Source organism: Medicago truncatula, chromosome 2, assembly GCF_003473485.1.
Source record: "Medicago truncatula cultivar Jemalong A17 chromosome 2, MtrunA17r5.0-ANR, whole genome shotgun sequence".
In the NCBI taxonomy this organism is placed as follows: domain Eukaryota; kingdom Viridiplantae; phylum Streptophyta; class Magnoliopsida; order Fabales; family Fabaceae; genus Medicago; species Medicago truncatula.
The window spans coordinates 51,160,060-51,262,867 of record NC_053043.1 but is presented as its reverse complement, the minus strand read 5'-3'; the positions used below and the strand labels follow the sequence as shown (position 1 = coordinate 51,262,867).

Here is a 102,808-nt window from a genome sequence, read left to right as displayed (position 1 = left end):
TATCTACGAATATGAGAAATTTAATATGATAAAATTTTGAAAATTTATGGCTATTTTTAAAATATCAACATTAATAAAATGTTTTTATTAAATAAATTTTTTATTTTATATGCAAAACACCAATAAATATGTAAACCATATTCGTTGTAGATTTTATGTGTTTAGTATGTATATGTTGAAGTAAGAAATACGATAAAACTTTAAAAACTCGTGACTTTTTTCAAAATATAAATTTTAGTGTAGCCGATACGATAAAACTTTGAAGATTTATGTGTTTAATTTTGCGGATTTTTTTTATTGATATGAGAAAATTTCTATGATAAAATTGTAAAAACTCATAACTATTTGAAAATACCAACATTAATTTAGTGTTTCAATTAAATATTTTTTTTATTTAATATGCAAATTAGTGAGATTATGAGATTAACCAAAGACTTTATAATTTCCCAATTTATTTTGGTTTTCAAATAAAATTAGTAATCATATAGTTTGTATGGACCTAAATCAATAAGGAGATTATAACCAATATAAGAAAAAGTATTTAAAACTTGATAAAAACCAAATTAACGATCTTTAGAGAAAGTTGAAGTGTAAGCGTAAAATTGGAGAAATGGGGATTAATACTTGGTTCTTTTTTACAAAAAAAAAAAAAAAAAGAGCATTAAAGCTTCTTTTCAACAAATTGTGTCCTCTACTTCTTAGTTTCTCGTGTGAATTGGGAAGTAAAATTACTTGTCGGACTTGAAATAGTAGGAGTGATCATTAAATGATTAAAATTGATATTGAATAATTAAAAATTAAAAATGCAAAAATACTACTCACTTCATTCCATTTTAAATGATCTAGTTTTAAAATGTGTATTATTCATATAACATATTTTGACTCTATTTTTCTGCTAATATATAAAGACAAAATATAGCATATAAAATGTTGTCGGATTCGTCTCCATGAATATTTTTAAAATATCAAATTTTTCATAATTTTTCTAATAAATTATTAAATATATTTAAGTTCAAAATTGTGCATTGACAAACGTGACAGAGTCCACTGTATCATGTAATATGGGACGAAGGGAGTATTAAGGAGAAACAAAAGTATACAACTAAAATTGTCTTGGGAATACCAAAAGGATTGGGTGTGTAATAATTGCTCTATTAAGAGAAGCTTAGAATTTATTAAAGTGAGGAAATGACAATTATACCCGTAAAATTAGAGATTTCGTGAGAATTAAGAAGGGTAAATATGGAGGAGATACGGTGATAATAAATTTTCGGCGTAATTACTCTTTTGGTCCTTTAATTTATTTTTTGGTTTCGTTTTGGTCCCTTAACTATTAAAAGTTTCGTTTTTGTTCCTTAATTTATTTTTTGGTTTTGTTTTGGTCCCTTAACTATTAAAAGTTTCGTTTTGGTCCCTTAACTTATTTTTTGATTTCGTTTTGGTCCCTTAACTTATTTTTTGATTTCGTTTTGGTCCTTAACTCTAATACATTCATCCTAACATAAAGGACCAAAGTGGTTGACGGAGGAAGAGTTAAGGGACCAAAACGAAACCAAAAAATAAGTTAAGGGACCAAAACGAAACTTTTAATAGTTAGGGGACCAAAACGAAACCAAAAAGTAAGTTAAGGGACCAAAACGAAACTTTTAATAGTTAAAGGACCAAAACGAAACCAAAAAATAAGTTAAGGGACCAAATGAGTAATTAAGCCTAAATTTTCTTAGGATAGTATAGTAGATATAGTTGTTATTTTGGTATGAGTTATAGCCTATAGGTATAAGGTTGGTTAAGAATTTCGCATTGAATGAGATAAGAGTATTGTATGGTTGATTTTGACATAGGACACGCCACGACAGTTTGACACCGATAAAATTTGAGAAAATGACACAATTCAATGTAATCATATGTGTCGGTGTCGTACGCGATATATCTAGTTCGAGGAGTATGTGTGCTTTATGGAGAGTCTCTCGTTGAATGAGATAATATTTCAATATAGATTTATAAGTAGAGTAGTTCTTGCCTTAAAAACCGGTTGGTAAGAGTGAGTTAGACTCAATCTAAATTCTGAGAAGGATAGTTCATTAGCAAAATTGATTCTTCTATGTTTGATTTTTGTTCTTGTATGTTTGTTTCCACTTTTAGAATTAGCAAAATTGAAACTAGAATTTGTAGCTTTTGCCTTCGGAATTGATTTTTACCCTTAGATTGATCATTCAACTCACTTTTCACATTAATAAAAAAATTCTCTTAGTACCGGAATGTATTCAAATATAAATCACTTTCATCTTCAACTCACTTTTAGGTAAAATCAATTTTACATAATCAATTTATTCAAAATCAAATTTTTGCACCGCATAATTTATAGATATGTGGTTTGTTTATCTTAAGCTTTGATTACTACAATCAATGAATTCTTCTCAAGGCTTTTCCTTGTGGAATTTTCAATCAATTTTAGAGCGAGTAATTGGTTGAACAAGTCATTACATTATAGAGATATTTACATTACAGAAAACAATTCAATGTTAAAATTGAATTAGCTTTACTATCTAAGTTATTAGTATTTGGTTAATTGACTTTGCTTTGCTGTCATAGTTATTAGTATCTGTTTCTATCTTTAAGTTAATAATCCCTACTTCTTAGGATTTATTAGTGGGACTTAGTTAGTTTTCTCCACATTCCACGTTTCTGTTAGTGGACTGAGTTAGTGGAGTAACTTAATTTATTTTCTTTCTTTGTAAGGCTTTATATAAGCTACTATTGCAGTTGAATAAAACAAGAGAGCATTCCCTTTAATTTTCTGTTCAACATTCAAATGTATGGTCCTTATAATGCTTTGTCCATGGTGAATAAAACCCTAGATTTACCTTGCCTTCCTCTTGAGTTGATTTGCCTTTCTTGCTACTTACATTTATCTTATTATTACAGTTTAAAGTTAGGTGTCACCATTCTATGGATAGCCAGTTTGGCTCTCTGAAAAATCAGTAATTGCCATTGATTACCTTTTGAATGTTATATCCATCCTTTATACCTTCCTTTCAGAGTCTGACTTGACGTGAATATTCCATTTTATGTTGAATTTTCAGTTAATTGAATTATTTACATTGGATGGATACTATTACTAATAATCAAGGTGCTGAACCCAGCCAATATCGATACTAGTGATTGGAGAGGTCAATTTCCGCCTGAATCACGTCAAAGAATTGTCAACAAAATGTAAGTTTCAGTTTTAATACTTACTGATTTGATATGTAGTTTCGGTATTAATGCATATAAAAAAGGATGAATACCTCTTTTCGTCATGTAATATTAGCGAATTCTGATTTTAGTCCTTTTTAGATTTTGTCCCTCTTTTTTTTACAGAGATTAAACCAGAATTCGCTAATATTACATGGACGAAAAGATATATTTACTCTATAAAAAACAATTAAATGTAATAATTGTTTGATATGATTCCATAGATTGGCAACATTTCATTGAGGTTTTTGGTCTCTTTTTTTGTAACAAAAGAATAAGAGATGTATAATAAGGCTCATGCATGGACTTCTAATATGCATTTGCAAGAGGCTGATTCTACTAATCAAACCTCGACCTCGGAGTCATATCATGTGGAAGAAACTCCATTTCTTATGCCAACACTCACCTTTAGACTTTGAATATGATATTGAAGGAACTGAAATTTAGCACAGATTCAAATAAACACCAGTTTAAGTTGAAGCAAAAACAAATTGATAGGATAAAACCGTAAGTGTACGGTTTACCGAAGTAGTAATAATAGAGTATCGTTCCGACAGGGAGTTATGAATTCAATTAACTTTAAATAATGATTAGATTAGAGTTTGAGATTAAAGTTTGAATTTTTAATCAAAAGGAAAGAATAAAAATAAAAGAAGTGTTGGGATTATTGGTTCATCATAATAACGAATCCTTCAGAAACAAACCCTAAACCTTAAACTTTATATTGAATTTACTTTCTAAAGACAAATTTCTCTTTAGCATATCACATCTCCTTTCGGTCTCAGTGAGTGTGTTCCTCTGGCAACCACGTTTATTCTCATGGTTGATTGCTATTAGAATCCTTGAAGAACAAAACTTTATATGTCTCAAGGTTTGCTAGACTATTCTCATGTTTCACAACCCTTTTCTAATTTCAAGGATACCTGCAAGGAGAGATAGTTCTAGAGATTAGAGATTTATACCTATTCCTTTGCTCGGGATCCTTGAGTTCGATCCCATGATTGCGGACTGTTGATTGCTTCTTGCACCACTTCTGGAGTCTTCAATTTCCTTGCTTTTCCTCTTTGATGTCATTGACCTTAATTTGACTTTGTGTGGGTTTAGGTGGAGGTTAGGTTTGAACAAGGTTTTGTGTGGGAAGGGTTGGTTTAGTGATGGTGTTTGGGTTTAAGTGAGGTTTATGAGTTGAATGATGAAGATTGGTAAAGAATTTTTTTGGTTTTTGAGTTAGGGTTTAATGGTGTAGAATTTGGTGTTTGGATGGATGAAAGTTGGTTTTGATTGGTGGTTAATGTTTGAAATGATGAATGGAGATAAATATAGAGGTTTAAAGGTTGATGTTATGGAGGTTTAGAGAGAGAAGTTGAAGGATGAGGGAAGTTTGTGTTTGAGAATGAAGGAAGAAGAAGAAAGTAAAAAAAATTGGTAAAAGAGGGTCTGGGACCATGGCACGGCTTTTATATTATTGTACAAGATCTTCAAATTCTTTGCACAAGATATTTTGGTATGAGATCTTCATATTTTTGGCATGAATTTTTGCACAATATATTTTTGCATGAGATCTTTATATTTTTGGCATGAATAAGCTTCAATTCTCCTTTCTTTTGCTCAAAGACTCCATCTTTCAAATATTTGTTCCTAAAATAAAATAACTTGCAATTGAAGTAAAATAGTTCTAGAAGGAAATAAAAAAAAACATATTCAATCTAGTTAAAATAATTTTTATTTTTTTTTCCTTTCGCACCGGTTTCCGACCCACTAAAGGTAGGCGACTTTCTTTTGATATGTTTTCCATGTGTTATCTTTTGCATGCTGTTTCAGGGTTGTGGTTTTGGCTCTTATGTCATGTTCTTCTCATTTTCGTATGTTTTATGGAAAATGGATGTTTATTTTCCTAATGTTGCCAAGAAAATTTCTTAAGGAGGAGACTATCTAAGATGTTATTGAGTGAATTTCGAACATGTGCAGATGACTTGAGCGAGTTCTTCTTACATGCCAGTCAGTCATATTCTATCATTTGAGGGTCGTCTAATGACAATAACATATTAAGAACTCATTTTTGTAGAATGGACACAATACTAAGACATCTTTCTATTTCTGGTGAAAAGGGATTGCATGAACTTCGGATGGCTGCCCAAAGGTTTGAAGAGAAGAATTTAAAGGCTGCAACAACAACAAGCCAGGTACATCTCAAATTAGAAGCCTGGTGATTAAAATGGAGATTAGACCCCAGAACACAGCATCTAATCCAGGTTAGCATTTAAAATCCTTGGCATGGTGGATAGTATTCCGAGAGCATCTGACTCTCAGTTGTTTCATGTCTTTCAATATTAGCTATTAGGACTATACTGTGAAACATTGTTTTGAAATATAATTAAAACTTCCAAGTTTTTCTCGTCCTACATGATCATTCTTCCCTATCTACAATCCTAATTGCTTTTAAATTTTTAATATTATGCAGAACACTCGTCAGACAACTTCTAGTGCTGATTTGATTAAATGGATTCCGCCAAATTAGTGAACCACCGATTCATCCATTTATCCCCTTGAAATTTGATGACATGCAAAAAAAGACCCCGTTAGGAATGACCTCAGACAACTTGTAAGGACTAGTTTGACGATAATCAAGGACTAATTTACTAGCAAGTGACACAATCTATGGACTAATATGTTAGTAAATGATGTAATTTAAGGACTAACATGATGGTGAATGATATAACTCAAAGACTAATATGTAATTCAGGAATCAAATTAGATACAAGTCAATAGAAGAATAAAATTGTGATGCTATGAAAAACATGAAGTATATTATTTGAACAACCATTTTTTATATAATTTATGGGACAATCAAGAATATAGAAAGAAATGTATGTCTTGACACAAAAACCAAAGCAATAGAGAGAAAAAACAAGGGCATAATGAGTGTATGAGAGAAAGGGTTGTCCCAAAAGTTGTAAGAAAATGGTTGTACAAATACCATTTCTCTAAAAACATAGTTTTTTTTTTTTTCTTTTCGCTATTAGCAAATTTCAAGAGGATAAATGTTCACTAATAAATTCATGAGCGAATTGGTGATTAGCCTCTTGAGAAATGCTAGAGACACACTCCCTAACACACTCTCTAACACACTCCAATAAAATTTAACCACATCACCCCTTCTTTTAATTATTTTAACCTGACACCGGCACAACAAGTAGCTTAACTTTTCCTTCCAAAAATAAAAGTCGCTTAACGTTAAAAAATTTGTTCGCCGTCTTCCTCCCTGATTTGTTTTCTGCCGATGGTGGTGTTTGGAGACATCAATAAGATCCTCCTTCTTGAAAAATAACGACACCAACAAAACAAGACCCATTTCTGATTTTTTTCAATTTGTGGTCCCTTATGACTTATACACCCCATTTCCTTAAGATCCATGGCGATGGATTCTTCATTACATCATCCCCATTTTGTCATCCATGACTCCAATATACTTGTTCCAGCGCTCACTGTCACCAATTTCCTTTAACATTTATGTTTTTCTTTCATTTTGCATCTTCACAAATTGAGAAGAGGGGTTGTTGTTAGAAATTGAAAATAAAAGTGAATTAGAATGGGAGAAGAAAGGTATGGAAATTGAGAATGAGAACGGAGGAGAAATGGAAGAAAGTGGAACGATAATGATGGCTCACTATCACAACAGTATTTGTCACTCTACAAAATTGTCACAGTAGAAACTAGAAAGACAATGAAAAGAAGGAAAAAAAAACTGCACCATTTTTTTTGTTAAGTTTAGCAACTGGAACAACCTGTAACAGGTAAAAGGAATAAAAAAGGAGAGGTGATGTGGCAAATTTTAATTGGAGTGTGTTAAAAGAGTATGTTAGAGAGTTTGTCCCTGGCATTTCTCTTAGCCTCTTTATCAAAATCAATATTTGAAACTTTAAATTGATCTTTTTTATATTCAGAGTGTCATAATTAGGGGTAGGAGCGACCTAGGCCATTAAATAAGAGTCGACGATTCATTCTAGCCAAAACTTTTTTAAAAAGAAGACTTATGAATTTTATAAAAGAAAAATAGGCTTAATTGCATTTTGACCCCTTACGTTTATTTTAGTTTTTAAGTTGGTACTTCATATTTTAAAAGTTTCAAGTTGGTCCCTTACGTTTTAAAAGTATCAAGTTGGTCCAAAACGTTACTCACGTTGGAATAAGTTAGTCTCTTCCGTCACTTAAATTTAAAGATTCGGGTTGACAATATGGATGGTGGAACTTAACTTATTTAAAAAATCAATTTTAAAACATTTATTTTTTATTTTTTTTGTTTTATTAAACTCAATATCATAGAAGTTGAGTCCTTCTGTTTTTGAGTCCCTGCTCCCTACCCTTCATATCATAATAAAACAAGTTTTGACTTTTGAAATTAAGTTTGTTGTGTAGCGCATCTTATATGAAATCATGGATAAAAAGTGGCCTGACGCTTCCAAAAATCCAACGCTACGTAGTGTTTACTTCACATGAAAAAAACTAGGAGAAAGAAAAACAAGAGGAGAAAGAAACATTATTTAAAATTTCTTTTTTATTTCATTCAATAAATAAATTTAGGCTTAAACATCTTCTTGGTCATTTATCTCTACTGTTAGGTTCATACTGGTCTCCTAACATAAAAAAAGATGCACATTGGTCCCTTAATTTGATTAAATGGTAGCAAGGTAATCATTTTCATCCATTTTATCTATCAAAGTTAACATTTGTGATACATGCCATTGATGTAGGTACTCAATCACAATGTCATGTATCATAATAAATATTGATTTTGACTAACAAAATGAATGAAAATATTACATTTCTCATTAAAAAAAAAGTGTTTGGTCCATTGAAAATACGAAGTTTGTGATACTACTAACATGAACATCATGTTTCAACTCAAGGGATTTTTATCATCTAAACCATCATTACTAATCATGCAAGCTCCAAACATCTATGCATTTGTCTTTTGGGGTAGTAAGGGAAAATAAAACATAAATTGGTTTGCAATTTTCTTCTTCCCGTGCAAACAATAAACTATACATGTAATTTCTCTTTGTCAAGTAGTTTAGTGACTAAAATTCACTTTTTAAAAGGAGATAAGTTAGATATCCGAAATTTAAATCCCAATCCTGCCTATAATAATACATAATTCGCGAAAACCTATACACATAATTCTTATTTGGGGTGTTTATGATCTTTTTCGACGAAAGAGTTATATATATATACTTAGTCTCTTATAAAATCACAATCACAACTATAGTTTTATATAATTCTTATTTTGGATTTGAATACTCCTTATTATACCGAAATAAATTGAAGTGGAGGAGTAGTGATATCTTCTTCCAATGGACAAAACTTAATTACAGTGCCTTACGTGCTGGTCATCCGACCCTCCAATAAGATTTTGACATGTGGACCTTTTATTTCATTAAAAAAAAAATCAAATTATAGTTTTGTTAAAAGGCTAAAATATGGTTTTAATCCCTGCAAATATGTCTCGTTTTAGTTTTAGTCTCTGTAAAAAAAAAAAAATTGTTTTTGGTCCTTGTAAAATTTTTTGTTTTTTAAAATAGTCTCTGATCCCATTTTTGTGATGATTTGCATACGTGGCACATGATGACCGAACTCATTTCGTAGTTTTTGATCCTTGGAAAAAAAAAAATTACAGGGAGTAAAACCAAAACGAGACATATTTGCAGGACTACAACCATATTTTAGTCCGGTTAAAATGATATTAATGCATGTGAAAGTTTAATTAACCACACCATTCATACACGGAACGGAAGTGCGAACCACCGGAATATTCATTTCATTTCTATCTCTTCTTCGCACGTTCTTTCATTTTTTTTAGATGAATTAATTCTCGTTCTCGTTGAGATTTTGCTACTATTTGTAATTTGATTTGCTTTCATTGAATTCAAATGTGGATATGATGATCAATAATTCTATGTGCTGGGATGCATTCCATGCACAATTTCAGCAGAATGAATTTCCACTCTTGTGCTTTCAACAACTCTTAACAAACACTTGCAAAGAAAAGGAAAAGTGAAAAGCAAAAAATTACTACATGAATTCAACATATGTTTGTGCTTTTTTAGTTGTATTTTGATTTACCACCTTGATTTTTGCGCTTTTCCTGTTTCTTTAAAGAAAAAGTGAGACTGTTGTCTTAAGTTAATCTGTTCCTGATTCTTATCCTTCAAATTTTTTGCCTATCTTAATGCTTATGGGAAGTTGTCTGAATGTATGTGGTATCCCTGTTATACTGTTTATGACACAAGGCCTGTGCCTCTCAGTTTATAAATCAATGATTTGTAAGATTAACCACAATATTGTTAACTTCCTGAAAATATCTTCAATAAAACATCGGAAACCGCAATATTTCTTGAATGCATTGTTTCTAATTGGCAGAATAAAGTCATATAAGTTTACTTGTGATTATCCCACCTGTTCTATATCTATTAAAAAGTAAAGTGAAAACAGAAGAAGCAGAAGATTTCCACATTTTATTAGCTTTGTATGCTAATGTGTGTATCATAATATATCTGCTGTAGATTCTATGGATTCAACAGCACATACTGGACAGCCAAGTGGGAGTGATTGGCAAGAAGAAGTATATCAAAAAGTATTATGCTACTTTCTCATCTTTATTTCTTGGGCAAATTGGGTTTATCAACTGAAAATTGTCAAATATATGGCTTTTGTGCCCAGATTTATCTTAATTGAAAAAAAAAATGGAGACGAATCCAAACTTTTTGCTTTTTATGTGGTTGATTCTTATCCTTCATCTAATGTATGAAAACGTTCAGGCTGCATCAATAATGAATTTTTTTCATTTTGGTTTTCTGTGGTGAGTTTTGTACAACGTTTTTTTACTTCTCTATTGCATTTGCTAGCATCAAGTAAGACTTAAGACTTGATGTAATTATTTAATAGACTCTTTGCTGATATAGATGGTTAATTTGATGAGTTTTGAAGTTTTCAGCAGCACGCAAACAGAACTTGCAATTTATGATACTTTACAAAAGGAAAAAAAAAAAAAACTATTTTACTTATTGTGCTGTTTAATACAACAACAGCAGTAATCCAGATTCTTGCATGAGATATTTAATGGTTTCTAACACATTCTTTATTTGATTCTGATGATTTTAAACAACAGATTAAAGCTATGAAAGAGAGCTACTTGCCGGAGCTCAATTGGATGTATCAGAAAATTGCAACCAAACTTCAGCAGGTACATTTTGTTAGGCAACTTTTTAATCCTTTTCTGTCATAATTCTCCCGGAAAACTCTGAAGGTTGCAGTGTGTGCTGAACTCTAACAAACAATCACCCAACTTTCTTGAAAGGAAGCTCTTAAATTTTTTTCATTTGCTTATAACTTATTTTTATTGTGTTTGATGTTGTATCTTTTTTTTTTCTTTCTATCAGCATGATTCTCTTCCCCACCAGCCAAAGTCGGATCAGATTGAAAAGCTTAAAGTATTTAAAATGATGTTGGACCGTCTTCTAACATTCCTCCAGGTTTCCAAGAGCAGCATCTCACCTAATTTGAAGGAGAAACTGGGTTCATATGAGAACCAGATTATAAATTTCATAAATACAAATAGACCTAGGGAAATGTCATCACTGCAGCCAGGGAAGCTTCCCCCACCTCACATGCACTCCATGTCACAAACGCAGCCCCAAGTTACTCAAAGGCAACAACTTCACCAAATGAATGATGTAAATGACATGAGGATGGGGCAAATAATTGGTGTTAAGCAAGGGATTTTAGAGCAACATATCGGTAATGCATTAGCGCCCTCGTCAGGAAAGTCAACTGTTACTGAGGAGCTTATGGACCACCTCATTAAAGCGGTTAGTCTAGTTTATCTAAAGCTGGTCCGACCAGAGTTTGTGACCATAGTTTGTACAAATATGAAGTAAAATTTCTTTTTAATTTTGGAATTGTAGATGACTAATTTATGTCTAGTCATGATTCCAGGTGAGTTCATTGACCCCTGTAGCTTTAAGTGCAGCTGTCAGCGATATTAGTTCAGTTATCAGCATGATCGATAGGATAGCGGCGTCTGCTTCAGGCAATGGATCCATAGTTTCCGTTTGTGAAGATTTGGTTGCCATGACTAATTGTCACCTTTAGGATAGAAATTTCATTCCCCAAGATGGTGTGAGTGGAACCAGGAAGATGAAACGCTGCATCGATGCTACACCCTTGGATGTTGTATCATCTGCTGGTTGTGTGAATGATAGTATCAAGCAGTAAATGCTATGGAGGCTTCTGATTTGGAGCCAATTGCAACATCCATTATCAAAAGGCCAAAGATTTAGGTACTACATTATTTCTCTTAATTGTTTTCTTTTATTTACTAATTGATACCTTGGCTGTTATTGTAACTTTTGGGGCTTGCCACTGCAGTTTTGAACTAAGCTTGTAGAGGTGTTATCCTAAGATTATGTAGGACGTTCATTATGTTACTATGCTTGGATCTTGCTTAGTTTTGGAAGGAGATCGACAGAGGAATTAGCAAGGTCTCAACATAGCTTGGAATGATGGCTACAAAAAGATTCGAGTTTACTGGAACTAATACTCATTTGTATATATATTTAGTGGATTCACACCGTCATTATGTATATATTTAGTGGATTCATTATCTAGATATTTATATGAAACCATGGATAAAAACCTCGTCAAGAATTAAAGACCGAAAAGGATGCATTCTTTACCACCCCAATGAACCAACTTTCACCAAATTATCAGTAAATTAAGTACAAACATGCTGGTTAAAGAGAATACCCTCATTATATGGAAACTCTCTACCTACTATGCATGGCATTCTTTTCAGACAGACAGCCGTATGAGCCAGTTTTCAGGAGCCTTCTTTGTAGAGTTCTGTAAATGGTAAATGAAAGTATGAAACAACCTCATGAATCAAATTAAACCGACACATTGGTAAATGCTAATGAAAGTATCAGCTATTTATTGTGCATTTCTTACAATACGTTGGACATGGTATTCACTGGTATACGAATTCTGCTCGTTATATCTTTGGTGAATACCTCTCATCTAACAACTTTATGAAAGGGGTTTAAAATTGAGACATTTTATTAAATTCACACAGAATAAAATGTTAAAAATGAAACGAACTAAGCCATGATCGTAGCTATACATTTATGTTATAAGAAGTTTGAAGATTATTTAATTCGCTTCCCAAAGACTTGAGCTAGATTAGAATTTCCTACTTTGAATGATTTATCTTATTGGCAAGGCATTCACATCAAAATTGACGACAGAAAAAGATATACATGTGAATGATAATAATTGATAAAAAAAACCTCTACATAACTTAAGGTTATAATATGGCTGTTGCAGTTGGTTTTGGAGTCTAGGCATTAATACATGCAACAAGAAATCATAACTAAGATGACCAACAAACCAAAGCATTTGTCCGGTGCATAAAAATTTCGTATTGCCAACATAATATTTCTCAAACACCATATTCAACATGTTGACAAGAGAAATAGTAACAAACTGAAAAGGTAATGATAAATCGGCCTTCTAGTTGAATGGAACCATGTGCTCATCCTCATTTACCCCTGAAATTTGTAAAAGCAAATCATTTCACTTAAATTTAGGACAAGAAACCCATAGAAATAGATGAAAATGTAATTTCAACTTCACTTACGTGTTCATCATCAAAGTTATGTTATCTCCTTTAAGAAGGATCCTCCCTAATCAACAATAACATCATTCAGAAAATGCATATGTTGCAAAGACAAAAAGGATAAACTTTGAGAAATTTATCTTACCTAGTGTCTTTTTGCTCTTCTTCTTGACGTTTACTTCTTCAGCATCATCCAAAACCAAATTCATGTATTCATCAAAACCCTATTTATAACAAAAATAAAATCACAAGATCCTTAAGTCTTAACCATCCACTCAAATATCCAATTTGAAATGAGATGTACCATGTACACTCTATACCAAAAACAATAAGCAAACATTTTCCCCCAAGAAATGAGCTCATGAATCAAAAAGTTTACAAACTCCTAAACTGTTGAAAGAGAGGAATGAGATTCAAAAGTTTTGTATAACAAGGAGTTGGCCAAGATAAATGTAGATAGTACAAAGTAGTGACAAGTGTAATATTTCTTAGAGGTTGATGACAAATAACTACAACAGATTCATGTCTTATCTCCTTTTCAGAGGGGATTGTGTATTCTAATTTTCTACCTCAGTTTGAAATACAATATTTCTTTGAATTTAGTATTAAAGCTAGGCACGGATAACTATAGTTCTGCCTCCATATTCCATACAGTGGTTGATGCTAATTCGGATCATCTCTTCCAGAAATTAACTATAAATTAATCCCTGACATCCACAGATAAGACAGCTGAACCCCAAAACTAACCAATCCTAAGTTTATAAGCTGGGGTGGGCAGACCTGGCTGGCCTGGTCTAACCAGACCAGACTAGAGCAGCGAAACCACAATCATAGCATCAGAATTCAAATTTGACTGACAAATTAATAAACCAAAAGACAGGTTCACAACCTAGCACACAACAACAGCATAAAAAAAAAAAAAAATATCCAAATCGATAAATTACAAGGTTCAAAGTTACTAGAGAAAAAGAAGCTCCAAATCAATAAATTACAAGGTTCAAAGTTACTAAAGAATAAACCAAAAGATAACCGAGCACACAGCAAGTTCCAAATCGATAAACTACAAGGTTCAAAGTCACTATTGTTTTAAACATGTCTGGGAGAAAATAAATAACCATTATGTTCTAGACATGTTCAATCGTCCTCAAGCTTGTGAATCTAGCTAATTTTACATGGAAACAGATTTATAATTGAGTTAACTCAATTTTGATACCTAGACTTGTTGAGGCACATGATTTTGAGTTAACTACACCAAGATTGAAAAGCATAGTGACAAGTGTTCTTCCTCGGTTCCTTCTAATCTCCTATTCTAAAACATGCCATGAAAAACAATGATTTAAAATAAAATAAAAAACTTACAATGATTCTTCCTTCAATCCTCAAATCCTTTTGCTCAAAAAGCCAAATCTGAATCCGCGCTTTGCTTTGAAGAAATCTGAAGATCAAGTTCTGAGAAAAAAAACGGAGATTAGGTTAAGTTGTTAAAGAGAAATTGAAAGGGAAAGAGTGTGATGAGAAAGCATACAATGGGTTGGGTCATGACCCTTTGAACTTTGGTACTCGCCATGGCAGCAGGTGAGGGTGTGCGGACGATGAAGGTTTGGAGAGACGATGAGAGCTAAACCCTAGAAATTGAGCGAAAGAATTACTCAGAAGAACTGACTTAGTATTATTGGCGCCTAACTTTACAAAATTTCCTACAGGTATTTTTTTTTTTAATAAAAAGATTCTTACAAGTGATGAAATGAGATGATACGGGTGATGGTACGAAATATCAATTTTTTTATTTTAATTAAGATATGATATAATTAAAAATATGTTAACAAAAGTTTTAGAGTTTTGTTATTTAAACAACCATTTACTTCCTCCGTCCCAAATTGTATGACGTTTTGGACATTTCACACGTATTAAAAAATGTAATTAATTTTGTGTGGGAAAGAGATAATATGAGTTGTTTTACAAAATTGTCCTTAATAAATAATATGAGAAAAATAAATGAATGACTTGGAAGCAGAAAAGACAATAAATAGTGAAGGATATAATAAAAAAAGTAACATTAATGATTCATTGGTATTGTAATGTGACATACAATTTGAGACAATTTTTTTTTCCAAAGTTTACATACAATTTGTGACGGAGGGAGTAGTTTACAACTTATTTGACAACTGTATATTTTACAAAGAAAAATATGGATATTGGCACGAAAACTAAAAAAATAAAGATAAAATTAAAACATAATGTAAGTATGAAAAAAAAATTGTCATAAAATGGGGTGGATTCTAGGGTGAGGGATCAATTAAGTCTCTCACTGGTGAAGCATGAAGAAATTACAGTTGAATTTAATCAATGATCAGATTCATTCAAAATAAAATTGAGAGTATCTTTACTGTTTCACACACAATTTGTCCCCCCTTCTTCCTCCTACGTTCCATACTTCCATCACCCCTCATCTTCATTTTTTTCTCAATTCTCAGCATGCATCTAATTTAAACAACTTCCAAACCATTTATTATTATAGATCTACAATCTCTAAAGCACCACTTAATTTGAGAACTATGAAAATAACCGTAATTCATTGTCTGAAGTAGGATTCAATCTTTAAGGGAACAAAGTCTACTTTTGCCAACACCTGTTCAATCTCGGAAACGTACCACAAGTAAATTCATTGAATAAAACATGTTTGGGTTTTCTTGATTTGTCTTTTTTTAATAATAATAATAATACTTTTGTTGGATCATGCATGCTCAAAATTTTGGTTGAGTTCAACATTGCCATGAAATTTAATCCAATAATGATTTGGATAAACCAAATTTGTGATAAAAGAAAAAAATATAGGAAGAAACATCGTAGAGCAGAACTTCAAGAAATACAATGGAGGAGAAATGGTGAGAGAGAAGCGTTGATATGAGACAAAATTGTGTGGGAAGGTGTAGATGCTCTCATTTTTATTTTTGACAAATATGATATTTCATTGATTAAATTCAACTGTAATTTATTCATGCTTCACCGATGAGGGACTTAATTGATCCCTCACCCTAGAATTCACCCATAAAATGGTTATAAAAATATCATTTCTTAAAATTATATATTAAAACTTTTATACATGAAAAATACTTGGGAAAAAAACATTGATTACTCTTCATCAATATATAATCATAAAAGTTACGGTTTACAAAAAATTAATACAAGTGATAAAATAATAAATGTGAAGTTTTAGTATAAATCATATTATATTTTCACTTATATATTAAGATATCAACAAATGCATCAATAAAAGAACCCAAAACAAAGTTTGTTTAATGTTGATTGATTGAATCTCCTTTCTCGTCATCTTTATCCAAGAAAAACATAATTTTCAGTTGGTTAATCGAAAAACAATTATATTGTTTCATAATTGAATCATATACATCCATTGAATTTTCACAATACAGTCTCAACTTTTTATCATTCATTTTTTTTTTTTAGGGTACGTATATGTAAAGTATGTAATTATTTGTGTGTATATGTCGAGTATCCTATAAACATATGATAAAATATTAATTTTAAATTAAAATTATTAATTTCGATACTCCATGAATACGTATCCGCGGAGTATCGGTATCCGATACCGGTACGTTTTCATATTTGGACTATTCGATTATCCAGACTTCATAGATATGATATGATGAAGAGCGTTCGTGGTGTGGTTTGGTTCAATTTTGCGCATAAAATTCTAACAGCGAGATAAAAAACATTTAATTTGGTTTGGTTCGATTGACTTTTAAAAAGTCATCCAAATTAAATCAAACCAATACAATTTGAAGAGAAATACTTGCTTGGATACAATCCCCAAATCAAAAATATTTAGACACATTCACATGAATTATAAAATTTAGGCTAAAATATGGTTTTAATCCCTGCAAATATGTCTCGTTTTGGTTTTAGTCCCTGTAAAAATAAAATTTTGTTTTTGGTCTCTGCAAAATTTTTTGTTTTTTAAATTAGTCCCTCCAGGGATTATTTTCAAAAAGAAAAAATTTTGCAGGGACCTTTTTTAAAAACAAAATATTTTGCAGGGACCAAAAACTACAAAATTGGTTCAGTTATAACGTGTCACGTATGCAAATCATCACAAAAGTGGGGTCAGGGACTATTTTCAAAAACAAAAATTTTTGCATGGACCAAAAACAAATTCTTTTTTTACAGGGACTAAAACCAAAACGAGGCATATTTGCAGGGACTAAAACCATATTTTAGTCTAAAATTTAAAAGAAAAATAATTTAGTCACATCAGTTAATATCATTTTTCTTTTAATTTTTATCAATCATGTATGTGCCCAAATTGTTTTTATTTAGGTTTGTGACTAGCCAAGACTTCCTCCAATTTGAATTGGTTCGTTAAGCTGTGAAGCCGTAAAATTAGACGAGTAAATTGCGGTTCAGTTGATGATGAGATGAAAACCGCAGACTAAACTAAAATATACTGTTTAGTACAAAAATGACCCAAAGGCCAAATTTATCTGAATCAAATGCAGTTTTCAGCTCGGATTAACCTAGTCTTTTACACGCTAACTTTACGGAAATAAATTGAAGTAGTAGTACTAGTATTTTCCAATAATAGTTTTATTAAAATGATATATCCAATGCATGTAAAAGTTTAACACACATTCATTCATACACGCAACCGAAGCGTGAACCACTGCTCACGCCACCACCGGAGTATTCATCTCCCCCGTCTACCACCACCACCACCACCAGGTTTCATTTCCATCTCTTCTTCACCTTTTCTTTCATTTTTTAGATGAATTAATCTTCTCGTTGAGATTTTGCTACTATTTGTAATTTGATTTGCTTTCATTGAATTCAAATTTTGATAATGATGATCATCGATTAAGAAGATTATTTAAACGCTGGATATGATATGATTCGTGCATTTGTTTGATTCACCTTAATTTTGCCTTTTCATTCTGTTATTCTCCTCGTTCATTCCGTTACTTTTGGCTTTCATTGAATTCAATTTTGGATAATTATTATATTAATAATAATCGATTAAGATCATTGTTATTTTCTTACAAGGTTAGAGCGTTTTGGTTGAACCATTTATTACATCACGAGTAATCATATTTTCACATCACAATTTTGAATGAAACACGACACTGACACACACGTCGACACCTATCAAATTTTGAAAAAATGATATAATTCAATGTGATCACAAGTGTCCGTGTTGCGTGGTGTCGGACACTGTACGTGTTGCACACGGACACTTCTTTAATCAGAAGTGTTCTTGCAACAAAGTGTTCAACCCTGTCTTTTGGTTGTGTGTAATTTTTTTATAACTTGTTAAATCAACTGTTTATATATGTTCTTTTAGGGTCTGTTTAGTAAGACATAAAGTTGAGCGTATGGCTTGTAGCTTATAAGCTTGTATGATTAAAAAATACCAGTTTGGTAACTGTCATCTGAAGACAAGCTTATAACTTATTTTCACGAGCTTATAACGTTTTTTGATAAGCTAATTCAAGTAGCTTATAGGTTATCACTTTTTATCTCAATTTTACCCTAGTAATCTTAATCGAAAAAATAAATAAATATTAATTAAATGCACATTTTTTTATGTCATTTCATATTTATAAGGTACTTTAACCGCTAATTTTATTACAAAACACTACAAATTGAATCTGCTAGCTTATCCACTATCAGCTATAAGCTAACTTATAAGTCATCTGCTATAAACTCATCCGCTATAAGCTAGCTTATTAGCTATCGCCTATTGGTTATGTTTTTTCAAACCGAGTCTTAATGCAACTCGGAGTCTTGTTGTTTGTGCGTTTTTTTAAAAACGTGCAAGTTTTTGATGGTAAAAAAAGTAAAAGAGATAGAGTTAAATGTGAAAAAAGTGACGATATGTGAAGCGTAATATTGGTGGTAATAAACCACAGCAAGCATGTATAAGGTATGAGGTGTGTGGTAATTCTAATGCTTTATACTTTCCTTCCAGAGTCTGATTTGAAAAGATATTAATAATTTTTTTTTATTTGTGGTTTCAGTTAATTTATATTCAATGGTTACCAATAATTGGAGACCTAATCAAGGTGCTGAACCGAATATGGATACTAGTGATTGGAGAGGTCAATTGCAGCCTGAATCACGCCAAAGAATTGTCAACAAAATGTAAGCTCTAGTTTTAGTACTCTATCACTGATTTGATGAGTTTTTTACTATTAATTCATATCAGAAGAACGATTAAATATAAACTGTTGATTGATCTGCTATCTTTGTAAACGTGTGGTGTGTTTGGGTGGAGAATGCTACCTTGTTGATTTGAACAAGAACTTGGGGTTTTCTGCGTACTGTTTCAGAGTTGTGTATTTGGCTCTCGTGTGACGGTCTTCTCATTTTGTTTGCGGTTTTATGGAAAATGGATGTTTAGCGGAAAATTATAGTGCTTTTATTAGGATTGAATTTTCCTCATGTTACAAAGATTTTTTTTTTAAGAAGAAGATTATCTAAAATGATACCAAGAAAAATTATAGTTTCTGTAATCCATGTCTGATATCCATTCTACTATCTGTTTATTTTTTTATTTTTTATGAGAACATGTCTAGATGATTTCAATTAGGTCTTCTTTCATGTGAGTCATATTCCATCATTTGAGGATTGTCTAATGAATATAACATATCAATAATTCATATTATTTAATAATTGAACCATTGTTTTTCAATTTTGGAGTATGGACACATTAAAAAGGCATCTTCCTGTTTCTGGTCAAGAAGGATTGCATGAACTTTGGAAGATTGCCCAAAGGTTTGAAGAGAAGATTTATACTGCTGCAACAAGCCAGGTATATCGCTAATTAGAAGCCACTTGATTATCAAATTATAGTTACCTATACAACAAACACATACCATTATAGAAGATTGACCATTTATTCTGGCATTTTCTAATTTCAGTCTGATTATCTACGGAAAATATCTTTGAAGATGCTTACGATGGAGACTAAATCCCAGGGCACTATTGCCAACAATATACCGCCGAATCAAGTTGGCCCTAGCAATCAACCTCCTTATCCAGGTTTGCATTTAAGAGCCCTGGCATGTTGATACTATTCCGAGAGTATCTGGCTCTCAGTTGTTTCATGTCTTTCAGCATCAGCTATTGAGACTATACGCTGACATTTTGCTTTGAAATATCATTAAAACTTTAAGTTTTGCTTGTCCTACATGATCCTTGTACTATATCTTCAACCTCTATTGCTTTTAATTTTTTTTATATTAATATTATTCTTGTGTTGTTAATGAATCATTCATCAATTGGATTCTGACATTACATCATAGTTTTTCTTTGCATCTCCTACTTGGTCAATCATTACGGTGTCTTTTTGTTTTTGTGTATATTTTTTATAAACGTGTAAGTTGCAGAAAATAAAAAGTAAGAAAGATAAAGATAAACATATACAGTGTCACCGGAAATTCAGGCATGCGGACGATCCAGCACTCTGCACAGTTTCACCAGATCATTTAGGGTTAGATGTGTAGATTGTGAGAGTGTAAAGTGTTTAAGGTCGATGTTCTGTCTGTCCTAGGGAAAAAAGGAAACCGAGAAAAAGATGGTCTACAGCCGCTAATTGAAGAATTAAGGTCAAAAGTTGATGTTACACATCAGAATCTTAAAACACTTAAAGATTGACATTTAAGTTAATTGTAATGGGCTGGACCGCAGATGTAATATACCAAAATAGGTCTAGAGTTGTGCAGCGATCTTTGATAGAACAAATCAAGTCGTGGAACCACAATTTCAAGGTCAAAGGTAGAACTAGAAGAGCGTCCTCTGCAAAACTGAGTCAAAAGCCGGCAAGTCTAAATAGTGGCATCGATTAAACAAGTGTGAGTGGGATCCTAGTGTGGATCAAGGCTAGTGATGTGGGTGACTCACACTTGAGGGGGAAATTGCTGGAATTCAAGTGTGAGTGGTTAGTCCCGCATCGACTAGAAATGGAGGTTTTGAAAAGTTTGTTTTGGAATATGAGATGCTGATTCTATGTGCTGGGATGCATTCCATGCAATCTCAGCATAATGAATTTCCTTCTGGTATTGGGCGTCTCCTGCCTTTCTAATGTGTAGAATCAATAGGGTTTTATATGTAGGATTTTGATTTTGACAGTCTAGGATAACACTCTTATGCTTTCAACAATTCTTAACAAACACTTGCAAAGAAAAGGAAAAGTAAAACATAGGAAACCACAATATTTCTTAAATGCATTTTTTCTAATTGGCAGAGTAAAGTCATGCAAGTTAATTTGTGATTATCCCATCTGTTCTATACTATCTATTAAATAGTCAAACTGAAAAGAAAAAAAAAAGTTGCAGATTTCCACATTTTATTAGCCTTGTATGCTAATGTGTGTATCATAATATATCTTTGTAGATTCTCTGGATTCAGTAGCACAGACCGGACAACCAAATGGTGGTGATTGGCAAGAAGAAATATATCAAAATGTATTATGCTACTTTCTCATCTTTATTTATTGGGTAAATTGGATTTATTAATAGAAAATTGACAAACAAATGACTTTTGTGCCAAGAAATATCTTAATAGAAGGAACGTGGAATTCTTGCTAGTTTAGGGAAAAAAATGGACATGAATCCACATTTTCTGGCTTTTATGTGTCTGATTTCTATTTCTTATCCTTCAGATGCGGGCTGCATCTATAATGAATATTTTCACTTTGGTTTTCTGCAGTGAATTTTGTACTACTTTGTTTATCCTATAGTAATTGCTACCTCAATAAAGACTTATTGTAATTATTAAATTTTGCTGATATAGATGGAATTGCTTTGATGGGTTTTAAAGTTTTCAATTCAATATTTAAAATCATGGTCTCGCATGTAGTCAAATGCGTAATTGCATCTTCCCAATTTAAGCCCGAAAATGAAACTTGCAATCTATGATGCTTTACAAATAGAAGAAATTATTTTACTTACGGTGTCACTTAATACAACAGTAATACAGATATTCTTGCATGAGATATTTCATGGTTTCTAAAACGTTCTTTATTTGATTATGATGATTTTAACAATAGATCAAAGCTATGAAAGAGAGCTACTTGCCAAAGCTTAGTGAGATGATTCAGAAAATTGCAACGAAACTTCAGCAGGTACCTTTTGTTAGGCAAATTTTTAATAGCTTATTATCGATATAGAATCCTTTTCTTTTATAGTTATCCTGGAAAACTTTTAAGGTTGCAGTGTGTGCTCAACACTAACAAGCCATCACCCTTCTTGAAAGGAAGCTTTTATTTTTTTTTCATTTGCTTATAACTTATTTTAATTGTGTTTAATGTTGTATCCTCTTTTTTCTATCAGCATGATTCTCTTCCCCAGCAGCCAAAGTCGGATGAGCTTGAAATGCTTAAAGAATTTAAAATGGTGTTGGAACGTCTGATAACATTCCTCCAGGTTTCCAAGAGCAACATCTCACCTTGTTTAAAGGAGAAACTGGGTTCATGTGAGAAGCAGATTATAAATTGCATAAATACATATAGACCTAACAAAATGTCTTCTCTGGATTCAACTGCAAAGACTGGAAAGCCAAGTGGGGGTGATTGGCAAGAAGAAGTATATCAAAAGGTATTATGCTACTTTCTTATCTTTATTTCTTGGGAAAATTGGGTTTATCAACTGAAAATTGTCAAATAAATGGCTTTTTATGCCGAGAAATATCTTAATAGTAGGAACATGGAATTCTCACTAGTTAATTAAAAAAAATGGAGACGAATCCACACTTTTTGCTTTTCTTGGGGGATGATTCTTATCCTTCATCTAATATAGGAAAAGATTTGGGCTGCATCTATAATGAATTTTTTCATTTTGATTTTCTGTACTACACTTTTTATCCTATAGCATTAATAAAGACTTCAGACTTGTTGTAATTATTTAATTGACTCTTTGCTGATATAGATGGTATGCTGTAGGGGTGTTCGCGGTGCGGTTTGGTTCGGTTTTGAGCATAAAAGTCATCCAAACCGCGAGATAAAAAAGCATGCGGTTTGGTTTGGTTCGGTTGATTTTTAAAAAGTCATCCAAACCAAACCAATGCGGTTTGGATTGGTTCGGCTTGTGCGGTTTATCGCGAGATAAAAAATATTACATTAACTCTAATATTGCCAACTTATTACAAAATAAACATAGGGCATTTTATTTTGTTGTTTATATGATAAAATATTAGGTAAAACTTATATTAAAATAGGTAAAATTAAGAAGAAACATAAGCATGAAGCAAATTATTGGAAAGAAAAGGAAACAAATTCATCACTGGAAATGAATTAAAAGAGATGGAAAGGAATTAGAATTGAACCTCATGGTGCAACAATGGAAAAATCGAATCAAAAGAGATTATTCCTGGGCTATGTAATTGGGCTAGTACATGTTTAAGTAACATTCATTATTCTTGCGGTTTGGTTTGGTTTGGTTCGGTAGCTGAGATGCAAACCGCAAACCAAATCAAACCGCGCGGTTCAGTGCAAAATTCATCCGAATTCATCCGAACCAAGTGCGGTTTTTTGCGGTTTTGGTTTGGATTGGTTTGGTTTGGTTTGCGGTTTTTCTATTGGGTTGGTTCGGTTTTGAACACCCCTAGATGGTATTGATTTGATGAGTTTTGAAGTTTTCAATTCAATTATCAAAGTCTTGGGCTCATGGGTAACCAAATGCGTAGTCGCATCTTCCCAATTTCAGCACACAAACGAAACTTGCAATTTACGACGCCTTACAAATGGAAAAAACTATTTTACTTACTGTGCCATTTAATACAACTATAGTCCAAATATTCTTGTGTGACATATTTCATGGTTTCTAACACATTCTTTATTGATTCTGATGATTTTAACAATAGATCAAAGTTATGAAAGAGAGCTACTTGCCGGAGCTCAATGAGATGTATCAGAAAATAGCAACGAAACTTCAGCAGGTACATTTTGTTAGGCAACTTTGTAATCCTTTTGTGTCATAATTATCCCGGAAAACTCTGAAGGTTGCAGTGTGCCGAACACTGACAAGAGATCACCCTTCTTGAAAGGAAGCTTTAAATGTTTTTTCATTTGTTTCTAACTTATTTTTATTGTGTTTAATGTTGTATCTTCTTTTTTCTATCAGCATGATTCTCTTCCCCACCAGCCAAAGTCGGATCAGCTTGAAAAGCTTAAGGTATTTAAACTGATGTTGGAGCGTCTTATAACATTCCTCCAGGTTTCCAAGAGCAACATCTCACCTAGTTTGAAAGAGAAACTGGGTTCATATGAGAAGCAGATTATAAATTTCATAAATACAAATAGACCTAGGGAAATGTCATCACTGCAGCCAGGGCAGCTTCCCCCACCTCACACGCACTCCATGTCACAAACGCAGCCCCAAGTTACTCAAAGGCAACAACTTCACCAAATGAATGATGTAAATGACATGAAGATGAGGCAAGTAATTGGTGTTAAGCCAGGGGTTTTTGAGCAACATATTGGTAATGCATTAGCGCCCTCGTCAGGAAAGTCAACTGTTACTGAGGAGCTTATGGACCGCCTAGTTAAAGCGGTTAGTCTAGTTTATCTAAACCTGGTCCGATCTGTATTTGTGACCATAGTTTGTACAAATATGACGTAAGTTTCTTTTAATTTTGGAGTTGTAGATGACTAATTTATGTCTAATCATGATTCCAGGTGAGTTCATTGACCCCTGCGGCTTTAAGTGCAGCTGTCAGCGATACTAGTTCAGTTATCAGCATGATTGATAGGATAGCAGCGTCGGCTCCAGGCAATGGATCCATAGTTTCCGTTGGTGAAGATTTGGTTGCCATGACTAATTGTCACCTTCAGGATAGAAATTTCCTACCCCAAGATGGTGTGAATGGATCCAGGAAGATGAAACGTTGCATCAATGCTACACCCTTTGATGTTGTATCATCCGCTGGTTGTGTGAATGATAGTATCAAGCAGTTAAATGCTATAGAGGCTTCTGATTTGGAGCCAATTGCAACATCCATTATCAAAAGGCCAAAGATTGAGGTACTACATTATTTCTCTTAATTGTTTTCTTTTATTTAGTAATTGATACCTTTGCTGTCATTGTAACTTTTGGGGATTGCCACTGCAGTTTTGAACTAAGCTTGTGGAGGTCTTATACTAAGATGATGTAGGACATTCATTACACTACTAAGCTGGGAACTTAGCTTGCAATTCAATTGGTTATGGACAGTTGTCTTATTACTCATTTGTGATATGCTCTTGTTGACTTAATTCACCGGATTCACACCGTCATTAGAGAAATGATATTTATACAACCATCTTTTTGACAACTTTTGTAACAATTTTCTCTCTCATATTTACATTATGTTTTTACTTTCTCTCTCTATTGCTTTGGTTTTTGTGTCAATACCCCATTTTCTTTGTAAATTTATGGTTGTCTCATAAGTTTTCGTTCAAATGGTTGTTCAAATAACACAACTCCCGTCATTATGTAGATATTTAGTAGATTCATATATATAGATTATTTATATGAATATATAACTATGGATAAAAATTGGTCTAACACTTCCAAAATTCAACACTATATTCTGTTTACTCCATATGAAAGCTTCAGGAGAAAAGTTAATGCCAGGTCGTTTATAACCTTTCTATAAAAAGAGAAGGATCGGAACAAAAATTGTTAGCAATGGTCTTATTTTGGAACATTTGGAGATGCAAGGAGTGAAATCATGAAGTGTAGTACTGGTTTCGTGACTGCAAGTTGATAATCAAACTTTCATTGCAAGAAGGGAAAAAAATAAGTTGAAAAAATCAAACTGCGAGTCTCACATTTTCAGTACCTCTAAAAAAATCGATTATCTCACTAAACATAAAATAAGTCTCACTCCTTCAAAAAGTAATACAGATAAGTCTCACTAGTGTAGTCACTACCATTTCAAATAGAAAGATAAAATACTTTTTTGATTAAATATTTTCTACCATTATTATCATCTGTATTTTCATTTAGAGTACATTTGCAAATTTAATATTTCATTTGAAGTTTCATAAAACAGAGGGAGTATTTTTTTTTTTTTTTAAAGATTCGGTCTTTATTATGTTACCCATACATAAATACTAATTTATTTTTTAATGAAAAAAGACTCATGTTTATTGTCCAATAAATTTAACTCGAATACTAAGCACATTGCATTATATATGTAAAGATGTTCGACTCAAATTCTCCACTAATTCAATTTAAAAGATGAATTTATAACTACTAAACTATTTGATAAAAAAAGACTTACATTTTATATGAGAAAAACTCGCTTTAGTTAAAAAGTATACAAAAACAATATTGATTCTTCCCATATTTATTTAAAAATTGTTAAATAAATATTAGTTTTGAATCAAAACTAATTACAAATAACAAAATATAAACATGTAGGGTCAAATTTGAGTACTTAATAAACTATCACCATTAAATTAAAAACTGTTTAAATTAACTATAGATTGATTAACTTTTACAAGATAATTCATTTGGGGTTGGCCTAGTGGTTGGCTTGGGATCTTGGGGTTTGCTCCTCCAGAGGTCTCAGGTTCGATTCCCTCTGGTGCCAATTTTGGTGGGCTAAGTCCATACAGAGTTTGCTCTGGCTTTAAACGGGGCTCCCCGCAAGTGGGCGGTGGGATTGATCCCTTCGGATTAGTCGATTCTTTTCAAAAAAAAAAAAAACTTTTACATGATAATTTGACCCTACAAAAAGCAAACATAATTTACCCGCTTTAATTTTTTTTAGTTCACCCTATTAAAATGCTTTTATAGAATGTGTAGTTTATTTATTGTAATTGCTTTAAAATGCAAACAATGCTGGATCAACACTTTAACAAATCTCAATCCTAATCAACTTACCAAACCAATTTGTTCTCTATGAATTTGTTTCAAATTTGGTAAGAAAAAATTACAAATATTTTGAATTATTTCAAACTTTTTCTTTAAAAAATTGAACCAAATCATAGTATTCAAACCAATTTATAATTTTGAATCTCTAACTAAAGGTCTTGACAACGCCACAACTTCTGATCATAGTATTTTTTTATGAATTAGACACCGATTAATAAGTGTAAATTCCAATGAACATTTTTATTTTAAATAAATGTTAGAAATTTTAGAGATTTATTGAACAATTATCACTTTTAATAGATTTTGGGGGACCAACTGATTGATTCCAAACAAAGAGAGTCATACTTAACGCGAAAGCTCCTTCTTGAGCCAACACACAACATAACCGTTAACCACTGCTCACGCCACCACCGGAATATTCTTCTCCGCCGCATACCACCACCATCAGGTTCCATTACTCTCTCTTCGTTTCGTGTTCCTTCAGTTTTTTTGGATGATTAAATCTCCTCTTTCATTTTCAGTTTAGTTTTGGCTTTGATTTTGGGTATAGTTATATGATTACTTAATTGATTCTTTAATTATTGTATGTTTCAATTTGATTCTTGTTCTTTGATCGATGATTAAATTTCCTCCATCAAAATTGATTTTCACATATTTGGTTGTTGTCTAGTAGAATTGATTCCGACTTGAAGCTAGAATGACATTGATTTTAACGCGAATATTCTATTTTTTTCTTCAGTGTTTTCAGTTAATTTGATGGATACCATTAATCAAGGTGCTGAACTGAATATGGATCCTAGTGATTGGAGAGGTCAATTTCCAGCTGAATCACGCCAAAGAATTGTCAACAAAATGTAAACATATGTTTTAATATGATTTATTTTAGTTATGTCACCAAGAATTTTTTTAAGGAGACTATATAAGATGTTTCCAAGAAAATTTCCAGTCCCTTTAATCCATATCTGACGTCCATTCTACTACTTGATTTTTTGAACGTCGGATATGGATCACAGGGACTAGAATGGGTGATTTCTAGTGAGGTCTTTTTACATGTCTGTCATATTATATTATTTGTCGATTGGCTAATGAAAATATCATATTAATAACTCATTTTATTGTTTTTCATTTTTGCAGCTTGGAGACATTAAAAAGCCATCTTCTTGTTTCTGGTGAAGAGGGATTGCATGAACTTTGGAAGATTGCCTGACGGTTTGAAGACAAGATTTTTACTTCTGCAACAAGCCAAGTACATCTCTAATTAGATGCCTCGTGATTATTGATTTATAGATGCCTCGTGATTGCATGAATATGGAAGATTGACAATTTATTGTGGCATTCCCTAATTTCAGTCTGATTATCTACAGAAAATATCTTCGAAGATGCTTACAATGGAGACTAGATCCCAGGTCCAAAACCCTGTAGCCAACAATTTACCATCAAATCAAGTTGGCCCTAGCAATGAACCTCCTAACCCAGGTTAGCACTTAGGAGCCTTGTCATAGTGATAGTATTCCGAGAGTATCTGATACTCAGTTGTTTCATGTCTTTCAACATTAGCTATTGGAACTATACTGTGACATATTGGTTTGAAATATCATTAAAACTTGAAATTTTGCTAGTCTCACATGTTCCTTGTTCTTTATAATGTGCAGAACACTCACCAGACAGCACTTAATGCTGATTTGATAAACTGATTCCTCCAAATTCTTGTGAAGTTGCTCTGAAGTGTGATTATGTAGTTTTGAACTGTGATCTGAATGCTGCTTGTGGAGGTCTTATACAAGATGATCAAGGACACTTTGTTTTCCATTATGCTAATAAGCTTGGATCTTGCTCAGTTTTGCAAGCAGAACTGTGGGGGATTTGACATGGTCTCAGCATAGATTGGAATAGAGGCTACAGTAAGATTAGAGTTTACTACGACTCTAGGCTTGTTATTCGATTGCTTAAAGACAGTTGTCTTAATACTCATTTATGTTATTGACTCAGTTGTCCGGATTCATCGGTATTATGGAGATATTCAGTGGATCCATGTTTTGCTAGAGTCTAACCAGGGTTTTTATTAGATGCACTTGGGATTTTTGAGTTTCTTCCTACCTTTATTTCAAAAATGTTTTATTAGCAAACACTGCTTGTATTTCATTTCCTAAATATTTTTATGCTTTTGTTTTTGGAGCCTAGCCTTTATATCATAAAAAAAAAAAATTTGACTTTTGAAATTAAGTTTGATGTGTAGCATGTTAATTGAAATCATGGATAAAAAAATGGCATAACACTTCAAAATTCAACACTGGGTTATGTTTGCTCTACATTTTTTTGAAGAAGTATGTTTACTCTACATTAAAACACTAGGAGAAAGAAAACAAACGGAAGAAAGAATGAGAGGACGTATTGTTCTTTCGTTTTTGACCTTTCTGTGAAAAAAGAGCATGAATGAAACAAAAATTGTTTGTAGGTCTCGTATTTTTTAACATTTTGAGAAGCAAGGAGTGAAAATTGAGTACGAATCTTATGATGAGTACAAGATTTTTCCGAGTTTGAGTGAAGAGTAAAATTCCAAAAAATAAAATCATTATATACATTTGAAGTTTCAAATTAAGTCCCTTGAACCTGATTTTGTAGAAGAAACGTTGACTTAACACTTTTCAGACATTCAACACTACATTAAGTTTACTTTATATAAACAAGGGAAAATAATGAAGACCTTTAGAACTTCTATTCAAAATAATATATATATATATATATATATATATATATATATATATATATATATATATATATATATATATATATATATATATATAAAGAAAACTACCCCTTTCAGCACACTTTTAGGTTGGACTTTTCTTTCTAAAAATACCCTTAATTTTAAATACAAATAGTCAATTATAAAATAACATTAGTAATCCATCTCACTAATTTTCCCCGTTAACCCTTTTTTACCTCCATTAACCAAAGATCAAATTCACAAAAAACTAGCACACAACAAAAACTCATATTACTTTTTTACCAGCCGTTTTTATGTTCTACATCTGTGTTGTTCCCCTCAATACAACCAACAAAGATTGCTAAATATTTTCATATCCCTTTCACAAAAAACAGTATTTCCATATTATTTATTATTTTATAGATATAAGTTACTATTTCTTAGCCTTTGATCAATTGTAACAAACGTGAGCAAAAAGTAATGGTAAAGACTGAACTTTAAATCCTCTAAAAAAATATTAGTAACAAACGTGAGCAAAAATTAATGTTAAATATTTGACTTTAAATCCTTTAAAAAAAATATTAGTAACAAACGTGAGCAAAAAATATTGTTAAAGATTGGACTTTAAATCCTTTAAAAAAAAGATTAGTAACAAACTTGAGCAAAAAATATTGTTAAAGATTGGACTAAAAATCCTCTAAAAAAATACTAGTAACAAACGTGAGCAAAATATAATGTTATAGATTGGACTTTAAATCCTCTAAAAAAAATTAGTAATAAACGTGAGAAAAAAATAATGTTAAAGATTGGACTTTAAATCCTCTAAAAAAATTATTAGTAACAAACGTGAGTAAAAAATAATGTTAAAGATTGGACTTTAAATCCTCTGGAAAAAAAAGATTAGTAACAAACATGAGCAAAATGTAATGTTAAAGATTGGACTTTAAATCCTCTAAAAAAAGATTAGTAACAAACTTGATTAAAAAATAATGTTAAAGATTGGACTTTAAATCCTCTAAAAAAAGATTAGGACTCAAAATATTTTAGAAAAAGATTTGCTAGCACTATATTAAATATTAATAAGCAGGGTTCTCACAGTTTATATTTCGTTCCCGCATTGTTTAGTTTTTCTCAATCTCTCTCTGTCCTTTGCATAAGAATTCAGAATTAACATGTAAATTATTAAAAAACGATAAAATGAATATGTTATCTAAAAAATGTTATTATAATAAAAACTTTTATTTCGAAAGAAGATATTGAACAAAAGAAAAAAAGTGTCGGTCTCATATCATCTATGATTTCGGAGACGAAATAATCACTAGCACTTTTATGATTTTTAACACTAGATTAATATTTTTTATTGTCAAGTAATGGTTAAAAATTCATTCATTAAGGTGAATAAGTGGGAATGAGATTTGGTGTTGTTACAGCGTCCTGCTGTAACAGATCTTAGTTGTTTAATTTTTATTGACGACTGAGATCAAACTGTGTGATAACTGGCAAAAAAAAAAAAAAATCTAAACCATTGAATCATTTTTCTGTGGCTAAGATCATCAACTATTGCATGTAACTGCGTGAAGCAGTTACAACAGGGGATCTAGGTCCGAATAAGTGAGGGTTTAAGTTCAAACCCTAGTTCTGCATATTACAATATCCTTGTCAACTATAAGTTATGTTCACATAATCACACGACCATCACTAGATAAATTATACTTTATATGAAATCACAATGAAAGATAAATAAAGAGAATAATGAGCAAACGACATGGTATGCCGCTTAAAACTTTAATTGTATGAGAAAAATTCGAACAAAAACAAAGTGCGAGTTTCACATTTTAAGAAATTCTCTAAAAAAGAGAGAATCAAATGAAAATAACAATCATGAACTTTCACATTTTCAAAAATTAATTCATAGCTTAACCTAGCATATCAAGTTTGTGATATTATTACTATGATCAAACTTGATTCAATTCAATGATTTTTTTTGTCATCTAAGCCATCATTAGTCATCATGCAAACTCCAAACAACACATTTGAAACATGGACAGTCGGGAATTTAAGGTTCAAAATTTAATCCGTGCGTATTATTGATTGGGTGTTGCTGATAAATGTTCTAAGAACACTTGTTAAAAATTTAAAAATGAAAATAATCGATAACTTTCATGTAAAAAGGTTTTTTTTTTTTTTATTATCGATAACTTGTTAGCATTTCCTTTATTATTGTTGCGATTATCAACTGAGTTGTATTTATACGACAATAACATACTATTTAATACATATTTTTTTTCAAGACATTCACTTTTGTCAATTAAAATTCATTTAGGTCACATCAAATCATATGAATCCAATATAAATTTGGTAAAAGTCATGTGAATTTTAACCATTTAATTAGAGAGAAGAGTTGAAAAATATATTGTTAAATTTTTTTTTTTTGTTAAATAACCGAATGATAGACTTACATATTTTAAATCTACATGGACAAAAATCTCATTTTCGAACTAAGATCATGCATATTAACGTCCTTACAACTATTTACGAATAAACTTTTTGTATTAAATTAAATTATATATTAAAAAAATGGAAAGTGAGGGAGTCTTTAAATTTAAGACAAGTCTTATATATATAAACATGAATGATGACATGAAGTCGGTCTTTCTTACAAGTTTCTTTGACATTGGGAGAGAGTGCCTCAATTCAATTAACCTTCAAGCTCCCCATTCAGACACGCAACAACGCCACCGTTAACCACCATCGGCGGAGGAGGAGGAATATTCATCCATCTCCACCGCCTCTGCCACCGCCATCAGGTTCCATTTCACTCCCTCTCTCTCTCTCTCTCGTTCATTTTTTGAATGAATAAATCTTCTCGTTGATTTTGCTACTATTTGTTTGATTCGGTTTGATTGAATTCAAAGGCTTTGAAGAAGAAATAGTTGAGATCTTCCAAGAAAAATTAATCATCTCTTTGGATAAGAATGAATAATAATCGATCAACAAGAATAACGCTAGATATATATGATTCGTGTATTTGTTTTTTTCACCTTACTTTTGCTTTTGATTCTGTTATTCTTCGTAAGATAATTCTTATTTTGCTAGGTATAAGGTTAGTTAATTAACATGTTTAGTTAGATGATAAAACTAAAACCATTGTTTGTTTCAACTACTACAATCCATGGAATCTTCTCAAGGATTTTCCTCATGGAAATCCTCAATCAATTTTTTATGTCAAAATATCATTACTCATACATGATGATATAATAATAATTTTTTCAACTGATATGCGCGCGCTAATTTTTGGCGCGCATGTCAGTTGAACAAATGATTATTATATTATCTATGAGTAATGATATTTTGAATACAAATTTTGATATAAATTACGGTGTCTTTTGTTTTTGTGTGTTTTTGAAAAACGTGCAAGTTTTTGAAGGTAAAAATTACGAGAGATAGAGATAAAAATGTTTAAATAACACAACTTTTACATTATATATGTTAGAAACCGCGACAATGTTTATAGATTTGATTGCCTTATGTATTGTGTTTTTTAGCTTAAATATGATTTTAGTCCATGACATCATAGCCCAATAAGCTGATGTTAGGGACTAAAAGCACGATTTTATTGATAGCCCTTTTTGGCGCTCCGACAAGTCAGTAACCGCCATTTATTACCATTTTTAATTTTATATTTGTGTATAATCTGGTTTTATACTTTCCTTTCAGAGTCTGATTTGACAAGAACATTAATTTTCTTTTGGCTTTTTGTGGTTTCAGTTAATTTAAATTCAATGGATACCAATAATTGGAGACCTAATCAAGGTGCTGAACCGAATATGGATACTAGTGATTGGAGAGGTCAATTGCAGCCTGAATCACGCCAAAGAATTGTCAACAAAATGTAAGCTCTAGTTTTAGTACTGTATCACTGATTTGATGAGTTTTTGACTATTAATTCATATCAAAAGAACAATTAAATATAAATTGTTGATTGATCTGCTATCTTTGTAAACACATGGTGTGTTTGGGTGGAGAATGCTACCTTGTTGATTTGAACAAGAACTTGGGGTGTTCTGCGTACTGTTTCAGAGTTTTGTATTTGGCTCTTGTGTGACGTTCTTCTCATTTTGTTTGCGGTTTTATGGCAAATGGATGTTTAGCGGAAAATTATAGTGCTTTTATTAAGATTGAATTTTCCTCATGTTACAAAGAATCTTTTTTAAGAAGACTATCTAAAATGTTACCAAGAAAATTTATAGTTTCTGTAATCCATGTCTGACATCCATTCTACTATCTTTTTTTTTATTTTTTATGAGAACATGTCTAGATGATTTCAATTAGGTCTTCTTACATGTGAGTCATATTCCATCATTTGAGGATTGTCTAATGAATATAACATATCAATAATTCATATTATTTAATAATTGAACCATTGTTTTTCAATTTTGGAGTATGGACACATTAAAAAGGCATCTTCCTGTTTCTGGTCAAGAAGGATTGCATGAACTTCGGAAGATTGCCCAAAGGTTTGAAGAGAAGATTTATACTGCTGCAACAAGCCAGGTATATCGCTAATTAGAAGCCACTTGATTATCGAATTATAGTTACCTATACAACAAACACATACCATTATAGAAGATTGACCATTTATTCTGGCATTTTCTAATTTCAGTCTGATTATCTACGGAAAATATCTTTGAAGATGCTTACGATGGAGACTAAATCCCAGGGCACTATATCCAACAATATACCGCCGAATCAAGTTGGCCCTAGCAATCAACCTCCTGACCCAGGTTGCATTTAAGAGCCTTGTCACGTTGATAGTTTTCTGAGAGTATCTAGCTCTCAGTTGTTTCATATCTTTCCACATCAGCTATTGGGACTATACGCTGACATTTTGCTTTCGAATATCATTAAAACTTTTTTTCTTGTCCTACATGATGATCCTTTTACTATATCTTCAATCTCTATTGCTTTTAATATTTTTTATATTAATATTATTCTTGTGTTGTTAATGAATCATGAATCAATTGGAGTCTGACTTACATCATAGTTATTTTTGCATCTCTGAATTGGTCAATCATACTTTTTTTAATAGGACTTGGTATTCAGTCTCAAGTTCTCAATCAAGGGCAGCAACATCCTATTCCTTTGCCCAATCAGCCCCAGTCACGTCAACAGCTTCTATCTCAAAACATTCAAAATAATATTGCATCTCAACCTAACTTGCCACCCGTATCTGGTCTAACTCAGACTCCCATCGCGAATGGCCAGAATTCCAACATTCAAAATATGTTCAATGCTTCCCAAAGACAAATGCAAGGAAGGCAGCAGGTTGTTCCTCAACAACAGCAGCAGCAGCAGCAGCAATCACAGAATCCACAACAGTATCTGTACCAACAGCAGCTTTTGAGGCAAAAGCTTCAGATGCAATCTCAACAGCAGCAACAGCAACAGCACCACCAACAGCAGCAACAACAGCAACAGCAACAGCAGCAGCAGCAGAACCTTCTACAATCAAATCAGTTGCAATCTTCTCAGCAATCTGTCATGCAACAGCCTTCCATGATGCAAACATCTTCTTTATCTAGCATTCAGCACAATCAGCAATCTAATAATGGTCAACAGTCAACACAGTCCATGCTTCAGCAACACCCCCAGGTTATCAGGCAGCAGCAGCAACAACAGACTTCTATTATGCATCAGCAACAAACACCAATAACTCAACAGTCAATTTTGCCTCAACAACAGCAGCCGCAGCAACAGCTTATGGGTCAACAGGCAAATGCAACCAACATGCAACACAACCAGATACTTGGGCCACAGAATAATGTTGGTGATTTGCAGCAATCACAAAGGTTACTTGCCCAACAGAATAATCTTTCAAACTTGCAACAGCAGAAACTAATAAATCAGCAAAACAACCTATCAAATATAAATCAGCAGTTGGGAAATAATGCCCCTGGGTTACAGCCGCAACAGGTCCTTGGACCTCAATCTGGCAATTCAGGCATGCAGACAAGCCAGCACTCTGCACATGTGCTACAACAATCGAAGGTTCCAATGCAGCAACAATCACAACAAGGTGCATCAAATTTGTTACCATCTCAACCACAGCAGTCACAGCCACAAGCTCCGCAGCAGCAATTGATGCCACAGGTTCAATCTCAGCCTGCTCAATTGCAACAACAACCAAATCCCTTGCAACGAGATATGCAGCAAAGGCTTCAGGCATCGGGGTCCTTACTTCAACAATCGGGTGTTTTTGATCAACAAAAGCAGATATATCAATCACAAAGACCCCTCCCAGAAACTTCGTCAAGTAAGCAATCTGGACCTACACAACTTTTGTGTCCTTCTATCTTTTATCAATTGAAATTATGGCTCAAGAGGTAGTCTAATTTTTAGGGCCCTATCTACTACGTAGGATCATTTAGGGTTTGTTTGAGAGAGGGGGGGTTGGTGGGGAGGGCTTTGTCGGGCTAAGTCTATATTTTGAAATATATTTGATGTTTTTAAAAAATGGAAATTACAACATGATTAAAGATTGTTAAAAAAAAAAAAACATGATTAATGATTATACAGTACTTCATTCACACTTAATTTATTTTAAAAACATTTTATAGTGTCTATAATTTAAAAATGAAAAGCAACCCTCCCTCCCAAAACCTCCATCCAAACATACCCTTGGGGTTAGATGCATAGATTGTCAAAGCGTGAAGTTTAAGGTTGATTACTTGTCTATCCCAGTAAAAATTGGATACAAAGAATAAGATAAAGCTCTGTTGTCAAACGCGGCCGCTCCCGGCGCGGAGCGGCCAAAAACAAGGATCCGCGTCACAACGCCACCGAGTCATGCATTTGTGGGAAGCAGGTTTTGCGGCTGCGAAACGGTGGAGCGGGGCGTCAATTTTTGGGGTAGCTGCGCCGCGCCGCTTTTCCGCTTTGACAACAGAGAGATAAAGTCAAAAGTTGATGTTACAAATTAGAATCTTAAAACACTAAAAGATTGACATTTTAGTTAATTGTAAGGGCTGAACAGAAAATGTAATATACCAAAATAAGTCTAGGGTTGGACAACAATATATAATAAAACAAAGGGAAATGTTAACTTGTGCCCTTAAGGCACAAGTTAATGATTCAAATATAGAATTAATTTATTGGAATGTGTGCATTGCATTTAATCTTTAACTTTTTAATGAATTGAATGCACAAAATTTTAGAGAATATTTCTTCTTTTGGGTTTCTTAACATGTGCCCTAAGAGCACAAGTTAACACTACCCTAAAACAAATCAACTTGTAGAGGTCAAAGGTAGAACAGCGCCCTCTTTGAATTTGAATCAGTGACTAGCAGGTCAAAATCAAGGCATAGATAAAACAGCAAGACAGAACCACACCCAGTCTCAAGTTTCAGATCAATCATGATAGTGTTCTAGCATATCATAGGGTTTTGATAGATGTCGTTAGGTTAGTTTCAATCAGGTTCAAGATTTTGAGAAGGTTATTATGGAATATGAAATGCCAAATCCAAAATTATTGGGATTGGTTAGTTTGCGCAATCCTGGTGATTTTTGCTCATCTCGTGTTTCTTTATATCCCGATAATCATCTTATTTCATTTAAAGAAAAATTGAGACTGTTGTCTTCATCTTTTCCATTTCACGAACTGTTTATCCTTCATTTTTTGCCCTGTCTGAATGCTTTTTGGAAGTCGTCTGAATGTATGTGCCTATGTGGTATGGCACAAGGCCTGTCTGAAATGTTTATACTGTTTATGGCACAAGGCCTGTGCCTCTCAGGTCTATTTATCGGTTGTTTTAGGATTACCCCCAACTTCAGTATCTTCATGAAGTCCATAGGAAACCACAATATTTCATGAATACATTTTTTCAAATTGGTAGAATGAAGTCATGTAAATTAGTTTATGATTATCCCATTTGTTCCATATCTCTTAAAAACGCAAAGGAAAAAAAAAGCAGATTTCCACATTTTTTAGCTATGTATGCTTATGTGTGTACATAGTTAATGATATATCTGTTGTAGATTCTATGGATTCAACAGCACAGACTGGACAGACAAGTGGGGGTGATTGGCAAGAAGAAGTGTATCAAAAAGTAATATGCTACTTTCTCAACTTTATTTCTTGGGTAAATTGGGTTGAACAACAGAAAATTTTCAAACAAATGGCTTTTGTGCTAAGAATTATTTTATAATAGTAGGAACATGGAATTCTCATCAGTTAAGGAAACAAATGGAGACAAATCCATGCTTTTTGTTTTTTTATATGGATGATTCTTATCCTTCATCTAAAATATATGAAAAGATATGGGCGATTGGCGGCATTTTCAAATGGGAAAAAAATATTTTACTTACTGTGCCAATTAATACAGATATATTTGCATGAGATTTTATGGTTTCTAACACATTCCTTATATGATTTGGATGATTTTAATAATAGATCAAAGCTATGAAAGAGAGCTACTTGCCAGAGCTTAGCGAGATGTATCAGAAAATCGCAACGAAACTTCATCAGGTAGATTTCTTTAGGCAACTTTTTAGTAGCTTTTATGAATAAATAAGCCTTTTCTGCTATAATTATCCTGGAAAATTATGAAGGTTGCAGTGTGTGCTGAACACCATCTAGCCATCAGCCCATCACTCTCTTGAAATGAAGCTCTTGATTTTTTTCAGTATTTGCTTATAATTTATTTTTATTGAGTTTAATGTTGTATCTTCTTTTTTCTATCAGCATGATTCTCTTCCCCACCAGCCAAAGTCAGATCAGCTTGAAAAGCTGAAGGTATTTAAAATGATGCTGGAGCGTCTTATAACATTCCTCCAGGTTTCCAAGAGCAACATCTCACCTAGTTTGAAGGAGAAACTGGGTTCATATGAGAAGCAGATTATAAATTTCATAAATACAAACAGGCCTAGGAAAATTTCTTCATTGCAGCCAGGGCAGCTTCCCCCACCTCACATGCACTCCATGTCACAGACACAGCCCCAAGCTACTCAAGTGCAATCCCATGAAAATCAAATGAACACTCAGTTGCAAACCACCAACATGCAAGGCCCTGTACCAACAATGCAGCAGAATAATTTGACGAGCATGCAACATAGCTCTCTGTCTGGTGTATCTACAGCACAACAGAATATGATGAATACAATGCAACCTAGTGCCAGTTTGGATTTAGGACAAGGAAATATGAGCTCCCTTCAACAAAATTCCGTTACTGCTCCTCAACAAACTAATGTTAGCTCTTTATCTTCACAAGCGGGGGTAAATATGATCCAACAAAATCTTAATCCCCTTCAGCCAGGTTCTGGTATGCTTCAACACCAGCAACTGAAACAACAGCAGGAACAACAGATGTTGCAGAGTCAACAATTTAAACAACAATATCAACGACAACTAATGCAGAGGCAGCAAATGATACAGCAGCAGCAGTTGCACCAGCCAGCAAAACAACAGCTGCCTGCGCAAATGCAAACACATCAAATGCAACAACTTCACCAAATGAATGATGTAAATGACATGAAGATGAGGCAAGGAATTAATGCTAAGCCAGGGGTTTTTCAGCAACATCTTGCTTCCAGTCAACGCTCAGCTTATCCCCATCAACAGTTGAAACAAGGTCCTTTTCCCGTTTCTTCACCCCAACTCCTACAGGCTACATCTCCACAGATTTCACAACATTCGTCTCCCCAGGTTGATCAACAAAATCACCTCCCATCTGTGACAAAAGTTGGCACCCCTATGCAATCTGCTAACTCGCCTTTTATAATCCCCACTCCTTCACCTCCCTTAGCTCCATCTCCTATGCCAGGAGATTTTGAAAAGCCCATTTCTGGTGTTTCATCGATATCAAATGTTGCAAATGTTGGACACCAGCAAACAGGGAGTGGAGCAGCACCTGCTCAATCTCTTGCCATTGGAACTCCTGGAATATCAGCCTCTCCTTTACTGGCAGAGTTCACCGGTCCAGATGGTGCTCATGGTAATGCATTAGCGCCCTCTTCAGGAAAGTCAACTGTTACTGAGGAGCCTATGGACCGCCTAATTAAAGCGGTTAGTCTCGTTTATCAAAAGCTGGCCCGATCAGTGTTTGTGACTTTAGCTTGTACAAACATGACATAAATTTCTTTTTAATTTTGGATTTGTAGATGACTAATTGATGTCTAATCATGATTCCAGGTGAGTTCGTTGACCCCTGCGGCTTTAAGTGCAGCTGTCAGCGATATTAGTTCAGTTATCAGCATGAACGATAGGATAGCAGGGTCAGCTCCAGGCAATGGATCTAGAGCTGCTGTTGGTGAAGATTTGGTTGCCATGACTAATTGTCGCCTTCAGGCTAGAAATTTCATCACCCAAGATGGTGCGAATGGAACCAGGAGGATGAAACGCTGCACCAATGCTACACCCTTGAATGTTGTATCATCTGCTGGTAGTGTGAATGATAGTATCAAGTTAAATGGTATGGAGGCTTCTGATTTAGAGTCAACTGCAACATCCAATATCAAGAAGCCAAAGTTTGAGGTACTGCATTATTTCTCTTAATTGTTTTGTTTTATTTAATAATTGATACCTTTGTTATTATTGTCATTTTTTTGGCTTGCCACTGCAATTCATTTATGAGTTCAATTAATTGCTGATACATTATGCATATTGCTATTACACGCATTTAGGTTTTTCTTTCTAAAGATTCAAATGATACTAGAGCATGTTGTAAAATAATGGCGATTCAAGAGAAACAACTATAGTTATGCTTAAATTGTTACAATTGACCATTATCCTCATTTATAAAATATAATCAAGGGTGACATGAGCTTAGGACATGGAACGTGATGTTAGTAACTCTCATATTAGGTATTGAATAGTCAACTTGGACATTCAATTGGATCCATTGTATAATCACTTAAGATTTTGCATGGTCCAAATTAGCTATTGACACTTTTTTATTATAACATGATGATTCATTAGATTGTAGGTTTACAATAATTTTGAAATTAGTATTGCAAGGCTATCTCTTCATAATTTGTGAATTTGCTCTGGACATTTTCCGAATGCTGATATTGAATTTGTAACTTATATGGCAGGCTAATCATGCCCTCCTGGAAGAAATTAGGGAGGTTAATCAGCGACTTATTGACACAGTAGTGAGCATAAGTGATGAAGAAGTTGATCAAACTGCAGCAGCAGCCGCTGCTGAAGGGGCAGAAGGGACTATTGTCAAATGTTCTTACATTGCCGTGGCTCTCAGTCCAAGTTTAAAAGCCCTATACGGTTCAGCTCAAATGGTGGGTTCTCGAAACTATTAAATTATGTAGATTTGTTTATTTTTTTTAAACAGCTTTGGTGTAACTTTATTTTTTTCTGCCATGCAGTCGCCAATTCATCCCCTGCGCCTCCTTGTTCCTACAAATTATCCCAATTATTCTCCCATATTCCTCGACAAGTTTCCAGTTGAATCCAGGTGAGAGAATCGGTATTTTGGCATCTAGTGTGCTATTTCTCTTCCAAATAAAATATCTCAGTCAACCTTGAATTATGATGCCAAATATGTTCTTTGCTTGCTTTTATCAGCAAAAAGGCTTATTTGTTTTGAGAAAATGTTCGTCTGTTTATTGTGTTCACTTTGTATCCTCTACTTTTAAAAATTTGTACCAAAATCAGTGCAACTTTATTTATTGTTTTCATTGCTTCGTTTGCAAAATCTTAAAAAGAAATAACATAAATTTTTTTTTTGGCATTTTCGTAATTAGAAGTCAAAAAACAACTTTTCAAAACTGAATGTTTCCGCAAATCAAGCAATGTTCACTTCTTGCAAAACCTTCAATGATTATGATTCGCCAACTTTGTTCATGCATGAAGCATTTGTTTGCTTTATTGTATCTGACTGAGTAAAGTAGTTAAGGCTGACAGGTGCCTCTTATAATTTCTTCTTCTGTTATGAATTGATACTAGGGGGCATAAGTGAATAACAAGTTAATCCAGTCACTCCCCAATTTATTTTTCTCTCCATCTCCGTGGTTCATCTTAAATTTACTGAGAATTCTGTTTCTGATAAATGAAGTGTTGTTGGATATTTCTGACAGTATTGAGAATGAAGATCTTTCTGCCAAAGCAAAGTCAAGGTTTAGCATATCATTACGAGGTTTTTCACAACCTATGTCTCTTAAAGAGATAGCAAAATCTTGGGATGTATGTGCTCGAACAGTTATTTCTGAGTATGCACAACAGAGTGGTGGAGGGACTTTCAGCTCTAAGTACGGCTCTTGGGAGGATTGCTCCACATGGTAACCGTTGTGCGCCATGCAAACTGTTTGTTGTTTTCAAATTCTGCTCTTAGACTTGTTCAATGTTTTGTTGTGTAAAAAGTCTCGGTCTTTTCCTTGTTTGTCTAATGTACTCGGCTTGTGACTGCAATGTATGTTGTTGTCTAATGTATTCAGTTTAGTAAATTTATTTATGACTTGAATCATACTGTTCTCAGCAAAGGCCTTGTTCATAACTAATACAGAAGGCTATATAGTTATACCCCGATACAAATGTGATTTTTGTTGAAGTATGAGTGCAGTTTTTTCTTTATCGCATAAAAATGACACCTCTTTTACAAAAATAGGTGATTGTATTTGTATATTTTCATCCAATCACCCTGTTGCAACCCACAGCTGCAATGTTTGAAGAGAAAAAAAAAACTCATTTGCTAAAGTAGATTAGACTGGTCTTCAGTCCTCACAACACCAGACAGAGATTATACAGAAAAAAGAGTAGATTATGCAGTACACTTATTGTAAGATAGTGTACCAGTCCAGTTTGGTGTAAAGGACAAAAAGGAAGAAGAAAAATCCCATCCTTCATAAAATGTGCACCGTTCGTTAAATAATTGAAAAAAAAATCATCCATTAGTAAAACGTGGTGCATGCATGACCATTTTTTTCCTTCTTTAAACCATACAATTTCACCTAATATACTGTACATCCTCAACACAAGTACTACAAATACACCATTTTTAACATGTATATAATAATTATTAAACGGTGGTAAGAAGATACACAATTTTTTAGAAATAAAAGAAAAAGATACCCCGTTTTTAATTTATATACCTTACATGTGGCCTTGAGTTGCTTCAGAATTACCAAAGCAAAAGCTCTACTTTACACATATACATACACAATAGTACAAAAATAAATAATACACTTTTCTCCCCAAAAAGAGAAAAATAATGATACACCACTACACCTTTCAGCAAATTAAAGTAGATTAAATGTAGCCTATGTACATTTATGAAAAAGAAAAAGAAAAAGCGATTTATGTTTCCATGCACCTTTCTCTTATATTAGTGGATCTTTTTTTTTGGTATACTTTCTAGTAGATTTTGTTATCAAGTTTTTCTTTAGATAATTCATTTCAATCAATGAGTCACATATAAAGAGTCATATATTTTCATCTTTTACACAATAACGACCCTTTCATGTTACTAAAAGATCATGTAAAAAAATGTATGATAGAATTATGATCAATGCTTTTTAAAAGTAAAATAGATTATTCGACTCCCAAAATTTAACTTTAGTTTCAAATTGTTTTAATCTTTTGAAATATAATTAAAATTCTTATCTTTTATAATAACGCCAACAATGTAACATTATTATAGTAAAATATGTTTAAGGGTATAATTGAAATAACAAAAAAGTCAGCCCAAAAGAATCATAACATATTATTTTCTTTGTATACATATTATACAGAGTATAGATGTCGCTTATTTATACACTTGTGCACTTCAAATGGATATCCGCTTATATACACTAGCTAGACCCAATGCACATTATTATTATAAAATCGAAACCTAACTACACAAGTTACTTAATTAACTTTTAATTAACACGTGTATTATCCAACGAACACAACTACTTTGATTTTCTCTCAAAAAAAAAAAAACTACTTTGATTTCAACACTCCCCTTTAAATCAAAGTCTCTAAGTTAAGTACATTGAGCATCTTTTTATTTTTTTACTTTTTTTATTTAACTTTTTAATCTCTAATGACTCTATTTTAATCATGATTACTTCTGGTCGTTAGTAAATCATCTACACATATGCACATCATACTTGGTTGTCTTGATTAAAGTCTTTGACATAAATGTCATTCCACTTTTCACTTGGAATAACTCATTTGTTGCATAAAGTTATCAATTCTTTTATTCCAAGCTCTAGGAGCTAACTTTAATCCATACAGTGATTTATTAAGCCTCAACACTTTTCTTTCATCACCCTTCCCTACAAATCTCTATTTGGTAAGTATTTGACTTTGTATATCAACCTTTTTTGGGTACTTCTGTTCAACACATAACATGTTTCATACACTGTTTCACTCCTGAAGTTATGTGGTAGCTTATTCTCTTTAAACATGCATCTTTCCATGTTCATAATGGTCTTTTCCTCCTCTTCATCAAACATTATGTATAGATGTGAATGGTGAAGTGATCTCATGTTGAATTCCCATCTCATCAAAAAAATTCTCTAACTATTTAGATGTATATTCTCATCCTTCATCACTTCTAAGCATATTTACCTGTCTGCTTCTTTTTCAACTAATACTTTGAACTTATTGAAGACATGAAACACTTCATCTCTAGTCTTGATTAGGTAAACCTACGTAATTGTACTGTATTCACCCATAAATGAGACAATGTACCTATTCCCTCACAATGAAAATGTATCAAATGGTCCACTAACATCTTATTAAACCACATCAAGCTTTGCCCTCATTGGAATATGAGAAACAAATGAGTTCCTTGCTCGTCAAGCAACTTAATTCGGGAAAACCATGCACCATTGACGACCTTGACTTCAAAATGCTAAGAACCTTAAAGTTAGGTGTCTATACCCAAGGTACCACAACCATGTTACATCATCAATTACCTCAGTTGCAAAATAGTGAAATTTAGTTGCATTGATTTGGACTTGAAATATTCTAGGAAAAAGATAGGTAGACATCCTTTTTCATACACCTCTTATGTATACCCTCATGTGTTAGGGGTATTTTAGTAATTTTACATCATATCATCACCCTTTTTTATCTCTTCTTTCAATGTTTTTGCCACATGTCACAAATGTGTGTGGGTGTAAAAGGGTGTATGCCACCTAAGGTGGTTCATGTATAAGAGTTCATATTCTATTATGAGATATAGGAGCTCTTAGAATTCTCTTATATTAATTCAACTTCAAAAACTTATATTTGGTTGTGTTCAATGTGCATAGTAAAACCTTTTTGTAGTAATTAGCCCATGCTTATTAAATTACTCTTGATCCTAGGAACATAGATCACCCATGTAATGATTTCCTTGTGTCCATGCTTGCCTTTGATGAGCACATTTCCTTTCCTACTCTCTCTGATGGAATGGTCCAATTATCTGCAAATCTAATCTTGGTTTTTTCTGGTTTCATCAAAATATTATAAGCCATTCTTTATGACTTGTCATATGATTTCAACATCTCGTGTCCAAATACCAATCATCAGTGTTACCCAATTCATAATTAGTTGTTGATATGAGAAGAATATGATTATATCCATAATCACTTTCATCTTCAACCATGTAAGCTTCAACATTTGTTTTGCCTGATCCTCTAGGAACATTTTTGTTTTGCACACATTTGCAAAATGTCCATATCTCTAACAATCATAACTGTTGGAACAATAGTCAAAATTAGTTAAAAAATTATTTTTGTCACCGAAGAGATTACTAGGCTGAGTCATGGACTAGGTCGTTCTCTTTAAGACGTTTTGTGGCACTGCAAAAAATTGTGCAAGCAGACTATCAACCACGACATCTCCAGGATAAAACAGTCCTGCTACAACTGTATCAGAGTCCTATTGCACTATATAATCTGTTCTAGAAATACACCTTCAAATATGGTGCTAAGACCACTCTAATATGACATTGATACCACTCTATTATGGTACTAACACCACTCTTATATGGTACTATGACCACTCTAATATGGTGTTTCCACCACTCTAACCTCTAATTTCTCCAAGGGCATAAAACATAAAAGGGACTATATTATTAAGATCATTCTTATTTCCGAAGGGACATTATATACCGAAGAGATTATGACCTTAAGAACACTCTTTCAATCCGAAGGGATAGAAAATAAGGGGGAAGAAAAGAATAGCTCGTCAAGACAAGCTAAAGGAGGGAGAAGAGAGAAAATTTCTTTAACAACTCAAGAGAACTTTTGGGGTGAGTACAAGTGAGGAATGAGAGTTCTATTTATAGGTGATGAATCAAAGATGAATTTTAGATCCGACAGCTAAGATCATTTGACCGTTAGAAAATTAATTGTTTGACATCACCTCATAAATGAGCAATAATTGAGAAAGTTGACGTGAGAATTTTTTTAATTCACACTAACACTTCATGTGTTCTAACAATAATACTAAATTTTTGTCTCTTTTGTGGCTTATTTCCCTTCTTGTTATCGATGAAGATTGAACAAGATCATGCCATCTCTTGAATTGTCTTGCATATGTTGATTGTCTCCTTTCTTAAACGTGTATCCTCATTTCACTTCTATCCACCTCCTTTCTTGGAGATGTGAGCTTACAATGCTTGCTCAATATATAACACATTCTTTGTTTCTCTCCAAGACTCGTTGTTTATGAGCTTCCAAAGAACACACTGAAATTCCTCAACTTTCATAACTTACAAGTCCCTTGATTCCTCAATTGCAACTTCTATATATGTAACCAAATTTTCAAGAAAGAGTGTGCATTACCTTGTTCACCATTTTTTGATCATACACATCTTCACCTGGTTTCCCACCACTGTTATTCTATTGAAATATTCAAAGATATTCTCATTTAGTTCCATTTGCAAAAGCTCAAATTGTCATCACATTGTTTGCAATTGTACCTTCTTGAATCTTGAGTTGTCATCACCAACATGACTTTCTCTAGAACTTTCTAGGCTTCTTTGTATGTGGTTGCATTCTCAATATTTTTGAAATTGATGGAGGAAGTGTGAAACAGTTAGGAAATGGAATTTAAAAAACGATAAACTGCACTAACTTCTATCAATGGATATCTCACTTATTTACACACTTGTGCACTTCATATGGATTTGGTCTTACATAACAAACTAGGTCCAATGCACATCATACAATCCACAACTAACTAATTCTCTAACTAACACAATTAAAATTGATTTATACTTCACTCATAACAGGGTTTTCTTCGAGGAATATATTTAGTCCAGAACCCAATTTTTATACGTATATATTATAGGAGAATTGATAACTAATTAAGTGCTTCATTTGATAAGAAAGAACTAACATAATATATAAATGATTATTTTAATTTTTAACCTCTAACTTTATCTTTGCTAAAAGAATCTTCTAAACAAATAATCTTATTAGTAGATTGGGGCACACGAAATTGAAAGTAATTCAAAGTTCAACCTCAATGTCGGTGTATATTGTAGTACGTGGCAAGTGGTGTTTTTTAACACATGTCAAGTATTATAAAAATTGTTCTAACTCATCATAAAAATCATCAATTTTAAATGTCCATTTTTATAGATAGATCAAATAATCGTCGTTAAAAACTCCCACATATATAAATAGATGAATGAAACTTTTATACTTTAATTACAGCTTAACAATTTTATTAGCATTATTTTTGTCGTATTTCCTTGTAAACATTAAATCTTAGCAATGAATTAATTATGGTTATAGTTATGAGAGCATGGAAAGAAATACGTAGTACTTCATTCAACAACAGTAGTAATATTGCGTGGCGCCGATTACCGCTTAAAAGGAATTGTGGGCCGGCACGTTAATTATTAAGTCAAAATAAATTGTAACGATAATAAAATACATTAAAATAATCGCGTGAGTTTAGCTCAGTTGTTAGGACAATGCATTATTATATGTCGCGGTTGGGGTTCGAACCTCGGACACCCCATTTATTTATCTTATACAGTAAATTCTAGCCGATAGATTACCTCACAAAAAAAATACATTAAAATAACCTAGGAATAATTTTACAGTCTTGTTCAAAGCCAAAAATTATTTTTATTCTTAATTTTAAATTCCAGGGTTGTTCAACAAAGCATCCCACAGCATTCCGATTTCATATCTTGACATAAACAAACAATGGGTATTACTCGCCCAATGTTTGTTAAATACTGCTTAGGTGTCACACCTCAAATCAAATTATAGCTTATTGTTTCTTCATCGATTAAATTAATTAAATATTTTGATAGTTGTGTTTGTGTTTCTTTACTTGCATTTTTTTTTTTACCTAAACAAACTTTAGTGTTTATCCTTTCTCAGAAAGACAGCGTTAAATAGTTACCAATCTTTCTAAGAACATTCAACAATTGTAAACTTTGCTTAAAATTGACTTTTGCCTCAGGAAAAGGATTAGAAACTTTTAAAAATTAACAATATTTTTTTAATTTTTTATTTATTAAAAAGTCACACAAAAAAAAGTCTCACACTAAATAAGATATAATATAAAATGTATAGACAGTCTTCATCTTATAAGATAATTTTGTAGTATTAGATCTAACTCATGTTTTAAGATGATATCATATCCTTCTTAAAAAAAATGGTATCTTATCATATTCAAGATATATTGGACCATCTATGATCGCATTACCAATATCGGAACATTTAAATCACGCTCTAAATATTAATTCATGATCCGAAAACATGACAGGTTGTTCTAAGAGTTTTTACATTTGATGTGCTAAGACATAAAAATATGTTTATAAGTGGAAGCAATTATCACCTTATAAACTCATGAAAATGCACTCTTAAAAAAAATACTCATGACAAATGCTATAAATTCCTAAGATAAAACTCTTATCCAACAATACAATTCCGATCCTACAAAGTTAAACGAATTTATCCCTCATAAGTTGGCGACTTAACATTGCCAAACATACTCATAATAATTGAAAGAAAAATAAACATTCTCTTAATAAAATTATATTAAGGCTAGGCTAGTTTTGTCAAAAGAGGGATTAAGCTAGTGAGCTAACACCACATTAAACATGCTCAATTATCCTTAAGTTTTGTTTGCAAGTTTGGAGAGGAATGGAGAGAAAAACTTGAAAAAAAAAGGAAGAAGTAAGTGGAAGAAATAGAGGACACCGGACGGAGGGGCTTTGGGAGATTTATTTTTCTTCAAAATATAAAACCCTCCTCATTTTAAGAACTAAAAAATTGTATTGGAGGATTTATATGAGTTCTTTAAATTTAATATATGTTATTATAATATTCTTAAAATTAAAAATATATTAATCATTTTTCAAAAAAAAAAAAGAAATTAATCCTAAACATTATTTTATCACTCTCAAAAAAATTATTATTTCAAAAAATATGAAAGAATTCTCAATTTTTCCCCCAAAACTTTTTCTTCCTCTTCTCTCTAAATCCAAACTCACAATCAAAACCTTAATTACGACTTACGTTCATCGTACACGTTTCTTTTCGAGACAATATCCCACAATTTTCCTCTACATACGTACTATTCTTGCTTCCTAGTTCTACTACAGTTTCTTATATCCTTGATCGTGTCAAACAAACTATTGAACTATTCGAGTACTATTTTATTCCTGGCCGTGGCATAATTTACTAATCTAATGTCGACATGTCGGTCTAAAATAAAAATAATAATTTAAAATGATTTACAAAAACTATGATTCGTCTTGATAATGACATTTTTCATTTTTTAAAAGACAATCTTCCCTTCAATTTCATGTCAGCTCAGCAGATCCACCACGTAACATAAAATATTAGTAACCTTTTTCTGAATTATTTTATATTATAGATACCAACTTTTTCCTAGATTTGTGACACCTGATTAATAATATTTAAAATTATACTAAATTCTGTTGAATATTTGATTAATTTATATCACTCTGAAAATAAGAATTGTGATAAATTATATGATTATTAACCATAATTTTGACCGTAAATTAAATTAACAATTTATTCAACTAAATTAATATATTTTTGAACGTGTTTAACTAATTATCCTAAGTGCATAAAAAGTAATAGTCTAAATCCAAGATATGTTAGTTTAGTGATAAAAGTTGACTTATAATATCAATGACATTTACTAAAAATAATATCAACAATATTGTTTAAAAAAAAATATTGTTCAATGTTTCAAAAAAAATAAAAAAATATTGTTCAATAATTATTTTTTAATCTTTTTATAAAAAGATATCATAACTAAAAAAAACATATTATTATATAATTTTTCTTAATCTTTTTATAAACAAATATATTATTATTATATGATGAATACACAATTGGTGTTTTCGACCTTTGTTCTAGCTCCTTCTATATAAAACCCTACTGATTCTTGAATTTGTTACGTAACTGAATTTCGAATTTCACGTTTACATATCCCTAACCGTCTAAACAAACTTCTAAAGTTAATAATAAATCCAAAACCTTCTTCACTTTCTCTCACTCCAAAACCCTAACACACTCGCTCTCTAAAAACCTTCAACAATGACCATGGCTTTTCGTTCCTCAAGATCCGAAACTTCATCATATTCACACTTCGCTTCTTCATCCGTATCAACTTTCTCTCCAAGAGCCTCTCCTGTGATGATGCAATCCTCATCATACGGTCACCGTTCTACACCACCGTCTCCACCGTCACCTTCTTCCACCGTAAGATTCTCCACCGAACAACGACCGGAATCTCCAGGACCTAAATCGATGACGGCGGTGTCGTCCACGAATACGAAGCCGGCGAGGAGGTGCATGTGTTCTCCTACGACACACGCTGGTTCGTTTCGGTGCGCGTATCATAAACGCATGGCGGAGCAAGAACAACAACGGCAACAGAAACAAGATAAAGTTCATCAACAACATCAACAGCAAAAAGAAGTTCAACAGAAGCAGCATCAGCAGCAACAACGGCAACAAATTACGGCGATGTCAAGAAGTAGAACGCTGAATCTTAGACGATCGGCGATGAAGAATTCGTTGATTCGAATCGGTGTAGAAGGTGAAATTTTGAAGAGAACATTAACGAATTTGATTCGACCTTCGCCGCAACAACTTCGCCGCCGGGAAGCTTTTCAGGCGAAGCCAAGCCGGCTCTCTGTTATGTCAAAAGCTGCTTAAGCCTCGTAGTGAATATTTTATTTTATTTTTTTATTTTGTTCTTTATTTGTGAATGAATTTGAAGAACACGCGCTAGCTATGATTTTATAATTCTTATCCTGTGTTTGCGTAACAGAGGGAACCTTTTTCTTCTTCTTTTTTTTGTTTTGGTAGTGAAAAATAGTCAAATACAATAGACCCTTGTTGTACATAGTTTTTCCTTTTTAGGAATTTTTTTGTGAATAGTTATTATATACAGTCTTTTCCTTCATGCAATATTTTTTTTTTTTCAAATTTCTTTGTCACGCATGATTTCATAAGCGGCGTTTTTTATCAAAGTTTTTTTTTTTTTTTTTTTTATTTACAAAAAAGAAAAGATATTCATTTATTCAAATTGATAGAGTATAATGCAAATAAATAGGCTCATATTATCCATGTTAATAGTATAAAACAGCAAAGTACAATTGTTTACACATATGACTATATATAAAGTCATTGATTGGATCTGCACTGGATCGAAGCTGATCTGACAATCTGAACCGATCAAATACCTGAGAGAAACAAGAAAAACAAACAACGTCGTACAAAGACGACGAACAAACCAACGTCGCACGAAGACGACGAAACTAGGGTTGAATTGACCCTAAATCACCCCTCTTTGGTGGATGAAGGAGAAGAAACTAGGATTTTGACGACGGTTACAAGAGAGAAAGTGAAAAGTTGTTGTGAAGGGTGAACTGATTCACATATAATGGAGTGTTGAGTTGTGTGAAGAAGTGTGTAAATAGAATATAAATGAGATAGGTAATTAAGTTTTGTTTACGAGCTTAGAAGGAAAAATTTTGGAAAGAAAAATACAGAAGATGAAAAATTTCACATTTTTTCCAATGGGTAAATTTATTGAAGAATTGTCAATCCGAGCAAAAGACGTACTCGATTTATTTAGGATGAAAGAAGAAACAAGCACCAACAATAGAGAGAACACCTCATATCCATATATAATTAATCCTTTACCCCCAACAAACCATGAAAATTGACAATTTACAATCCTTTTGGAGTCCTGTGACTTTACCTCCACAAAACATTTTTGATATGCAAAAGATTTTTGGAATCAATTTTTTTTAATCAGATAACCTAGTGGCTAGAATTCACCTTATAAGATGAATAAGTGGAGTATCTGAGGTTCGAATCTCAATCTCGATATATAACAATGCATTGTCCTATCAATTGAGCTATGCTTCAAATTTACATATCGAAATATTTAACAAAAGTTTTGTGAAATTTTAGCTACCATGAGATTATGTGGATATTTAGATGGTACCAATTGAAACTTAATTCACCCTCACTTAAGCTTTATCAAATACATTAAGAAAAAGAGAAATGATATTTGTACAATCATATTGTGATAACTTTTTTTTTTTTTTTTTTTTATCTTATATTCACATTATGTTCTTATTTTTTCTCTCTTTCTTTTTCTTTGTCAATTATTTTTGATCAATAAGAAGAGATAAAAAAGAAGATTGCTATATAAGTTGTCATAAATTATTGTATAAATATTACTACTATAAAAAAAAAAGGGAATGAGTTATTATGAAACCTATAATTTGAACATGAAGCCACACGAACCATTTGATTTGATTCATTTTACTTTGCTTTTATCCATAAACAAATTAAATATATAAGAACCAAATCGTTTTGGATAGTATAATTATCATTAATAAGGATTAGATTGTTCTGAATAGTATAATGATAAATATTAGATAGTTAAATTGATAAGGATCAAATCGTTTCGGATAGTATAATGATAATATTATGAATGTGAGTGAATGTGTGTGATTTGTGTTTAAGACAAATAATAAAAGATAAGGGTAAAAGAATCACACAAGAGAATTATCATGATTCATCTAATATGGACTAGTCTAGTCCCGACACTTCGTGTGAGATTATTCACTATAATTTTAGCTACCATAGTGTTTTGAGCAGCACTATTCTTCTTGATCGCACTAGATCAGTTTCTTACACTTTGTCTTGTCAACCTTAGCATACTTTAAAGTTATCTTGCTTTCGCACTAAACAGGTTGGTACAGTGTCCTCAAACTACTATTACAAATAGACTTGAGAAGAGGGTACAATGATTACAATGAAAGTTTTTTGGGATGAGTTTACACTTGACTCGTGTTTGAGGATATAATGATATGAACACACTCATAGCATGTCGTGTTGCATTGAGTGTTGATATGAAAATTTTGATATTCACAATATTTTCACTTGTACTTAAAAAAAAAAAAAATTTCTATTTGTGTTTAAGGAAATATCCATGGTTGTTGAAATCTTTTTTTTTTTTGGGTGGTGTCCGCGTTTCGAACCATGAACCTTACATATATTATGCGCTGTCCTTACCAATTGAGTTAAGCCCACGAGAACTGTTAAAATCAAAATTAAAACAATTTAAAGCGACTGGAAAAAATAAAAAATCATACAATGCATTATTTTTTATTTTTTTTAAGAAATACAATGCGAATATAATTGAATGTATTATGGTGCTTTTTAATGAAAATCATTTGATTCAGATCAATTTTTAGATTGATTTTTTCAAAACATAATAAAATCGAAAGCATATATAAGTAGCTAGGTCATGCTAACAAGTATTCTTAAGGTACGACTCCCTCCGTTTTTAAATATAAGCAAAATTTATTTTTTAAGTTCATTCATTTAATGATGTATGTGGTCCATATTATTAACCACATACATCATTAAATGAATGAACCTAAAAAGTCAATTTTGCTTATATTTAGAAACGGAGGGAGTACTTGTTAAGAATTTAAAAATGAAAACAATTGTTAAATTTTACGTAGAAAATGTTGTTTTTTAATCTTTCAATAAGTTGAATACACAATTTTCAAGATAAAATTTATATTTTGAGCTTTTTAACAAGTGTCATGAGGGCACTTGTTAAAAATACCCAAATTTAATGGTGAAAGTTATTACAAGATTCTAACCATGTCAACAAAATTAGGGAACGCGAAATTTGACTCGTGAGTATATGCTTAATTTGAACAAAATTGCAATTTTTCACAATTTTGTTGGATAATTAAAACAAATAGAACCGTGTTTAAAATGCTATGAAATTTTGCATATCTTTCTTGTGTATTTTTTTTATATGTCTATGCAAATTATCATTTTAAAATTCGATTTCTAAGTCGAGATTTCTATGCCGGCAAAAAATCACAAAAAAAATTCAATCTTCAAATCACTATTCTAGACTTTATGTCTAAAGGAAAAAATTTAAGGACAAAAATAGTAAGAATTTCAAACTACAAGACTTCGTGTATATGCAGAACAATTTGAACAATCTATATAATTTGATTTGATATCCATTAATTATATTGCACTAAATGATAGGATACTGCCAAAATTTTTTTTTTTGGTCAAGTAGTCTAGTGGCTAGAACTCACACAATTAAATTGTAGAGAAGTGCAGTGTCCAGGGTTCGAACCCCGGTCCCTGCATATAATATGCAATATCCCTACCAACTGAGCTAAGCTCACGGGGATAGGATACTGCCAAATTATATTGCACTAATTAAATTTTCATTGAAGAACTTTTTTGGGAGGATTTTGATTGAAGAACTTTTTTTCAGCTAATTTCAATAAAATTAAATATGTATTTGATTCCCATCAGAATTTCTACAATTCTATCGTCTTGTGTTTAGTTTTTGTTAAAAAAACTTTTGAACCGTCGTTGTTTTTTCAATTTTTTATTTATTTATGGAAAATTAGAATTAACTAAAATAAAACTAGATATCTTTTTGTGGTTCTTGATTCATGTTTAATTTTATTTTATTTTACGAATATTCCTTTAAAATTTATATTTTAATGAATATTTAAAAATCTCAAGAAATATTTAAATGCGATTGTAAGAGTCACTATAAACCATATTTCAATGGAGAACGCTTGACCTATAAACATTGATACGTAATAGGTATTTTTTTTTTTTTTGGTAGATAGACGAAATGGCAAAGCCATTATAAACTCACACATACAAGTGGAGGTACCGGAGTTCGAACCCCGGTCATGGCATCCGGCCTAACAATTTCGACATTTTGTCAGTTGAGCTAGGACTTCTGGATACGTAATAGGTACCTTATTCAGTCATTGAAATTATTTTTAGTTACACTATAAAAATAAAAATGCATGCTTTACGGTTCTAATCAATTGATGGCTCAATGTTTGCTTAAATATTGTAATTGAATCTGTTTCTTCGATATTGTGCAAATTCTCAAATTACATGGAATCACGGATTTATCTTCTAATTTCTCTTGGAATTTATTAAACTAAGATGCAACACATCAACATTTGCATGTCTTATGGAAACAAACGATGATAGTCCATATTTAAGCCCCATTTGTATTGGCTTATTTTGATCTTATGTGAGTTTATCTAGTGCCATAAGCATTTTTAAAAGTGTTTGGATAAATAAATAAAAATAGTTTATCATAGTTTCATAAGCTGCTTATGCCATATTTGCTAAATTTTCAGTTTACCCTCCGGCTTAACAAGAAGTTTATGAATTTATGTAACCTCCTTCGATTCTCTCTGGATCCACTTTTTCAAAACATATATTTTAATTATAATGTTAGTTATCTTTGGCAGTGCATGGGTAACAAATTGCTATATATTTATCTTACTAAATTAACACATGTAACTAAGTTTTTTTTTTTTATGGAAGATTTTTATTATTTTTTTGTTACGTAACAAAATGAAACTGAATTTTAATATTTTTTTTCCTATATGAATTTTTTTTTGTTACGTAACTATATACTTATCTAGTGTTAATTTTGTCTTCTATGAATATTGATATTTTTTTTAAATGACGAATATTGATTATACTATATATATAATTATAATTAATATATTATAATATTGTTTTTTACATCTTGATTAATTTTATCAAAAAAATCTTGATATTGTGGTTCGATTCTTTGATTTTTTTGTTAAATTAAAAATATTTAAAATTTCGATAATTGCTTATGTAATGTCACATCCAAACACTTCAATTTATGGAAGTACTTTTTTGTGTACATATCCAAACATAAATAACTTATCAAATATAAGAGCTTATGATGTAAGCTCTAATATTATAAGCCTTAATGCTATAAACATCTATATAAACTGTTTATCCAAACGGAGTCTTAATACTTAGTCTTAATGAGATTTAATTAAGCACGTAAGTGTATGCTGGAACTGACACATTTTGATTATGCTAATGTGTGGGAAGAACTTATTTCCCAATTTTATAGGATTCTCGCTTGCTCATGCTGGCAAGGTCATAAAAATAATTTCTCTCTTTTTTTTTCTATGAAAAAAAAATTATTATTCTTGTATAGTATCTTTTCTTTATTTAATTATATAATTAATATATCTTGATTTTGTATAACAAATTTGGTCTGAGACAAGACAACCCACCTTATGTGTCTCATAGAGACTCCTCTATAAAGATTTGTCATTGTTAAACAGTGATGCGATAGAAATTTCATTTTGATGACATGATAATCCAAATATTAAATATTTTCTAATCTATTAAGTGCCAAACGTTGGACACAAAAGTATTTTAATTTTTTTCGTTCTATTTAGGTCATTAAGTTTCAAACATTTTACAGTTCTATTTTGTAACTTAAGGAAGCAAAATGTAAAAATTTGTTATTTTTAAGACTAAAGTGTCCAAAATTTATAAGTTAAAGAAGCAAAATGATAAAATAAAAAAATAAAAACTTATGAGATCAAAATGTATATTGTTCATAACTTAAATGATGAAATTGAACAAAAAAAATTAGGGAACCAAAATATAATCTAAATTTTTTTATGGAACCACATCAATTACGTGAACTTAAAACCCATTTGGGGTTGGTCTAGTGGTTGGCTTGGGATCTTGGAGTTTGCTCCTCCAGAGGTCTCAGGTTCGATTCCCTTTGGTGCCAATTTCGGTGGGCTAAGTCCATACAGAACTTGCTCTGGCTTTAAACGGGCCCCCCGCAAGTGGGCGGTGGGATTGGTCCCCTCGGATTAGTCGATTCTTGGATCGGATACCGAGTTTTCAAAAAAAAAATAAAAAATTACGTGAACTTAATCTCAAAGAGAACATCGAGTAAATGACGAAATTGAACAAAAAAATTAGGGGACTAAAGTTAAATCTAAAAATAATTTATGGAACTATATTGATCCGATGAGCGTAATCTCAAAGAGAACATCAAACTAAACTGAGACCCTAAAACAAAATATTTAGCATTTTGTATATTAAAGTTATTATTTAAAAAATCAATAAGTACAAAGAAAAAGAAAAGTGAAAATCAATATAAACCAAGCAAATTAGTGGATAAAAAATAGCGCTCGTCCATTTCGGCAAAAGGAAAAGACGCGCCACTTAGCAGTGTTGCATTTTTTTCTTGGCTTTCGCACCGGTTTCCGATCCACTAAAGGTGGGCGACTAATCCGGCTCGTGCGTAGAGGCATGCGCACTATCCAAGCGTTGTTCCTCTGGGAATCAAACCCAGTATTCTCCGAGTACGTCCTTGGAAGGAGCTCCTTGCCACTTGAGCCCAAGCAACTTGGTTAGCAGTGTTGCATTTTGATAATTTAGTGTTACCAAATTGACACATTTAGATTATAGTGTTTTTATTTTCCATTATTTGTTTTTATCTAATTAAGGTTTTAATTACTGCTATTAATTTTTTTTTTAAAACTTGTTAACTCGTCTTAATTGTTGTTTATTTCTTTAACCAAAATGACTATACTAGGCACCTATAAAATGACTTGCTAGGAGGTCTAGCAAAATCACAAACTCCCAACCTTTAAAATACCTAAGTACTACTACTAGCTATTCCAATGACCATGGCCAACAGTACCATTTCAATCATATTAGTCATCCTTGCAACAAAGGTTTATGGCCTAGCAACAAAGGTTCTAAGCTAGGAGGAGATTGTGATCCCCACAAACAACACTTGTTTGATTGGAGCAAAGTAAGTTATGCTTTAGTATTATTATTATTATTATTATTATTATACCATGATCTACAAAATGTAAATTATATATATATATATATATATATAGTAGGAGAGGATCAACTCAAGAAAGATTGGCCATCATTAGAAATGAGGCATAAATCAAATCCACCGGTACCACGTATTGATAACCTTAGATTTTGGGGGGAGCAGTGGGTAAAGCATGGAACATGCTCAGTGTCGATGTTGGATCAATATGAATACTTTTCTTTGGCATTGAAACTCTATAATGGTATTAACCTAAGAGAGATGCTTCGAAAGGAGAGTGTTATACCCCGTGGGACTCTTGTAGCCAGACAAGCCATTTTCGACGCTATAAGAAAACACATGAAATGCAAACCACAAATTCGATGCCAAGAGATTCAGAATCAATATTATTTATATGAAATTAGGTTTTGCTTGACTGCAAGCAAAGATCCAAAGTTCATAGATTGTAATACTGAATTTGTTGGTTGTTCAATCAATCCCGAAGTGTATTTCTAATCATTTTAAATATGATATTTAAATAAAGATGATATTGTGGCAATTTAAGCCTTTAGTCTAATGGAAATTTATATTGCTTTCCTTTAGTAAGTAAAATGATTTAGTCCAATATTTATTTTCATTATAAGAGTTTGATTTTTTAAAAAAAAATTTCTAAGATTTAGATAGAAAAGTAGACACATAACCTTTGTTCTTGATGATTATATATCAATATGTCTATTAATTTGATTACCGTTATAGCACAAAAAATGTAATTTATAGTTCAAATTTATAATTTTATTTGATCTTTAGCATGGAGTATCAGCCCTATAAAATTTAAAAGCATTCCTTCAATTTTTTTTTTTTAAAAGCATGAGTTTTAGTCCTTGTTTTTTTAGACCTTGTTAAATTCAAATTTGTTTAATTATCATTAAATTTTTAAATGTTTGAGTAATTTTATTCAAACATATTTATAATATTATAAAATATATATATATATAGAGGGCATATCAAGTGAGATGTTTTTTATTGTGAGAGATGAGAGGGTTAGATCCTGACCATTAGATTAATTTTTATTGTGTTCTTTAATTTTAATCACCACATAAAATTCCTTTCCTCATTTCCTTTCCTTCGTCGTCTTTTTTTTTTCCTTTCTTCGTTGCCTTTTCCAGTTCTTGCCAAAACTTGTTCATGGAATCAATTCAATTTTTTTTCTTTCTTAATTCAATTCAATTGAGTAAATTAAAACATAAACTATAAAATCGAAAGAAAATATAAGAATGTAATTTATATTTGTCCTATGCAAAAGCGATGATGACACAGACAGATGATGATGGGTTTTGTGAGGTCGGAGGCTACGACAACGTAAACGTTATGCAAAGGCGAAGACGTGGTTCTTACGTTATGCAACGTTTCTGGGTTTCTTGATTGAATTCTCCTCCTCGCCGCGTTTTTGGGTTGATTTTTTTGTTTTTAATGAATATATGCATTTTCTACTTTTATTGGAAAAACCATCACAGTTAAAAAATAATCGAATTAAAAATTCAATTTTTTTTCCTTCTTTTCCTCTCTGTTTGTTAGATTAACAAACCATGGTATTTGCATAATTATATTAACTGGGTTTGCAAAACAATAATCAAATAATGAATTTAGATGGAATAGAGAGGTTGTGGTTTATTCAAAATTCAATTTATTATAGAAAACCAATAACTGAATGATGAAAATTCAATTCTTGTTGGATGGGATGAGGATCTGAGTTTCTGAAATCGAAACAACCAGGCAAATAGAGAAGATGAAAGGTTCTTTTTTAAAAAGAAGAGAAGATGAAGGTCAACAATTTAGAGCACGTGACTTTTAAAATGGAACTTTTAAATCTCAGCCACTTGTTTTGATCTAATGGTTTGTGTTTGTTCCTCTCATCTCTCACAATAATCACTCCTCTCATTTAAAACACTCCCTATATATATATATATATATATATATATATATATATATGACCCTCATTATACAAAATTATGGGTCCCTCGCTATCCTGGATCGGTCAGAAGGGCAATCCAACGCTGACAAATGAACTAAATGTCCACCAGACTAAGACACATTACCAAGAGGAACATGCTAGCTTTGGTGCACAACACCCCATTGAGGCATGCCCCGCGCATCAGACACCTTTCATGTGTCCTCCAACGGCCTCCTGATGAGGCACCACATTTCACGGGGACGGTTATTCTCACACACGAAGGGTCATATCTGAGGTAGTCGAGGAGGGCGGCCGTCCTAGCCCCTAAAAAATAAGTTCAAAATTTGGCCCCCCAAAATATAAAATTAAGGGTTCATTAAGTAGAAAAATATTAGTGAATGCTTTTTTTTTTTGACTAAAATAAACGATATTCATTCATTCAAATTGATAGAGTACATCGATACAATACAAATCTAAATTCGCTATAAACAAAAAGGATGAATCTGTGAACAAACTCACAACATCCATGTTAATAGCATAAAACGGCAAAGTACCTATGCCTACAAATATGACTAATATGACTATATTCAAGTCTCCGGAATACTCATGTCTTCGGATCTGCAACGTTGACGACGCCAAAGTCATTGTCATTGATCGGATTTGCACTTGCTCAAAGCTAATCTTTCAAGCTGAATCAAATAAACACCGCACTAAGACGGAAAAATAAAAAACACACCGCACAAAGACGGGAAATCAAGACAAACAGAGTAGTTCAAAGACGACGAAATCACAAAAACAAACAAAAGAAAACATAAAATATGTGAAATCACTTATTCAATTAGGATAGAAGAAAAAACAACTCGGAGGGGTGATTTTTGGGTCAAAATTGACCATAAATCACCCATCTGAAAAGAAGAAGAAGAAAGTGGTAAATGCTAAAACCATAATAATTAGGAATTGAATGTCACATTTCCAAACTTAATAAAATATCATCTTCAAGAAAACTATTTTATCACTTTAGGAATTCAATTTTTTTATATATACTAATTAGGTATAGGGCCTAAATTGTAACTTCGTCCATAAGCCACCAAAATCTTAGAAACAACCCTGCAAATCCGCCTGTATAAGGGTGACTTAGCTTCACCCCAAAGTATGATTCGCTTTTCCTACACTTGTTACGCACTCCTTCTCATTTCCCATACCGACTTAAATGTTGGAGGGTTAATGTGTTTGTAGACACTTTTTATTTCATCGCGAAGACTTGTCGTCACTATGCCTCTATCTGTCCCTCACCAGACAGTTCAGTCGTTTAACATCTACATAGGCCGTCTGATAAATCAAATGGGGGATATGGAAAAGCAATTAAAGTAGAGAGATAGAAATCTGAAAATATAAAAAGAAACAATATAGCATTAGCATGATCTTTGACATTTATTATTCCCTCAAATTTGGCTATTTCCACACAGAGAGATAAAGTACAAGCTTGAAAATGGTAAAATCAACACCACCATATCATACAAATCGTGTTCCAAAGCTGAGCATGAACATTTGCCTATAGAATAAATTTTGTTTTACAAGATTCTAGTAATTTCCTAATTTGTATATTGGTTTGCAATATCCATTTTTTATTCTATATGTTTGTATTTTATATAGGTACTGTTTTGGTTATATATTTTTTTTTTTTTAAGAAATTAAAATGGGATATATTAATAACGGTGGCGGGATGTTTCTCGGTACAAGGTGTACCAAGGAACCCACCCCAAGAACCAAACCGTTAATACAAAGTATATACAAAGAAGGTTAGTTGATACTCAAACACATCAAAGGATCCGACCACCATCTCTGTGAACCGTACACAAATGTGACATTGTTAGCTTTTAGCCACCAAAACGAATGAAACTTTACTTTATCTGAGAGCTGAACAATAGGAGTTTGTTTTGCTGATGTTGATATGAGTCTTGTTAACGAGTGCCCTGAGACACTCTTTAAGGATTCTAAAAGAAGAAAGTATGTTATAAAAAAGTTAAAGATTTCGATTTCCGATGCATTGATTACATATATTTTCCTGATAAATTACCATTTAAAGGCCTTAACTAGTGCTTCGGAGGTATTGGTTAACATTTCCCTATTGGATACTGATTTTAGGTGACGACAAGCATATTGTTTCTCCTCGTTATGCTAAATTATATGTTTTTAATAAAAAATAGGTTTGTTTTATTTTTCATAAAAAAGGGGATGATTTTCTTTTGTTTTTAATAAATAATAGGTTTGTTTTGTTTTTCATAAAAAATGGGATGATAAGAATAGGAATATATGTTTATTTGTTCAGCAAAATTAAAGAGAAAAGTTAGGAACGATTTGTTTATTTTGATTTCCCTAACAATTAACATTAACATTTTGATTAAATTAAATAAGGTTAATTAAATAGGGTTAATATCGTAAAATTAAGCAAAGAAGTTAGGTTAAATCTATGGCAAAATTTTGCGGGTTAACTTTAAGGAATAAGAGATATTTTTATATTTTTATCTCACCAACTTTAATCGTATTTCCCATTGGTGGTGATGCTAGACGTCTCTGTTTTTGGGATCCGATTTTAGAGCGTCTAAGATCTAGATTGTCGGAATGGAAAAGTAGAAATTTATCTTACGGTGGTCGCTTGATTCTCCTTAAGTCTGTCCTGTCTTCACTGCCTGTCTACGCCCTTTCTTTTTTCAGAGCTCCCGCAGGATACTGAATCAGATGTTTGGCTTTGGCGGCCCAACATTGGTGATGGGTACACTGTTCGTGGTATGTATCAAATGCTCATGCGGCAGGAGATGCACAATTATGACATTGTTTCGGATGCTCCGTGGCATAAGAGTGCTCCTTTGAAAGTCTCTATTTGCGCGTGGCGTCTTCTCCGCAATAGATGACCAGCAAAGGATAATTTGGTGTGACGAGGTGTTATTTCTTATGATTCTCAATTTTGTGTTACATGTTGTGGACAAAATGAAACAATAGACTACTTAATTATTCATTGTCCTATTTTTGGTGCTCTCTGGCAACAAATTAAAACTTGGATTGGTGTGTTTTCTGTGGATCCTCATCAGGTTTTGGACCATTATTATCAGTTTGTTTATTCTTCAGGTGGTTATGCTCCAAGAAGGTCTTTTCTTCATTTGATTTGGCTTTGTGGTATTTGGGTTATTTGGAATAAAAGAAATTATAGATTGTTTGTCAACACAGCTAAAACAACAGAGCAACTTCTTGAGAAGGTTAAGATTACATCTCTCAAATGGTTGAAAGCAAAAAATGTGTGCTTTCCTTTTGATTATCATTTGTGGTGGCAGCATCCCCTTGCTGGTTTAGGGATTGGCTGATGTATTATTCGTTCATGTCTTTTGTGGTTTGATTGGAACTATTTTGTAACCTTATTTTGTCTCCTTTGGCACTCCTTATGCTAGGGAACAAAACTCTTTGTTAATATATCTCATTTTGACTTGTTCAAAAATAAAAAAAACTTTAATCGTTTTTCCATACGGCTTTGTACATGTTTGAGAGGCTCATTATTTCAAAATAAATCGTAATTTATTTACTTTTGAGTTTTGAATGGAAAGAAGGAACTTATTACGAAATGAAACGAAAAAACACCTCTAATATCATCGAGTAACAATACAGACCAAAATAACTTCTCTAAAAAAATAAAAAAAAAGACAAAAATGAGGAAAGGAAAAACATTTTACCGTTCATTATATCGAAAACCCTTGCTAGCAATTGGTCAAGCGAAATTGATCAATACTATGAAAAACTATGTTTCATAATATTGATCAATTTTGCTTAACTTAATTGAGAAAGTTCTCTATAAGTTATGTATATGAAACAAACACCTTACTTATTCATCTATGAGTGAATTTTTAGCCAATAGACTACTTGATTAAAAAGAATCTTATATAAAACGAAAGAACAATTAATATTTTGGTCGATTGATGAGATAAAAGGGGATATACAGAATCCGAATTATAAATGTTAGTTATTGTTTTCTTGAAAAAATTAATGTTATTTAATGTTTTTTATAAAAAAAAAAAAATTAAGTTTTATGTTTACGGATACTTCTTTTATGGGTTTTTTTGGTGGTGGCGGTCGAGTTTAAACTTGAACCTTGCATCCCTACCAGCTCAACTATGCTCATGATGAGTTCTTTTTTAAGTTTTAAAGTGATTAAATATGTCTTTAAAAAATTTAAAAATATAATTATTTTAGTGTAAAAATATCATAAATTATAATACATTTACTTCTCAGTTAAGTATTCTTTTGTTTAAAAACACGTTTCACTCACCGAAATCCACAAATCCAACGACAATTGAATTCATCAAATCTTTTACTCTCACGTTTTCGAAGATGGCCAAATCCGTAAGTGAAAAAAAGGTTAGGAATCACATACCCAATGATCTTATATTCTATATTTTGGTAAAACTTTCTTTAAAATCTTTGAAAAGATTCGGATGCGTATGTAAAACATGGGCACTCTTATTTGAAAATCCTCATTTCCGCCGTAATTTCATATCTATTCCTCACTCTTATGATACATCTCTCCTCCTATATGAGGTTGAAGAGTCTCATGATTATTCTCGTTCTTTCTATTCACTTTCTGGTGCGAGGTATGAGAATCGAGTCAAATTAGACTTTCCCAACCAGTTTCAAGAGGAAAACCCTTTCATTGATTTTTATGGTTGTGATACTATTACCGGAACTATTTTCCTTACACAAGGAAACACACTTGTATTGTGGAATCCAGCTACCCATGAATTCAAGACCATTCCTCCCAGCCCCGTTGAGTCTTTACCACCTTATCGGGAGGTTTCGATTGGTCTTCATGGGTTTGGTTATGACCATATTAAAGAGGACTTTAAGATTATTAGGTACATACAATTCACTTCAATAAGTAGCGGTCGTCTTGAACGTCTCCATGTGCGTTATGAAGATGTGTCGTGGAACGAAATATCATATCAACCCGAATGGGAGATTTATAGCTTAAGGTGTAATTCTTGGAAGAAACTTGATGTCAATATGCCTAAGCGATGTAATATTGGTCAATTTGAACCATCATACATAAATGGAATGTCTCATTGGTGGTCTGAAAGTGACAACCGTGATGAACATTTATTAGTTTCATTTGATTTGAACAATGAGATGTTTTTTACAACATCCATACCCATAGACATACCTTTAGACATAGATACAAACTTTTATCTTGGTTTTGTGTGTAGACGATTGGTGGTGCTTAATAGATTCATTGCTTCGATCTCGTGGTATTTATTAGATACAACTACTTTTCACATATCAATTTTGGGTGAACTCGGCGTGAAAGAATCATGGACTAAACTCTTTGTTGTTGGACCACTACCCTACATGGAGCGTCTTATTGGAGCGGGACAAAATGGCGATATATTCTTTCAAAAAAAAGATGGTAAACTAGTTTGTTTCAGTTTAAGTACCCAGAAGGCCGAAGAACTTGGTGTTAGAGGAGCCCACTTTTATGATATTGCAATTTACAAGAAAAGTCTTCTCAACGTTGGAGGAATAAATCATTATAATTGAGTATTGATGTTTGTTTCTTAGAGATTTATGATTGTATTTATCAGAATTTTACCTTGTAATAAAAATAAAAAGTGGTTTTGTCAATCAGTACCAATATCATATGTTAATGAGAAATCAAGAAAGTATTAAATGATTATGAATATTGTTGCTTTATCTTCAAAGTTGATTCTCTTTCTATTTGTAGACTGGTGTGGTTTTTATTCCAATTTTATGTAGAGATAGAAAATATGTGGAGAACATGATTAGTGTTTCAGTATATGCATTACTCTTCGGTACAACATATCCATTTTATTTTCACACAAGCTTCGAGCCACATATCCTGTTATGACCACAATACTAAGCAACATTGTTTCAATTATTGATTCTGTTTCCTCCATCTGTCTTAGTTTCCATAATGAGTGGTTCTCAATAATTTGGCTCAAATTGGAGTTGCTTTGGGTATTGAAGATACAGCCATATTGTTGTCAGTCTTCTGCTTTTGCAATTTTATCGATCGTCTAGGTGCTGGTGCTGTCTCTGGACACTTTGTTAGGTCTTTCTATTTAAAAAGTCATAGAATATACAATTTATGATTGTTTTTTTAATTAGCATTAAGCAGTTTTAATTTTTCTGCTTAATTTTATTGTTGGTCTCCTAAGCTTGTATTTGTAGTCGTTTTATCCTCCTCACTTTGAAATGGTTAGAATAGAAAATCTGGCTCTACAATAATAAGCAGATGATTAAACACACAAGAACATAATGATTGATCAGAGCTCGGTCAATTGTGCTTGCATCTTTGCCCCCCACACCCCAAACCCTTTTAGTCGTTACTGAACAAACGAAAAGGTCAAGCCTAAAGGGTAGACTCACTTTGTTAGGTTCGAGCATTATAGGTTTAAGATTGGTATATGTGTCATGTTTGGTGTCGGTGTATGTGTTTCATAGCTTCCCAGACTATACTTTCTTCATTATTAACTAAATCATCAAATTGTTGTGATCTTAGCTTTTTGCCATAATTTGAGCTGATGTAGTTGTTATTATCTTTTATACTTGGCGTGGACATAAAGTGATGAGGTTATCATCATAGGATTTTTGCTTTATGCTTCAGCTCTAGACGACACTCTTTATAATGTTTCCAACTTCCAACTATTTCTGAGCTTTCTGGTTTCAAGCTCTTTGGTCTAATTCAGTATGTATGGTTCTTATGAGTTTCACATATATGGTAAGCCTTACAACTTTACAAGTATTAACCCAATAAAGATCATGTAAACAACAAGTATCTATCCCAAGGGTCTTTCATTAAATTCATTTATCAAGAAAGAAAATTATTCAAGTCGTAAAATGCAGTAAATAGTAAACCTATAATTTACCAAATAAGAGTAAGTTGCGGCTGCCACCAACACCTTACCTATATTTTTTATTTTCTTCTCTGATTTTTAGCAAAGTCGTGGATGACATCTACAACTTGTGTATTTTTTCTTCTTCTTTAAGAGAGTGTAAAAACAAGCGCGTAAATAGTAAACCCAAAAAAACTATGTATTAGGCAAGTTGAGAGAGACTGGTTTAACACCACCACCACCTCCGGTTGTTCCTTTATTTGATCATATTTTGCTAGTTGTAACAAGGCCAGTAGCATTTCGTAAGGATGCATATTAATGGTAAACAATGTATCACTTCATTGCCAACAAACTTCACCCTTCATGGCTTATAAGGTTAACAATGAATCAAGCCAATTTAAACAATGTTTGGAATTTCAACTCAATAATTAACTCATTGAAAATAGTTCATGAACTAAATGGGTTGAATAGAACTGAAAATCATGTTCGTTAACTAAATGAGCTGAACTTAAATTATATATAGTTTGACTCGTTTGGTTCATAAGTTGACTTGATTATATGTATATGTGTGTGTGCGTGCGTGTGTGGAATTACATGCACTGATTTTAGCGTGTGTTTTGTATTTGTGTTTGTCCTTTAAATGATATATGCTTGTGATAGCTTTAGTCTTCACTTCCGATATGAAATCCTTACTTGATCAAAAGTAATGATGTATGTTTTATCCTTTTAAATTTTGTCTTGAAACTAAATTAGTCATTGTTGTTATTTTATCTAATGTTGTTGGGTTGCATGCTCACTCTCTAATTGCAACTTAACAGTTGCTAACAACATTTCTTCCCGTTCATCCAATTTAACCTCAAGAAGAAGCAAGTTAAGGTCTTCACCGCCTCCTCAACCATCACCATCACCTCCACCTCCAGCTGTTCCATTTGATCATTTTTTGCTAGTTCTATCGTTGCCTCCCACGTTTTGTAAGGAATTAAATTTAGTTATAAATAAAAAACATGTATTACTATACCCTCCACGGTTTATGGCCTAGCAACAAGGGCAACTCTGGGCTAAAAGTAGGAGAGAATCAATTAAACAAAGACTGGCCATCATTGGAAGAGAAGACTAAAATCGGTCCAGGTCGTACTGACAACATTCCATTTTGGATTGAACAATGGAAAAACCATGGCACATGCTCAGTGTCCATTTTGGATCAGGTTCAATACTTTTCTTTGGTATTGAAAATGTACAATACCATTAACGTAAGAAATATCCTTCAAAGGGAGAATGTCATTCCCGGTGGAACCTGTATGTAGCTAAAGAAGTCTATTCTAGAGCTATACAAAACCAAATGAAATTCAAGCCACAGATTCGATGCCAATAGATTCAGAATCAAAGTTATTTATATGAAATAAGATTTTGCTTGTCTGCAAGCAAAGATCCAAAGTTTATAGATTATACTTTTGAATACGTTGGTTGTGACAAACCTGAAGTGTATTTCTGATCATTTAAATTAGGGTTAAATATGTTTTTGGTCCCTACATTTTTCCTCATTTTAATTAATAGTCCTTACATTTCAATAAATGTTTTTAAAATCCCTACATTTTTCATCCGTCAGCACAAATAGTCCCTGCCGTCAAATTATGCCCAACCATCAAACAGAGTGCTTACGTGGCATTTTTTTTTTGTTGATACGGGTTTTTAATGGATTGGACCGAATTGAATGGTTAATTTGACCCGACCCATGGATATAACCCATTTCATTGGTGATTCAAATCCCTAAATTCCCAAAAAAATTCTTCTTCCTCCTTTTATATGCACTTTTATGAATTTTATGAATTTATAGTATCCAAAATAACCCACTTTTATATGCACTTTTAACCCAATTTTATATGCACTTTTATGAACACCAAAAAAACAGAACTATACACAGTCTCTCCTTATAAACCGAACATGTTATAAACAGAACTATACACCAATAAAAACATGCCACTTAGCATAATTATAAGCTCACATTATATAACTACAAAATGAACATGTTATAATAATTTTGAGATGTTAAAAAAACAACGGTGACACTTGAATAACATAAAATGCAATTGGCATTCCAATTGTATATCACATTGAACTTGCAATTGGTACTCCAATTGTCTACACTGGAAATGTTGACCAACAAAAAAAGCCTGTCATCAGTAGTAGTTAAGCTTCATCACAAAGTTCACAAAATAGATGAAGCATTACACGCAAAAGCTTGATTACAAATTCTTAATTCACAGGCAAACATGTATCAAGCATAAAAAAAGGTCCTAATAATCTAAGTTAATATTCCATGATTTAATTTCATGCATCTTCTTCTGGCTTTGGTGTTTTCTCTCCCACTTCATTATGCCATTTCGCGAGCCCGACTACCAATTGCTTCATTGTCTCTTCAAACACATTTGGTGGTAAGGCTTTCAATGTTTGGAATATGGTTTCAGCTTCATTATGACCAGACTGCATAACATTTCATTCATAAATAAATAAATATTCTCTTAAACATGTTACCACAAGTAAATACTCTCTTAGTAAAGTTAAAAGACTTACCACATTATTAGTCCCCACAGATTTAGCAGAGTTATCAGCAACAACTTTTCTTTTCTTGGTAGCAGCTTGTTGTTTCCTTTTCACAACACCACTAGACTGACCATCAACTACTTTCTTACAAGGTCTCCCCTAATAATAGAATTCAACATGTTAAAGCATAATAAAAGAGAAAAATATAATAGACTGCAAAAAAAAGCATACTCTTTTCTTAGGTGCAGCAACAGGGGCCTGGCTTATCTGTGTAGATGCAACAACAATTGGCTGGCTTGACTGAGCAGGTGCTGCAACAGTTGGCTGGCTTGACTGGGTAGGCAGAGGTTGAACCTCATCAATGCTTACTGCAGCATCATCAACAGTAGGAAGAACTGCCTTACAGGTTCTCTTGTTATGTCCAACTTTCAAGCATCTCTTACACCTAGTTGTGGTATGTGCTCTTGACCACTTACCATTTTCCATCCTTTCTTCATCAGGTTCTCTTCTCCTTAACTTCTTGGGTCTCCCAGGGCCACGTTTGAATTGAGGGGGTAAAACTTCTGGGTAGTTTGTCTTAGGCCACTTATTCTGACCATTAATTGGTGAAATAATTTGATCATAGCAGTCTTGGTAACAAACCTTGGTGTAACACCTATTCACATATGTAATAGGATCATCACCCTTCATATTAATGGCTGCAACTGCATGCCTGCAGGGGATTCCCACCAAGTCCCAAGAGTTACATGAACAGCTTCTTTTTCCTAAGTCTACCACAAACTTATCAAGAAAAAGTGAATGTGTAACTTCAAATTTCAACCCCCCTACCCAAGTAGCAAACCAGTTTCCACTTTTTTCAATCTCCCAGTCAAGTCTCTTCTTAGGTTTAGGCATTATAGTCCCTCTATATTTTTCAGATTTCTCCTTAAGCTTTGCAAATCTACCCATTAAGTATGTCCTAATCCACTCAAACATAGTTATAATTGGCTTTTCCCTTTGCAATAAAATTGTTGCATTAAAACTCTCACTAAGGTTATTTATCAGCACATCACACTTTGTATGATATGAAAAGGCATGTTTGCACCAACCTTTCTTAGGGATATTCATCAGCCATTCATAAGCAGGTTCACTAATATTCTTGATCTGTTGCATCTTCTCCTCCCATGCCTCCACATATGTAGCCTTAGCTGCAGCCATCATGAGGTCTCTTATAAGGGTCCCACCACCAAACTTCTTTTTAAAATTTGCATAGAGATGTCTAAGATAGAATCTGTGTTCTAGACCACCAAGTATCTCATCAAAAGTCTGGATCAATCCCTACAATAACAAAAAACAGGCACACAAAACAATTTAAATATTCTCAATATGTCTAGAACAACATCAAATGAAATGAGCATAAAGTGTTAAAACACAAACTAAAGTTACCTTTTGTTGATCACTTATGAATGTCCACCTACTGTCACCAATATCATCAAGTAGGTTTGTTAAAAACCACCTCCATGTTTCTTTACTTTCAGTCTCAACCACTGCAAAAGCAATTGGCAGGTATTGATCATTAGGGTCTCTTCCCACTGCAATTAGTAGCTGTCCACCATATTTATTCTTCAAATGACAACCATCTACACCAATGAATGGCCTACAAGCAATTTTCAAAGCCTTCTTGCAACCATCGAGGCATAAGTAAAACCTTCCAAACCTAGGCTCCAACGTAGGGGCAGGCCTTTCAATGTGCAACTTACAATTATTTCCACGACATGCTCTTTTTAATTCCTCACTATAGGACCACAACAATGCATACTGCTTGACACTATCACCATCCACAAGCTTTCTAGCTATTTGTCTAGCTTTAAAAGCTGTTGAAAATGTTATGCCAGTTGAATACTTGGTTCTAACTTCAGTAACAACATCATTAATCTGCATCCCTTTAGAGCATTTCATCCTATCAAAGATAACCTTAGCTACCCACTCAGACTTAGCATTCTTGTTATCAAAGACTCTCCCACATGTGTGTTTTGGTACAAGTGTCTTAACCCTAAAAGTGTGACTCCTAACAACTCTACTAACCAACGCAGTGTAACCACATGTGTCAAAAGACTTACAAACCACCCTAACCCTATCTGCATCATTTTTCCTAAACTTTACCTGCTTTCCATTCAACACATTGTGTTCAAGAATTGCATCTTTGAACTGTTTCAGTGAAGAGAATTCCATGCCCACAGTGAACTTAAATGTTTTAGTAAGATCTTCACTTCTAAACTTGGGATATCTTGGCTTAAGTTCAGCACATCCATCACCACCAGAATCACTCGCACTATCAAGATCTTCTGACACATAATCATCTTCAGCCTCATTAAGTTCATCAGCACCATCACCATCATGTGGAGCATTACTATCATCAACATCATTAGGTTGTCTAACTTGAGAAGTTCCTTCACCAGCAAACTCAACCAGCTCTTCTTCAAATCCATCATCTAACCCTAAGTCCCTCTCTTCTTCACTGTCTTCAATGCTTACATCCAAATCTGAATGCTCACTTTCACAATAATCATCATCAGAACCAGACTCATCAGTAGGAATAGCCACACCCTTGCCTTTGTCTTTTCTCACACTGTCATTGTCCAAACACACAGGATAACTTGCATTTGCATTAGCTTCATTTACATACTCCACATATATTTCAACTGGAGCATTGTGATCAGTAGCATACTTTGATATTTTGGAAGCATCTTCATCATCACCAACCTTGAACAAACCAGAATCTAGTGATATAGTTGTAGGTTTCCACCACATTTTAAATTCTCCAGCAGTTGTGTCCAACTCTTTCACAGTTCCTTGAATCTCAAAAAAAGACCACCTATCTTTGTCTAGACCATCCATTGCATGAGTAGCGCCACCCACATACTTCATCCCATTGTCACTTACAAAAAAACCCTTAACATGAAATATACTTGTAAAAGCCATACCTACCAAAACAAAGGGCAAAATGGTAAGTTCCAACACACAATCTGATTTTAAGGCAAAAACGAAAATACAGTTGATTCCAAACATAAAGATTTCAAACCCAACATTACTGCTCTACCCCACATGTATTCAATACAACAAAAGAGCATCAAAAAACCCCCTTTCCCATGTTCAAATCGAAAAAAAACAGTAAACAAAGCCAACTTGAAAGCAAAGGACAAAAACAAACTCAATAGTTTATTACCAACAGTAAACAACAATAACAAAACCATTTTGGACCACAAGAATCATCAAAGAAACAAACAAACATTAAACAATACAAATCCTAAAAGTTAACATACCTGAACCACAAAACAGAACGCGAAAATCACAGATACAACTTGAAAATCAACCAACACACTAAACACAACGAACTTGAATTGGAACTGGGATTCGGTAGCGCCGCTAGGTGTTCTTCAAAGGAGGACTTTCTGAAAATCTAGGGTTTCTATTTTTTGGCTTTGTTATTTGTAGGGTCTCTTTACTTTCTGTTTATATTATTTTAATTGTATTTTAGTGTTAATTATTTGATTAAAATATAAATTAACACTAATCTATATTTTAATTAACAATCATTTGATGAGTGGGACCCATTGCCACATATACTTCCACGTCAGCGTCCAGTTAATTATTTGACGGCAGGGACTATTTGTGCTAACGGATAAAAAATGTAGGGATTTTAAAAATATTTATTGAAATGTAAGGACTATTAATTAAAATGAGAAAAAATGTAGGGACCAAAAACATATTTAACCCTTTAAATTATGATATAAGTTAAAATGTATGGCACAGGCGATCAATAATGAGAATTATGTTAAACGGGACCCCCGCAAGTGGACGGTGGGATTGGTCCCCTTGAATTAGTCGATTCTTGGATCGGATACCGAGTTTTAAAAAAATAAATAAATAAATAATGAGAATTATGATATTTAAATAAAGTTTGTGGTGATTTATGCCTTAAGTCTAATGGAAATTTATATTGCTTTCTTTTTGTAAGTAAATTGATTTAGAACAATTTTTATTTTTACAATTCGATCGTAAAAGAACCATACTTTTCTGTTTTTCTGTCCTATGATTAGATAAATTTGATGAGGACTTTTAGAGTGACGACGAAGTTCAGATTGTTTTTATCCAAATTCCATGGGTTTAATGATAAAGAGATTTGTTTGAATAATGTTACTTTAAGGCAATGTGCATATATTAGTTTTTAGTAGCAAACAGAAAGTCTTACATGCTCACAAAGTTTAGACACAGCCTATATTAAATGATGTGTCCAAATTTCTTTTTTTTAAATGATGTGTCCAAATACTTGTGATCAGTTAGGACTTTCTTTTTTATATTTGTTTTTTTTAGGGGTCTTTTTTATATTTGTTGTTATGTTTTAGTTCTATAAATTATATTTGAATTGGTGTCTCTAATAGATAGATATACCATTTGATTTTGGTCCCATCAAAATGAGGAATTAAAGTATTAAAATTAATATTTCAACATATAATGCAGCTTGATTTTCTTTTTGTCAATTAGTATAGTGGTTAGAAATTTACCTTTTAAGGTGAATAATTGAGGTTTTTGGTGTTCGAAACCCGATCAAATGACATTAAATCCTAGCCATTAATATAATTTTAATCTAACGGTGTTCATCAATTCATTAAATGCTCACATATTTGATCAAATGACCCACCTTTTAATTTTAGAAATAATTTATTATTTCTTCTCTTGATTAATTACTTTCCGAAAATTCTCTAATTTTATATCAATTTTTTTTCCTTCTTTTTTCGAAGAATTCTATATCTCTTATTATTACGGCTCTCTTCACATCCTTCATCCCTATTTCATAGGGATGACAATGGGTCCCCAATAGGCAGGGTACTATAATGTCCTTCCCCGTACCCGCGTTTGTAAAAAATGTCCGTACCCGAACCCATACCCTCGTGGGCAACAATTTTACTGTCCGTCCCCATGCCCTATGGGCATCTAAATACCCGTACTCGCGCCCATTACCTGCACTTTAATACAAAAAACAATAAAAAAGAAAAGAAACATAACTGAATTTAAATTAATACATAAAATTTTGCAAATAATAGTATTTTGCCAAATCAAAAGCATTCAAAGTTTATATGAAAAACCAAATAAAAATCATTCAAAATCTGTATGAAAAAAGTGCATAGTACGATAAATTTCAAACAAAATATAGTCATGAACTTATGACTCCTTAGCTCATGTTCTTCTCCATTTCCTGATGAAAAAAAAAAATACAATTCCCATAAAAAAAAAAAGTGTAGTTCTATTATATGTTAAAAATTATAAAGTCTTAATAATAAGTTGCCACTAAATTTGCTATAATTGTTTACCTCATCTTCAGAATGAGACTCTTGAAAAGAATACAAATGTTTGTCTTTCACATGTAGATATTGTTTTGGCCCAATTATCCCAATAGAAGCTAGAATAAAAAATAAAATTGATAGTTAGACAAAATACAATTTCATTAAATAAGTATATAAATATAACACTTGTTACCTTTCTTTTCTTGTTTCAACCAACTTTGTGCCACATAAGCGCCTCCAAAGTATTTTCATGAAGTCTAGAACGATGAGGACATAACAGCCTACCGCCTATGCTAAAACTAATACAATCATTAATGGTTGATACTTTGTTTAGGTTCACATATGAGCAAAAATGATATATAATAATTAAGAATATCATCTAATATTTTTTATAAGACAAATTATTTGATTACTACGCAAAACAACTAAATATACACACAATATTACACACTCCCATATTTTTAGATTACTACCAGGTGGATGTGTTTTGTGGATTGTGATAGTTTAAATTTTCTATAGTTTAGGCCACAACTCTATATATGCATTCTGATGGTAGATACTAGATAGGATCTTTATGTCTATATATACAAACTATAATATTTCTAGATTAGATGATATCTATTATCATAACACAAGTAGCACCGATGGAAAAAGAGTACACAAAAAATTCAAAGCAAAATAGCTAGCCCATGATCAAAACATGAATTATGAAACATCAACTTGATTTCTATACTAATAAGACCATGTTATATTCATATAGATTAGTAAGGTATATTTAAACCTGTTAAGAAGCAAAAAAGAACATGTCTTCAAATGATTATATCTTGACACGGCCATAACATATAAGTGCAACGACAAGCCAAACTCCAATAATAACAAGACAAAAATTAACATGATCCCTTCCAAACATGACAAATCACCTAACAGAGATAAAAACTTGATAATCAATTAGATAAGATACATGATAAGAAAATGAAGTTACCTTACTGCTCTAAGAAGAACAGACATGATCATTGATCAATAAGCCTTGGGAGAAAGATGCAGCGGCAGTCGGCAGCAATTCTTTAGGTTTTAGGTTTAGGTTTAGACACTTCTAAAAAAATATTTAGGTTTAAATACTTGTAAAAATGTTACAATTAACTAATTAATTTTAGTGGTATATAAATTTAAATATATATAATATTATATTTATATATATGCGGGCTGCGGAGCGGGCTGGGCATTAGAGTGCCCATGTCCTCGCCCATGCCCGTTAAAGTTTGCAGGTGATTACCCGAGCCCGTCCCCATATCCATAAGTGCGGGTATTTATCCGCCCATTGCGGGTATTTTTTGCGGGTGCCCGATGGGTTTGGGTCGAATTGCCATCCCTACTATTTCATTACTCCAATTAATCCTTATTTGCATGGCTCGTCCAAAACTTAATTGCTGATTTGTTGATCCCTTAACACTATCAACTTTATTTCTCTGTTGAGTTTATTCCTATTAACTTTTTTAGAAGAGCCCTAGCAAATTTGAACCTTTTCGGCTCACACTTGAAATTTTTGTTTATTCCTATGAGTTTATTCCTAGGGGATTTAGAATCAGAGAATTTTTGAAAAGTAATTAATCAGGGTAAATAATAAATTATTTGTAAAATTAAAAGATGGATCAGTTGATCAAGTATGTGAGCACTTTAATGAATTGATTGGAACCGTTAAATTAAAACTGTATTAATGGGTAGGATTTGATGTAAAATTTAATTTGACACCTTGATGTCATTTGATCATATCCCTTCACACAGGCGTGTAGGCGCGCGCACATATATATTATGCATCGTCTCTTGTAACTGAGTTGATTAAGTTCACGAAACACGCGATCTAATTCTTATAAGGACAAATTGTGCTGGAATTTTTGTTTTTTAACGCAAATGAATTATATTAAGATGGTGTTAAAGAAGTATTATTGGTCCCGTGAGCTTATCTCAGTTGGTAAAGACAATGCATTATATATGTAAGGTCTGGGATTTAAACCCCAGACACAAAAAAAAGAAGTATTATTGATACTTTACTACCCCGGAATTAAAGGTAGAAAAAAAATGAATCACAAGGGGTTAACCCACAAACTCAAACTCATAACTAAGGTGTGCTTAATTTCACAGTCATTAAAATTATTTATAGGAACACAATAGAAATGCGTGGATTACGGTTCTAATCAATTGATAGCCTAAATGTTTGCTTAAATATTTTAAGAAACTCTTTTTTTTAATATTGTGCAAATTCTCACATTACGTGAATTAAGATGCAATGCAACACATCAACATTTAATTTGCATGTATATTGGAACACGTTCAAATGAGAAACAAATGATGATACTCCATTTAATTAATTGTGATATTTAATTTGGCCTTGATGAGAATAATTAAGCACGTAAAAGTAGTTGTAAAATTGTGAAAGTAATTGTGATATTTCCATTTAAAATTGTTAACTCTTGCTAAAAAGACCTCACTACTAGCTACCTATAAAATGATGCAGTAGCAGGCCTAGAAAAACCACAAAGTACTAGCTATTCCTATCACCATGACCATCTTCAATTCAATTATATTAGTCATTGTTGTTCTTTTATCTAATGTTGTTGGGTTTGCATGCTCAAGGAAGAAGCAGGTTAAGATCTCCACCACCACCACCACCTCCTCCGGCTGTTCAATTTGATCATTTTTTGCTTGTTCTATCATGGCCTCCAGCGTTTTGCAAGGAATTATATATTTCTAGTAATAGACCATGTATTACCCCACTGCCAATAAACTTCACTCTCCATGGTTTTTGGCCAAGTAACAACGGAAACTCTCAACCACGAGACTGTGATAAAGACGAAAAAAAATATCCATTTGATTTCAACACAGTCGTAAGTTTTATTTTTTTTTTAGGCGACGAACAAAGTGAAATATATTTTAGTCTAAATATTATTGTTGTTGTTCTTATCATCATCATTAATTTTACCATGAGTTTTATTTTTTTGAAGAAATATATTTGTTTTATTTGATCAGGTAGCTAAAGTAGGAGAGAATCAACTCCATTATTAGATGTGAAGACTAAAGATGTTATAAGTCGTATTGACAACCTTGGATTTTGGGGTGAACAATGGATACTGCATGGGACATGCTCAGTGTCCATGTTGGATCAATTTCAATACTTTTCTAAAGCTTTACAAATCTACATATGACATTAACGTAAGACATATGCTTCATACCTGGTGGAACTCCTATAGATACAAAAGCCATTTCCAGTGCTATACAAAACCAACTGAAACTCAAGCCACAGATTAGATGCAGACAGATGCAGAATCAATTTTATTTATATGAAATTGGGCTTTGCTTGACTGCAAGCAAAGATCCAGAGTTTATTGATTGTAAGGCTGAATTTGTTGGTTGTTCTATCCATCAAAAAGTGTATTTCTTATGATATAAGTTAAAATGTATGGCAGAGCTGGTAATAATGAGAATAATTATGATATTTAAATAAAGATTGGGGTGATTTATGCTGGTATATGTCTAATGGAAATGTATATTTCTTTTTTCTTTTTTTGGGGATATTGCTTTCTATTTGTAAGTAAAATGATTTAGTCCAATTTTTATTTTTACAATTCGTATCGTAAAAGAACCGTACTTTTCTCTTTTTCTGGTCCTATGATTGAAGATGAATTTGAACAAGACTTTTAGAGTGATAACGAAGGTTGAGATTCAAACAAAAGCTTTTGTCCAAATTTGATGGATTTGATGATAAAAAGATTTGCTTGAATAATGTTACTTAAGGCAATGTGCATATATTATTTTTTTTAGTAGTAAAGAGAAAGTCTTATATGATCATAAATTAGTTTAAACACAACTTTTATTAAAGAGAAAAATTAAAAAATCAAAAATTATATATGTTTCTTAAATAATAAATGATATATAATTTTATGTCGAAATAATAACCTGGATTAAGGAAGTGTTTTAGATGAAAGCAAGGGCTACAATTGTACCAGCATGGGAGAGAGCAATGAACCGGTTTAAAGCAATGAAAAAAGAAGCTTGGGAACACATCATGAAAGTATCACGTACAATGTGGGTTAGATCTCATTTCAAGAAAGACACACAATCAAATTTACAAGTTAACACACTACTACACATATGTGTTTTAGTAACATTCATCTTGCAACACTTGTTTAATAGAGTTATTGTCTGCATTTAGCAATAGAGTTACTTGTATTGTTGCACAGATAATAGTTTGATAATTTAGATGGGCTCTTAGAAGGTATGCTTCTTGTAGGAAGGAGACTCAAGAATTGGGCAATTAACTATAGAAATAACATATACATAAGGAATTAAAAAGAGTTTGTTGGATTGTTCTGTTTTGTTGCTCATTTCTGAGTATATTTTTGATCTTTTGGTTCAACAATATTTAGTTTTGCTATTGTATGTTGCTATGTGATTGTTGATATCAGTGCAAGTTTTTCTATGCTGCTACCTATAAATCTATACCTATTAATAAAGGCAATACTATTTTTTGGTGTAGCCTTTTTTTGTAAATCCCAAAATGCCCTTATTTGATGTTAGTTAGCAGTTTTATCAAAAATAAAAATATAACTCCTTGGCAGTAGTTATAACATACATAGATTTTCACTTTCAAAATGGATATGTGAAAAAGAAGGGAGAATAGCAAGACAGTAATATGTGAGAGAAGCACCACATCTTGCCAAAAACGGCGGTTACGGATCAATCTTACCCTTTGTTAGTCTTTTTTCCGTTCCATTGTCCCCAAAGTAAGTTTCTTTCTCTATGTTTTTTAATGCTTACGATCAGGCTACACATTCTTCTTTCCAACTTCTTTTTCTTTTATATTTCAATCTTCTTTTTTTATTTTCTCTTTTGATTGATGATGACCATTATTTTTTATAGATACAGGGGGATAGCACGTGGGAGAAGAGAATTTACAAGGTTTTGAACATTAATTATTTTTTTATGTTTGTTTTTATAGGTTCTATATGAGGTTGTTTGCAGTTAATACTTTATTTATTATGGATTTGACAGTTTCATGCGTACTGAATTTGCTTTTATCATTTATTTCAATTATCTTTTTGTTTTCTATTTATAATTTTCTCATGCTTCCTCAATGAACACCGTAATTTATAAGACTATTTGTTCCCTACTTTTTAGGGAACCCTTCTTTTTATTGTTAGTGTCCTACCTTTCATTATTAATCATTATTGTGTATTTTCATCAATTCATTTCATACTTACACCAAACTTAAGAAAAGTGAAAGCAGTTGTGGAAAGGGATCGTTAAAGAACACTATGAGTAAATACAATTGTTGAAATAGTGCTCATAAAGTTTGGTATGCCTGTTTTTGCTCCAAAATTTTCCTTGAAAGAACCGCAAGTACAACATTTACAAGTTAACAGTTTATTACGTCTAATAGTGGTTATTTCAAATGTGAAAAACTAGACTGACATCAATAAACACTCTGCACATACATAATTGTGGTGAGGGAGTGCACTATCAAATCAAATAAAATAAATGGATGAAACATATATGAGTGATCTGAACAAAAGAGGAATAGAGAGAGAGAGAGAGAGATTGGTAAGGCAGAGATGTATGTTGCGACGACAGGGTGCTAAGCAAAAAAACTAAAAAAATTGATAAGGAAAAATCTACATTCATGTCTATTTAGATTTAGACTTTTTATCTAAAACTAAAATTGATAAGCAAAAAAAATAAAGATAAGAGAAGAGTTGAAAATGACATTGACATAATTAAAGTAATTTAAAAGTTGGTCGTCGTTTCATACTTGAATTTGCTTTTTAAGTGTCTACAAAATCCACCGCCATGCATATGTAGTAATTTTTGGAACAATAAAAATGAACAAACCCATGATTCCTTTTCCTTTTAAGTTCCAGTTTGTAGTCATTTTGTTTTCAATTTGGAAGCACACAAACACTAACAATAATATGTAGGAAGTTGTTTTGTAATGACCGACCTTCACCATGGTCATTTTCTTTCCATTTTCCTTTTTAAAATTATTGAATATTGTCCATTTCTACTTATTCTACATTGGACACTCGACTATCTGTATGGATGGTGAAATCAGAGGTGACTCTTTTTATTACTCTATTTTACCATTTTAATGTCCAACTTAAGTTTCAGTTTTGGATTGTGGGTTAAAACTACCGGAGTAGAGAGACACGACAACTAAACTTCTATGTTTATGTTTGGTTTCCTTTGAAGCTTTCAAATCATGCAAACCAACGGCGAAAAGAATTGCAAGAGAAATAGGCAGGGAGAAGTGAAAAGGAGGATGGAGTTGTCCTCGACAACAGTGATATTAGAGCATAAGAGAGATGAATACGGATACAAAAGGTAAGAAATGTGCAAGTCGATGCATTAACATCGATATAGAAAGCATCGCACAGGTGGTGTTGGCATTTCTAATGACCCTAAGTTCTAATGATTTATTAACTATGTATCGTTTACTCACCAATTTATTTATTAACAAGTTATTGACTAACCTATTTATTTAGGGTTTCTATTGGCTAAACTTATTCACGAAGAAACATATCAATACGTTAGCGCAATAAAAAAATGCGGACAGACGGGCACGGGAGTATATTGTTTATAGTTTATATGTGCCCAATACTTAAGAATGCATTATATTGTTTATTTTGGCATAACAAAAAGTTGAATACTGTAAAAGGATGTGAGAAGATTTGAAGAAGAAAGAAAGGAAAAGGATGGGAAGACAGGAGATATAGAGTACAATTATACCTATGACTATGTTATAATTTATAGAGTACATGTTACATTGGATGAAAATTTGTAATCGTTTTAGTATGTAATTCAAAATGTGTTGCATAGTGCATAGTTCATTTTCATTATGGAAGACAGGGGAAATTTTATAGAGTATGTAATTCAAATTGGTTATTAAAACATTTCTCTAATATGTTAATTCAAATATGAATGAAGTCTAAGCAAAGACAAATTTGATAGATTAAAAAAAGGATTTTGTTAACGAGTGTCCCCGGGGCACTCTTTAACATTCCAAAAGGAGAAATTATTCTATAAAAAAAAAAAGTCAAATGTTTCAATTCCCAATACATTGGTTACAAAATATTTCAAAAAAAAAATTATCTTTTAAAGGTATTAAAGAGTGCCCTGGGGGCACTCGTTAACATTTCCCGTAAAAAAATTATAGTCTAGACAATTTTGCGACAATTTTTACAACTTCTCAAAAATTATAAATGTAACACTTTTTTATTGTTACTAGTGATACAAAAAGTGTTACAATAGTGTAACATTTGCGACATTTTTTTATTGTTACGGATAGTACTATAAAATGTAACTAAAACTCTTTAGTAACACGAGCTTTACCTAACAATTGTTTAGGTGTTACTAAATTTAATTAGTAACATTTTTTTGATTTAGTTACAATTTTCAAGTGTTACTAAATGTCATTATTGTAGTAGGGACAATATTTGTGGGGCATTTAACCCGGCAATATTGGAGTATGGAGACAAACATATCATTACTCTTTTAGAAGGAATTAAGCATTACCTTACAAAAAGAATTGGAGCGCAGAAGGGTCTCATGTAAAGAAGGGTCTCATGCAAAGATATAGAGGGGACATATGCCCTATAATCCAACAACAGCTTAATGACGAGGCAAAAAATCCCCAACAGTGAAATGTACAAAATGTGAAAAGATGAATCATAATAAGAGGATATGTGGAGCTGAGCGAGAGATCACAAAAGGTAGAAATAAGGTGGTAATTGAACTTCTTTTTTGTCTTGTATTTCTTCTATTTTATCTTTGTATTTATGTTGTGCAAGTATATTTTTGGGAGAAGCAAAAGATGGCGAAAAAGTTTGGTGGTACACAAGGAACATATGGTGCTAGTGGTCACCCACACCTCTTGAACATAGATGGTAGTATTCATTTTTCCTCTTATACAAAATTTTATTTAACAAAAGCTTCCCCCTAAAAAAAACAAAAGCTTCTAATTTTTTTTAATTTTTGTTTAAAGTGCTTTTACTTTCTTTTAAATGCTTCTATATTCCTTTTTGAACACATATCGAAAAGTAATTTGCTAGCAATTGGTCTTCAAAATTATGAAATACTATTCCTTAACCTAATTGAGCAAGTGATCTCTATGAGAAATTTAACCGAGATAGACTTTAAAAAACAAAGAATACTTAATTTAAAACTAATGATATTTTTTTTCTGACAAGGGAGATGAAACTGCAAATGATTTTCATTTTTCTTTTTTTTGTCAAGTAGTCTAGTGGTTAGAGCTAACATAATTAAATATGTAGAAGTGGGGTGTCCGATGTTCGAACCTCAACCCTGCATAAATTATGCAATGTCCCTACCAACCGAGTTAAGCTTACTAGACAAATGACTTTAAATTTTACATTATGTATAAAGTGATTTAAAATATTCATTCGCTATATAATTTTAAGTGTGAAAATTTCATCCACTCATAAAAAATGTCAAAAATTCATATAATTAAAATCTGATATAAAATAAACAAAAAATCAATAAATTGGTTAAATGATGAGATTAAAGAGAAATACAGAATCCTAGTTATAAATGTTAATTATTAGTGTTTTGTACTTTTGCTATCAAATTGATGTTACTTCTTTTTATTTTGGGTCTAAAATTACTTATTTTTTTAAATAATCAATATTATTTATTTAAGCATTAAAGTGATTAAATATGTTTATAAATAAAATATAATTTTTTTGTGTAAAAAAAAATTACAATCCATTTACTTCTCAATTAAGTATTCTTTTGTTTAAAACCAAAGCTAAGTAGAAAGTCACTTTCACTCACCGAGGGTCACAAATCCAACTACAATTGAATTCATCATCGCTATTGGTAGAACATTTTTGGAGATGGCAAAATTTGTAAGTGAAATAAAGGTTAGGAATCACATACCCAATGATCTTGCATTCTCTATTCTGTCAAAACTTCCTTTAAAATCTTTTAAGCCATTTGAATGTGTACGTAAATCATGGGCTCTCTTATTTGAAAACTCTTGCTTCCGCACTAATTTTATATCAATTCCTCACTCTGATTGCACCGATATATCTATCTTCTTATATGAGGTTGTCGCCCATGATTATTCAATTCGTTGCTCTTCCTATTTGCTTTCTGGTGATAGGTATGAGAATCTAGTAAAATTAGACTTTCCAGATCCAATTCAAGAGGAAAACTTTTTCTTTGATTTTAATACTTGTTATTATTGTGGCTGTGACCCTGTTACCGGAACTATTTGCCTTATACAAGGTTATTCACTTGTATTGTGGAACCCAACTACCAATGAATACAAAGCCATTCCTCCAAGCTCTCTTGAGTCTGTACCACTTTATCGGGAGCTGGCGTCAAATGATATTCATGGGTTTGGTTATGACTATATTTTAGATGACTTTAAAATTATTAGGTACATGAAATTTACTACAATAAGTGACCAACAACTTGAACGTCTCGATATGCGACACAAAATTGTGCCATGGAACGAAATATCTTATGAACCTGAATGGGAGATTTATAGCCTAAGGTGTAACTCTTGGAGTAAACTTGATATCGATATGCCTAATCATTGTGAAAGTGGTTCATATGAAGCATTGAACATTGATGGAATGTCTCATTGGTGGTCTGAAAGTGAAAATCGTGATAAACATTTCTTAGTTTCATTTGACTTGAGCAACGAGATGTTTGTAACAACACCTATACCCATAGACATACAAACGGACATAGATACAAATTTTTATCTTGGCTTGGTGCAAAGACGATTGGTGGTGCTTAATAGATCCGTTTCTTCGATCTCATGGTATTATTCAGATACACCTATTTTTCACATATCAATTTTAGGTGAACTTGGTGGGAAAGAATCGTGGACTAAACTCTTTGTTGTTGGACCACTGCCCTATATTAAGTGTTTTATCGGAGCAGGGAAAAATGGTGATATATTTTTCCAAAAAAAAGATGACCGACCAATCTCTTTCAATTTAGGTACCCAGAAGGCCGAAGAAGTTGTTGTCAACGGAGCAAATTTTTATGATATTGCAATTTACAAGAAAAGTCTTCTCTCGGTTGGTGGAATAAATAAGTAATTCGTTTTATGATTGTGTATATTAGAATTTTACTTTGTATGATAAAAAGTGGTTTGTCATAAATATATTAATAAAGAAATTATCATCCTTTGGCAGTGCACTCTTCTTTTTGCTTTGAAAAATAGGAATATTGTTGCCTTATCAATTTCATATTCAAAGTTCATTCTCTTTTAATTTGCCTTTTATTGAACTATCTCCAATTTTATGTTGAAATATCTCATATGAGGAGAACATGATAATTGAATGAGCAACATATTCAATTTGTTATGCTTCAAATATCTATGCCACTATGATTAAGTTTGTGCTTTATTATTTTTCTTTTATATTCTATGGATCATGAATCCAGCTGGTGAAATTTCAGAGTGATCTTATACACAATTAGATGAAATAGACAAATCCTTCAATTGAATTCTTCTAGAATGTATGTGCTTCTGTTCCTAATTCAATGTTTGAAAATGATGAGTCTTCAGTACGTGATCTATTGACTTGAGTTGTTCTTTATATCTCTTGTACATTTTTAAGGTTGTCATTCTGTTTCCAGCATGCATTTGTAGCATTGGTGAGTAACATCTTGTTTCTCTTATGTGGTTATAGTTTCACGAATCTATCAGAGGTAAAAAGTTTTTGATAATGACTATGGTTACTCTTAATTTGGTAAAAAGTATATATATATATATATATATATATGCATTAAACTTTTACATTTACATTTACCTCTTATCAGATGAAGCAACTATATGTTCAATATTTGAGAAGCATTAAGTTTATACTCCTCTCGCCTTAAAAATAAACAAAGTTTCAAATAGATTTGTTTAAACTCAAATGTTATTAACAACGGTAATGTTGTATATCACGATGAATATTTTTGCAAATGTGTCACGAATTGGAAATTGCAATGACAAATAAAAAATGGCTCCCACTTACCATACATGCGGTTACCAAAAATAAAAGGGTCGGTGTTTTAGCTTTTTGGTGCATGTCAATTAAATCGTTGTAAAAAATGACACATGAACACACATGTTTTTTAAAAGTTGTATGTAGCAAGCTTTAGTACCATAACAGACGCAAAGAGAAATCAATGGAGGTTGGTCTAATTGGTAAGAAGGTTACTCATATCTCTTTTATCGCTCTTTAAGCCTACCGTGTTAGCTAAACCTCGTGATCCAAATCACCTAAACTTTCTATTATTAAAAACAAAGACACAAAGGCCGGAAAAATGAGATCTCATTTGAAGTTATAGTTTAGTGATTGGGAATTTAGGTTTGGAGTTTGGATTGTTTGGTAGCACTGACAGCAAGGTAAAAAAAACTATTAAGATCGAGTATCCGCGCCTGTGCTTGAAATTTCAGCATACACTAACTTGTCGTGATCCACAACTGTTGCATTCATGGATTACCTTGCCCCTTCAACAATCAACACCAATTCTATTTATTGTGTCTCGTGTCTGCGCTTGTGCTTCATAGTGACTATTAGGCCATTTGGTCTATTAGGCTTGCTGTTAGTCAAATTGTTTCCAACTTGCCCTATATGTTCTGTTTCCAACCCTCCAAGTCGTAACCCACCAAATGAAAGGACCAAGACCAAAGACAAAACTTGCTTCGTTACGCTCGAGCCATTATTCAGTGAGCATATATCGTTAGACTACTCTAACAATATTTATGGCTTTTATGTGCTGCTACTGAAAAATCATGGTCCTGAATTTTTTGTTCTTTTTGTGACTCTTGAGAATGTGATCAAGAGTGTTTTGGGTGTAATTACTGAATTTCTCAATATTTAAATGGAAGCTTATGATTTGTAAATTGTAATGTGAAATAAATTCCTGCTAATGCTTTACATTATCTGCAACTTACTTTGCCTTCTAACTTTCCACATGTTTTTTTCTGAAAGTTGTATACAAATTGAAATGAGCTAGAATTTTATCTCATGGTATGCAGCATAAATTCATCAATGATTAGACTAATAAACTCCCATGAAGTTATGTCTTCAGTAAACAACATATAATATATAATCAAAGGGGTCTACATCTAGTTTAAATATAGCAATGTTGATTATGCAGTAAAATGCCAGTCTCAGATTCTGCAAACATGACCATAAGCCAACCACTACTACTTTATTTTACGGATTGCAAACCACCGTTGTTGACAGGACCGTTCCCAACCATTCAGAAGCCCCGTTATAAACTTGATAATTTTCATTTAATTACTATCGTTTTGGTCCCTTAATTAAAATTTCATTTATTTTGGTATCTTAACTTCTCTCCGTTACATATTTTGGTCCTTTCCGTTAGTTTTAATTCAAAAACGTGAGGTTTTCTTCATTTTCTTCTGAAATTTTTCTCGGATTTTTGTTATTGAAGGTTGATGGAAATGATATGAAGATGAAGAAGAGGAGAAGAAGATGAAGAAAATTTAACGTTTTTGAATTAAAACTAACGGAAATGACCAAAATGTGTAAGGAGATAAGTTAAGATACCAAAATAAATCAAATTTTAATTAAGGGACCAAAGCGATACTAATTAAATAGTTAAGGGACTAAAAATGCAATTTAACCTAAAAAAAAATATCTAGTACCACTTATAGTGACAAACAACTTAGTTGTATAGACGGTTATGTATGGACAATCCATAATTGACAATAAATTGTTGCCTTTTAGACTTTTACCTACAAAAAATGACATTTACCGATGGATTATGGCCGTAGATACAAGTTTTTTTTTCCAAAATTTAAGACCCGTGTCAAAGGCCTTGTAGGGGTGCGGTTATGGTGCATAAGGAAATGCTTATGCACCCTGCATAAATCCAGAAATTGTTTTGGAGTACAATTCACAGAAACCATTTTCACAGCAAAATGGTTTTGACATAATTTTATACAAAACATAATATGTTTTATGCAAGATGCTGGAAACCATTAAGTACATTTAATGGTTTTGGAGTACAACTCACATAAATCATTTCTAAATTTATGCAGGCTGCATAAAGATTTCCTTATGCACCATAACCGCAGCCGACCTTATAGCACTTGCACGGGACCAGCCCTAACTATTCGTATTGATAAGAAAATACGCACATAAATATTTGGGGAATCAAGACCCCTAGATTGGCAAATCAATGTGAAGAAATGCATATGACATAAAAGATATAAGATGCATTATTAACAATTATAAATATTTGAATTTTTCTTAAAAAAAAATATTTGAATTTAATGCCATGATGATGATAAAATGGTGGTGGTAGCATGTAAATTAAAATATCCTCGCGAACTTACTTCGGTTAATAGGGATATTACATAAAATATATAGGGATCGATGTTCGATTGTCAGCCACTCTATATATAGGGACCTTCGTGAATTTAGTTCACCTTAAAAAATTTAAATAGAACATTGTTCTTTTAAAAAAGTACATTTTTATTTTATTACGGACCTCTTTTCACTTACAGAGCTGAGCCTTCGAATTCGTATGGTAGTATTAATTTTTCCTCTTACACAAAATTTTGTTTAACAAAAGCTTCCCCCTAGAAAAACAAAAGCTTCTAATTTTTTAATTTTTTGTTTAAAGGGCTTTTACTTTCTTTTAAATGCTTCTATTTCCATTTTTGAACATATATGGAAAAGTAATTTGCTAGCAAATGGTCTTCAAAATTATGAAATACTATTTTTTATTATAAAAAAGTCTTTTAAAATCCATTGAATTCTCAATTCCATACACCCCTCTTAACCTAATTGAGCAAGTGGTCTGTATAAGAAATTTAACTGAGATATATTTTAAAAAACAAAATACTTCATTAAAAAGTAATGATTTTTCTCTGACAAGGAGATGAAACTGCAAATGACTTTAAATTTTACATTCTGTATAAAGAGATTCGAAATATTCATTCCATGTCCAATAAAATATTATAATTTTAAGTGTGAAAATTTCATCCTCTCATAAAAAATGTCAAAAATTCATATAATTAAAATCTAATATAAAATGAACAAAAAATCAATAAATTGGTTAAATGATGAGATAAAAGAGAATTACAGAATCCTAGTTATAAATGCTAGTTATTATTGTTTTGTTGATCAAATTAATGTTACTTCTTTTTATTTTGGGTCTAAAATTACTTATTTTTCAAAATAATCAATATTATTTATTTTTTAAGTATTAAAGTGATTAAATATGTCTATAAATAAAATATAAATATTTTTTGGTGTAAAAAAAATGAGAGCTTCTACGGTGCAGTCAGCAAACTGGTTTTTTTGAAAAAGTTAATTTTAATCTTAATGTTTGATTCATTTTTAAATTGTTGATTACTGATTCATGATTAATAGTAATTCATTTTCTAATAATGCTTGCAACATCTTGGACTTACATGTACTATTTTATCGTTGGCATCTTTAACATGCAAACAGAGTTGATGATATTATGTGATAGTCTTAAGTGTTACACTTTGTGGGGGTGTTACACTTAAAACAATGTATGATAAAATTAGATTAAGTGTATTCTTGTTAGTCTGATGAATTGATGATACTATGGGGGATTGAACTTTTTATGTCATTTTACAAACAAGTGAGGTGTTACTCACAACATTTTTGATACTACAGTGTTAACTTCACATAAAAGTCATTTTCGTGACTTCACCATAGAATTTTCCAAAAAAAAATTACAATCCATTTACTTCTCAATTAAGTATTCTTTTGTTTAAAAACACAGCTAAGTAGAAAGTCACTCTCACTCACCAAGGGTCATAAATCCAACCACAATTGAATTCATCATCACTTTTGCTAGAACATTTTTGGAGATGGCCAAATCTGTAGGTGAAAAAAGGGTTAGGAATAACATACCCAATGATCTTGTATTCTCTATTCTGTCAAAACTTTCTTTAAAATCTTTAAAACGATTTGGATGCGTATGTAAACCATGGACTTTCTTATTTGAAAACTCTTGTTTCCGCACTAATTTTATATCAATTCCTCCCTCTTATTGCAATGATATATCTGTCCTCTTATATGAGGTTGTCGCCCATGATTATTCTATTCATTGCTCTTCCTATTTGCTTTCTGGTGATAGGTATGAGAATCAAGTAAAATTAGACTTTCCAAATCCGTTTCAAGAGGAAAACTCTTTCTTTAATTTTAATACTTGTGATTATTATGGTTGTGACCCTATTACTGGAACTATTTGCCTTTCACAAGGAAAACCATTTGTACTGGGGAACCCAACTACCAATGAATACAAACTCATTCCTCCCAGCTCTCTTCAGGCTGTACCACCTTATAGGGAGCTAGCATCAAAAGATCTTCATGGGTTTGGTTATGACCATATCAAAGATGACTTTAAAATTATTAGATACATGCGATTTACTACAATAAGTGACCAAGAACTTGAACGTCTTGATGTGCGATACGAATATGTTCCATGGAACGAAATATCTTATGAATCTGAATGGGAGATTTATAGCCTAAGGTGTAACTCTTGGAGTAAACTTGATATCAATATGCCTAATCATTGTGAAATTGGTTCATCTCAACTGTTGAACATTGATGGAATGTCTCATTGGTGGTATGAAAGTGAAAATCGTGATAAACATGTTTTAGTTTCATTTGACTTTAGCAACGAGATGTTTGTTACATAGATACAGATTTTTATCTTGGCTTGGTGCAAAGACGATTGGTGGTGCTTAATAGTTCCCTTTCTTCAATCTCATGGTATTATTCAAATACACCTATCTTTCACATATCGATTTTGGGTGAACTTGGTGTGAAGGAATCGTGAACTAAACTCTTTGTTGTTGGACCAATGTCCGACATTAAGTATTTAATTGGACTAGGGAAAAATGGTGATATATTTTTCCATAAAAAAGATGACCGACTGGTTTCTTTCAATTTAGGTACCAAGAAGGCCGAAGAAATTGGTGTTAAAGAAGCACATTCTTATAATATTGCAATTTACAAGAAAGGTCTTCTCTCGCTTGGCGGAATAAATAAGTAATTGGATTTTCGTGTTTGCACCTTGAAATATTAGGATTGTGTTTATTAGAATTTTACTTTTGTATAGTAAAAAGTGGTTTGTAAATCACTCAGATCTTTGATGATTATGAATATTATTGCTTCAAAGTTATTTTGTGTAGTACTTCGTTATTTGCTTAGAAAAATAGGAATACAGTTGGCTTATCAATTTTAATATTCAAAGTTCATTCTCTTTTAATTTGCCTTTTTTTTTTAATTGTCTCCAATTTTATGTAGAAATAACTTATATGAGAAGAACATTGGATCAAATCTTTACTATGATCTCTAACTTTTATAACCACAGCGTAATCTTTTCAGCCTTTCGTTTCATCCCTTTGCTGCAATTTCTTTTCTTGTTTCAAATTTGAGTTTCCAAATTCTTTGGCAAGGCTATTTTGTTGGTATAATAGTTTTATTTTTATAATGTACCATGATTGTTTGTTGCCGCTCTTTACACAATCCCACTATCAAAGAAACAACCATGGGAAGAAGGTATGAAACAAGAGGGGTTGGTGTTGTTGTGATGACGATGAACCTAATGAAAATTAATAGAAACGAGAAGATGGAAGATAGATGAATGGCATGAACGGTAAATTGGATGTTTTATGGTAGTTAAATTCCTGACCCTCTGTCATGGTGTGAAATAATTTTGATAAACATGATGATGCTTTGAAAGCATAGGCATGATGATGATGATAACGTGCAAGGTAGAAAAACTAAGCCTAAAATGGAAACAACGAAACACTTTCAAGACTCTTCAATTCATGTCCATTTTATTTTCACACATATCTTATTATGACGACGATACTAAGCGACATGGTTTCAATTAATGATGCTGTTTCCTACATCTTAGTTTCAATAATGATTATACTTCTGATAACTCCACTTGCAATTCCTTTGAAAATGACTCTATTTCCTGCAATTCGAAAAAACAACATTCCATTGGTTGGTTCTTCTGATCTTTCAACAGAAACAAGTCCATTGATAACATCATCATCTTCTTCAGCTGCATATGTTGGAAGTTTTCATGACAATGAGGATGCTTCTTCAGATGTTGAGATACTAATTGCAGAAGGGGAAGGGGCCATTAGGAAGAAAAGGAGACCAAAAAGAGGAGATGATTTTAAGTTCAAAGAAGCTTTAGTTAAGGATGATTTTTGGCTACTTTGGTTTGCTTATTCTTTCGGGGTTGGCTCAGGAGTAACTGTGCTCAATAATTTGGCTCAAATTGGAGCTGCTTTGGGTGTAGAAGATACAACCATATTGCTCTCAATCTTCAGCTTTTGCAATTTTATCGGTCGTCTAGGTGCTGGTGCTGTTTCTGAACACTTTGTTAGGTATCTTATTTAACAAGTAATAGACTGTACAATTTATGACACTTTGTTAGCATATACTCATTAGGTTATCATCATGACAGGTTGAAAACACTACCTAGAACATTTTGAATGACAATTACACAAGAAATAATGATCATAGCATTTTTGCTTTATGCTTCAGCTCTATATGGCACTATGCTGCAACAGCTTTACTTGGGATGTGCTATGGAGTTCAATATTCTATAATGGTCCCAACTGTTTCTGAGCTTTTTGGTTTGAAGCACTTTGGTGTAATAAGTAGCTTCATGATGCTAGGAAATCCAATTGGTGCCCTTCTTTTTTCTGTTGCTGGAAATTTGTATGATACTGAAGCGGCGAAGCAAGGAAACTCCACCTGCTACGGTGCAAATTGTTTCAGAATCACTTTTCTTGTTTTGGCTGGTGTATGTGGAATTGGTACCATTTTGAGTATAATTTTGACAGTTAGAATAAGACCTGTATACCAAATGCTGTATGCCGGCGGTTCGTTTCGTCTGTCTCAAACTTCAAATCAATATAATTGTTCAATGAGGATATAGAGACTACTGTAAGCATATTTATGGCTTTTATTTACTACCGTAAGCATACCAATATGTAAATAGAAGCTTATGATTTGTATATGCCATACCATAATATAATATAATATTGTAGTTTGAAATTACTTATACTGCTTTGCATTATTGAATACAAATTTTCCACTAGTCTTTTTGATTCCTGAAAATTGTATACAAATTGAAATGAGCCAAAACTTTATCTCATGGTATGCAGGATAATTCCATCAACCTCAAAATTTTGACTGCATATACATATAAGCAGCTCACTGTTGAATGCTTAAACTAATTGAACTTGTCAAATTACTCATACAGAAGACTCCTCACTTGTGCATTAACTTGCCAACCAACTCCTTTGGATTTGGTATTTATGATTCTTATGAGTTTCACGTATATTATAAGTCCTGCAAGTACTAAATTAACTCAAAAAATATCATGCGAAATGCTAAAAACGAAGCTGATTATGCAGTAAAATGCCAGTAACAGACCCAAAATATATAAGAAAGATGGTAGAAAGAAAAAGGAAGAATTTATCAGAGCCTGGTTTCGATCCAGGGACCTGTGGGTTATGGGCCCACCACGCTTCCGCTGCGCCACTCTGATTTGTTATTTTTGTATCCAAATAAATATTACAAATACCTAAACGCTTTCCTCTTGTCTCTGCTATTTTTAGCAACCCCATTTGAAATATAGTAAATTGTTTTGCCAGGAGCTTTTTTCTGTTTTCCTTGCTGGAAATTTGTATGATACAGAATCACTTTGAGTATAGTGAACCATTAGAATAAGACTGGACCAAATTATCAGCTAGGCACAAAACTTACCAAATTTATCCAGCCATTCATTATTCAATGAGCATATAGAGACTACTGTAGGTATACTTCTGGCTTTATATGCTACTGCTGAGTTTCCCAATATTTAACTAGAAGTTTATGGTTTGTGTATGTCATACCATGATAATATGATGTAGCTTGAAATAAATTACTACTGCTAATGATTTACATTATTCCCAACTTATTTTTCCTTCTAATTTTCCTTTTTCTTTCTTTCTGAAAGTTTTATACAATCATTGGTACACCTCCAATAAATGAATATTTTTTGGAAATTCAGCATACAACCAACCAACTCTATCTTGGTGTCTCATCATTTGAAGCCTCCAATAAAAAATGTAGATATCTCTATTCAGAAGTTCACTTGCTACCTCAAAATCATGTAGATTCCACAATAATTTATCAAATATAATCCATTTTAAGAGATATAATTTTTAATACCAACCAAAGACGTCAATTTTTGTCGTTTTCTTGAAGCTTGTTTTGTAGTGCTTAATTTAGTTATTAAATTTATTTTTCTGTTACATTACATCTAGTTTAAAATAAAATAAAGCAGATTCTGCAGTAAAACACCAGTCTCAGATTTCCCAGACACCGCCTTAATCGAATTGAGAAATAGATTCCCTACAATAAGTAATTGTATGACACAGTTACTAACATCGACTGTCCGATTTAAATCAATGGTCTAGATCGTTTAAAATAGATTAAGTGAAGTGATCTGAACCGTCTGATTGCGAATCAATGACCGAGATTGATTACTTTGTTCTATGGTATGAAAGTTGTTGTTTCCCAAGGGTCTTTCTAGCTAAATGAAGTAAAGTAGTAAACATAATAATTTGATGATTAATAGAAAAAGGCTCAATTATTCAGTGACATAAACACCAAGATAACATCAAATATACTGTGTAAATATGTACTGTCACCACATAAGACATAGTATACAATGCATAAACTCAAGTCAAGCAGACTCAAACTCAACTCAAATTATATACTTTTTGCTACAAAACTAAGTATCTACCTCAATACTTAAACATGTAATTAAATTAAAGGACATTTGTTGAACCTAGACCCTCTACAGGAGGATGTAGAGAAAATTGGATCCTCTACGGCTGCACTATCGTGTTGCAGCCTTAGAGGATCGAGATAGAGAGTATTTGAAAGGAGAGGATCCAAATCCGAGAAAAAAATTTAGTTTGGCTTTAGATCCTTAAACATGGTATCCCACTTGATCTCTTCAACAGCAGCAGACCAATAACCATCATCATGATTATCATTATTACCATCACCACCATCATCTCCATCCATCTTTTGCTCCTTTTGGAAATTATACACAACAGGACTAGAAAAACCATCAAGATCACCAGACAAAGCAGGAGCTACTGTTTTTGGCATGGAAGACCTTCCATTTGTGAGAAACATTTTCTCTTGCTTAGCCACAACAAATTTTGTGTTCCTCTTCATTATAGCACTCTTCCATCTTCTTCCAAATCCACCATTAGGCCTAGTTGGCATCACCATAAGTGCTGATTCTTCAGTATGAGTCAAAGTCCTAACATAATTAGCTAAGTACTTCTTTGTCCTCTTGATTGCAGCAACAAATTTTGCAACTGTGTGTGGACTCTTTCTCTTGTCTTTTTTAGCAAGCTTGAGAATTTCTAATCTGTGTTTGGCTATGGAGATTCCCATGCTTTGGAGAAACTCATGGTTGAAGTAAAACATGTCTTCTTCTTCAAGCTCGTTTTGTGCAAAGACAAGGCCATACTCATATACAAGAGATGGCTCAAGATTGGTTTTTGATAGCCATGAAAACCAATCCATGGCTGTTGAGTAAATGGAATATGTGTGAAGTGTGAACTTTGATACTGTGTATTGTTAATACTGTGTTTGACCTTTCACTTCAAGACTTATATCTATGAATATATAGATATAAAAAGGGTTGGGTGGTAAAAACAAATATAGTTTTTTTTTATTATTTTTATCTTTGATATGGTCTTAAGTTTTTCTAAATAAATTATGGTAAATATATAGTACCATGACAATCTAGATCTGAAGACTGAGTGCACGGTCAATATTAACTTACACATTCTATATAGTTTCTAACGTATTGGGATTGAGAGTGACTAAGCATAGGTCGAGAAGGGGAAGGTCCATGTAATGTGACCCATGTTGAAGTAACATAACATGTTAATTTCCTACAAAATGTGATGGAAATTTCATGTGGACAACGTTGTGCCGTCTATGTAGCGTTTTGTGGGAACCTACCACTCTTTTGGTAGTGTATGTAGTAGTAGTAGTAGTTGTTGAGATGAAAGCACCAAATGAGAATTTTGAAGAAAAAAAATTCAGGTAATCCTATTAAACATTAAATATTGTGATTGGGACTTGTGTTGAACTGAATGCAAGGCATTCTGAATTTCTTTGACTAGCAAACTTATGAATTAAATAATAAATATGACTGTTCTTCCATTATTTCTTACATTAATCCTCTGCCATTGCAATGTACAACACTTTCTAGTTATAAATTCACTATTTAACTTTGTAGTACAACTTATAATTGAATCTTATAAAGGTACTTAAAAAGGAAGCGTAGATGAATGGAAAAACAATTAAATCCAAAGGTACTTTTAAATGGACCTAACCTGGCCTAATAAATACAGTGTGGATCAATGGCATGTCCATGCAAGGTTATTGATCTAATTAGAATATAATGGTTTCAATATTAGAAGGTTTGACGTCACAAATTGTAAAATGGATTCCATGTTGTTACTGCGTTAACATAGTTCGTCCAATCAAAATAAAACTATAACCGTGTAAAATTGGACAAATTAAACTACATCATAGTCATTACTTGTTAGGCCGAGATCACCTACTACATAAAACAATTACAACAGGCAATTTAGGTCCCACAAAATGATAAATACTTTAACCAGTGAAATTATATTACTTTCAGATTCCAGTGTCGGTTGCCATGTGAGATGCTTTTTAATTTCTTCCATTGTTTCTTAAAGAAGTAAAAAAATCATATCCTACATTTAATGCTTATTTCTCCAAAGTAAAAAAAAATTGCAGGTGAAAATAAGAACAAAAAGTAATCCAAAATTTGTGTTGGCTCTATGACAAATCAAACAACAAGCTTGTCCCAACGCTTCACAAACGGCTCAAACACTTTCCGTTGTTATCTTCGAATAGTTATGGTCTTGTGTCTTAATTATGCCTTCACGAAAATAAAATATCATAGCAAATTTGGATCCATGCAGGTTCACGAGCACAAATATAAATATCATAGCACTGTTGCCATGTGATTATGATGAGATTGGATCTTCTTCTATAGTATATTTAATTTAACCATGCTAACAAGTGTTCAAACAACATTGTTCAAAGGCTTAAATAAGTAAAAGGTCCCTATAAGTTAGCGCGTTTTTGGTTTTAATCCTTGTATCTTTTTTTATTGCGAAACAATCTTTGTATTTACTTAACCTTTTGAAATTGGTCTCTGCCGTCTATTTCCGTCTAAAAAACGCATTGCTGACCAACAGATACATACGTGGGACTAAAACCAAAAATGCATTTTTACATAGGGACGAAATTAAAAAAACATAATCATCAAATTTTGGAATTTAAAATTAATTCTTTCCACTTTCTTCTTTGCTCAGTTCTATCTGTCTTCTTCATTCCTTCCATGTCCACCCTCTCAAAGCTCATCAAAAACTCATTTCCTTATTGAGCAAACTCTTGTTTTTCGAGCAACAACAACTTATCTTCCTCTCACATTTTTTGACTAGCATTTTGCTGATCCAGTCTACGTTAAATGCATATTCTTCGACCCTTTTGCTTATTTAACCAACCATTTTTGCAAAACAACACTTCCATCGCTCAAAAAAATCTCTTTCTCTTACTCTTCAACATTTCTTCCCTCTTGCCGGAAATCTCATTTCTCTACCACCCTCACAAAAACCGTTTATTCTCTACACCAAACAACACCTAAAAAATCTCAAATAAACTAATCACCTTGTTCCAAAATTAACACACAAAAACAAGTTTGATGATAACATTGAAAATGACACATTCATCCTTCCATTGTTAGCTTTGCAAGTCACAGTTTTTCCTGACCATGGTATTTGCATTGGCATCACATATTGCCACGTGATGGATGATAATAGTTGCAATCATTTCATGAAATCTTGGTCTTTTATCCATCAAGGAGGAAATGTAGTTGAATTGAAGTCACTATCTTGTTTTGACAGAGAAGTTTTGAGGGACCAAAAGGACTTGAAAATGTTTTCTTCAATGACTATTTTGCAATGAGAAAATCATGGAAGCCTAGACTCATTGCTGAAACTCAAATCACCAAAGAACATGAACATTTTGTTAAGGCAATTATTGTTTTTGGAAAAGAAGAAATTGAGGGGATGAAAAAAATATGTAATGGATCAATGGAAGAAAAATGGCAACGATAAGGAAATCAACGCGCCACAATTTCTATCTAAATTTGTCGTAACTTGTGCTTTCGTTTGGGCTAGTATAGTTAAAGCAATACATAGATACGATGATGAAGATGAATATTTTGCTCAAAAGCAGTTACCCAACCCCGAGGCATCCCAAGTTCATGATACTCAAGCAAACAACACCCTGACAAATTGAATGAGATGCCATTTGGTATAAGAAAATGAGTTTTTGCTGTTAGGGCGCAAGCTGTGGGAGGCTGGGCATGGAAGAAATGAAGAAGAGAGAAAACCAAAGAGATGAAGGTGGAAAGATTGGGTTTAAAATTTCAAAAATTTGATGATTACGTTTTTTTTTAATTTCAGTCCCTATGTAAAAATGTGTTTTTCATTTTAGTCCCTCTACTAAGAGCAGTTGTCATCTCATCAAGTGCCATGTATGCGACTGTTAGTCAGAAATGCTTTTTTTTTTACGGAAACTGACGGCGAGGACCAATTTCAAAAAGTTAAGAAAATACAAGGGTTGTTTCGCGACAAAAAAAGATATATACAGGGACTAAAACCAAAAATGCGCTAACTTACAAAGACCTTTTACATATTTTAAGCCTTGTTTAAATAATCTACTCCAAGAAAAAAAAAACATTGTTTTTTTATATAGAAATTAAATTTTTTAATTTCTTAAACAATGTATTTAGAACACTTGTTAGCATTTTTTAGTGCATATTTCAAGGGAAAATGATGCTACTCCAGAACACCATTAACCTCATTGTCCCTAAATTCAGTTGCATATTCCTCTATTACACTCTTAATTTGTAAGTGAAGATTAATTAGTCCCAATTTTTTTAACTCATTTTTGTTGAGTAGACTCTCTCAAATATTATTTTCAAATAATGTCATAATTGAGAGAATTATTTAGTACTCTCTAGTTTGGTTGGTAATCAGTACCCTATAGACAAGAATAGTTTAAGATTTTAAATTTATTTCAAAATAATTAAAAATAAAAAGTTGACAGAATATTAAATGATTGGACGATTGGTACATACTATTGAATCAAATTCTAGTATACCAGAGGTTTCGCCAAAATATATTTTTTAAGGACCTTTCACCAAAATATTGATTTTTTTTAGGATGCAAATTGCAAAATATTATATATCTTGAATTTCTATGACATGACTAATTTCAAAATTAATTTTTTTAATATCTCATTTTGTTTAGCCTATGATTGGATTTTGAGGTTTCGGTTCAAACATTAATTAGAGAAAAGAAATTGAACTAATTTTAAACGGTACAAAATAATAATAGGTTTGGAACTCACAAGCAACAACACTCCATGTCACGTATATGGCACCTGCTGCTAATGAAAGGGATAGCTTCCTCTATCTGCCTTGGTTCAATGGACTGCCCTATTTGAATATCTAGCTAGGCTCATCATCCTTAACAAAAGGTAACAAAACGACAACGTTAAATACAAATTTTTCCATAATAACTATGTCTGTGAGCATGCTTGCTGCACAGTATGAATGGAAATAACCTAAGCTGAGTTAGGCTTCACAATATTTAAGTCTAGGAAATTATACCCTATATTATACCCATACGTTTATACCTTAACCCCAACAAATATCAATAATTCCAAAATTGCCCTCTTTATCATTTAATTTTTTACACTCATATTCTTCACCCTATCTTCAACATTCATAAGTCTCACATGAGTTCACCCCCACATATCATGGCAGTACATATTTTTTGAAAAACTATTTTAAACATGTCCGGTTCACCCTTACATCAAATTGCATTCACTCAGGTTTTCCATTTTTTTTTTTTTTTTTTTTTTTGAGATTTTGGAAAACTCATGTGCATTCTTCCGGTGTGTTGATTTTACCGGAGAATTTCAACGATTTATTTACATTGATTTGATTTAGAATATCACTTTGAAAACTTGTTTGTTGAATTGATCATTGATTTTTATGTCGAAAAAAAAATACTACTGAATTGATATGTGAGTTTTATTTATATTGGGAACATCACAACACAAACGCTATTGGATAAAATATCATCTTCGATTGTACCAGAAAAATTGAATTAATGTTCAGCAAATCTATTTTAAATAGACTCACAGACTAATATATCATTGAAATTAAATTATATATTGATAATTAACATGATATTAGAGAGTGTGACATTAAAAAAAAATATTTCTATTTTTAAGGGATGAAAACATATTTCTTTTATTATTTTTTATAAACGTTTATTTAGCTAAATTATCATTTTATATATGTATATTAGAATAATATGGGTTTATTTAGACAAAAATTTAAAACATTTTAATTTTCCATAAAAAATATAAATTAATTTAAAAGATGTTATATTTAAAGGTTTTTTTCAAAAGGCGCAGACAGAGTATCTTTCAAAAACAAAATTGTGTGCATACTCCTTTCCCATCACAAAAATTGTCGTAATTCATAAAATAATAATTTTACCATATTAATCTTGTCAAGTATTAGTGTATTCTAACAATCCATTTGAGTTGATTTGGTTGTGTTAGATTGGAATATTGGAGTGTGATTTCTGAGATCTAATATTCATCTCTGTCAATTTCGGTGGGCTAGTTGTTCCTTTATGTATAGTTGTGTATGCTAATCGATGCATATAGAACCGTAATGTGAGATAAAACTCTCCCTTAATAAACCTTTAGAATGCCAATTGTTGCTTTGTCATCACCTAGACAGCATGGACCGTCATCGCCAAGAATATATTAGAAACAAATATAGTATTATTCTATTTGTTTTTATGAGCTAATTAAATCTCTTCAACTATTTAAGGTACTAGACTTTCCACCCGTGCTGCCGCACGGGTCATATACATTGTAGATATAGTAGACAAAAACAAATCTCAATGCATATCAAAGAGAATGAAATATGTGGTCCCAAATATATGCAGATGTTGGAATTCGAACCTCAGACACCACGCTTATTCACAAAAAAAATATAATTTTTATCAATCGTGTGTTACTTCATTCTTTTGTTAAAATTATATGTCAATATTATATTATTGGTATGTTACTTCATATTTTTCTTTTTTTTTTTGAAAAAATGTTAATTCATTCTTTTGTAAAAATTATATGTTAATGTTATATTATGTACCTAAAAATAGTACATTCTTAACCTCAACATGTAAAATGTTTTATTTAAATAATTTTCCTTTTATCGAATATTTGGCTTTTACCGTAAATGATACCCTTTAACTGTTTGTTGAAATGTTTCTTCCACCTGTTTATATAGATTGCAAAATTCAGGTGCATTTTGTGGTAAATATTTAACAAAGAGAGTTCAGTTCTAATTTGGATGAAAAGTGTAATATTAACAAAAAAAATGTTGCTATAATCTTTCAAAACCCTTTTATTCCAATAGGGCGATTTGTTTTGTTGAAGAAATAGGGCGATTTGTTTTGAAGAAATAGGGGAAATAAAGCGATGCCGATTTGCTTTGTTCATGAAAATAGGAGATTAGGTGTGAGCATTAGCGTTGTTCATGAAAATAGAAGATTAGGTGTGAGCATTAGGGTTAAAACGGTAAAGTTATGCAACAGGGTTTAGGTTAAAATTAGGGCTCATGAAAATATGAGATTAGGTGTGAGCATTAGGGTTGTTCATGAAAATATAAGATTAGGTGTGAGCATTAGGGTTAAAACGGTAAAATTATGCAACAGGGTTTATGTTAAAAATAGGGCTCATGAAAATATGAGATTAGGTGTGAGCATTAGGGTTGTTCATGAAAATATAAGATTAGGTGTGAGCATTAGGGTTAAAACGGTAAAATTATGCAATAGGATTTAGGTTAAAATTAGGGCTTACGGGTTACCTTTAATATATAAGAAGATAAGAAGATAAGAAGATTAGGTGAGAGCAATAGGATTGTTCATGAAAATAGGAGATTAGGTGTGAACATTAGGGTTAAAACAGTAAAATTATGCAATAGGGTTTAGGTTAAAATTAGGGCTTACTTGTTAACTTTAATATATAAGAAGATATTGGTTAAATAGGGTATCTATAATTGAAAATATTTACAAATATAATAAACTTGATTTGTTTCGTTAATATATAAGATTTTAAAATAATAAAAAAATCTGATTTGATTATCTCTATTTTTATAAAAGTAAAACCCTAATCCATCACTATAAATAAAGGCCTCAGAGAGAACGATAGAAAGGACAAGAAACATATAGAAAAAGTAAGTTGTGTAAGCACAGACAATTCTTTTGTTGAAAGAAAAATAACCTGGTACGTTTCTTTTCTTTTCTTTAGATGTATTTGCAATTTCAGATTTATATGTTTTTCTTTTCTTTTCTCTAGTTATGTTTTGTGTAAGCACAGTCAAAAATAAAAATCTTTCTGAGGGACGATTTAGATGTATTTGCAATTTCAGATCATATTGTTCTTAGGTTTATATAATTTTTATATAATTGTACTTTTATCTTTGGCATTCTTTTTTAACTAAAAAATTTTAAGGTGAGTGTGTGATGCTAGTTCAAAAGAAATACCTTAACTCTCAGAATCCTTTTAATGAGATTTATATTTACAAATCATATGTTTTTGGTGTAATGTTTTTTTAATTTGTCGATGTTAGTCTTTTATCCCACTTATTGTTGCTGTCAATTTCGTCAAGGTATTTTTTTTTCGTTGGTGTATTTTTTATAACAAATAAACTACAGTTTTTCAGTTTTTGTTTGATATCCCAAAAAAAACAAATTAGTATCTAATTTTGTTTGATATATCCTATTGGACTGTCAATATATTCCAAAGGACTCGAATGCCCTCTAGAAAGGCTTAGGCGTCTTTTAGAGGTGCTCCTTAGGCCTAGGCGTGCCCTTACAGAGGCGCCGCCTCAATTAGCTTCTAGAAGCATCTAGAGCATAGTAAAATGACTTAAGGCCAAGCTTGCTTGGGACTTAAGTCACACGAAAACAAGCCCATAAAGGGTTATAAATACCCCTCTTGGGATCATTCTCAAGGCATCACTTAAACAAACTAAACTCTAGTTTCTAATATTGTACTTAATGCAAGTACAGTTGGCGTCGTCTGTGGGAACCTCGGTAAAACTAACTTACGCCACACATTTGGATCGTAAACACGATTCAGAAAACAAAACCATCATCCCTAAATCGTACCATTCATCGCACTTCAGGGTAAA

The 102,808-nt window shown here is 32.3% G+C and overlaps 9 protein-coding genes, 1 long non-coding RNA gene, 1 other non-coding gene and 2 pseudogenes across 14 annotated transcripts; 9 read left to right on the top strand and 4 right to left on the bottom strand.

Moving 5' to 3' along the window:
• The first annotated feature begins 9,020 nt into the window (after window positions 1–9,020).
• On the top strand, window positions 9,021–11,868 carry LOC11433084 (mediator of RNA polymerase II transcription subunit 15a-like; annotated as a pseudogene).
• Window positions 11,869–12,542: 674 nt separating this feature from the next.
• LOC11427208 (small nuclear ribonucleoprotein E) lies at window positions 12,543–14,600 on the bottom strand. Its single transcript, XM_003597913.4, has 5 exons — window positions 14,430–14,600; window positions 14,264–14,353; window positions 13,050–13,128; window positions 12,926–12,971; window positions 12,543–12,836 (listed from the first exon to the last, which is right to left on the bottom strand). The coding sequence occupies exons 1-5, from the start codon at window positions 14,469–14,471 to the stop codon at window positions 12,827–12,829; spliced, it is 267 nt and encodes an 88-aa protein (XP_003597961.1). The 5' UTR covers window positions 14,472–14,600; the 3' UTR covers window positions 12,543–12,826.
• A 2,857-nt stretch (window positions 14,601–17,457) lies between these two features.
• LOC11436839 (mediator of RNA polymerase II transcription subunit 15a) lies at window positions 17,458–25,278 on the top strand. The gene is made up of 11 exons (XM_024777259.2): window positions 17,458–17,641; window positions 18,934–19,057; window positions 19,616–19,727; window positions 19,837–19,957; window positions 21,311–21,381; window positions 21,966–22,040; window positions 22,249–22,512; window positions 23,777–23,851; window positions 24,037–24,465; window positions 24,591–24,935; window positions 25,024–25,278. The coding sequence occupies exons 2-11, from the start codon at window positions 18,948–18,950 to the stop codon at window positions 25,027–25,029; spliced, it is 1,608 nt and encodes a 535-aa protein (XP_024633027.1). The 5' UTR covers window positions 17,458–17,641; window positions 18,934–18,947; the 3' UTR covers window positions 25,030–25,278.
• A 1,773-nt stretch (window positions 25,279–27,051) lies between these two features.
• On the top strand, window positions 27,052–28,955 carry LOC11442046 (uncharacterized). 3 transcript variants are annotated; one of them, XR_003009573.2, is made up of 5 exons: window positions 27,055–27,223; window positions 27,515–27,629; window positions 27,910–28,021; window positions 28,125–28,251; window positions 28,428–28,955. It is a non-coding gene; the product is annotated as an uncharacterized lncRNA (long non-coding RNA). The 3 variants fall into 3 exon arrangements; XR_003009572.2 differs by having other exon boundaries at window positions 27,058–27,223; window positions 28,140–28,251; XR_005644235.1 differs by having other exon boundaries at window positions 27,052–27,223; window positions 27,910–28,251.
• Window positions 28,956–32,119: 3,164 nt separating this feature from the next.
• On the top strand, window positions 32,120–42,039 carry LOC11442044 (mediator of RNA polymerase II transcription subunit 15a). Of its 2 annotated transcripts, XM_003597907.4 has the most exons (12): window positions 32,120–32,289; window positions 33,251–33,374; window positions 33,925–34,036; window positions 34,146–34,266; window positions 34,572–35,795; window positions 37,517–37,587; window positions 37,932–38,006; window positions 38,223–39,542; window positions 39,669–40,010; window positions 40,571–40,771; window positions 40,859–40,947; window positions 41,570–42,039. In XM_003597907.4, exons 2-12 carry the CDS (start codon window positions 33,265–33,267, stop codon window positions 41,772–41,774), a joined length of 3,870 nt encoding a protein of 1,289 aa, XP_003597955.1. In that variant the 5' UTR covers window positions 32,120–32,289; window positions 33,251–33,264; the 3' UTR covers window positions 41,775–42,039. The 2 variants fall into 2 exon arrangements, with proteins under 2 accessions (XP_003597955.1, XP_013465575.2); XM_013610121.3 differs by lacking the exon at window positions 32,120–32,289 and having other exon boundaries at window positions 33,969–34,036.
• A 7,800-nt stretch (window positions 42,040–49,839) lies between these two features.
• LOC11432039 (putative uncharacterized protein DDB_G0288537) lies at window positions 49,840–50,879 on the top strand. Its single transcript, XM_003597906.4, has one exon. The coding sequence runs from the start codon at window positions 50,006–50,008 to the stop codon at window positions 50,627–50,629; it is 624 nt and encodes a 207-aa protein (XP_003597954.1). The 5' UTR covers window positions 49,840–50,005; the 3' UTR covers window positions 50,630–50,879.
• Window positions 50,880–63,960: 13,081 nt separating this feature from the next.
• Window positions 63,961–65,160, top strand: LOC11432532 (putative F-box protein At3g16210). Its single transcript, XM_003597902.4, has one exon. It carries the CDS (start codon window positions 63,961–63,963, stop codon window positions 65,158–65,160), a length of 1,200 nt encoding a protein of 399 aa, XP_003597950.2.
• Window positions 65,161–68,804: 3,644 nt separating this feature from the next.
• Window positions 68,805–71,978, bottom strand: LOC112419061 (uncharacterized). Its single transcript, XM_039831146.1, has 4 exons — window positions 70,443–71,978; window positions 69,249–70,334; window positions 69,048–69,176; window positions 68,805–68,957 (listed from the first exon to the last, which is right to left on the bottom strand). The coding sequence occupies exons 1-4, from the start codon at window positions 71,976–71,978 to the stop codon at window positions 68,805–68,807; spliced, it is 2,904 nt and encodes a 967-aa protein (XP_039687080.1).
• Window positions 71,979–83,195: 11,217 nt separating this feature from the next.
• On the top strand, window positions 83,196–84,528 carry LOC120578104 (putative F-box protein At3g21120). The gene has a single exon (XM_039830177.1). The coding sequence runs from the start codon at window positions 83,245–83,247 to the stop codon at window positions 84,463–84,465; it is 1,221 nt and encodes a 406-aa protein (XP_039686111.1). The 5' UTR covers window positions 83,196–83,244; the 3' UTR covers window positions 84,466–84,528.
• Window positions 84,529–89,240: 4,712 nt separating this feature from the next.
• On the top strand, window positions 89,241–92,341 carry LOC120578424 (uncharacterized). Its single transcript, XM_039831145.1, has 3 exons — window positions 89,241–90,061; window positions 91,200–91,784; window positions 91,945–92,341. The coding sequence occupies exons 1-3, from the start codon at window positions 89,241–89,243 to the stop codon at window positions 92,339–92,341; spliced, it is 1,803 nt and encodes a 600-aa protein (XP_039687079.1).
• Window positions 92,342–92,884: 543 nt separating this feature from the next.
• On the bottom strand, window positions 92,885–92,956 carry TRNAM-CAU (transfer RNA methionine (anticodon CAU)). Its single transcript has one exon. It is a non-coding gene; the product is annotated as a tRNA-Met (tRNA).
• A 1,059-nt stretch (window positions 92,957–94,015) lies between these two features.
• On the bottom strand, window positions 94,016–95,280 carry LOC11430703 (uncharacterized). Its single transcript, XM_003597892.4, has one exon. The coding sequence runs from the start codon at window positions 94,996–94,998 to the stop codon at window positions 94,369–94,371; it is 630 nt and encodes a 209-aa protein (XP_003597940.1). The 5' UTR covers window positions 94,999–95,280; the 3' UTR covers window positions 94,016–94,368.
• Window positions 95,281–96,824: 1,544 nt separating this feature from the next.
• On the top strand, window positions 96,825–98,062 carry LOC11432038 (coumaroyl-CoA:anthocyanidin 3-O-glucoside-6''-O-coumaroyltransferase 2-like; annotated as a pseudogene).
• Window positions 98,063–102,808: the final 4,746 nt, after the last annotated feature.

Coding starts and splice junctions, on each gene's coding strand:
- LOC120578104 (XM_039830177.1), top strand. CDS start 83,245: ATGGCAAAATTTGTAAGTGAAATAAAGGTTAGGAATCACATACCCAAT.
- LOC11430703 (XM_003597892.4), bottom strand. CDS start 94,998: ATGGATTGGTTTTCATGGCTATCAAAAACCAATCTTGAGCCATCTCTT.
- LOC11432039 (XM_003597906.4), top strand. CDS start 50,006: ATGACCATGGCTTTTCGTTCCTCAAGATCCGAAACTTCATCATATTCA.
- LOC11427208 (XM_003597913.4), bottom strand. CDS start 14,471: ATGGCGAGTACCAAAGTTCAAAGGGTCATGACCCAACCCATT. Junction 13,129..14,263: donor GGATTGAAGGAAGAATCATT/GTAAGTTTTTTA, acceptor TGTTATAAATAG/GGTTTTGATGAATACATGAA. Junction 12,972..13,049: donor GAAGAGCAAAAAGACACTAG/GTAAGATAAATT, acceptor ATTGTTGATTAG/GGAGGATCCTTCTTAAAGGA.
- LOC112419061 (XM_039831146.1), bottom strand. CDS start 71,978: ATGGCTTTTACAAGTATATTTCATGTTAAGGGTTTTTTTGTAAGTGAC. Junction 70,335..70,442: donor TCATAAGTGATCAACAAAAG/GTAACTTTAGTT, acceptor TTGTTATTGTAG/GGATTGATCCAGACTTTTGA. Junction 69,177..69,248: donor TTGCTGCACCTAAGAAAAGA/GTATGCTTTTTT, acceptor TTCTATTATTAG/GGGAGACCTTGTAAGAAAGT.
- LOC120578424 (XM_039831145.1), top strand. CDS start 89,241: ATGGCCAAATCTGTAGGTGAAAAAAGGGTTAGGAATAACATACCCAAT. Junction 90,062..91,199: donor TTTGACTTTAGCAACGAGAT/GTTTGTTACATA, acceptor AACACTTTCAAG/ACTCTTCAATTCATGTCCAT. Junction 91,785..91,944: donor GTTTCTGAACACTTTGTTAG/GTATCTTATTTA, acceptor TTTATGCTTCAG/CTCTATATGGCACTATGCTG.
- LOC11442044 (XM_003597907.4), top strand. CDS start 33,265: ATGGATACCAATAATTGGAGACCTAATCAAGGTGCTGAACCGAATATG. Junction 35,796..37,516: donor CCTCCCAGAAACTTCGTCAA/GTAAGCAATCTG, acceptor TATCTGTTGTAG/ATTCTATGGATTCAACAGCA. Junction 39,543..39,668: donor TGGACCGCCTAATTAAAGCG/GTTAGTCTCGTT, acceptor TCATGATTCCAG/GTGAGTTCGTTGACCCCTGC.
- LOC11436839 (XM_024777259.2), top strand. CDS start 18,948: ATGGTTACCAATAATTGGAGACCTAATCAAGGTGCTGAACCGAATATG. Junction 19,058..19,615: donor CAAAGAATTGTCAACAAAAT/GTAAGCTCTAGT, acceptor TCAATTTTGGAG/TATGGACACATTAAAAAGGC. Junction 24,466..24,590: donor TGGACCGCCTAGTTAAAGCG/GTTAGTCTAGTT, acceptor TCATGATTCCAG/GTGAGTTCATTGACCCCTGC.
- LOC11432532 (XM_003597902.4), top strand. CDS start 63,961: ATGGCCAAATCCGTAAGTGAAAAAAAGGTTAGGAATCACATACCCAAT.